This window comes from Lupinus angustifolius, chromosome LG06 (genome assembly GCF_001865875.1).
Source record: "Lupinus angustifolius cultivar Tanjil chromosome LG06, LupAngTanjil_v1.0, whole genome shotgun sequence".
NCBI classification, from domain to species: Eukaryota; Viridiplantae; Streptophyta; class Magnoliopsida; order Fabales; family Fabaceae; genus Lupinus; species Lupinus angustifolius.
In genome coordinates this window covers 4,607,452-4,750,551 of record NC_032014.1, presented here as the reverse complement: position 1 = coordinate 4,750,551, position 143,100 = coordinate 4,607,452, and the positions used below count along the sequence as shown (strand labels likewise).

The 143,100-nt window shown below is 32.4% G+C and overlaps 16 protein-coding genes, 2 long non-coding RNA genes and 1 pseudogene across 36 annotated transcripts in view; 11 read left to right on the top strand and 8 right to left on the bottom strand.

The window, feature by feature from the left end:
* Positions 5,061–9,167, top strand: LOC109349148 (MADS-box protein JOINTLESS-like). Its single transcript, XM_019589849.1, has 9 exons — positions 5,061–5,304; positions 5,441–5,657; positions 7,246–7,324; positions 7,664–7,728; positions 7,804–7,903; positions 7,978–8,019; positions 8,474–8,515; positions 8,635–8,783; positions 8,985–9,167. The coding sequence occupies exons 2-9, from the start codon at positions 5,476–5,478 to the stop codon at positions 9,001–9,003; spliced, it is 678 nt and encodes a 225-aa protein (XP_019445394.1). The 5' UTR covers positions 5,061–5,304; positions 5,441–5,475; the 3' UTR covers positions 9,004–9,167.
* LOC109349146 (guanosine nucleotide diphosphate dissociation inhibitor At5g09550-like) lies at positions 10,243–15,883 on the top strand. The gene is made up of 12 exons (XM_019589846.1): positions 10,243–10,385; positions 10,459–10,605; positions 11,538–11,645; positions 11,746–11,918; positions 12,337–12,448; positions 12,828–12,908; positions 12,993–13,055; positions 13,421–13,522; positions 13,607–13,731; positions 14,146–14,356; positions 14,726–14,800; positions 15,687–15,883. The coding sequence occupies exons 1-12, from the start codon at positions 10,299–10,301 to the stop codon at positions 15,735–15,737; spliced, it is 1,335 nt and encodes a 444-aa protein (XP_019445391.1). The 5' UTR covers positions 10,243–10,298; the 3' UTR covers positions 15,738–15,883.
* On the bottom strand, positions 16,885–19,940 carry LOC109349147 (very-long-chain (3R)-3-hydroxyacyl-CoA dehydratase PASTICCINO 2A-like). Its single transcript, XM_019589847.1, has 9 exons — positions 19,772–19,940; positions 19,564–19,675; positions 19,384–19,402; positions 19,080–19,168; positions 18,925–18,978; positions 18,050–18,120; positions 17,868–17,949; positions 17,225–17,321; positions 16,885–17,126 (listed from the first exon to the last, which is right to left on the bottom strand). Exons 1-9 carry the CDS (start codon positions 19,840–19,842, stop codon positions 17,056–17,058), a joined length of 666 nt encoding a protein of 221 aa, XP_019445392.1. The 5' UTR covers positions 19,843–19,940; the 3' UTR covers positions 16,885–17,055.
* LOC109349142 (uncharacterized protein At1g04910-like) lies at positions 26,819–31,805 on the top strand. Its single transcript, XM_019589840.1, has 10 exons — positions 26,819–27,138; positions 28,306–28,368; positions 28,454–28,529; positions 28,650–28,720; positions 28,813–28,901; positions 28,999–29,202; positions 30,211–30,481; positions 30,764–30,991; positions 31,098–31,295; positions 31,428–31,805. The coding sequence occupies exons 1-10, from the start codon at positions 27,016–27,018 to the stop codon at positions 31,635–31,637; spliced, it is 1,533 nt and encodes a 510-aa protein (XP_019445385.1). The 5' UTR covers positions 26,819–27,015; the 3' UTR covers positions 31,638–31,805.
* On the top strand, positions 32,319–34,578 carry LOC109349143 (magnesium-dependent phosphatase 1-like). The gene is made up of 4 exons (XM_019589841.1): positions 32,319–32,477; positions 33,754–33,925; positions 34,085–34,201; positions 34,311–34,578. Exons 1-4 carry the CDS (start codon positions 32,362–32,364, stop codon positions 34,422–34,424), a joined length of 519 nt encoding a protein of 172 aa, XP_019445386.1. The 5' UTR covers positions 32,319–32,361; the 3' UTR covers positions 34,425–34,578.
* Positions 34,474–38,194, bottom strand: LOC109349141 (uncharacterized protein At4g38062-like). The gene is made up of 2 exons (XM_019589839.1): positions 38,088–38,194; positions 34,474–37,406 (listed from the first exon to the last, which is right to left on the bottom strand). The coding sequence occupies exon 2, from the start codon at positions 37,369–37,371 to the stop codon at positions 35,005–35,007; it is 2,367 nt and encodes a 788-aa protein (XP_019445384.1). The 5' UTR covers positions 37,372–37,406; positions 38,088–38,194; the 3' UTR covers positions 34,474–35,004.
* LOC109349144 lies at positions 44,060–48,078 on the top strand. 4 transcript variants are annotated; one of them, XM_019589845.1, is made up of 3 exons: positions 44,060–44,343; positions 46,043–46,662; positions 47,838–48,078. In XM_019589845.1, the coding sequence occupies exons 2-3, from the start codon at positions 46,203–46,205 to the stop codon at positions 47,885–47,887; spliced, it is 510 nt and encodes a 169-aa protein (XP_019445390.1). In that variant the 5' UTR covers positions 44,060–44,343; positions 46,043–46,202; the 3' UTR covers positions 47,888–48,078. The 4 variants fall into 4 exon arrangements, with proteins under 4 accessions (XP_019445390.1, XP_019445388.1, XP_019445389.1 ...); XM_019589843.1 differs by lacking the exon at positions 44,060–44,343 and adding an exon at positions 45,105–45,388; XM_019589844.1 differs by lacking the exon at positions 44,060–44,343 and adding an exon at positions 45,105–45,388 and having other exon boundaries at positions 46,028–46,662.
* Positions 49,429–53,509, top strand: LOC109349140 (protein NETWORKED 2D-like). Of its 4 annotated transcripts, XM_019589838.1 has the most exons (4): positions 49,430–49,819; positions 50,318–52,173; positions 52,264–52,300; positions 52,346–53,509. In XM_019589838.1, the coding sequence occupies exons 1-4, from the start codon at positions 49,726–49,728 to the stop codon at positions 53,380–53,382; spliced, it is 3,024 nt and encodes a 1,007-aa protein (XP_019445383.1). In that variant the 5' UTR covers positions 49,430–49,725; the 3' UTR covers positions 53,383–53,509. The 4 variants fall into 4 exon arrangements, with proteins under 4 accessions (XP_019445380.1, XP_019445383.1, XP_019445382.1 ...); XM_019589835.1 differs by having other exon boundaries at positions 49,429–49,819; positions 50,318–52,300; XM_019589837.1 differs by having other exon boundaries at positions 52,264–53,509.
* Positions 58,068–63,987, top strand: LOC109349138 (nucleobase-ascorbate transporter 11). The gene is made up of 11 exons (XM_019589832.1): positions 58,068–58,905; positions 60,014–60,111; positions 60,219–60,389; positions 60,727–60,827; positions 61,051–61,186; positions 61,395–61,445; positions 61,806–62,096; positions 62,515–62,749; positions 63,105–63,385; positions 63,593–63,829; positions 63,860–63,987. The coding sequence occupies exons 1-10, from the start codon at positions 58,344–58,346 to the stop codon at positions 63,812–63,814; spliced, it is 2,148 nt and encodes a 715-aa protein (XP_019445377.1). The 5' UTR covers positions 58,068–58,343; the 3' UTR covers positions 63,815–63,829; positions 63,860–63,987.
* On the bottom strand, positions 64,347–69,496 carry LOC109349136 (putative U-box domain-containing protein 50). Its single transcript, XM_019589831.1, has 10 exons — positions 69,121–69,496; positions 68,923–69,035; positions 68,673–68,797; positions 68,141–68,570; positions 66,985–67,128; positions 66,369–66,908; positions 65,075–65,779; positions 64,536–64,730; positions 64,414–64,417; positions 64,347–64,366 (listed from the first exon to the last, which is right to left on the bottom strand). Exons 1-8 carry the CDS (start codon positions 69,284–69,286, stop codon positions 64,542–64,544), a joined length of 2,412 nt encoding a protein of 803 aa, XP_019445376.1. The 5' UTR covers positions 69,287–69,496; the 3' UTR covers positions 64,347–64,366; positions 64,414–64,417; positions 64,536–64,541.
* Positions 71,068–77,312, bottom strand: LOC109349139 (receptor-like cytosolic serine/threonine-protein kinase RBK1). The gene is made up of 8 exons (XM_019589833.1): positions 77,001–77,312; positions 76,386–76,872; positions 73,176–73,433; positions 72,910–73,061; positions 72,558–72,637; positions 72,323–72,461; positions 71,645–71,794; positions 71,068–71,553 (listed from the first exon to the last, which is right to left on the bottom strand). The coding sequence occupies exons 2-8, from the start codon at positions 76,822–76,824 to the stop codon at positions 71,398–71,400; spliced, it is 1,374 nt and encodes a 457-aa protein (XP_019445378.1). The 5' UTR covers positions 76,825–76,872; positions 77,001–77,312; the 3' UTR covers positions 71,068–71,397.
* Positions 79,407–83,034, bottom strand: LOC109349135 (7-deoxyloganetic acid glucosyltransferase-like). Its single transcript, XM_019589830.1, has 3 exons — positions 82,479–83,034; positions 81,733–82,245; positions 79,407–80,081 (listed from the first exon to the last, which is right to left on the bottom strand). Exons 1-3 carry the CDS (start codon positions 82,996–82,998, stop codon positions 79,627–79,629), a joined length of 1,488 nt encoding a protein of 495 aa, XP_019445375.1. The 5' UTR covers positions 82,999–83,034; the 3' UTR covers positions 79,407–79,626.
* LOC109349134 (pentatricopeptide repeat-containing protein At5g65570) lies at positions 85,475–87,649 on the top strand. The gene has a single exon (XM_019589829.1). It carries the CDS (start codon positions 85,512–85,514, stop codon positions 87,537–87,539), a length of 2,028 nt encoding a protein of 675 aa, XP_019445374.1. The 5' UTR covers positions 85,475–85,511; the 3' UTR covers positions 87,540–87,649.
* LOC109349133 lies at positions 93,898–116,281 on the bottom strand. The gene is made up of 3 exons (XR_002107924.1): positions 116,050–116,281; positions 111,395–112,149; positions 93,898–95,231 (listed from the first exon to the last, which is right to left on the bottom strand). It is a non-coding gene; the product is annotated as an uncharacterized LOC109349133 (long non-coding RNA).
* Positions 95,251–113,333, top strand: LOC109349132. Its single transcript, XR_002107923.1, has 6 exons — positions 95,251–95,261; positions 98,836–98,843; positions 109,084–109,179; positions 109,658–112,471; positions 112,865–113,075; positions 113,213–113,333. It is a non-coding gene; the product is annotated as an uncharacterized LOC109349132 (long non-coding RNA).
* On the top strand, positions 100,740–102,639 carry LOC109349131 (annotated as a pseudogene).
* LOC109349130 (probable 1-deoxy-D-xylulose-5-phosphate synthase 2, chloroplastic) lies at positions 118,487–122,845 on the bottom strand. Its single transcript, XM_019589828.1, has 10 exons — positions 122,717–122,845; positions 122,251–122,421; positions 121,970–122,134; positions 120,646–120,796; positions 120,267–120,538; positions 119,902–120,175; positions 119,508–119,815; positions 119,123–119,404; positions 118,755–119,039; positions 118,487–118,653 (listed from the first exon to the last, which is right to left on the bottom strand). Exons 1-10 carry the CDS (start codon positions 122,807–122,809, stop codon positions 118,507–118,509), a joined length of 2,148 nt encoding a protein of 715 aa, XP_019445373.1. The 5' UTR covers positions 122,810–122,845; the 3' UTR covers positions 118,487–118,506.
* LOC109349129 (probable glycosyltransferase At5g03795) lies at positions 136,259–140,545 on the bottom strand. Its single transcript, XM_019589826.1, has 5 exons — positions 140,056–140,545; positions 138,693–138,979; positions 137,894–138,126; positions 136,859–137,016; positions 136,259–136,599 (listed from the first exon to the last, which is right to left on the bottom strand). The coding sequence occupies exons 1-5, from the start codon at positions 140,485–140,487 to the stop codon at positions 136,498–136,500; spliced, it is 1,212 nt and encodes a 403-aa protein (XP_019445371.1). The 5' UTR covers positions 140,488–140,545; the 3' UTR covers positions 136,259–136,497.
* Positions 140,998–143,100, top strand: part of LOC109349126 (kinesin-like protein KIN-14R) — a 6,557-nt gene continuing 4,454 nt past the window's right edge. For 8 of the 13 annotated variants that reach the window (XM_019589820.1, XM_019589819.1, XM_019589823.1 and 5 more), the window contains exons 1-6: positions 140,999–141,362; positions 141,798–142,099; positions 142,203–142,374; positions 142,467–142,537; positions 142,630–142,813; positions 143,010–143,100. The exon at positions 143,010–143,100 is cut by the window's right edge and continues 19 nt beyond it. In XM_019589820.1, the coding sequence (XP_019445365.1) occupies positions 141,269–141,362; positions 141,798–142,099; positions 142,203–142,374; positions 142,467–142,537; positions 142,630–142,813; positions 143,010–143,100 (914 nt within the window). In that variant the 5' untranslated portion in view covers positions 140,999–141,268. Of the gene's footprint in view, positions 141,363–141,797; positions 142,100–142,202; positions 142,375–142,466; positions 142,538–142,629; positions 142,814–143,009 lie in introns of all 13 variants that reach the window. The other 5 variants (XM_019589817.1, XM_019589818.1, XM_019589822.1 and 2 more) reach the window with 4 other exon arrangements.

The window sequence follows — 143,100 nt, the reverse complement described above, 5'->3', positions numbered from 1 at the left end:
TTTTTCTCCACAATAAAAGTGGAGAATGTCTCTCTTCGTCTTTAATCTCACTCTCGTGTTTTCTCTTTTTGCTAATTATGTTCTACCAATGGAAAATATTAAAGTCTTCAATCTTCATTCTATATTTGTTTGTCCTCATGATTCGTTCATGTGGAATTTAATGGACATAACTTTTTTCAGTGGTACATGTTTTATTAGTTTGCAACAGTTATATTTTAATACTGTATGATTCATGGTAAAATTGAACAAATTATCACTTTGGACCATGACTTTGAAGAATTTGTCATTTTAATTTCTAAGATCAAAGAAATTTCACTTTAATTGATGTTGTAATATTATAGCAAAGTTCCACATGTATAGAAGTTGCATAGAAAGAAATAAATAAAAACAAAATTCCAATTAACTCTCTAACTCAGGCACAATATTTCTCTTCTCACAATAACATTCACTAATCTTTAACCATAACACCAAATCATTGATCCAAAGGCCAATAAACTCGGAGCCATAGATTGCAACCCCCAAGTCCAAATTTCTAAACTCAAAGCCCACATCATAAACCTTGATCCGTAATTCCTAAACCCAAATTTTTTAATTGCACACATTGGTAATGAAAATAACCTTCTTTTCAAATCTTCAAACATTTGGACAAGGCTGAATAAAACAACGATGTACTTTTGCTCAATTTCACGTACTTAATAGCTCACTGGTTATACCAAAAGAACAAGTATTAGTTCAAAATATTTGTTCTTGGAGCCTCGTGGAGCAAACACAGAGAGATTACATGTTTATAGCCCAATAAAAAGGAAGTTGAGTGATTTACAATTTTCCCACTATTCTTAAGACTAGCAATTTTATTAGTTACTTTTCAATTCCATACTTTTCTTTTTTCAATTTTTCCATCATCCTAATAGTTTTCGATTCACCTATTTTGTGAAACACAAGCCTTTTTACGATGAAATTTAAAGTGTTTATCGGTGGAAATACAACATATGACACATTTTTTTTTAATAATGTAGATTTTTAAATTAAATAATTTCAAAACTTATCTTACATGCCGGTACCTACGCTCAATTTATTGTCACAATTCCTTGATCTTCTTCTGACATAGTTGCATGTACAAGTCCCTGTGCAATACTAAATTGGTCAGTGAAATATTAAAAATATTTGTAGTGAAAGTAAAAACTTATGGCCAATTGTTTCGGAAATCCATGGTAAGTGGATGGTAAATAAATAGAGAAATTAGGAACATGCTACATGCTTGGCCAGTTCAAGTAATTACTCTGACACTCTCACTCTGCAGAAGCAAACAAATCAAGAGAAAAACCAAAACCCCTAATTTACTGTACACACAATCAGATACAATATCTCATATCTCTGCCATCATTGCTATACTATTCTATGCCTCTGTCTATACTGCACCAACATCAATGTAACCTATACCTACATCTACATACATAGCTTATATAGCTTGAGTCACAAACAGTATTATTTTTTTCATTGGAGTCTTAGAAAATGCGATATTTTGTTGGATTAAAATCAATCTTTTAATTTGTAGGATTAAGGTTTGTTAATAATTATCTTCACTTCATATGATTATTGTTTGGTTGTTATTTTTTCTCTTAATAATAACTGCTAGCTTCATTCCAACAGGCTAGTTGATTTTTATTTTATTTTGTATTTTTTGATTATTGAGAGATTAATTTACATGACTGATCTACTATAATTATTCTTAATAATGTTATTTATAATAGTTTTTAACATTATAAAAAATAAACTTCTGACACAAATTGTACAGCTAAACATAATTTATCAGAGTTAGGATCATCTCTATTAAATGAGAGATAACTACTTTAGAAAATAATGAAAATATAATTTTTAATAACATAATTATCTCTTTGATTATAATGAAATTACATTTTTGTCATTATAAATAAAAAGAAAAACATACACTAATCTCTTTGTTAATGGGATGATCTTATTTTGTGCATAGTTTTTTACAACAATTTTGTAAAAATCATTAGTAACCTTCAACTGTGCAAATAACATTAACAACTCCCATACTGTTTAATGTATATTACATGAGTTCTATTGGATTACCTCGCCTTTTTAATTCCAGCTAACTCAATTAAATTATAGCTTCAAATTTTCATCAACTAGATTTCAGAAATTTTAAAATAATATTTTGGCTGTGATATGATTGATTCAGTTTTAGAGTATGACTTATTAGTGAGTATGTGAGTTCATAAATTCTATGCTGCTACTGCTGCATGGTCAAATAATAATGGCAATTAAAACAAAATATATCATGAAGTATATTTTTTATGTATAGGCACATAATAAATAAAGTAGATCTATAAAGATGCCCCTCTAGTGATGGTACTTTCCTCATTCATCACATCATAGATAGTTAGATACTCTGTTCTTGTGGTTGTAGGACATCACTGTTAATATAATAGTATTCGGAATTTTTCATATAGTCCATTCATAAGGGCAATCGAATAGTTATGAACCACTGTTCTCTTTTGAATCTATTTAAAATAATTGGATGACAAAAAAGTCTGTTTTATAAAACTTTTAACGAATATTGATAAAATAGTCGAATCCATTTACTATATTTTATTATAAAAAACATTTAACTGTTGTAACAGTTAATTACGAAATGACATATCCGACTATAAATTATTGGTTTATAGTTGAAAGTTTTTAATTGATGATATAATTTTATAAAAATGCAAAAAATTTTAATCCAAACTCACTTTTTGGCATTAAATTAAACACGTGCCGTTCCAGACATAAAAAAAATCAAATAAACATGGTATTACTTTTATACTTTCTCTTTTTATTACTGTTTGTTTTTTTGGAGAAGGTGAGAAAAAGGAAAAGAAGAGTCTACGTGTGTTGAGTCTTGAGTGTGTGGGAAAGTGACGGGGATGAGTAATTCTCTATGGAGCAAGAATCATCTCCGGAGAAACAAGTACTATCAGAAACGAAAGAAAATTTATTATAATAAAATATTTTTATATTTATATTTATACTACATAATAAAGAGAAAATATAAAATAATTAATCTATTATAATGTAATTTGTGATTCTCTATTTTAACCTCGTTATCTTCTTATTTCTACAACAACAAAAAATATAATATTATTTTCTTATTTTATTTTCATTATTTTTTATTTTGAAAGTGTATTTAAAAAAGTTGAATATTACACTATCAAATAAATTCAAGTGCAAATTATTAACATTTAGTATAAATTACTATATTTATCATTTATAACATATAAATCACAAGTGATAGAAAAGCGGGATGACAAACACGACAGTCACTATCAACATGCTAATATATAATGAAATAAATTTTATTATTGACTTAAAATACAAATAAAGTTAAATACTTATTTATGAATTAATGAGAGCATTCTTATTATTGTGGATTGGCTTTGAAGTGAATTGACAGGGTCATGTCACTTTTGAAGGGAAAACCATTTTCTCGATGATTAGTGATTTCACTGTTTTCTTTTTCTCTATAAAAAAAGTTCAGTAAAATTTCACTATTTATATCAATGGAGGATGATTTTACTTTATATTTGTGAAAAGTATTTTTCCAGTATAGACAGAACATTATCTCAATGAAGTTAGTTCAATTTATATGTTGGGCTCCATACGTTTTATATTTTTATGTTAAATTAATTTTTTTTGAGGTTTTAAAAACTTATGAATTTATCTATACTTAATTTTTTAACCATATCATTTTTATTATTTTTTACCTCATATTCTTTTAATTTATTTTCCAATGTGAATTATATTGAGTTATTTTAATCAAACCATATCATCTTTTTATATCATCCATATAACTTTAAATATCAAAAGATATAAAATAAAACTTTAAACATCAAAAGATATAAAATAAAAAGAGTATATTAAAGCTAAACACTCAACAAATTTTATAACTTAACAGTAAATTATTTTCCCTATAATTAGAAGGAGATGAATTCAAATGTTAAAATAATATCTTAACCTATAAATGTAAAATTATCTATTTCCACAATCTTAAAATTCCACATAGCAAGAGTCTCATGCACATTACATCCTAAACCATTGAATAAATTAAAATCTATTAGCCAAAATAACTACAAATTTTATCTTAAAAAGATTCAATGTGTGTTAGGTTTTCATACAAATAGGAGTTTAATTCAACCTAACTTAAAATGAAGATATTAAATAACTTGAGATAATTTCCAAAAAATAAATTATTTCAACTTTATTAATATTTTATTCTAAATTGACTTACTCGTTTAGTTAATTAATTATTTTGTGAAGTTTGATTAGTTAGGATTGTTTGGGAAAATTATATTAAAACATACATAATATGTTATATTTGGAGACAAATATATTTATATTTTTTATTTTGTGACTAAATTTTAATTACAATTAAAATTTTAATATATTATCAACATTTTATTGACTATTTTTATGTATACTAGCATGGTGATAGACATTTTGTATTTGCCCACCCACACTTTTACCTTTTGTTATTAAGTTTTTTATATATTTTATTTTGATAAATGAGAATTTTTTTTTATTTTGAATGTAATATATTATAATTTTTATTGAGAATATTTTATATTATATTTTTTATCTTTATTTTAATTGTCAAATGAACGTAAGAAAGTGATTAATATATTTATAATATAATCATATAATTTTTTCTTAGAGATTAAAGGGTTTAGGGCAAAATAGAAATAAAAATATATATACCATAATACTTACAATATGTTTTATATAATAGATACAAGTTTTTATTTATTTGGGCCCGTGTCATTGGAGTCCAAACCCGCGACCTTTCTCTCTCCACGTTTTATTGGTGGCTTTTCAATTCAAAGCTAAGTGAGTAGTTCCATCCAAACGGGCATCAATACCAACATTCCCAAACATCAAAGCCTCCAATAAGGAAAGAAAAATCCATATAGTACAATTCATCTCCAATTTCCTTACTCAGTTAAATCCAACGCCACCACCAACCAACTTCATCTCTCTCTTTCCCCTTTCCTCCAAACAACAACAACAATAATATTATTCCAATATTGCTAACAAAATCTTTACCTGGATCTGATACCTTCGCAGAATTCCCTCACTCTTTAACATAAATTTACCAAAATGGCTGCATATTTATGCTACCACATGTCCCTCTCCTACTAAACGCCACTTTCTTTTTTCTTTTACATAAAACACACCATAAATAGTCAAAGCTTCGGTCTTTCTTTGCTTTCTTGGCTTTCTTGGCTTTTGTCTTGTCTTTTTTAGGTGGGTTTGGTTCCTTTGATTATATGCCGGTTTATTCTGTGTGTCTTCTAATGAATATATAACTCACTCATTACCCACGAAAAGAAAAGGTTAAAGCTGTTTCCTTTTTTCTTTTGTTTGTTTTTTGCCATATTAGGATAAAAGAGTGGGAAGAAGAAAAAGATTAGAAAAATGGCGAGGGAGAAGATTCAGATTAAGAAAATCGATAACATCACAGCGAGGCAAGTGACTTTCTCTAAGAGACGCAAAGGGTTGTTCAAAAAAGCTAAGGAGCTCTCAGTTCTATGTGATGCTGATATTGCTCTCATTATCTTCTCTTCTACTGGGAAGCTTTTTGAGTACTCCAGCTCAAGGTCTTTTCTTTTCTTCCTATACCTTCTCTCTCTCTCTCTTCCCCCCTCTCTCTTTTTGAGTTTTTTCTCTCTGATTATTGATTATGATTAAAGTGATTGATGGGTTGGTAGGGTTTCGGTGCTAGACCATGTGTTATGGAAAGTTTACTTGTTTTTATTGGCTAAGATCTATGTATCTGTTATGCAGACTACCATTATGGTACATTAATAAATTAAGCAGGATAGTATGTGCTTAAGAATGCTATATATAGTTATTGCTAATTACTAACGTGAAGTAAAGTTCACTTTCTTTGTTTATCTACGTAGCAAAAATAGAAAAAGAAGAGACAAGGGAATAGAACATAGCATTTTCTGAAGGCCATACATGATGACAGTATTTAGATAGTTTCTTAAATGAATTTTTTATTAATAATTAAAATAGAAAGAGTTGAGAAGAACCTTCTAGAGTAAGCATTATCCAAAAGCTTATCAAAACCCACCATACTTGATTGAAGATCAAAATTTGTTCATAGTGTAATGAAGTTATGTAATTCATTGAATTTTATATTTTATTTTATGGTTTGTTTAATAATGCAATGTTATCATGTTAGCTTGCCATGATTGTTCACTGTTTAGATTTCCTTTGCTTCTTTGCCTGTAGTTGTTTTTATAGCCTGATTTGCTCTCAAATTGAGGATAGTGTTGGTCACGTTCTTTATCAGATAGATAATAGTTATTGTCACTATTATTATTGTTCATTCATTTGGCTTTGTTTTTTGGTTGATGTAACATATATCTGGACCTAACACATCATTGAACTTTCAGTAAAATTTTATTTCATGAACGTGTGCTTTTGGGGTCTATCTTACCATTTCCATCAAACTTCTATAAGGTTGTGAAAGTTGGGTCATGATCATAGACATCAAATAGTGCAGTACTTGCATTGTCAAGTTCGCTTGTGTCTGTGGGTATAATACCGGCTACTTTCTTTACTTCATAAGAATTGACCCATGTATAAGAATAATGGTAGAATTGTGAGAAATACTAGTGATAAATGATAATATATTTTATAATCAATATAAATATAGAAGTCACTCATTTACTTTAATTTAGTGCTAAATGATCAATTGCATTGCATAAAGATCTAGCTCAAGGAAGGTGGAAAAAATATTATATGAAGGTGAGAAAATCAAATTAAAAACTTGTTTACAGATTCAATAGATTTGAATTAAAAATGAAGGGGACAGCTATAGATTCAGCTTAGTGCAAGAAGGAAAGAAGCCATCCATCAACATAACCATTTTTAATTTCTTGCACAATGTTGGAAATCAAGAAGCACTACATCGGTGAGATATGATAAAGTATAAGAGCATATAAGCTCAGTAGCAATGGGACTCCCAGTGGTTGAAAGCACTCTGATTGCTTGAGCTGGGCATAACTTAATTGACTGCTCATCATTGCCAAACCTATTATTAGAATCTTTTTTTATTTCTTATTTGGAAGCTTTTTGAACATCATATTGAAAGCACATATTTGTATGTAAGTTATTTGGTTCTATTTTTAACTTAGTGCTTTTAGTAATATTACTTTGATGCATTGTCTTATGAAGCATGAAAGAAATACTTGAAAGACATCATTTGCACTCAAAGAATCTTTCAAAAATGGAACAACCATCTCTCGAGTTGCAGGTCAGTTTTGTGAGCAAAGTGTAGCAAAAAAAAATGGGTTGGTGCAATTCCATTAAAAGACTATAACCTTCAATACTCACTTATGTGTAAAGTTAGATCATTTTAGCTTAATTTCAATATGTTTAACAGATAGATTTATGAAGTTATGATCTTTCTAGATTATTTTTAAGAAACTTATTGAATAAGTCTAAGTTAGTATACTGGATGGAGCAAAGGCTTTTGAGCATACAATTTATGTTCCTCCCTTTTTTGAAAGGAATAGACGTGGAAGTTTAGTTGGCCATCATGATTATATCTTTCCTCTTTTATGTCTTTTAATTACTCAACTCTCAACTGCAGCTAGTTGAAAACAGCAACTACACTAGATTGAGAAAGGAAGTTGCTGAGAAAAGCCATCAATTAAGGTACAAGTCTCACAATTTCATAACTGGTAATTAGTTTGTTATAATGTAATGACATAACAATGCAAAAAAATACAGGCAAATGAGAGGAGAGGATCTTCATGGTTTAGATATCGATGAATTACAACAATTGGAAAGATCTCTAGAAGATGGACTGGGGCGTGTTATACAAAAGAAGGTACTTTTTAAAAAAAATCTAGTGCCCTCCAGCATAATATACCTTTTATATGATCAAATCTTTGTGCTTTCCAGGGAGAGAAGATTATGAATGAGATCACTGATCTCCAAACAAAGGTTAGAAACTGGAGATTCCCTCATTTAATTTGAGGTTAAGCATAATGATGATGATATAATACTTGAGTATAGTTCTTGAATTGGTTACTAGATGCACCTATATGACATGAAACTCTCATATCACAGTTTAAGGAAAGATAATGCTTTTGTTTTTGCATGCTTCTAGGTTCATATACCAATATGTCTAGGTTGTGGCAATGATGGAAGTGGATCGTTTAGGCTTTACTTTTTATCTTGTGTTTTCTGATTCTCTAATAGAAAAAATATGGGTATTATTTCCTAGCTAGTAGCAACCCCATCTTTATTTTTTTTATTATGAACTGAAAACAATACACATACTATATTTTTAATAAGAAAACAATAACACTAGAAGCATGTAAAGAATTATAATTAGTTGTCTTTCTATCTTATTTCGTGTCAACTAACAAGTTTGTGTAACTAAACCTACCTCCAGGGAATGCGTTTGATGGAAGAGAACGAGCGACTAAAGCAACATGTACCATGATGTTCATTTTCCATTAATTTCTGCTTGTCTCTGAATTAATTAGTATCTAACTTGTTCAATTAATTGCTAACTAATAAGAAAACTTGTATACATATGTTGCACTCAATTAGGTGGAGAACATAACTAATGGACAAAGGCATGAGTGTGAGAATTTAGTTGGTGAGGAAGATCAATCTTCGGGGTCTGTCACTAACATTTGCAACTCCACTGGATCTCCCCGTGACTACTCTGATAGCTCTAACACCTCCCTTAAGTTAGGGTGAGTGACTTCACTTCAATACTAAATTAAGTTGTTCGATTATTCTAATATGGTATTAGAGTCCGACACATTGTTGGGTCATCGGCTAATGAATAGTCCTGTAAATGCAGACAAAATGTGTTTTCGATTTAGAACAATGAAGTTTTAAAGCCGTTTTTTGCTGGAATTGTTTGATAACGTCTATACATGAATCACTTGCAGGCTACCATACCAAGGCTGAAGGGAAGTGCATTAACATATATGCCCAAAGATTATGGTCTAAAATTCTGTGAATGACTGCTAAATGTTAGTAAGGACTTCTGTTATGTGTACTCTATATGATGAACATTCAGAAAGTAAAAAATATAATTACAATGTTTAATTTGCATTAGTGTTTTATCCTTCCATTGTTTTTCCCTTTCTCTTTTTGTCTTGCATTGTCCTATTGAGTGGAACTGCCGAAGCCAATTATATATGTCTTTCTGGGCCTTGCATTCTCATTGAGAGATAGCTGAAGTTGTTGAATATCAAATATGATGAGCATTAGGATTCAAATTCATAGAAATCATCTTCCTAGGAAAGAAATGATTGTGAAAAAGAGAATTCATCAAAGTGGTAGTTTGAGAAATAAGAAATAAAGTGTTGCTGATGGATTTTAAATATAGGAATTCACTCTTTATGTTTCACATCTATATTAAGTAAGTTCTCTCTTCGAACTATATTTACTTTATTATTTACTTTTTAGATATAAAAAAAAGGTAAAATATCCTAAGCTGGATGAAGTAAATATTTCTAAATTGCCCACTAGATAATAAAAAAGGTGTTGGTACAATAGTGGATGATGTAATCTAATTTATTTTACTTAGACGCTATACTACCTCAAATTCAATCCAAACCTAACTATCTAAAATTGTAATGAAAACCCAAAATCTACCGTTGTATTGAAAATCCCAACAATATATACTACATGTTGAATATTTTATGTTGTGATATTATTTTATTAATTGAGCCAAGGTGTTCTATGAAAGAACTTTACAAAGGATAATGTAACATGCCTTTACCATGTATCATTTAGTCAATTGAGACCTAAATGCATTATCATTAACCAAAATATGTATGCTTTTCTTAACTTACACAACACCCTACTTTAGCTTAGAGGAGGGATATATTTTATCCTATTATAATAATCCTTTTTCAAAGGAGAATACTTTGAAGTATTATAAGTGTATTGTTTAAGAAAGACGAAAAATAAGTTTTATATAAAAAAAGTGTTGATTTGGGTTAAAAAAAAACGTTTTCAAGGAAAACATGAATTGCAGTGTTTCGTATTGGGCACGTGCGAAAGGTGGTTGAAAACACGGAAATTAACGGGAAATGCGAAGTTCCCGGGAAAGCTAGCGAAGACTATTTCTATGATCCATTTGGCTCGTTCACTCACTCTCTCACTCAATTTCTGAATAACTAATTATCTTCCTTCAATTTCTGAATAATCTGAAACTCTTTTTCTCTTTCTCTCTGTGATTTTGAAAGCTAGCAATGGATGAAGAATACGATGTCATAGTTCTCGGAACCGGATTGAAGGAATGCATCCTCAGCGGTCTTCTCTCCGTCGACGGCCTCAAAGTATTAATGTCCCACATTTATCATATCTATATTTACTGAATAATGATGATGATGATACAATTGAATGGATCAGGTGTTGCATATGGATAGAAATGATTATTATGGAGGAGAGTCCACATCTCTTAATCTCAATCAGCTTTGGAAGCGATTCAGAGGCGCTGATAATCCTCCTAACCATTTGGGTTCCTCCAAAGAATACAATGTTGATATGATCCCAAAAGTAACTACTTACTTTCTTCTTTTTCTACATTTTCAATTTATTTGTTTTCTCAACGTTATTGATCTTATCTTTTTGAATGACTTTGAGTAAGTAAGTCTCACATCCACTATTATTTATTTCATTGTCCATGAGCTTTGAGATGAAACCTTAACAATTAATTGCATTCACTTTTACAAGGTTTTGTTAATTATACTTGGCATTTGTGTTCTTTAAGGAATTGCACCAATGAGTGTGTAGTAAGACTAAGAGGCAACCCGACACAACTATGATGACAACATAAAAATCAAAAGATAAATTTAATAATAACATAAAAATGTAAGATAAATGCAATGAGAACATAAAGTTAAGGGAGGTCAATACAATTTTTGAAAATTAGGTCAAATCTCAAGGAGGTTTCTCCCAAAATTAGGAGTAAACTTTTCATACATATTTCACATGAAGTCCATCATTGAATTTCTTTAACACCACACCAGGCTGATCCCTACTGATTTAGTTGAAAGACCAAGTTGTTGATGCTGCGAATAATTGATTGTGAGAGAAGATTCACTTTCAGTCAAGCTTGGTAACAACAGAACTATAAACTTGTTTGAGATGTTGTGCTCTTAATTATGGGGTTTACTGGTCAGTAAAAACTAGAAAAATGTGGATAGAGCTCAGCTTGAAATCTGAATAGCAGTTTGCCTCTTCTTCACCTAGAGTTTTTGAATTGCATAATCTTCTACAGATATCAAAAGTAGTACTCTAACTTGACCTACCAATAAAATCCAAATCATGTACCCGAAAAATCTGAACCGCAGCGGATTTGACTAACTTTTTAATCGTAGTTAAGAATTTTGTTAAGACAGAAAATGAAGCACCAGACTGGGATTGTCTCTTGCTGCTTGCTATTTTTCACCTTTTCCTAACTTTCTGTTCTATTTACACTTCAACAGTTCATGATGGCAAATGGTACTTTGGTTCGTGTTCTAATCCACACAAATGTTACCAAATATCTAAGTTTCAAGGCTGTGGATGGCAGCTTTGTGTACAACAAAGGAAAGGTTCGAAGCTAAGTAAACTTTTCTCTGTGGCTAGAATCAAATCACCTGCCATTCTTAAGATCTTCTCTATCAATCTGATGAATTGGAATGCTTTCTGCAGATTCATAAAGTACCAGCAAACGATGTGGAAGCTTTAAAATCACCCCTTATGGGACTGTTTGAGAAGCGGCGTGCTAGGAAGTTTTTCATTTATGTGCAAGACTATGACGAAAATGACCCAAAATCTCATGAAGGAATGAACCTTAACCAAGTTACAGCAAAAGAACTGATTTCGTACTATCTCGTTGCCATTTCCTTTGAGTGTCTATTCTGTTTACTGTGTGTATGAAAAATAATTTCTACAATAAGAGACTGGCTGTTACTTTATCATCCACACTTTCTGAATATTATTCATGATGGACAAAAAAAAATTGTACATGTAATTGAATTTAAACTGGGGGACTTATATTAGTTGAGTGTTGCATTTTTTTTATGGAAATGGTAGAAAATCAAAGCTAGGGAAAGTGTTATAGCAATTTCCAACTTACTGGACGAAGGATATTCTTTCGGGATGATGAACCTTTATGAGCTATCTCTGAATTTTGTGATTTGGTTATTAATTGTCACACAATGAAATTTACATGCTTGCATGTTTTTTTAATCAAAAGGTCATCTATGGATGAAAAGAAACTTGAAATTTGTTTTTTGATAGGAAATATGGCTTGGATGACAACACAATTGACTTCATTGGCCATGCTTTGGCTCTACATTTGGATGATGAATACTTAACTCAGCCTGCGATGGATTTTGTGAAAAGAATGAAGGTATCTAGTTTTTCTATTGCAAAGTTACTTGTTCCAATTTCATATTGAGTACAGCTTTAAAATTGTAGTGCTGGTTTTTGTAAGGTCATCTTGTAGTTCTTACTGTTTCCTTCAACATGCATTGTCTCAGATTACAGTTCATATGTATGTTGATGACATTTGGAATATTCTTGATTAGCTTTGGTACTGTTTTTAATTTCCTTGTGAATTTAGGATTAAGTTTCCTTGTGAATTTATATACGAGGCTGAAGAAGCAAATTTGCATCAGTTTGTTACAACACTGCATTATCCTCAATTTCAATTTCTGTGATGTTGTGAATATGCATGCAAAGTAACAAATAGGAGGGTCTAATTTATTTTAACTGTGGCTTTAATAAAGCTATATGCAGAATCCTTAGCACGTTTTCAGGGTGGATCTCCTTATATTTATCCACTCTATGGACTGGGAGAGCTTCCTCAGGTTTGAAATAGACATCTTAAGCAACAAAAGAGTGTGCTTTGGGAATCTTCTATTTACTTTAACTATATGATGCTAAATTGGCAGGGATTTGCTCGTTTGAGTGCTGTTTATGGTGGCACCTACATGCTGAACAAGCCTGAATGCAAGGTATTATATGATTGAGAGTATAAAACTACACCTTATGTACTGTGATCTTCTTGAACTTAGCTCACAGAGCTGTTTTTGCACTACCAATGAAATATGAAAAATTATGGTACTTGGAATATTTTGTATCTTCATATTTGTAGTCTGTTTAATAACTGACAAATCAATTCTCTTTCATAGTGATTAAACATAAAGACTGTCATCACCGTATCCTTTATTTACTTGATTAAATCCTAGCCTGATCTTGTGGCACCTGAAAATTGATAAATTGTCAATCAATTCATTTTAGGATGTATTGTGAGTTGTGTCTATATATAGCTTTACTTACTGAAGTAGTGGGAAATGACAATGAATGCTACTAATGACAGGTTGAATTTGATGAGAATGGAAAAGCCATAGGTGTGACCTCTGAAGGAGAAACAGCAAAATGCAAAAAAGTTGTCTGTGATCCTTCATACTTACCAACCAAGGTATGCAACTCACTAGATCACCCAATAGGAAGATCATTCTGAGTTCTATTCTTTATAATGAAACCATCTATGATCTATCAATAGGTGAAGAAGGTTGGGAAAGTGAACCGTGCTATTTGTATTATGAGCCATCCTATCCCAAACACCCATGACTCTCCATCAGTCCAGGTTATTCTGCCTCAGAAACAGCTTGGGCGTAAATCAGATATGTATGTTTGCCAAACTTTATTATGTTCGTGATTTTCTTTTTTTGCCAAATCTCTTACACTTATCCATTGAACTTATTTCCAATGTGTGCTTTAATGTATTAAATAAAACTTGGGTTTCAGCATTGATAGGACAAATACAAGTGAAATATAGTATTGTGTTCAGTGTTCAGCATAAAAACCCTGTGCGTTTTAATGCCTTTATAGCAAGATCTGGTGGACTAGGTCCAAAGAACATTGTTTCAGAAAATGACATTTTCATTCAACTACTTACATATTTGTTTTCCTGTAAATTACATTCAGAATGAAATTGTCTCCACATATGCAGCAATTCATCAACCACAAATATGTGTTTGTAACATCATGTCACAATAAAATAGTATACTTGATGTTACAGTACCTTAATCTATGCTTTAGGTACCTTTTTTGCTGCTCCTACTCCCATAATGTAGCTCCAAAGGGAAAATATATTGCTTTTGTGACAACGGAAGCAGAGACAGATAATCCTCAGGAGGAATTGAAGGCTGGCATAGATCTCCTTGGACCTGTGGATGAAATCTTTTTTGACTGCTATGATAGATATGAACCTGCTAACCAGAAAGATGTAGATAGTTGCTTCATATCCACAGTAAGTATAATTTAAAGGGCAATATTTTTACTTATGATTAGTTTCACAATTTAACTGGAGCTCTGTAAGTCCTTCTGTAGATAGGGTTCTTTTTTATTTTCAAATGCTTTATGCATGAGAACCTGGTTCAGTATTCCACTTTATCAAGTCCCATTGCAAGAATATTAGGATTGTTAGCTCTGCCACTCTAATGGGCCATTTATTTTTCTCTTCATCAAGAATGCTTATATATTAACTTCTCTAGAACACTGCTTCAAGCTTTGTTTCATGGGTGTTCAAGATTAATTTGAGGGGGGAGAGTTTTTACTGCACATATTTATCTGTTTTTCTTGTAACCGCTGATCAAATTCTGAAATATAATCTCTGCAGAGCTATGATGCAACAACACATTTTGAAACCACAGTGAGAGACGTGATTGCCATGTACAACAAGATAACTGGAAAGGTAAATAGTACTTTTAATTCTGTCTTTGATCAATATTCGAATTTTTTTGATATCCATGAAATGTAGAATTAATTTGTCCATTTTTGCATGTTTGGGAAAATAAAAGGAAATTGCTGTATTTTAAATTTTCTGGTTTAGTTTTTCAGTCTCAAGACCAAATCAGAAGTATTATGTTTTTGTTTTTATCATAATATGACATGTACTGATCAGAAGTAAACAATTTAGCATAGTTGGAAAAGTAACGAGACCTCATACACCATCTTGAAAACCCTCAGAACGTTAATCTCTAATGATAGAAGGTAACTGTCAGCTATCTCAATTGTTAAGCCACTAGGATTGGAGTACTGGTGAGGGGTTTGGGTAGATTGCATGAGTTTACAGGGTAAAATCTCACTGCCACCATTGTACCAAAAGAAGGTATCTTAGTTGTTTTCTCATCAAGTTACAGGTTAATGCACTTCTTGCACGGATAATGGATTATCAGGATAACCTGTATAGACAGTAATACCTCTGATTTGGTTATTCATGCAATAATTGGATATGCAATAAAAACCCTATCAAATTGTTGTTATTCATGCAATAATGTAGTAACTATAGGAAGAAAGGAAAAGAGTAAAGGAAGAAAAAATAGAGATAGTTCTAACTTTTAAGGATAAAATTAGCTTCCAAACCTTTTCTTTTCATTTATCATCTCCTTGAAGTTTAAAGAGAACAATGACATTTCCTTTGAGTATGCGAAAGTATGCCACTCCTATGAGTTTACATTAGTGACAGGGCTGTTTATTTCCGGGTTCTGGAACATGAAAAGTTTCATTTCTAGTTTGATTTTAGATGTTGAGATAAGGTATGTTAACTAACTCATTTTTTGATTGCTTCATTTTTTTAGGAATTGGACCTGTCTGTGGATCTGAGTGCTGCCAGTGCTGCTGAGGAATGAAAGTTCAGTTTTCAGTGCCGAAAGCGGCATCAGCGCCATTGCACTAACTCTTCAATATTATACTTTCCTAGCTTATTTGCACTCTTCTCCTCTAATGAGAAGAGAGATTTCTCCTCTTCATGCAAATTGTTTGTTCTTATAGCTAACTCTTATAGAATTCATTAGCCTCTTGAACATTAGGACAAAGAAGTTTATGAAATTCACTCCCAATTTCCCACAAATATCTATCGAAATATTTTTCATCTTTCTCCTTGTCCTTGATCAACTGCTTAAAAATGGCAGTGTCATCACCCCAATTTTATGATTGCAGTATGGGAATAGAAGATTCTTGCTTTGCAGGACAAATTTCTTCTTGAGATACTGCTGCATTGCCCCAAACGATATTACCCTTTGTTTGCTAGAATATAATACTATGCCCCTTTTGTACCAAAAGATAATAAACATAACTTTATATACTTGGGTGGATCATTTTCATATCCATATATAGATAGTTCAGTCGAACTTGCCAGTGCCTTGCAATAATATTAGAATGCTGAAATCAGGCCTGGTAAAAGCACAAAGTAGTCTTTCAAGTTTTTCGTCTGGGACAACCAGTAATGATTTTTTAAAATTTAAGGACACAAATCTAAAGTGGAGGCAGTAATTATACATAAAATATGTACACAATAATGCATCATTTCAACTGAAGGAGAGTAAGTGAATAAAGTATAACACTGTATCCGTCTCACCGTATTTGATACCTAGACTTTTCATGAAACTTGAGTAGATAGTGGAAGTTGGGATAGAGCATTACCTGCACCTCAGTCTCACTACATGTTCCTAGCTCTAACCTACTAAACTACCAACACTGAGACAACAACCGCAGAGGTTTTTTCCACTAGATGGAGTTGGTTACTTGGAGTAAATGTCATCAGATTGTTTAGTTGCTCCATTTTAAAAATCAAGTTTTCTCTTGATGATTTTTATATATCTAAGTTTGGGAGTGTGCATATACATAATCAGTCCCAGGTAGTTTGATAGACATTTTTGTTTGGAAAGGAGAGACGGTTTGTAGAAGTTTGTTTCTGTGTACATAAGATTGTTAATATCGAGTAAGACTGGTTTAGAAACAACAGCCTCAGTTAGAGGAATTGGCACAAAACCACCAAAGAACAAAAAATGGGAATTAATTTCTTTTTTCTCCAGCATTTTCTTCTTAGGATACATTAGCAAGAAATGTAAGAATTTCTACGATACAGAAGTGAATCCAAACCAGTACATGAATATATATCCTATGTTTGGCCAAAAGAACAATTGAAAGCAAAAAGTACAGATTACTCTACTCTCTCTTTGATTTCGAGAGAGCTTTCTTTCTCTGTGCAAGCATGTACCGATACATGTGAGGGCTACCTGCATAAAATAATAACATCCAAACAGCTACAAGGTCAGCATAAGGAATATTAGCCAATGGTCATCAATGGTAAGAACAAGAGATGATGAGTTCATGCCTGGAACGTAGATTCCCAATGCAACAATAGCGGCATAGAAGTAATCGAATGAGAAGTTCCATGTGTTAGGCATCCGTATGCAATAATTCTCAGATGCCTGAAAATTATCATACGTTATTAATCATGAAAAAACACCATATCAAATAGTTCCAGAATCAATCATGGGTGACAAACTATCAACGCTCTCCTATTTCTCTTGTCACTTCAGGAATCCTAAGACAACACAGGTGGTCAAGGTTTTGAAAGATAAAGGGTGGCCCGGTGCATGAAGCTTCCACCTAGTGGAATCTGGAAAGGACTTATGTGTGCAAACTCCCTGTGAACAAGCAGAGAAACTGTTTCTAGGATTTGAACTCATGACCTTAGGTCAGAAGGCAAACAACCTTACCATTGAGCCAAGGCAATGCACGATGCAAAATTTCAGCGAGAAGATCACCCTTTCTCTCTTGACTAGACCAAAGTTTGTAAGCACCTTCCTGTATTGAGGAAGCCCTCTTACAGGACTTGCCCTCAGTATTAGTAATATAAGGGCAAAAGGACAGGATATATATTTGTGACAAACAAAACAAAATACAACCAGGGGGCCTAATTCTCCTACAAGCTTCTAAAAGCATTGTGGACATTGCCTGTTCTAATTCTTTACCTTGATGAATGGCAAGGCGGTGTATATTAGACCAACTTCACTGCTAATGCCTGTTGGATAAAGCAATAAGAAAGTGCTATATCTGCAAGGACAATATTGTATTCAATATAACAGCAAGGTAAGATTTGCCTAATACTGTACTCCACAGTCCATACTGCAGGCTCAATATTCAAACGACATACCTGAGCCACAAGAGCCATGACGGGGCAAATCCAAAAGCCTCTTTAAAGCCAAAGAAAGAATAGCGAATGATCTGCAATTGCAACAGCAAAGATTGATCCTTTTTAATAATTCTCTTCCCTTTTCAAACATTTTTGTATAGAGAAAACAAAGGAATATGGCTAGCATAAGCAAAAAAGGAATAGCAGGGGAAGATGTGGCACCAAGCATAAAGCTTTCCATGGCAGATTTTCAGTCACCCTACTCGCTAATTTACATCGCGAACAAATTATAGGTTCTCATAGCCATTGCAATAAAAAACTTATCATTTTACGTAAAACATACATCGACCACACTTAGTATCTAATCAATGCCATCATAAAGTCTAATCTTCCACTATTTGTTTCACATCAATGACATCTCGAGACTGCCTTTATATGGTAGGCAGTAGGCACAAGAATCGGACTTTTGGAATTTGTATTATTTGAATCCTAAGGTCATTAAAAAGAGAGAGATACAGATGTAACGATTAAAAATTGGAAGAGGTTGCAGACTTGCAGTGTTTCTCTCTTCTGGTTGAATCGGTAACTTAAACGTAAGATCAAATCTTTTCCACCACTTACTAAACCCTATACTATCCTTGAATTAAACCGCCGCCTCTTTTAAAGAGAATTTATCCCTGGAATGAGTTATCTTATTCTAATGCATGGGACCCACCAATCCACCAACCGTACTACACACATAATTAATAAATTCACTAGTTTACGCACTTTCGCTTTCTACCAAGGATGATAGTTGAATTTTCAAAATATAAACAAACAGGAAACGGAAAAAATAGGTGTGCTTAAGTACAAATATAACAAGTCAACAACCAAACAAGTAATTGTGAAGGACTTGCCTCAGTGATAGACCAACTGATTAGTAGGGAGCTAACGAGCACATGAGATTGAGTCTGTCGATCACAGATCCATGGTAACTTGTCAATAAAAGATTAATTAGTAATTTAAATGATAAGCAAAAATAGATTTTTTTTAAAATCAATTTTGTCTTAACCTCAGGGAAACTCCATAGAATGCCCCAAGTCAGGTACAACCTTGAACCTATCTGTGGCAAAGTTGCTGATACGGGAGACCTCACCAACCCTTCATCGTTAACAAGAAAAAGAAGAGTATCCATAAATAAACAGTAAATCAATTCCATTTTTTATTAAATTGTAGTTGCGATTTCGATTGCATTATGTTGTTTACAACAATTGCGGGAAAATGTGGCGCCACAATAGCTGTCACGATGCAAAACAATCAAAGCCGTGATTAAATTAAAGACAACAATTCACAACAATGAGCAGCGAATTACTCACCCACCAAACCATGAAGAATCTAGCACACCATGCAATCCAACGCCAAGCCAAAAAAAACCCAAGCAGAAACTTTAGACAAATCCCACAAAAAAAACTTTGGACAATTTCTGATAAAACAGATAAAGGGGTGTTTCCAAAGTAAATCAAAATCAGTTCTTGTTGGAACCAAAACAAAAATACCTCTAACACAGCAGCGGTTTGAGCAAAAAGCAATGGCTTTTCGGCTGCACTGTAGACATTTTCATGGCCCGTTTCCTTCAAAGTCTTCAAAACATGATAAAGAACTTGAACCCTGCAAAAATGAAGAGATTTGAGCAAGTTGCATTCAGAAACGAGTCCATAGTAATAAAAGAGAAAAGAGAAAAGGAGAGTGAATAGTGAATAATACCATCCAACGAATACAGTCCAATTGTAAGCGGTGAGGTAGAGGCGCCTGAGAAGGGATGAGAAACCAGCCATTGATTTGAGATCTGTTAGTGAAAGAGAAGAATGAAAAACATAGGATTTGAAGAAGAATTGTTAAATTAAATAGTAATAAAAATGGATCTTTTATTGATTATTATTGAGGGTTAGATCCTCTCTATTAAAAATACCTAAAAACTAATATAAAAAAATTAAATGATAGCTCTATATCGGAGAGGATTCTTTCCTATTATAGAGGTGTGTGTATGTGTGTCTGGTTTGGTTTGGTTGTTAGCTGAATTAAAATGATAAATGGTCCAGTTGGGTAGTTCAACTCCTCAACTACATTCAATGTTTTTTTCCAATTAAATTAGGAGCAGATGTTAGTTACATGGTTGGGTCAGCCTCAAAATACAATGATACTTCTATTCCCATTTGTTTTTCCTTCTACCTATGTTCGTGATTATGGATTTATATGTCGAAACTTAAATCAGATTTCTCAACTAAATTGAAAATTTAGGATTTAGTTTCTCGAGTACTTAATATTTTGCAGATAGATCCCTTTATTTTAGTTTCTGTTTTATTTCTTCTAACATATCAAAAAATAATTTATATTGTAATATATAGTATTGAGCCGTAATTATATTTAAGGATGTATTATTTGATATTTTTCGTCTTATATTATTTAATATATTTTAATTTAAGTAAGGGTGAAAAATACTAATCACATAGAAAATAATATATTATGAAAAAACTTATAAACACTCTTTAAATTAACATAATCAAGAAATGTGTTTTATAATGGTGTAGATAAATAAGAATAGACGTGGTAATTATATTTTTTATTTCTTTGGTTTGGTAATTTATCTTTTAAATGATTTTTTACTTTAACTTTCTAAGATTTTCAACGTAGTTATTTTTTACTAGCTTTCATTTTCAATGAAATATTCCAATATATATCATCCAATATTCCAATATATATCAATGATATCATCCAATATCCGAATCCTCTGAATCTATGTTTTCTCATGGAAGCACTCTCTCAAGTCGTATGGCCCGAACCCGAGTGGAAGACTGGGCTTCTTTCATTGGACCTTCGGAACACAAGGCCCACATAAATTTTTACAACAATTGATTCATGTCCGAGAGTTTCAGACCAATATATACATTAAATAACAATCAGGGTGGATTCACTTAATCTACGAGAAAATTTAAAAAATATTATTTCACATATTAATCATTAATTCTAAAAAATTTAATAATTTAGATTTACTCACTAATTAAAACTATTAAATTTTTAAAAAAATTAATAACTAAATGTATAATAAGTTTTGAAGTAAGTGGGTCATCTTTCTTTAATATTTATGCTTTGTGTATAAGACATCTTTATTGTTATTATATGTAAAGGTTAATTTGACTTTTTACTAAGAGTAAGTGAACAATCAATATAATCGTATTGTTTAACAAATTTTAAAGTTATACATGAATATTAAATTTCATTTTATCTACCACATTATTAGCGAGAAGCTGAGTCAAATAAATAGACAAATATTATTTGTCTTAAATCGTGTCTCACTCTCTATCTCAAGTCAACTAGAATGTTAGTTTTTATTACCTTTTGTTTTAAAAAATTTATTTTATTCACATGTCAATATATGATTGGTCTGGGACAAGGACTGAGACACCATTAAAGATAAGTAGGATAAAGATCTCCTGTACTTATTGGTGTTCACGGTAATAAACAAAACCAATCAAAATATATTATTTAATTAATTTTTTTTATAAAAAACATAAATTAATATTTTATATTATTTTGATAAATGTTATTCATTAGAAACATGATGATAGGATTTTCTTGTGACGGAGAATTTTTGTCTGATACACGTGATCCCTATCCCAAATAAATCTCCCATTCTTAGCACGTTTCATATACTAAACAAATCATTCATTGGTGGAAACTCATACTAGTTATGATTTAGTTCAATCTTAATTGAGATTAAACTATGAGAAAAAGATGCAATGCATCTATTGATAGAGTTAAAAAATTTGCACTACCATTACATGTTTATCATTAAAATTTAATTATTATCAAATTTTAAATATAAATAATAAATGATATAAAATAATTGTGTATAAATATTTTTATTATCGGTATGTATATATATATATATTACACTTTTAAACTATATAATGAGAGTAATTAAGGTGTCGTTATGGAATGATCTTACTTCTTCAAGTAGGACAAGGATTTGTTATTCTTAAGCATGTCCCAAACCAATTACAATATGTTACACCAATTAAAAAATTAAAATATTTATAATTTTGTCTATTTTTGTTTCATTATGATTGATTTGGGACAAACTTTAAAACATACTTAGAGACTTAGGGACAGCTTAACCTCATCCTTCCATTATTGATGATGAGCTATTGATTAATTTCAATTCCGTAGTATGTGGCAACCATAATAATCACAACCCCTGTCCGTCAACTATTCCTTCTAAATTAAAGTTGTTGGAAAAGGGAATGTTATTCTATTCTAAAATCACAATCATAGATCTCAATCAAGCACTTATATTAAGAAAAATGCTAAATGTAGTAATAAATGATTTTGTAACTAGTTTTATTCTTCATAGTAATCAACTCCTCCTTTTCACCATATAGACCACCAAATATTGTTAACATGTAATGACGAAAATTTGTTTATTAGGAGCATATCTTTTATTTTATAATATATGTTATTTTATGTGTTATGAGTTATGATTTGTCAAAAAATAATTAAAAATTGATTTTTTTATTTAAATACATTTTTAATTTTTGAATTTAAATTTTTGATCTATCGTCCTATTATATACCAAAATATGGTGTCAAGTCTTTGTATGCGTACTCTACAGATTTACTTAAAAGACTAATTAGTCTTTGTATGCGTAATCTACAGATTTACTTAAAAGACTAATTAGTCAATAGGTGCACTACTCTACTTATAATTAGATCACTAAACAAAATATAAATTATAAATATGAATATAAATAAAAGTAAACGAACTATTTGAGAGAGCCTAAAATACTTTTTTGATCGAACCTTCAAGTTTTGTTAGAGAATGTGGCCTATTCCGTTTATAGCCAACGAGTCAAGGTCCTACATTCACTGCTTTCATTGGCACCCATATTTCTGGTTAAGGACAATATCATGCAATCAAGATCTTACACAACCAAAAACACAACCATGACATTCATTTTTATATAACGAAAAATAACGTGTACGAGTACAAGGCAACTCGGTATTATACATTTATATTACTTTAAAGAGGTAAAATCATTTTATGAATATTAATTCAATCGCTAAGAAGACAATAAGCTAAACCAACAATAAACTGATCTTCGATCACTAGATTAAAATTACACGGAGTTAAAGTTGTTTACAGCTATTGTTCAATAAGTGACAGTTTATTCATTTATTATTGTATAATAACACAGTGAGGTAAAATCAAAAGTCTCTGACGAATTTAAGTAAATATTTCAGACAAAATGTTAACGCGGTCTACATATCTATCATCATTGTCAATAACAAATGAGAATCCTCAATTGAGCTTTGTATTTCAGTTGCAATATTTAATGCATTAGTGCAGTCTACTTTACATGTATAATACAAATAAATTATAAGATTAAAATTTACGCAATATAAGTGTAAAGTTTTTTACACTGTCAAAACAAAAATTGATTTATATTAATTTTGTTTAATAGTCAATAATGATTAATATATAAACGTAAATTATTTACTCACAGTATAAAAATAATTACATGTATACATATTAAATCCATAAATTATTAGCTTTGTTTTCTAAGTCATTATTTTTAATTGTGTTCTATCTTTAAAAGAGTTTAATATTGTACATTAATAATATTATCATTCTTTACCATGTTAACTCATCATCAATCATTAATCTGCACCAAAACATTAACGGTTAAGTATGTTAGGTTTTTTATGTTAATAAGATGAGGACCTTTTTCAGAAGAGAATATTTGCAAAAATATTTGGGACCTAAAGTAAGGGCTTTATTAACTTTACCCGTTGATTATCCATAACCATCGATTTCTCAATCAACGGAGCTAATTACACACTTTAGGTTGTAAAGTGCACCTTACTTTTCAAACATAAAAAGGTATCTAACAAATAGTCAAAATAATATTCATATGAAATTTAAATAACATTTTCAATAAATAGATTTAAGGTTACATATATTTACTAATACTATAACTAAATTATTATGTAAATGTAAACATAATGAAGATGCCCCACATATTTCCTTATCTACATGTTTGCATTAAAAGTTATTGCAAATATTGGTAATCCTCTAAAAGCGAGAAGGCATGATCTTAAAGACGAATACGAAGTTTCCGTAATTATTTATGTTCATCAATATAGGCAAAAATATCTTTAAATTTGTACACTAAACTCACTAAAGTATGTTATGTGGATATACAAATGCCTTGTAATATGTCGACAGACATTTCATGTGAGCCCGTATTTTTATTTTATGATATTAAGTATTAAATTTGTATTTTTTATTTTAGAGAATTATAATATTTTTATTGGATATATTTCATGTTATAATTTTTATATTTATTATAATATATAACTTAAAATGAGATGTATTAATTATAATTATGAAAATAGAATCATGATGATAATTATTCCAAATTTTTACTTTATATAATATATAAGTTATTATAAAATAGAAACATCAACTGTCAACTTATCATAGCACATATGTTTTTCACCTAAACATAATAAAATAACATTTTTATCACTTAAAATATAAATAAATTAAAATATTTGTTTCTTCGTTAATGTAAGAATGTTTATTTATTTATTAATGAGAAAATAATACGGAGCCATTTACTCCACAAATGTCAACTGCACATAATACGGGTTCTGCATTGAACTCCAGCTATAAAATATAGAGCCATAAATGTTCAAACTAAGAGCTCACATGCAAATTAAAATAGTAATTCAAGTATTCCGTTGAGTTGTTGATAGTTGTGGACTAAATGGCTCCGTATTTCCCAGCTTGATTTTTTATTTTATAATATGAGATTTTTTATACACTAGTAACATAAGATTTCACACTGGTATGGTAAATCTAGAGTGATCTGAAAGATTAAAAATTCGATTTTTAGGAGCGACACTTGTTAGAAGAGATATCCATAAATTTCAAAAAAGATTAATTTCTTACCAAAATGTGAGAAATATATTTGATAAAAAACTCAACAAAATTATTTTTCTCAACTCTGGATATTATGGTAATTTCTACCACTCTATAAAATCAATAACGAACATAAATATGATATCATTCGGTAGTAATTTATAAAATTCATTTCACATCAATTTTCTTTGTCTTAAATAGGGGTGTCAATATGGACATTGCATACGGGCCAGCCCACATTGTCCACAAAAAATGCGGGCAGAGCATGGTATTTTTGCCTGTTAGCCTATATTGCCCAGTCCGTTTGCCTACTTTATTAGCGAGCATTTTAAACGGACTCTACGGGCTACCCGCGGACATTATATTTCAACCATTTAAAATTTTAATTTTGAACCAGTGGTTCAAACTCCTTTACATTATTACATATTTATATTTATAATTTGCAATTCCTTTTATTTCACCCACACACTCACAGCCACATTGTTAGTGTTCTACACTTCTACATCAATCCACTCTTTCATCTTCAATTCTTCATTCACTCACCACACACCCAACTCTCTTCTTTCTTATTTTATTTCCACTCCATTCATATTTCACTTCCATCTTCATTATTCAAAGCTCAACACATTCCATCTTAGTTTTCACTTCTTCTTCCTTCAACTTTTATTAGCATTCACTATTGTTGTTTTTCTAATGTAAATAGGAAAATGCCTGCGGGCCACCCGTTAGCCCATTTTAAAACGGGCAGGGTATGACTTTTTGTCCATTAACCAATTACAGACATACCCGACCCGCTTAAATAATTGCGGACATTTGCGGGCGCGAGCTAAATGGGCCGGGCGGCCCGTTTTGCCATGCCTAGTCTTAAACTATATACAAGTAGCGTGTCATCTCAATATCAAATATTTAATATACAAATAACACGCTTTGTTTAACCTCCGAGTTTTACCTTTTTACAAACGTTGTCGGTGGTCACGGAACGCAAAACAAAAAAGAAAAAGCGACATTGAAAAAGCACTCATGCAACGGCTTACTCTACCACTACCACCACTTACGGTGCGCCACTTCGCACAGCTTCATTAGGATGATAGCATCCAACACCTGTCACTCCAAGTATTTTCTCAATGTAATGAAATATAACTTATTTAAGTCTCTTAAATTCAATCGCTGAGGATAACTACCTCCTTTTAAAAAATTACTAACATCCTTTAATCTGTTGTGGGTCCCCTTGAGAAGGACGCCACCCACACCATTATTAAATTCGGAAAAGTATAGCCAGGTGCCCATGTGACTCTACTCCCTCTCTCTTTCTATCTGTCACAACAAAGCACATTCGTTCATTTCACCAACAAAAATATTTCTAATAACTTTATATGAAAATAGAAATATTAAGACAATATTTGATTTATAGGAAGGCAACAAAATTGCAATTTTGGAGTCTATTTATTGAAATGTAACTAACTTTTTTATATTTCTAGTATTGTTTTTAAATTTATAACAGTAATTATAAAAATGGTATAACAAAAGGTATTCTATCACATAAGGAAGAACTCCTTTAAAATTCATAATTATATCTCATAATAACTGTATTACTATCTAATTAACTTTATATAATTAAACCAATATTTTGTTTGTATTACCATTTATTTTAAATTCAGGACACTGCGATTTCTTTTGATTTTCTTAAATCTTTTATCTATTTAATTGTAAGATCTCATGTGAAATCCAAGAAACATATAATATCTTTAAGAATCATTCCATACATATTGTATTAGAGAATAGCACAATACATTATAGAATAAGAATAAAGAGATAAATGTTATATACAGTTTTTATCATAATATACCACTAAGTGGTTGGTATTCACAAACCTCCAAGGACAAAGAGATATTATAAATACAAAGGTTGATAATGGTGATGGGTTTGCTTTCTTCTTCTTCTCTCTTCTTATCGTCTATTAGTTCATATTCACACTAAAGGGCAAAAGGGACCACTTTCCAGATCCAAGGTCGAGTTCCCTCTTGCCCATGATAATGGAGCTTGGGTATCAGAATCATTATCACCCTTATAGATCAATACTTGTTACTCTTTTCCTTGTAGCATTCTTTTCCAACTATTTCACACATGCTTCATCTTCTTCTATGTACCCGGTAAGGTTTTATTGCTATTCATATTCTTTAGTTACCTTTCCCATCTTCATTCTCTGTTACTCCTATTTTTTATATGTTCCTAGTTTTGCTAGAACAAGAAACATGGTCTAATGTTTTTTTTTCTCTCTCTGTCAACCTTTTCTTTGTTATTAATTCTTGTTTTTATTTCTTGAACTTTTTTGTCAGTTTTTTACGTAGTTTTTGTATGTGGAACTGAAAGCTCATCCGTACTATTAGTCCTTGGGACAAAGAGTTCAGTTTCCTGAAGTAGTGTCTTGATTTCAAGTGGTGAAGGAAAAATATATTTTTTCGGACAAGTGTTGTTTCCTTAAATGGATCATTCTGGTTGAACTTGGATTGAATTAGTTGGAGTCTTTTGGGTTTCCAAAATTTAACGGTAACATGTAGTTGTTGGTAGATTCTACAATATTTTTTATTACAATTTTTTTTTTTTGCTATTGGTGATTGTCGGTAGTATTTGAAGGTGCACAATGAAGTTTATTGTGGAAAATGAAGTTTGATCACTTTTCATGTCAAAGTGATTACTATCTTATTTCCCTCCTTGGGCGAAGAAAGTAGTGAGTTCATGTTTAATTTTAGTATCTAAGCGGAAAATAAGGGAAATTGTGAAATTGCTGACATTTAGATTTGTTCCTTTTGGTTAACATATTGCAACCTTGTAAGTGGTTTTATCCTACTACTGGTTAAAGGAATCAATTCGCATGTTTTGGTTGGTTAGGCTTCTCTTTAATGATCAAATCTTCACCAATAATTTCTACTTAATTTTAAATCATTAATTTCTATTTATGGTGTATTAGATGCTTTCCTCATTTTGGTGTGGTGGGTGAGGATTGTTGAATTTATTGCATGATAACTAAAATCTAGTTATGTTTCTAAAAAATTGTGTCTACTCATCATAATGTGTGAATTTATTGCATGATATTGCCATGGACTACCTTGTAAGAATTTCTTAACTCCTATTACCCAGAATCTGTTATGTCACTAGAATGAATGAATGATCCTCATATCACAGATAAATGAGCCAGACTTCATATGATCATCATGTTCTTGCTTCCTAATTCGTCATTTTTATTTGGTACCTTTAAATGTCATTTGTTATCAGTATATTGGCTTCTGGTGTTTTAACTTGCTACTCGGTTTGTGTAGGAATGGAATCCTATAAAACCTAGGCACTCACGTCTTCTCAGGAGTGCTCTGCAACGTGAAACTGTAAGAAGTTAACTGTGTACTGAATACATTTTCGAAGGACTTTTACTGGCTTGTGTTAGAGTTAATATTAGTATTTTCTGTGTAGCCAATATCTCAACTTTCTGAATTGTGGTCACCTCTGGAGAACCAAGGATGGAAACCTTGTCAATCTAGAAAGCCAAGTGAGTGAAATTAATATGACTTGCTTTATTGTTTGTTTACCTTTGAGGATATCAAACATTTTGGCATGTCTGCCAGTTCATCTAATCTTCTTTCTGTGACTGACCCTTGAATCAAAGCAGCATTACCAGAGAAGTCCGAGGGATACATCCAAGTTTTTCTCGATGGCGGTTTGAACCAGCAAAGAATGGGGGTAGGTATTTCAAGTCCATTAATTTGACCAGAAGCTTCCACTCATGCGTGCGTGAAATATGTCTTTACTGAGTGTTTATTTATTTTGTGTAGATCTGTGACGCAGTTGCTGTTGCAAAGATACTGAATGCAACTCTTGTGATTCCATACCTTGAATTAAATCCCGTTTGGAAAGATTCAAGGTATGTGCAGAAATCATTCTCCATTTTCTTGCGTTTGTTTTAATCTCATGGATTGTGTATGATGTAGTGTTCTGAGGTTGCTTATGTTTATCTACAGCTCCTTCATGGATATATTTGATGTGGATCACTTCATTGATGTATTGAAGGATGATATTTCTATAGTTAAGGAGCTGCCTGAAGAGTACTCCTGGAGCACAAGGGAGTACTATTCTATTGCTATTCGAGAAACCAGAATCAAAGCTGCACCTGTACATGCAACAGGCCACTGGTATCTGGAAAATGTTTTGCCTGTCCTACAGAGGTTGGTAGTTTCCTGAACCTGTTATTAAATTCTAAAGCATGATCAGTGTTTGGGTCTTTGGAGTCAAATACTTTGTGCATAGTTAATTCAATGATTAAGGTAGACACTTTTTGTTCATAGTTACAACTAGTTCAGCATTTGCTATGCACAACTATCAAACTTAGAACCTCTGCTGAACACTGTCAGATGATTATCACTTCTTAAATATCATATAATCATGCGAATAAAGTCTTAGTGCAGTAACTATCATCACTTTGTATGGTGCTGCAAATTAGTAGTTATAAATAACAAAAGTTAGTTGTTACCCTCTTATATTGTAAACTTTAGGGATATAATGTCACATGGATGGGTTGCAGCAAACCATATATAAATAGTTCGATTACTACCTAGTCGAATTAAGGCTTGGTTGTTATTGTATGAACTCTGAATCTTTTCCCTTGCTGATGACTCAAGCATGTCATTATTTTTCTTACGTCGTCAGTCTTTATTGAAGATTCCAAGGATGCGATTGATAGGGTAGTAGAAAAGAGGTTTATTGTTAGGAGTTGTTAGAATTAAATAAAGAGGGAATTCCTAGAGTACCCTTACTAGTTAGTTAGATTAGTGTATTAGTTGTATAAATAGAGGAAGGAAAGCTTGTAAGAAGGAGTTTTTTGGAGAAGTTGTAATTGGGAACTGATTTAGGAAATCAGTTAGGGAAGTTACTCTCTTGTGGAAGGAGTTCTTCATCATTGTATACACATTTTCAGCAATAACACAATTTACGGATCAAGATCACATTGATCTTGCATCTATTCTTCTTCTATTTTCTGTTTCTACATTCTAATTTGATACCAGTTTCTAACAGCGAGGATATGGGAAAGATTGACTTTACTGAGTGCTGCATCTTGGTGTATCTTATTTATGAAGACATTATTGAGTTTAAGGTGTAAATTGGGTTATGCCATCATTAAATATTCTCTCTGAATTATGAGCTTATCAGATACTGGTATGTTATATTTGGTGCAGTTATGGCCTTGCTGCAATCTCTCCTTTTTCCCACCGTCTATCTTTTGACAATGTGCCTATGGAAATCCAGCACCTTCGCTCTAAAGTGAACTTTGAAGCTTTAATATTTGTTCCTCACATCAGAACACTTGGAGATGCTCTTATTAGCCGCCTTCGCTATCCTCAAGGCTCTGCAGAAGAAATGGGCAGTAATTACCTGCAAGAGGTTACTGATGCAGGTGATAACAAGAAGCCCGCGAAATTTGTTGTGCTACACCTTCGATTTGATAAGGTATTGCCTATTTATTTATTGATAATAAGCTATCTGTAAATGGTAGTGTCTTAGTGTTGCTTGTTTTTGTCCGCTTCTTTGATTTATTTTGGTGGTGCAACTATCTTGTACATGATGAGAAAAATGATTTTTACTTCACAATATAGGATATATATTATAATGGAAGTGACACCATGTTGTTGGGTCAATTGCTTCATTTGTGGAACATTCACTCTATTGTTAAATGCTTTTATCTGCAAATCTGGAGTCAGGGCCTTAATTTTTGTATTTTATTTTTGACAGGATATGGCAGCTCATTCAGCCTGCGATTTCGGTGGTGGGAAAGCTGAAAAATTGTCCCTGGCAAAGTATAGACAGGTGATTTGGCAGGGAAGGGTTCTTAATTCTCAATTCACTGATGAAGAGTTGAGGAGTCAGGGCCGTTGCCCAATGACTCCAGAAGAGATTGGATTGTTGCTAGCAGCTTTGGGATTTGACAACAGCACTCGTTTATATATGGCCTCTCACAAGGTTGAATCATGTTACTTACTTTGACATTGTAGTGTTTGTCATTTTATAAAACTAGTAAGATTATTCTCTCTTCCCTATTATTAAGTAAAGTTGTTGTGTTTTCCAGGTCTATGGTGGAGAAGCAAGGATTTCAACTTTGAGGCAATTATTTCCTCTGATGGAAGACAAAAAGAGTCTTACTTCACCTTTAGAACGGTCTCTGATAAAGGGAAAAGCTTCACTATTAGCTGCAGTTGATTACTATGTTGGCATGCATAGTGATATCTTCATATCTGCCTCCCCAGGAAACATGCACAATGCAATGGTGAGTTGTACTAAAAGCTTTTGGTTAAGAATCTGCAATGCTATGATCACTTAATTAGACTAGACTAATGGTGAAGGACTGAGACTTATATATTAGTATGAATTATGATATATTTGTTTTGATGATTGATAGGTTGGACACAGAACTTACTTGAACTTAAAGACTATAAGGCCAAACATGCAATTAATGGGTCAACTTTTCTTGAATAAAGCCATTGAGTGGAGAGAGTTCCAGCAAGCAGTGATTGAAGGACACCAAAACAGACAAGGTCAACTCAGGCTGAGAAAGCCAAAACAGTCCATATACACATATCCTGCTCCTGATTGCATGTGCCAAGCTTAATATAATTTAGAATATTATTATTCACGGATGAGTAGTCTCTGTATTTTATGTAGTTCAGTGTCTTATTGTTATTATTATTATTATTTTACAGATTTATATGTGGGGAATAAAAGCTGTACCATATTCATGTGGGTTTGTAATGATATATTTTGATAAGAGTGCTTGATGTAGTATACTAGATGATGGCATTCTTACAGGATCAATATTGTTATCATTCAATGATTCTGAACCAGATTATAGAGCAGCTCTCAGAAATAGCTAGCAAGCAACCTTGAGTATCATTTACACCAGAGTAGCTAAATTTGTTTTGCCATATTTACAAGCCTTTGAAAGTAGAACATGTCAGTGTTTCTTTTTAATTATCTTTAAAGTAGTTACACATCTACAAATAAATTTTATTAACATAATTTAAATGATGTTTTTTCTCTTCATTTTGAACTCAAATCACAAATCAAGTCTATAAATGTAGACTCTTGTTGTAATATAAATTTTATTAACCATGCTTTAACTCTATATATAATAATAAAATAAGGAAGTGAAAATCACACATAACTATATATATATATATATATACATAAACTTAAAAGATACTTTTGAACTGGCATGACTTTTTTTATTATTTAAATTGGAACGACAAAGTCTGTGGATAAATCTTGTCTTCTTTAAATCCCCCAAAAAGGTCCTTGTTGACAATTGCAGTGTGTAATCTCAAAAAGGCCCAGAGATGGGGGAAGAAGAGGAGAATGTGAAGAAAAGGGCATTGCAGATTATTGCAACTTTTCAGAACCTCCCTCGTCTCGTTGTATTTGATCTCGATTACACACTCTGGCCTTTCTACTGGTATATCATTCAATATTCCTGTTTTTTTGTTTCCACCCAAATACACTTTTCGCTTAAATTTCTCAACTTTTCTCTTTTTACATACATTGGGTCTGTGGATAACCTGGAAAGTTTTATTTTTTATTTTTCCTGCAAGTGTTGTTTCCAATTGAAATGGTTTTTTGTGAACAACCTAGGATTTCTTTGTTTCATTATATAAAAATCTTATGATAAAACATGTTTTGGTATGTGAGGAAGTTGGTGTCTAATTTGAACTGTTGATGAAGCTTTGTTTTGACTTTTGATGCATTAAATTTGATAGTTTTCTGATTTTGAGTGGGGAAAGCAATTTATAGTTATCATATAGTACTTGAAGGGAAAAGGCCACCCAATATTTGAAGACTTACTTTTTGATGAACATGCTATGTGGTACACAGTACGTGAATTTCGGTACTTAAGCTAAATGAGGAAATCATGTAACTATGATTGATGGATTATTGACTAGTTAAAATCATTATTTGTTTGATTGCAGTGAAACTATTATCCTTCTGATGCATGACATCTGGGGGTTTGATTGATTTAAATCTTGATATTGGTGATGTTTGTGTGATTCCTACTCTACCTATCTTAGAAGAATGCCATTTCTGTATAATATAAGAATAAAGTACTTAAAATTCTACAAATTCATGGAATCAAGTGAATATGAACCATACATACTTCATGTCCAAAATATTCATGGATTTCATGAGTTTTTATGTTTCTTTCAAAGTTGTTCTAGGTACTTTGTTTCCCAGTATCATTTGTGTTGTAGCAATGCTACAGTGAGTACAATGCATTATATCTGCTGTGTGTTGAATAAACATCCATTGCACTTAGGCTGGTATTGTGGGTTGTAACGAACTTTAATCAGCTGGTATCTGTTTTATTTTATAACTTTCTGATGGAAATGTAATTTTTTTAAAACCATATCTGATAGCATTGGAGGGGTTATGTCAATCGCATAAATGTTATTTGTTTGATTAATTATATAAGAAGACTATTACTTACTCAGTTGAGTTTTTATATATTTATTTTACCTAATGAACTGATTTCTATGTTAATGATGTTCTGCCACTCATTTCTGACCCGGAAACATCTGTTTTGCCTATCTTTGAGGAGTAATAACATTGAAATTATGAAGACACATGAAATCCAATAAATACGAACCGTAGTGAAAAAAATTAAGTATGATATATTTTCTTTTTATCTTGTCTCAGTTATTCCTAGATTTATACTTGGCCTCCTGGTATTTTTGCAGTGAGTGCTATTATGAAGATGAAATGCCTTATCTGTATCCACAAGCTAGAGGCATACTCTGTGCACTTAAAGAGAAGGGAATAGATATGGCAATTGCTTCTAGATCTCCTACACCAAAAATAGCAAAAACATTTCTTGATAAGTTGGGCATTCATCCACTGTTTGTGGCACAGGTAAGTCGCTATTTAAGTTGTTCTACTTCCTGTTTTTCTTTCCTTAGCTGGATATCTGATATGGTGTTTTGTTCCTCTGTTTCTGTTTGTTGTATATTTATTTGTTTGTCATTTTAGTTTATAATTTCTTGATGCTTGATGTCTTTGATTTTTTTGCAGGAAATTTTTTCCAGTTGGACTCATAAAACAGATCATTTCCAAAGAATCCATAGGAAAACTGGGATTCCGTACGGTTCAATGCTATTCTTCGATGATGAGGATAGGAACATTGAAGGGGTAAAGTTGTCTCCGATGATTTTATTTTGTTTCTGTTTTAAGAAGCATCTATATATTCATTTGGAACTCAAGAAACTTAAATATTTTAATCATTTTGTTTTACGTGCAGGTTTCTAAAATGGGTGTGATAAGCATTCTGGTTGGCAATGGAGTGAACCTTGAGGCCTTGAGGAAAGGATTGTCAGATTTTTCACAGAATTTTGGCTCCTCAAGCAGTAGCTAAAAGCCTAATATATCATAGTTTGCATCAAACCATAGAACAATAATGAAGGTTCTTACCAGACTCATTAACTCATGGCCATTTTGTATACATTAGCAATATTTATATAATTGATGAAATATTGACCAATACAAACATTTGATATTGTCCATTTATTGACACTTTTTGATGTACAAATATACCATGTGGCCATGTACTTTGAGATAGGCAATACCCACTCAGCAATCTTTTTATTTTTTAAGTTCTACCTGTTCTGGGTTATGAAGCTAAATTCTTAAGCTACATCTCCATTGACTAATTTATAGGTATGATGAACTAACAACTAAAAACTCATTCCTATAGAAGTACATGAGTAAACAGCAAACTCTGATGATGAAAAATGTAGTAAATGTAAGTTAAACAAATGTATTTTGTGATATTCAAAATTATTTTAGTGGAAGATTTTAATGGAAACTCAGACATTTACTTGAACTAAAAAGCAAAATTTTGAAAATGTTTTACAAAGTGTAAAAATGCAATGATTTTTTTTTTAATTTTGGGTGTACATGTCAAAAGACAGTATATACAATATAACAGATGCATATCATCCCTCTAGCAAAATGTTGAGCTCCTGAAATGGTGACCTTATATCAGAAATGATATCATGTTTCTTTATCCCTGTTGGAGAATGTATTATCATATTCTCTTTAACAAGAAACTCATCCCCCTTTATCAACTTCATTGCTGGACCATTATTCTCAAAAGACTGTACCAGCATCTCGATTATTTCAGTGTCAGCAGTAGTGCTATCACACATTTTATCATACAATACCCGAATAAAAAGTAACAAGTTTTCCTTTTCTGATGACAATCTTATCACATTTTCTTGCAAATTTCTATTCTCCATCTTGAGTTTCTGTAGCAAATCATCTGAACCACTCATATTATTCTCTATTCGACAAGTTAAGTCCTTTGTTTTGAACTGTTTTTCATTCATTTCAGCTTCAATATCCCATGCAAGCTGTTTTGATTCAAGTGCAGATAGAATCTCAGCTGCTTTGATCTTATCACAAACTTCTTGGACCTGATTAATTTCAGCTTGTTTCTCATCAAGCTGTGAAGAAATCGTGGTCAAGGAACTAGTGCAATGTTGTTCCAGAGCAGTTACCTGCTGCATGAGTTCATCTATTCTCGTATTTTCTCCATTTATATGATTCTCTTTCCCAAACTTGTTGAATTTTTCCATTTTAATTTCTGCAATCACACCACTTTCAACTTCTCTTCTAAATGATTCTTGTTCCAGCCAATAAACCTCTTCCCTGAGCTCCTCTAAAATCTTGTTTTCCTCCTCTATCATCTGCAGATATCTAACTTCACCAGTCTTGGAGGACACAGCTATTGGAACGAAACCTTCTGTATCTCTTACTTCCAGTTTTTGTTCCAATAGGACATGTTGCAGGCAATTTATTCTGGTCTCTTTCTCAGAAATCAACCTATCCTTCTCTTGTTTGAGTCTTTCACTAAAATCTACTTGTGCAAGGAGAGAATTTTCAAGTCTTTGACGCATTACAAGATTTTCTTCCAGATCTTTCCCCAAACGTTCAACATATGACATCCACATATGCAATTCAAGTTCCATGTCATTTCTTTCATATATTGTCTCATTCAGTTGAATGTTTGCTTTGTCTAAATCATCACAGACTTCTCTGAGTTTTTCTTCTAAATCGAATTCCATATGCAAAACATTCTCTTTGGGGAGTAGTTGGCACTTGGTAGATTCTTCTAGCATTTCCTTGGCTGGTGCATAGGACTCAATCTGCCCCATTAAAGCAGCTTCTTTCGTTTCCATCTTGTCTTCGTAATTGGCAAGCTTCAATTTAGTCTCAGAAATTCCTTGTTGAAACACTAGCACCATCACAGACAACTCCTCATTCAGAAGTGTCATCTCAGTAGTTAGAGAATTAGAACTTTCCAACTCCATCTCAAGCTTTTCTACTGCTGCAGTTTTATTTTCCAATTCAGTCAAAAGGCTATTGATGGTTCCTGTCAATTGTTCTACCTGAAAGCTCCATTCAGCTTTTATCACCTTAAAAGTGGAGTCACACTCTTTATGAATTTGTTCCAAATTTCTTAGCTCGGACAGCAACTTTGACTCGGAATATGATGCTCCTGATTCCTGAAGTTCCTTTAGAGACATCCTTAGCTCATGATTTTCTTGCTCTAGTTTCTCAATTGAGGATTTTGATTCTTCATAATATTCCTCTTTAGTTTTCAGTGAATATATAGGATATTCAACTTCCAGACACTTTCTTTGGCTTTCTTCATGAGAAAAGGATTGCTTGCACATATGTAACTGATTTTGCAGGTCCTGTGATATTCTTATATGAGATTCTAACTTTTTCTGCAGTGAAGAAATTTCATCAAGCAATGCAGATTTTTCTAACTCCCATTCATTCTTACCTGACATAAACTGGTCTTTATGTTTTTCATGAGCCTCTTCTAGATGTTTAAATTGTTCCCCCTTCCATTTTAATTGTTCATCCGCCTTCATGTTTTCCTCCTCTAAATTCTGCAACATTTCATCTTCCTTTATTTCCATGCACATGTTTGAAACTGAAAGACAACCTATAAGACTTCCAATCTCTTGTTCTTGCTTCTCCACTTTCTCATTTGCCTCTTGTGACGCGAATTCTAACCTTTTTTCATCTTCCAACTTCTTAAACTTCTCTTCACAATCCGCCTGAGGTGTATCATTGGCAGCACTGCTGATATGTTTGATGATTGACTCTTCATTATCCAAATTCTGCTTGAGATATTCACAAGTCTGCTTTGCATCATTGATTTCATCTTCCGTCCGAAACAGTTCTTGCTCATGCTTCTTAACTTTTAAATCCCTCTTGTCTCTTAGTTCTTCCTTGACTCTCTCAATTTCAGCTTTAGCTTCACCCTTCTCTTCATAAACCGTATCCATTGCTTTGTATTTTACACACAGGACACTCAAAAATCCTGTTTGCCATCATGCACAAAGAAAAGACAAGGATAGCATATTACTCAGAGGTTATGAAACATCATTGCAACTAAATTTGAGGAATATACTGTTCATATTTTCGTCATTTTAAATTACTTCCTAGGAAAAACATTATATGATCAATCATAGGGACCAAACACATTATTTTCATGTAACTGAAAGACACCCCATGAGATGATGCTGCTCTCCAAGTCATTGAATTTTTGTTGCATTTAGAACCTAAAATTTAAGACATTACATTTATATTTCATATGTTGCTTGTTGCTTAAGCATATGAAAAGGAACACAATCCCAACATTATGAGAAAGATTTATAATATTAGCAAGGTTTTATATACAATTTGTTACAAGAGGCTAATACAATATCAAATCTAATTCTTCGTTCAGATTGATAAACACATTCAGCATTTGCATAGCACTACTCTCATTTTCTGCATCTTTTCCTATCTCTAATGTATATTTCATTATTTCACATGCATGACATGCATGGTACCCTCATAAAAACATTACACGAGAGATTTCATTATCTGTTTCAATTGTTTAGGATTACATTTTAGGTGCATCAACTATATATTCAACATTATACAATGCATATTACAATACAAATGTAGCATGGTAACATGTTTGGAGAAATAAAAGAAGTGAAAACAAGAAACTGACCTGAGTTGGAGAAGCAAAGTGTAGATTGAAAAGGTGAAACACAAACCTGAGAATGAAAGAAAATGGGAAGCTTTGTAATTATTATGTTTCACATATCCAATAATAGTCACTAACATCTTGCGTTAACCCCTTTTTTAATCAACAAAACAAAAAGTTAGTTTATTTATTATCTGTTTTTTTTCAAATGATCAAAATCTTGAGGTTGAATCTGTTTCAAGTTACAAAAACAAGGTCTTGTTTGTTGGGCTATATTTTGTTTTTAGGGCCCAAAATATTTCTAAGACTGGCTCAAACTTGTTATGAAAACAGTTCACTTGTGCCGTGTGATATGGGATTTTGGATGAATGTGAATTTTAATTTTTGTTTGAATTTCTATGTGAGTTGTTTTAATAAGTTTTTGTTTATGTAAATATGATTTTTTTTTACTTTATATTTAGTTTTATTTTTAGTCTCTCAATAACAGCCATACTATTTCTGGTAACAATAAAATAAAAAAATTAAACAACGACTGGCCAAAAATAAAGATTGATTGCTCTAAGAGGTACACATTTATTTTTTTTAAACTTAAAAGAGTCTTCTTGCGCATAAAATAAAAATTGAAATATATTGAGAATGATGCAGTTATAATATAAAAAAATTCTTATATTATTAATATATATATATTTTTCTTTAAAATTATTATCTTGATTTTATTCTTGATCTATATTTTACTCTTTATTATTCAAAATGGGATAGTCGCTGAACATAAAAAGAACATTTATGTCGTGCCACTATATTACAAGAAGACATATTCTCATGAGTGTCACATTTATGTTTCGATAAAAAAAAATAATAATATTTTTATAGTATTTATTAAAATCTAATTGTTTGGAGTAGAGAATGAGACATGTTTAGAGATGATGATCTATGTTATGCATATGCACTCTAGAGTGGAATCATATTCGCTATCTCACAAGTGTATTACTTGATGTATTATTACTCGATATAGCATTTCTTATATTTAATTAAAATATATATATTTATGTTAAAAATATAATAATTAAATATTTTATGATGAATAGAAAATATTACATCAAATCATACACTTGGAGACATAGGATTGGCATAGAGAGCTTTATAGTTCACCGCTTCACATGGCACATGGTTCATTGCTTCCCCACCCACATACTGCAGTTATATGAGTAAGTAGTACATTTTACATAATTATTTTGATAGATGCGTGCCTTTCAATAAACCCAAGTTGTAATGAGATGTGACTACCTCAGTACTGTACTCCACACACACACGTTCCATTCTATCCTGAACCTACCCTTCTCTTTTAGGACTATTACCCCATTCTTCTCTACCCATACGTGCTCTTCCATTTTGTCCTTTCTACATTCATCAATCACTCTTCTTTTGTGCTTTTCCTGCAGGTTAAATATGGATTTTCACTGTTTTTTCCTCTAGTAAAAAAATATGTCATCTATGGTATAGCTATCACTACCATAATCATATATAAATATATATAATATCCTCATTTAGAGGTTCTCATTTCATATCATCCACATAGTTAATAGCAATGGATGAACCTATGTCCTTAATTAATTAATGGTACATAATTGAAGAGAGAGGTTCAACCTATGTCCTTACTTTATTCAATTTATATAGAAGTAGTACCAAACAAGTGAATCATATGGTGGAGGAGTAAGATCAACTAGTATAATAATTTAGCTAGGCAAACATAAAACATATAACATAAGTTGCAAACATAGAGAAAAGGAAACATCATGAAGCACAAAACTCAATGCTCTAGCTTTTTGTCTTTTTAAGGAGACAACATAAAAGAAGAATCATCATGATGCAGATGAGGTCAAAAATAATCTTCACTATATTCCGAAACAACAATGCCACACTTAATGATAGGGTGGCCATGATCACCATATTTTACTGGCTACTGTCATTATATTCTATGGACCATGTAGTCAGGGTGCACTAAGTAAGAACTAATATTGTGTTTCTTTAATCAACGATTTGAATCAAGTATTAGTGAATTGATCAATTTTGTAGATCATACATAAACTTTAACAGAAATATTTGTACAATTTGAACTTAAATTTATTCCACTAATGATCCCATTCGTGTAACATTACATATGGTTCTCTAAACAAACATGGTTCTTCTCTTTTGATGGCCTTGTCTGAATGTTTAATTTTATATTCAGATATTTCAGCCAATATATATATGACTCCACTTGTTCATGACATATACAACTCTTTTATAAACTATGGTGGTCTATTATTTATGTATATTCTCAGGATCTTAAAAAGTCAAGCGCTAACAATGGTAAAGGAAAATATAGAATATCAAAATATAACCCTTTTGCTGAAGTACCAAGGAAACTATAGAAAACAAAAATATCTAATTTTGCATTTGTCTTTAAAGGCTCATGGGGTACCCAAGTGGAGAAGGTAAAGGGTTCCTCTCCAAACTAATTAACATGAAGATAAGGCCAAGAATCAAGTACAAGATGGTAGATGTGTCCCATGGCCATGTTTTGATTTTAACCATATCACTTTGCAGTCAAATTGATTACCTTAATTCATCAAGCTAGACCTATGCTGATTACTTATAATTATGCGAAGGTTGCAATATGAAGGGTTGGAATTTGTGGCCATGTTGGTTCTTTTACCCATCAACTAATTAATCTACAATCAAGAGGAAAGAATCAAAGCTGAATAGGATTAATTGAATAAAATATAGAGGTTATGTATTCTTAATGTTGCAGAGGTTACTTCACATACAAAGGTCAACTTTAGCATAACCAATGCATATGATATACTGTGAAAATGTGCAATATGAGTGGATGGCAAAATGGACAATATCAGATTTAATTTTGGAAGGTTATATAATCATTTCATAATTAAATGATACTATTTGAGAAAGACGTGCGTGTAAGAGAACTGAACCTTATAAGTTACCAACAAAGAAAAGCAGTATAAAGAGGAACTTCGTTAAAGATGAGTCATTTTAGAATTTCAGTTGCTCCAACTGTAAAGTGAATATTTCAACAAATTTGATTAGTGGAAAGATGAGTAAGTAAGAGAGTAAGAGAAAATAAAGCAACAAGATAAAATGATTAATTTTTAATTGAGTGATGATCAAACCTTTTAATATGCTATTTTGAAAAGTTTATGCTTTTTCACATATAATTATTTGCATGATTAAGCTCATTTCAGGAAGAAAAAAAATCATTTTTTTTTAATCATAGAGACTGTACAGTGTATGCATCGTTCTCTAATTTCCACCTTGGGTCCCATGCATGTAAGTCTTTGATCATTTTTCGAATATGTTTTAGTTGTTAGAAATGGCAAAAAAAATAAGAAGATAAAAAGTGAATCAGAGCCTTGGAATCTTGGTGCATTAATGAATCAATAATTTTGGCAATATATATTTCATTAGTGCTAAAACAAAAAAGTTTACAATCTCCACCTAAAAAAGCGCAAGAGCAAAACATCTCAATTATTACTTGCCTTTATCTAATGTTCAAACAGGATTATTTTATCCTTTTAAATTTATAGTCACGTATACTACTAATTTGCAAAGTCGATGTATTTTACTATGAACTCATACTTTAAAAACTCAATTATGTATTGGACCTAGTCAAGTAAGTCCTAAATTTTGATATCATGTTTTATAGCAATTCTTCTTTCTCTAAGTAATACATGTTACTTATAATATGTTATATATCTTCATATTAGACAATATATTCATCTCAATTTTGATTTGGCCGTAATCTATTTTTTTTTACAATTAGATAATTTTTTTCCTAAATGGATATTGACATTTTACAGTCTACACATATAATGTATATTTGGAATTTTGGATTTGTGTCGTTAGAAACTCAAACAGTGACAATGGATGAATAAGTTAGTCCAAACAAAAATAATACTATCACACTTCTACAATAGTGACAATATAATTAAGCTAGCCCCAAACCGATTAACATTCCCTTAATGATGTTGAGCTTGTGTAACATCACACTTCTACAATAGCGTCCATTTCTTGATTTGTGTATGTTTGTTTGGATGGTACAGGGAATTGAACCTCAAACATGAGATAGTGAACTCACAACCACTACCTCATCAACCACGCCAGTATATTAGTGTCCCTTTAATATTCAACATCAATTCTTGCAACTCTATGATTTAAAATGTCCTATTATCAAAATAAAGTTTGCTAGTGGGCCAAAAGTCAATCGAAGGAGATCCTAGAAAAAATTGATTCTTACGTTAAATTATATCAGTTACACTTAATCTCATATATTTATCTTAAATTTAATGAATTAAATAGGTAAATACAATAAGTAATGAGAGAGAAAAAATAAATCATAAATAACTTTTAAGTTTTACTCATTTAGTTTATTAGATTTAAGAAAATGAATAATTAAGATTAAATGTGACTAATGTAACTTAAAAGATAAATCAATTCCCAGTGTATATGTATATATATGTTTTGGTCTGGCTTGATTACTAAGGTACCATTAATTAATTTGTCTTCTGGAATCTTTAGTTTGATGACAGGTTGTCTTATTAATTAAGGTTTAAAAAAGAAAAATTAATTATCAACAGTCTATTTAGTATATAATAAAATAAACTTTGATCATCTTCTCAATTGTCGCGTATCATCTACTCCTTCGTGCTACTTCATCAATTGACATATATCATATTCTTCTTAATTTCTCTTTCCTAAATGATTCTATGATAATCACATGTACCTTCCTACATTATATTTTTTTTTTTTTACGATTATTACCTTTAATAATTATTGCATTTTTTATAGCTACCTCTTAAATTGCATTTTAATTGTTATTGAGGTATATAACTCTCTTTCTCACCCAACATTCATTTTTTCTCAAGAATCTTCTTTTTCTCCGGTTTCATTTCATTTCATTATCGTCCATTTTTTCATCTTTCAATCATCCTCTTTAAAGTGTTTTTTCTTATTTATTTTGTAGATCTAACCTTTAGTTTTTTGGTTTATTTTGTAGATATGTTCTTATTTTATTATTGTTTTTTGTATAATTTTTCATTGATTTCCTTATTTTATGGAAATGTTCTCACTAATTTCATTAGTTCGTAGATATATTCTTCCAGCAATTTTCTCCTTTAGCGTCTCAAAGCAAAGATATCTTCCTTGAGAAAGATCAAACCTTCAAAACATATGGTATGTACCCAATCTCCATTATATTATACATTCACTTACAATATTATATTTATTTATCTATTTATTTTTGTTAATAATATATTTCTCTCCTCATCTTATGTCATTGTTATCATTTTACCTACAAGAATCTAAAGAAAAATGATATAGCTCTTATTAATTCTTTTACCTATAAGAATCTCAAGAATATAACATATGTCACAATAAGATATTTTATTTATTAATGATTGATTTACATGTAATATATATTACTGTTATGAGTATGATGATTAATATGAAGATTTAATATAAGAATATAACAAGAGAATAATGTATCTCCCAGTATAAAGATATAAATTATCTCATTTGGCCAATAAAATCATGACATGTGTCATAGTTAATTATTTTTTACAAAATTACTTCTAAAACTAAACAAAACAGTACACATGTCATACTTTTACTGATCAGAGGAGATAAATTAACTTATAGAACGATGAAATATTTTATTATCATATAATAATACTCTTTCTAATGTATTCAATATCCATAGCCCATAGGCTGACATTATCCACAAGTGTCAACAGGTTAGGCTGCACATGCATCCCATGATTGGGGTTATCTCCTACCACGTCATCAGATTGGACGGTTATTATCTTTCTCATCATAGAATCAACGTCCATTATTTTCTGATTTGAAAAAGTACTTTAACCACCATTAACTATATGCCTGGGGCCCAGGGGGTTGTGATAAAATGATGTAGGGTGCACATAAGTGTAAGACACTCTCTCATCACCGTTTATCAGAAGAATCGGTCCAATCAGAATCGTTGATGAAAATGGGGCAAAATAGGTCTATAAATTCAGAAGAAGACGAGTTTCACTGATACTGGGTTTTCCTCAGTGTACCCAGAAACTGAAGAAGGAGTAGAAGGAACATGATCAAATGAGAGAGTTTGCGAGTTAGGGTTTCGAATTGAACTCACTGAGTCGTTGCATTTTCACCGGCGTTTAATTTTCCGGAGAATTGTTTTCCTAGGATCACCCCTCGTATTGTTTTTACCCATTTTCCGATAAAGGTTCGGTTTTTCTGGCCAGAAGTTTAGAATGTTTGAAGCGTATTTATTTATCTATTTATTTTTGTTAATAATATATTTCTCTCCTCATCTTATGTCATTGTTATCATTTTACCTACAAGAATCTAAAGAAAAATGATATAGCTCTTATTAATTCTTTTACCTATAAGAATCTCAAGAATATAACATATGTCACAATAAGATATTTTATTTATTAATGATTGATTTACATGTAATATATATTACTGTTATGAGTATGATGATTAATATGAAGATTTAATATAAGAATATAACAAGAGAATAATGTATCTCCCAGTATAAAGATATAAATTATCTCATTTGGCCAATAAAATCATGACATGTGTCATAGTTAATTATTTTTTACAAAATTACTTCTAAAACTAAACAAAACAGTACACATGTCATACTTTTACTGATCAGAGGAGATAAATTAACTTATAGAACGATGAAATATTTTATTATCATATAATAATACTCTTTCTAATGTATTCAATATCCATAGCCCATAGGCTGACATTATCCACAAGTGTCAACAGGTTAGGCTGCACATGCATCCCATGATTGGGGTTATCTCCTACCACGTCATCAGATTGGACGGTTATTATCTTTCTCATCATAGAATCAACGTCCATTATTTTCTGATTTGAAAAAGTACTTTAACCACCATTAACTATATGCCTGGGGCCCAGGGGGTTGTGATAAAATGATGTAGGGTGCACATAAGTGTAAGACACTCTCTCATCACCGTTTATCAGAAGAATCGGTCCAATCAGAATCGTTGATGAAAATGGGGCAAAATAGGTCTATAAATTCAGAAGAAGACGAGTTTCACTGATACTGGGTTTTCCTCAGTGTACCCAGAAACTGAAGAAGGAGTAGAAGGAACATGATCAAATGAGAGAGTTTGCGAGTTAGGGTTTCGAATTGAACTCACTGAGTCGTTGCATTTTCACCGGCGTTTAATTTTCCGGAGAATTGTTTTCCTAGGATCACCCCTCGTATTGTTTTTACCCATTTTCCGATAAAGGTTCGGTTTTTCTGGCCAGAAGTTTAGAATGTTTGAAGCGAAGAAAGTTTGAGTCTTTTGATGATTTGAGTTTGGGGGAATTCCCAATTTTGACCCAAAACATAGGTCTTTATTAAAAAAGTTTTCATTTCCAATACTGGGTTTGGTTTGAGTCTTGCTTCTGATGATTCTGCATTCAATGACTAACATGACCGTGTCATTGACTCCTTGTGATTTAAATTTGGGGGTTATTGTGATTTTTTGGCAAGGAATTAAATAAAGCAAAAATTAAATCTTCTGGATCAAAAAAAAATCTGGGGGTATTTTATATGTCTGAGAGAACTTATGGCGTTTTGATTGAGTTGGATTAGTGAAGTTGTGAGAATATCTTTGTTTTTTGCTGATATTTAATCTTGGAAATGGGTCAGTTAATCTTGATTGAGTTCTTCAGCTTTTCGATTTGGGTTAGATTTTCGGGGAAACCTTGACAAATTTACTGTCTCTGTTTCATTAAAGTTTTTTTGGATTTTATCAGTTAATGATATTAACGGATTTGTGGGTTGAATTTAATAATGCTCTCAGAATTTAATCATGTACCTAATTTCATGGTTTTCAATTGATTTTTGTTCTGTTAATGATTTGGATCATTTCCTGATACAGTGATTACTGCAACAGGCATGAACCAACGGCAATTCCATCTCACAAATTTTTTGGTCTCCGAGTCTGTGACTTTTCCTTCTTTTGTGTCACAAATCATTGACTTCTGAAAGTTCTTCATCACTCATTGTAACCCCTTTTTAGCCTTGAAAGTTGAATCACTAGTGGAATTGGAACTATGGCTATCTCTTTTACACGTTTGCCATGGTGGTTGTGGGGTAGCAAGGAGAAAGACCCTGTTGTTTCTAATAACTCCCCTCTGAATTCATCTTCTGAATGGAGAAGAGAGAGTGTGAAGTTCCCTTTGGTGAAGGGAACAAAGATATCTCCTCCATCTCACAGGAAGGTTAAGAGGAAACGGCAGAGCAGGGAAGAGAGGAGAATTGATAGAGAGTGTGATGTTGTGTTGGTGCCATCTGATGGTGGTGGTTTTTTATCTGGAGCTGAATCTGATGATGACTCAGATTGGTCCATTGGATGGTTGGAGCCTCATGGCTCTGATTTTCAGAGTGAAGATGAGTCAGATAATAGTTTTGCTGTGCTTGTTCCTTGCTATAGAACTGGCTGCAAGGAGGTGGAGGGTTCAAATAATGAGCTTTTGAGTGCCATCAAGAACCTCCCCAATGAATTATCTCATGGTAAGATTTAGAACCTGCTTTTGAAGTATATAATTTTCCCCCCTTTAGTTGTGTGTTTGATGCTATACATAGCAGATCCTAAGCCCAGATAAAAACTGATGTCACATGATGGGATTAAGGCTTGGTTGTTGTTTGTGTCTTTTCTAACTTTGTAAAATTTTGGTTCTTTAAGGACTAACAATGTTTGATTACATTTTAATGTTTATTGTTAATTTGTTATAAATTATGCTTTGTAACTTCTGAGTTGGTTTGGCCTTGCTTTTGATGATTTTGATGAAGGAATGTATTTGTCATTATCATCATGGCTATTGTATTTATGATTTGTGTTATATTGATGCTTGATAACTAGCTATCACCATTTAGTAATTATAAGTTTAATGGTGAATAGGGATGTTAAATCCAAATGCATCAAGACAAAATATCTCTTTCGGGTAAGTGTTTTCAAATGGGATCCAGATTCTAGTAGACCTTTGTTTAGTGTACAGCAGGAACATGAATGTTTTTCTAATCTAAGTGGGTTGGTTTTGGCCCCTCTTTAATTTTGTAACAGATTTCCTGTGTGATTAGCAAAGAGACTGGTTTATTTTTTTGTATCTTCCTTGTTCTAGGAGGTTTCCTGATCCATTGATCCTCCTTCCCTGCTCTTCTTTTTATATCTTAATGAATTCTTATTTTACACTCTCCTTGCTCTAAATTTTGTTCACAGTAGTGAATCAATTAGTATCTTCTGCCCTGTTAAAGCAGGATTTGAAGATCATTACTTAGATCCTGCAATTCTTTGTTATAATATGTAGCAATAAAATGACAATATACTATATGATATGTTAATAGATATGTTAAGCAGGACACCCTTTAACTTTACTATCTTAAAACTGTTATTATTGTGTTTAAAATAAAAACCTTCTGTTTTTACAAATCAAAACTTGGGAAAGTTTTGTTGTGGTTAGTCATTAATAATAGACTTATAGTATGCCTTTTAATCTATACTTATGTTGGAAATTAATGGAGTAAAAGCATTGATTCACACTACTATTCCTTTCTGATGTGTTGATGCATTTATTAATGATATTTATGTCTTTGTTGTTGGATTGATGATATTTATGTCATTTCAAGAGGGTACTCAGTAGAGATTTGTCAGCGGTACTTATTGTTTGGTATACTGATCAAATATGCAGGTGGCAAGAATTACATGGAACAGTGGCTGGCTTCTCTTCAGAATTTTTGAAGCATAGAAAACGAAAACAACACCATCTTCTATGGCCCATGGACCCTTCTGACAAAACTTGTAGATATAGAGGAGGCAAAATAATCAACGAATCAATTTATCCACTCAACTTATTTTTCTGTATATAAAATCTCATTCTCCTCCTAGGGAAATGCTTAAGATCAAATGAAAGTTTTCAATCTAGAAAAAAACTACTATATTGCCCAATCTCACTGTGATAAAAAGACAGTCCTGAAAAAAGCCATATTTTGAATGAGGTAATTTTGTGCTGGGCTATGCGCATTGGCCAGGTGTTTATTTGAGATGTGTATTAAAACTAAATTCTTATAAAATAATCCAATCCTAGACATTGGTAATTGGTAATGCCATTAATATTTTTATTTTCTAATTATCTATTCAAGTACTTGATGTAGACAATCAACAATTCATATAAAATTTTGTTGAACCATATGATATAGATCAATGTAGTAATGCTATTAATAATAGACATATCTATGACAAAAATTATTCAGTTACTTATCACTTTTTTCATTATAATCTCCCAAATTTAGTAAGTGGATAACTAAGCAAATAATTGTATTGTGGTTATCTGATTGTCTTTGGAATGCTTTTGGTATTGTGGAGAAAGTGAATCATGCATAGAAACAGTATCGACCTTTAGATGGCTAAACTAGTCAACTCTTGTTCTTTTTGTTGTTAGTTCCTCAAGGCTCAAACAACTTTGCAGCATATTTTTGCCTCATCAATTCCCTTTGTGGTTGTCTGTAACTGTAATTCAGCATAATCCTATTCTGAAAACAGGCATATAATAGTTGAACCACACGAAGGTGCCGTGTAAAGATGAAAACTCTGGCAAAATAATTACGGATTCAACTCTCCTTAAATTCTGATTTCGTAGGTAAAGGTCGTTTGTTTTGGAAGCAGTCCTTTTCTACTACAACCAACCTAGTATTTTCTTCTTAATAATGAGGAGTGCATGCAAAAGCTGAGAGAAAAAAACATAAGGGAACATGCCTCAAAAAAAGATATAATCAATTTTTATTGGGTCGCTTCACTTTGATGCAGGCTCTCCCGTCTCAAGCTTTCCGAAGCTTTTGTGAACAAAGCGTCAACCTTACAGCTTTCCTAAACAACTTTTTTTGTGTGAATTAAACAAGGAATTAGGAAAGCAAAAATACATTCATAAGTCATTTTCTAATATTCTATTTGATTATTGTTTTTTAGAACTTTGGTTATAATAGACACAATTAAGTTTTTACGTGGTATTATTAGAAATAAAGACAAATAACAGATTGAATAAGACAAGCATATTTCACCAAATATAGCAAATATATAAAAGGTGATCCTATTTATGAGTCTCATACAGAATCATATAGAAATTAACATAATTAAAATCAAATCATAAGTTAATGATACCTATAACATAATCAAATCAAACTGTAATCAAATCGAATTATTGTTACACCAACTTGTGGGAGATTGCTTATGTCATGCAACTGCTATGGTTTTTTAATTTTTAAAAAGGAAGGTTCCTAGATTAAGTTAGTGCGAACTTTGCTCCCCTCCATCATTTCATAACTAGCACAACATCATTGAATCTTTTCTTTCTCTTTCTTAATTTTTCTTCTATCATTTTTCCCTATTGTGTGTTCCGTTCCCTTGGTCTTATCATGCATGTAATCCATGTTCTCTTTCATCAACTTTAATAGATAGAGTTAGTTAAAGGAGAAACACGGTTTGCATGTTTTTAGCTTTCTAACATCATTAACATTCTCAATATATTAAGGACCAAGGGAAAGAGAGATATCACAAACAATAAGTAAGAAGAAAAAACCATAATGTTGCAAAGAGCAGCAAGCAATGCATATTCATGGTGGTGGGCTAGCCACATCAGAACAAAGCAATCCAAATGGATGGAACAAAACCTTCAAGGTCATCTTATCTTTGTTTTCATTCTCTTGTTAAACATCAATTTCACTTTCCAGCATATATTCCTTTGTTTGGTTTGGTCTAATGCTTGATTATGATGGGATTTTTTTACATAATCATAGGAGAAAAATGCAGATGGCTTGCTTTGTTTTTCAACCCCTTCAAATGTATTAGCTTTTTGGATGATCAATTCATTGTTGATTAAACCTTCAATATATGCTTACCTTAACATGAGTGGAGGTTTATGGAAGATTTAATGTTGTGTTATATAATGAAGGTTTAATTGTTTCATATATGATTCTGAAGATGTTTCTCTATGTACTTCTATTTTCAAGACTAGGCCTCAATTTGTCAAAAACTTTAAACTTTCTCAATTGAGTTTTTGGAATTGAAATCTTCTATATTTCCAGGATAAATAAGAAAATTAAATTAAAACAATTAACTTTTATGTGTCTTTGGTAAATCCATGTACCTGGCAAACTAATATATATAAAACTGCAGATATGGAGGAAAAGGTAAAAGTTGTTTTGAAGCTCATACAGGAAGATGGAGACTCCTTTGCCAAGAGAGCAGAAATGTACTACAAAAAAAGACCAGAACTGATAAACTTTGTTGAAGAATCATTCAAGGCGTACCGCGCTTTAGCCGAGCGTTATGATCACATATCAACGGAATTGCAAAATGCCAACAACACTATTGCTTCTGTCTTTCCAGATCAAGTCCCATTCATGGATGAAGATGATGATGCATTACCAGTGCCCTCAAGGAAACAACTACCAGAAGGGTTCAAACCAGATTCTCTGAAGGTTCCGAAGCCTCCCCTTGAAGACTTAAAAACCATCATAACAACAGAAACAACCATAAAAAAAATTCAATCAAAGAAGCCAACTGCAGCTACTCCTAAAGTTCCTCAATCGGGATTGAGCAGAGAGGATGCAGTTGAAGAAGTTGACAAGCTGCAGAAACAGATTCTGGAACTTCAAACTGTGAAAGAGTTTGTAAAGAGCTCTTATGATAGTGCAATTTCTCGGTACTGGGAAACTGAGCAGCAGATCAATGAGTTGCAAGACAGAGTTTCCATTTTGCAAGATGAACTTGGAGAAGGTATTATAATCGAAGATGCTGTTGCTCGTCGTCTGATGGCACAAGCTGCTCTTACATCATGCCAAGAGACTTTGACACAGTTGCAAGTGAAACAAAAACAATCACTAGATGAAACCAGAATTGAAACCACAAGGATAAAAGATGTCAAGGCCAAGTTAAGTTGTCTCATGAATGAATTTCAGTATGATCAGATCAAATCCAAAGAGCCAAGGGTCAAAAGAGATGTAAAAAAAGAAACAGATACAAAAAACTTGGAAGAAATTGACAATTTGACTCAACAAACACAAGAGTTGAAGTCATTGACGCAGAACAATAAAGAACATTTAGGAGCCGAGTCCAATTCATCTCTCAGTGTGACAGAAATGTCCGAGAAAGTTGACGAGCTTGTGAGCAAAGTGATCAGCTTGGAAACTTCAGTTTCATCCCAGTCTGCAGTGGTAAAGAGATTGAGAACAGAAACTGATGAACTTGAAGACCATATTCGAATACTAGAAACTGATAAGGAAAGTCTGATCAATGACAAAAATAAATTGAATGACCTACTGAGACAAATGGAAAGAAAGCTGTATGATGTAGAGGATCTAAACCAAATTGTTAATGATCAGAATAGCAATCTCCAAACCCATTTCACTGAAGCATTTTCTAATCTTGATCATCTCTCAGAGAAAGTCCAGAATATGCATCCAGATACGGAGATCAAGGCCACGGATTTATCACATACACAAAGGGACTCTTCAGGCCAAGCTGAATGGAAACATGAGCATGAAGGAGAGGTAGCATTGAATCAAGACAATATCTTTCTAAATGATGTACAACTAGATGAGGAGCTTAAAGTCACAGATTTGGTAGAAGATGCTTCAAATTCACATAAGGAGCTCACTGATGTGTTAGAATATGCTGTAAATTCAGATAAGGAGCTTAAGGTCACCAACATTTCACAAGATGGTGTAACATTAGAAAATGAGCTCTATGTTGCTGGTACATTTGACGATGGTGTAACATCAGATAAGGAGCTCAATGTCACTGGTACTTTACGAGATATTGTACCATCAGATGGTGAACTTAAGATCACTAGTTCACCAGAAAATGAACTAAAGGTCACAAGTCCACTTGAAAATGATCTCAAGTCAGGAAATGAGGTTATGACAGTTGGTTCCTTAGAAATGGAAGAAGCATCCCAAGTGGAAAACAAATCTCCAAAAGATTTAGAAGAACAAGAGAAGACACTGGATCAAAGCAATAGTGACAAAAAAGCAACAGTTGCCCTCATTCATAATCAGGAAGTCAGCGAACACCCAGAAAGCAACCAGGCAGATAGTTGTTTAGAGAGTTTTGAAGAACAGCAAGAAAATGATGTTAAACAAGTACAATATAAGACAGATAATCCTCTTAAAGTGGATCTTGTGGAGCAGACAACAACACAAGAAGATGAACCTGATTGGCAGAAAATGTTTATGAATGGAATGCAGGGTAGAGAACAAGTTCTGCTGAAAGAGTATACTACTATTCTTCGGAATTACAAAGACATGAAGAAGAGGTTTGCTGAGATAGAGAAAAAAAATCAAGACAAGGATTCATCTTCCCAGCTGAAAGAAATGAAGACTGCTAATGCCTTGAAAGATGAAGAGATTAGACTCCTACGTCAGAAATTAGGCTTCCTAATGAAAAGCTTCGAAGGAAATGAGGATATCGCAAGAGAACACAGCTTGGGGGAACTTTTAAAAATTGAACATCATGAATATACTACATCAGCAATTGAAGAGAAGTTTCGGTCGAACATCGATGAGCTTCTGGAGGAGAACTTGATTTTCTGGATAAAACTTAGTACTTCTTCCGCCGAGATACAGAAGTTTGAAACCAGTATCAAAGATTTAATAACGGAGGTATCAAAAGTTGAGGAAAAGGTGAAATCATCAGAGGGTAATAGTAGCATAAAATTTGCAATACAATCATATGCACGACCGATTTACAAACACCTCAGAGAAATCGAAACTGAAATGACAGTCTGGTTGGGAAAAAGTGCCATGCTGAAAGAAGAATTGCAATGTAGATTTTCATCCTTGTGTAACATCCAAGAAGAAATAACGACGACATTGAATATCAGTGCTGAAGATGATGACTTCAAGTTCACAAGCTATCAAGCTGCCAAGTTCCAGGGTGAGATTCTGAACATGAAACAAGAGAACAACAGGGTTGCTGATGAACTTCAAGCAGGTCTTGATATTGTAGCATCCCTTCAACTTGAACTTGGAAAGGTTCTTCTGAAGTTGAATGAGAACTTTGGGCTCTCAGCTTCAAAGAGACAACAAAGTGGCCAACTAAGACAATCTGAAAGTAAGGCCACGATTCCTCTCAGGTCATTTATCTTTGAAACCAAACCAAAGAAACAATCAATCTTCTCCTGCATGCCCCCTAGAATGCATAGGAAGCACCATGCTCTGAAAGCACATGGCAATGCATAAAGTATTTTTCAAATTTCTTACTAAGGTTGATAAAAATATCTCTTTTTGAAAAAAATTCATTAGATAGTATATTGAGATTAGAGGGCGCCTTTTAACTTTAAAAGGGAATATATATAATTTCCTTTTATCACTTGTATATAAGTTGGCCAGAAATATCATGTATGACTAATGTAGGCTTTGGTTTGCACTTCTATTTGTAATTTTACAATTTCTTCAAACATTTTTAGGAACTATCTTTTAAAATACAGAACTGCTTGGTAATGAAATCTCTTGAAGAATGCTAAAGACAAACTGTAAAGTAAGGTTACACTGTCCTAAATGAAAACATAGTTATCAAATTCTGAGACACACATACAGACACACACCTATGCAAAATTATATGAGGACAACAGGTGTACAGACACAACTATGATAATTTGGCAGGAAAATAATAATTATCGTTAATTTGTTACAAAAGAGAAAATCAAGTGTTTAACACCTGAACATATATCCCAGAAACATCATAAGGTGCTAGAGAAATCAAGTGAGCCTAATATGCATTGGAAGATTAGAGGTTGTCAATGATAAAAAAATCTTATCTTTACTCTCTGATTGCTAAAGAAGAATGTAGTCCTGGAAATATAGCACAAAGTAGGTGTGGAGAGAGCATTGGAATGTGGGACTCATCTATAGGTGTTATTGCTTATGGATCATCTTCATATAGTAACAGAGGTGATATACACTTTTACAATAGTAGATGCAGAAGTCAAATGAGTTACCAATTCACAATCCAACTCCCAGGTAAGCGGATTCAAAACAATCATGAAAACATTAACAAGTACAATGTGTTCTCCTTAGATATGCCCTCACATTTCACCCACAGCCAAACTTATTTTTTTCAGGAAAAATTTTAGGTTAGAAAGCTTATTTTCACTTTTTCTTCAAATTTTATAAAACTCAATAAACAAACATATTGGGATAGATGTCTATTTTTTAAAGAAAAAATAAATAAATGGGTTATATAAGTTCCAAACAGACAAAAGTTTTTGACAATATTATGAAACCCGAATGAATATCTAACAGTAACAACTCTTGTATTAGGTTTAAATGGTTAAATTGTACGATTGAATCAAATAATATATAATTAATAATTATCTATAAATATATAATTATACATAAATACAAAATTTTATATATTTAATATTTATGTATAATTATATTGAATTAACATTTTTTTATTTTTTAGACCGAAGTAAAATAAAAGATTGAAGAAATATTCCGTTTTTTTAATTTTAAGTTGGTTCTGATTTAACAGACTTAACACGATCAGACTAAAATTTATTCAGTGCAAAGTGATACAACCCATCATTTGATTAAACTTTCAAACGAAAGTCATTTTCAAATTTAATAACCAGTTGAACTGTCTGATGCATGTTTATACTTTATATAATGATTACATCTCACAATTTATGTGTGCTACTTTTGTTCAAAGTCCATAATGTTAAAATAAATGATGTAAAAATGTGATTACAAAACACTTATGATACGTGTTAAATCCTTCTTTAAACCTGACATCAATGATTAAATGACTCTGAATAAGAAATGCTAGAGAGAAAAATCATTGTATCTTTCATCCAAGTTGTGTTGGTTTGGAAGTACCTTAACACTGTCGGTCTGGACTGTAGCTTGAATTTGAATTCTATTATTGGCATATAGACTCCCTCTGTTCAGCACTTCTAATTGACACATTGAATTTACACTTCTTAAGCTTAATTCGTGTTCACGTATCTAAAAATCAGTTAACCAACACTTAAGTAGCTGAATTTTCATAAGTTTTCTTTGTATAATCAATTATATATTCTCACCATATGATAGGGAATCAATCTACTAGAGACGAGTCGTTTCAATAAGTGTCATTCTTAGGCATCAAAACATTTGATATCTTGATTTATCTAGAGATCCAACAAGATCTTACACAATTAGACTAATATATTATTAGTTTGAAATCACATGTTGATGGTTGATAGTGTTACTAAAATTATATATCGTTCATATCGTATTAATATTTATGTATTGCTGCTATAATATTTTTGCGGGAAAAGTGTAAACAATCTCCTTAAACTTTATAACTTTGTAAATAGAATCATTAACTTTCATTTCAATGAAGCCTTAAACTTCTCTCATTTACAAAATATATCATTTTGAAATCTAATTTTTTTTGTAATCCACATGTTGATTTGTTTATTTAAAATATAATAAAAAACAACAAATAGTGGGGGAATGGCGATTTTATCATCAACAAAGAGGAAAATTTCATCTCACCCACCAAAATCAATGTATTCATCAGATAAAGAAATAAACCAGCAAGTCAGCAACCTTGGCTCTTGAATTCTAACCATACAATAACGAAGCATTCAACAACATTTTCTACCAAAAACAGTGAAGTGTAATGCACTAATGGGGGATAGTGATGATGATATGAATATGTACAATAACTATGATAAGAACTCTTCTACCTCAGACGATGAAATCTATGTTGGAGATTAAAAAAACATATAATAACAGTTTCAGATTTTGAGGGTTTATTATAAGCAAAAAAAAAGTCTCAGCAGAGCAAAAAATTCACGCTGAATCTTGATGAACAGGGCACAAAAATTTCACGCAACCAGATTTTCTCCAGTGTTGCCCATGTCTCTTTCTATAATTTCAATCTTCAAGCTAATCAGTGGGTTCATTCTTTCACGTCTTCAATTTTCAAACTAAAGTGATTACATGTATATGTACTATATGGGGATAGTGATGATGTTGCTATGGAGTGCAAGCTTTTCTTTATTATATTTAAATAAACATATCAATGGTATAGATTAAAAATTTGAATGGTGGATCTATTTTATAAATGAGATAAGTTTAAGGTTTGATTGAGATGAAATTAAGTTTGGTTTCTATTTGCAAAAGATGTAAAGTTTAAGAGATTACATACAATTTTTCCTATTTTTGCATTATCAATATATTATCTATCATTTATTTAGATTATTTTTTTAGAAATCAATAAAATAAATAATATACTAATAGATAATATTTACATTACATAAATATTAAATATAACCATCAAATAATAAACAACCCTCTTTTAAAAGTAAACTTCTATTCCAAGATGTTTGTTTACATACATATTCAATTAACCATCCACAATTCATATTAAATTAATATATTACATAAAATATTAAATATAACCATCAAATGATTCAATCTTAGCATCTCTAAACTACGTAGTCTCCAAACATAATAATTACGCATGTCCAAAAAGGTATCAACCCTCTTGAGGTTGTTCGGACATCAAATCATTATAATTATTACAATTTCCATAAAAGTATATCTAAAGTCACCAATCGCATTAAGGGTGAAGTTATCATAATTTACAATAATATATACATGAAGAGAGAATTTATTTTTCAATCATATTTTTTAAAAATAATTTACCAAACGAATAAAGTATTATCTGAATCCTTATTGGAGTTTGTAACCCAGTCTGTAACAAGTCAAGGGCACTCACATGCATTATTTGAGTTAGCATGTTGGTCTTTGTCCGTAAAAAACAACAAGTTCTTGAATTCAAAGTTCAAACTAGTTCGTCCCATAGGGAAATAGCAAAAAAACCAGAGGGATGCAACAAAATAGGAGATGAAATTAAATGTGTTATATTGTAGGTTCATTTCTTTGAAGTTCATGGACGGAAAATATTTTTAAAAAAGTTTTTAGATATAAAATAATGCATGTGATCACTAAACCCTTGTCCCTAAATGTAGATAATGTTATGACCCTTAAAAAAATATTGAAATAATAGCACAAGTAACTTTCTAATATATAACAATGTTCAAAAATTATCTGTAGTATATATGGATAAATCTAGACAAGGGTGGAAATAAGTTATAACATTTACCACATATAAATTGTAATCGTAAAATTAATTAGTTATAGTTATTAGTAAGATCACTATTAACAATAATAACAAACCATAAAAAAGAAGAGAATTATTCATTCTATATATTAGGAAAATATTAGTTTCATTTTTTACAAGACTTTGCAAAAGATATGTATGGGTACAAACCATTCATTCATGTGTCCCGTAAGAAAGTACTACTAAAATGCAACTACTTCATCCAAATATGGATATTTTACTTTATAAACTAGATTTATACATATCTGTGGACCATATTAACCTTCTTCAATTGTTTCATGTGACTTTAAACAATGCAAGAAAAATAAATTTCATTTTAGAGGTGAATAAATTTTTAAACCCATGCTTCAAGACCTGTGTCATAACTAACATAGTTAAAAAGTTTGTGTTAATTGCATTAACATTACTCTTATCGAATGTGAAGAAATGAGCTCAACCTTAATATTATTTCCCAAACAATTGCCATTGGATTGAGACATATGTTCTTCAGGTATTCTACTCTTTTCATCATGTCATCTATAGATTACTTAATTAAAATAATTCACTCTTTTCTCTCGGCAATTCTACAATTTATATAAGAAGTAGAAGATACGTTTCTATTTTTTTACAGTAATAAGTAGAAAGATACTTGAATCAGAAGCAAAGGAACAAAGCAAACATGGTTATCAAAATGAAAAGCTAACCTCACAAAAAGTGGACATTGAATTAAAACAGAAAATTATTAAAAAACAGAGAAAACTTAGAAAAAAGAGAAGGGAGAAAGTGACAAGTAGCCTAGCACGTTCCATTTGAGTTAGCTCATAGCCTCATAGTTCTTCCATTTCATCAACGGCAATACCATAGGGATGTTTCGGTAATTTCACAGGTCACATCCCTACTACATACAAAAACCACATCACTCTTTGTTCACCTCTTCCTCGTTTTCACATTACTTCTGGTTTCATATATAAAAATCTCATTCTTTTACCTTCACTATATTGGGTTGAATTTTGTTTGAGTTGTCAGTGCTATTTTGTGAAGTTCAATGGAAAATGGGTCTGAGGGTGTGAGGGGTAGTGGCACTGGCAACAACAGAAATGGTTCAGTTGATCCCAAAATTGATCCTTTTGTACCAAGGAGAGAACATAATCCGAGAGAGTTAAGGTCATGGGCCAAAAGAACCGGTTTTGTTTCTGATTACTCAGGTGAAGTAGGGAGCAGTGCAAGTGTAAAGTTTGAATCTTTGGGTAGAAGAGAAGGGTCCTCCCCAAAGATAGAAATAGATCCAATCATGGGTAGGACTCGGCCTAATAGGGGCAATGAGATCGAACCAGATTCACTTGATGGTGACAGGAAAGTTGGTTTCAGAGGGAGTGGTAATGGTAATAGTAATGGTATTGGAATGGCAAATAGGGATAACAATGGACATGGAATCTCTGCAGTTGCTCCAGTGCCTGAGGAAAAGAAGGAGGAGAATGTAGCACAGGGAGATGTCAAGGTTAATGTTTACTCTGAGGCGGAGCAACCTCCTACAATTGCTGATGGCGATGGAGGGTGGCAGGGACCATCTGAATTGAAGTGTGGGCTGAAAGAGAATCCGGGTTTTGGTTAGTTTGTGTTCATTTTTTCTCTCATGGTTTGGTTATTATGAGTTTATATGTTAGAATACTACTTTAGGGTAGTTCTGAAAAGAGTTTGCTTTAACATGAGGTAGTTAGAGTTCACTAGACTATTATAACGGGACGGAACATAACATATGAGTTCTGTTATGTGTTTGGACTTTGGTCTATTATATAACTAGAACATGGCAACAAAAAAACTGAATAATAGAACATTTTGATTTTACCGAAGGGGATGAAGTGAAACAAAAGATAATAGAACAAAATGAATGTTCTGTTTTGTTCAATCTTGTTCTGTTCATGCACCAAATGCTACCTGAATGTCTGGAAGAATTAATGTTCAGCTTTGAACTGCATGATACTATGAGTTTTATTCACGATTCATTTATATCTGCATAATGTACTGCAATGTCACTGGGAAGTTGTAGTGTAGTAATCATATTTATCTAACTTCCTATGTTTGGAGGTTCAAAAGCCCATAAGTAAGTTGTAATGATGCTTCATTTTATATATTCATAAATTGGTCTGTAGGTGATGTGCACCATCTTTTTAGTGTAGGGTGGGTGCCATGAATGTTATTTGGATTTGAGCATGAATACCATCAACTGATCTGAGCCCTGGCTACTACTGTTCTTTTCCACCATAGAAAGGAAACTGATGTCTACAATTACCGGAAGTTATAGAACTGTTTACACTTCTTGAAAAGCTGAATGCCATGCCTTCCCCCATAAAAATGATCTTAATTTTAGAATACCAGTCTTTAGTTCCATTCTACTTGAAAGATAAACCCCTTTGCATCCTTTCCGAATAGGACAAGAGGTAACAGTTGTGATTTAAAAGAGGTCGCAAAGAATATAGAGAAGCGTCTACTCTTTATGAATTATCTCCTGCACCAAAAATAAATTTAATTCCTTCATGTTACTATTCGATCTCCTTCAACATGGCTGAGATGTCTTATCATGAAATTATAGAAGAGAGAGATTGCCCATTGTCTTTACTAATTAATGTCTCCTAGTGAGCAAGATTCACATTGCTATAATTTCCCGAAATTATTACCTTTTTTGTTTTACTTACATCCTAGTATCTTTAACTGCAGTACTCCTTATCTACTATGGCCTGCAGCACTATCTATCATTGGTTGGCTCACTTGTATTAATCCCATTAGTCATGGTACCGGCAATGGGTGGAACAGATGTAAGCATGTGCTGTTATTTACTGTTTGATGCTTATTACTCTGTTGGGAAACTGATAGTTTTTCATAATTCTTACCTATTCACATTTACATCAATCACTGATGACAGAAGGATACTGCTACTGTAATTTCTACAATGCTGTTTCTTTCTGGCATCACAACTATACTCCATTCCTACTTCGGTACCCGACTGCCTTTAGTTCAAGGGAGCTCGTTTGTGTATTTGGCGCCAGCATTAGTTATCATGAATGCTCAAGAATATCGGAATCTTACAGAACATGTAAGTTCATTGACAGACAGAAAATGTTAATTCAAGATCTTTCAGTTCAGGACTGCCGGCATATAAAATTACATCTTGTAATATAAATTTAGGTAACCTAAAATAAAATTACTTGAATCAAATGTTAGGAGATGTAAATCTCCGTTGCTTGTTCTGTCTTATATATATGTGTGTGTATTGAATCACCAGCATAACTTATCTTTCTCCTCTCTGCTTATGTATATGTGACACTTAACAGACTTCTTTGTCAGTTTTTTTCGTCAACAGAATGTACATCTTTTGTTCACAAATCACATTAAAGCCTGCTTTTTTTAGAGCCTGTTTTTTTTAATTGCAGAAATTTAGGCATATAATGAGAGAACTCCAAGGAGCTATAATAGTTGGTTCAATATTCCAGTGTATCCTGGGATTCAGTGGTTTAATGTCTATTCTACTCAGGTAACAAGAAGTTGTATGTGATATCTCCCTTGTATTTATAAGTATCTTTCGTCTTGTGTTCCATTTAGAAAGTTTCTATATTCTGTTAATTTGCTATCACGCTACCTCAACAGAAACTTACATCTCTATGCGTTGACATATAAGATTAAGCAAATGCATGACATGAACTTATGCTTGACTTTAATCTGTTAATTCTTTACATTTTTGCAACAATTTGTTGTAGGATAATCAACCCAATTGTGGTTGCCCCAACTGTTGCTGCTGTAGGTTTAGCATTCTTCAGCTACGGTTTTCCCCAAGCTGGCACTTGCTTGGAAATTAGCGTTCCACAGATAGCACTGGTTCTAATATTCACTCTTGTGAGTCATGTACAATGCATTCCAAGAAGCTTTGATAGAGGATGTTTGGTGTCTGAATAGTTTTTCTAATTGTTATAATTTTTGTAGTTATTGCCTGAAATTTAGTGGCTGTCTTCTGTAAACAAGTCACTTGCTTTTGGATCTTTATTAAATGATTTAAGTAGTGTTCAGAAACTTATATTATTGCTTTTTCTTGTCTTATTTGAAGTATCTCCGAGGAATATCTGTCTTTGGGCGTCACATATTTCGAATTTATGCTGTAAGTATCTTAAATCATGATGCTACTTGTTTGCTTTTCATATTGTTGAGCTATAGCATTCATATTCTCATTTATGTGCTTGTTAGCTTAACAAATCTCTGTCATGCATGAAGTCTAGATGACTCTCATTTTCTCACAGGGCTGCATGATTGCATCTATCCTGATGCATTGACATAAATAACATTTCATTGTGATGCTACCTTGAATATTGACACAAAAGAATAATGAAGTTATTGCTGGTTATTTTTTGTCTGAGATCCTTTCTCAAAGTCTTTCTTTTTTCTTGAACTGGACAAGGTCTTTTCGGTAAAAAATTGACACCCTAACACACTCTCTTGACATACTTTTTAATATTTGCAGGTTCCCATGAGTTTGACAATAATTTGGATATATGCATCCTTTTTAACAGCTGGGGGAGCATATAACTACAAAGGATGCAGTAATCCCGATATACCCAGTTCAAACATTCTGATGGATGCATGTAGAAAGCATGCATATACCATGAAGCATTGCAGGACTGATGTTTCCAGTGCACTGTCAACTGCTGCATGGATCAGAATTCCATACCCTATACAGTGGGGTATCCCCATTTTTCATTTTAGAACTTCCATAATCATGGTCATAGTGTCACTGGTTGCTTCAGTGGATTCAGTAAGTATCTTATTTAAATGTTGGCTAGTGCAAAATATGACTGCTTTTGACTCATATTCATAAATGAAGTAGCAGAATCTTTACAAGGTCGGATATTTATCTTAAATACAAGAAAGTGGTGTGCCTGCACAGGCACACAAGCACAGAACTGTCCTCATTTACAATGACCTTGGGCAAACTCAAGCTCCTCAGAGAATATGATGGACTTTTTAAGACTCATTTTAGGGAAGTAATTGCAAAAGAAGGTGATTATTGTCCAGGTCCTAAATCCATATTTAGATTTTAAGATGGAATGTGGATTATCAGGGTGGAAGCGATGATCAAATATGAATTCTTATAAAAAATTGATCAAACATGAACTTAACAGCAATATGTGAATGGCGAAACTGAAAATGTGACTGGTGTATTCATTTTCCAGGTTGGAACTTATCATACTGCATCTCTGCAAGTTAATTCAAGGCCTCCAGCTCGTGGAGTTGTAAGCCGAGGAATTGCACTAGAGGGTTTCTGTAGTATATTGGCTGGTCTGTGGGGTTCAGGTACTGGCTCAACGACTTTGACAGAAAATATGCATACAATTGACTCAACAAAGGTGGCAAGTAGGAGAGCAGTGGAACTTGGAGCAGTTTTCCTGATACTGTTCTCATTTATAGGTAAAGCAACAATACTTGCTAAAAAACCCATAATGGAAGTCAAAATTCTTATCCAACTGTATATTAAGTTGTCATTCCTCTCCATTTTGTTGCATGCTCGCTTACATGGATATAGGGATTTGCAGTGGTTTAATTTTGGTACCTTTTGAATTGAAGTTAGTTCTCAAAATATAACGCATGTCTTGGTGGAACCTGGATCACTGATACAAGCTATGTGAATACATTCACATGTTTTTCTGACACTGATCAAGAGTGATGGCAGCATTATATATTATATAATAGCTGAAAGTTTGAGACCTTGCACCTATATGCTGGGTGTTTCTTACTAATCCCATCCATTCTTCATATTTTGTAGGAAAAGTTGGTGCCCTTCTTGCTTCCATTCCACTGGCTTTGGCTGCTTCTGTACTATGTTTCATGTGGGCTCTTACTGCAGCATTAGGCCTCTCAACTTTGCAATATGCTCAATCAGCCAGCTTCAGGAACATAACAATAGTTGGTGTTTCATTGTTCCTTGGTATGTCCGTCCCTGCTTATTTTCAACAATACAAGCCTGAAACAAATCTGATACTGCCCAGTTATCTGGTTCCATATGCGGCAGCATCAAGTGGACCATTTCATTCAGGCATTAAACAAGTAAGTCACTTCTAACAAACAATAAATACTTGCTTCGATGATAGAGCTTATAAAAAATGTCTACCATAAAGTTTGATTTGATTCACAAGATTGTAACATCCTTGCTTTGATTTATTGTGGTTGAAGCTGATATTCACATAGATCTATTGCTGATAAGAAAGCGATACTTGTGCTAACTTATTATTTTCTTTGTCCAAAACTTTTCAGCTTGATTTTGCTATCAATGCTCTTTTGTCCTTGAACATGGTGGTTACACTGTTGGTGGCACTCATACTGGACAACACTGTCCCAGGAAGTCAGCAAGAACGCGGGGTTTATGTATGGTCGCGTGCTGAAGACGTTGCTGTCGATCCCTCACTGTCATCCGAATATTCACTGCCAAAGAAAGTTGCCTGGTGTTGCTGTTGGTTAAAATGTTTGGGAGTCTAATACTCGGTTCAACATTACTTCTAGAAAAGAAGGTCACTCCTGGGATGTCTATGGCTGTAATATAGCTTTAAAACATTATTTATGCCTGTAAAATTGCATAGCTGGTTTTACATGTCAAATTAATGTACTAATGTTTTCATCTATAAATATTTAATTTTGTAGTTTCATATTCAGTTGATTTATAAAAGCCATGTCAAGTCATTTGTCATATTTTAGAAACAGAACAAGATATAAGGATTATACTTTATTTCAAAGTATAGAAGTAAAGATAATAGAATAAAACAATCAATTTTGTGTGCACCCCAATCGTTGTTTTATAGCAGAAGCTGCCCATAGCCTGCTAATACCACTTGTATTCCCAGATATGCCAATGTCTGGTAAATAATTGTCAATCATGATTATAATATATTTATACACAGTACAAACAATTTTAGCAACACATTACTATCTCTGTCGTGCAAGTATCTTTATGGTTTTATCGGAGGCAATGCAATGATAATAAGAGAAAAATAAGTCAGAACCCTCACATTTTAAATAAAGACATTGGTATTACTTAGTAAGTTTAGTTTTTTTTGGTTTCCCACATCCGAGCCAGGAACATCTACAGGTATGTGGGGCTAACTCTCTCAACGAGCATTTTTTCCATCCAAAAGACTCGAACTCGAGTTCTTATTTAAGGATAATCAAACATGTACCACTTGAACCAACGTCCGTTCGTATAGCAAGTTTAGTTTGATGTGTTGGTTCGCCAATCCTGAATGAGGGAACGAAGGGTGTGATTAGGGGTAAGGAATGTGTGATTGAGCCTTAAGTTAGTCATAGGTGATGTATCATGCCCTGAATTCAACCATTGTTCTATTGCTTCCACCTCATATGAAAATCCATCTGCTGCTACATGTGGGTTTTTCATTACATCCTACACTCAACAAAACACAATCATACTTCATTGATTTACAAGCACAACACATATCAATTCTTATAACTTCTGTCTATAAAAAACTTATTAAATTTATTTATTATAAAAAAATAAAAGTTAGTGATGATATAAGTGTTGACTAAAGGTCTCGGAGTTGGATTTTTGATGAGAAGAAATGAAAAGGAAAGTTTTTGAGAATCATGAAATACATGTGAAATGAATCGGAAACCTTCCTTTTACATTTTTTACCATTCCAAAACTTAACTCGTAAATGGATTTTGTATCCTCCTCCAACAGATAATATAATTTCCCTATAAAATTAAATTAAGGATGAACACACAAACCTGAAGTATAGGGCAAAGGAAAACAGCAGGAACATCAGAAGGGCCCTCTCTATCTACACCTCCACCAATGATTACTCTTCTTCCTTCTCTTGCAACTATTTCATCACCCTTTCTTCTAATCTCATTCAGTTCCTCTATGACCCTTGCAATGCTCAATTCTGACTTGGGCTTACTTTTAATGGACATGCACCTCATTGCTAGGCCCACAAGTTCTTCTGTTAGATCCAATGGCCATTGTCCAGCCATCTCATCAAGAACACTAACCACAGCCTCTCTACTCAAATCCACTGTCATGGGCCCATCTACAAGCCCGGCCCAGTTCCTTCCAGTCAAAAGATGAATCAATAAAATCCCCACGGCCCGGATATCTGACTCAATGTTGCATTCCTCATCGTGACACTCATGAAGCCCAAAGCCCGTGATTTTTGCAACAAGATTGCGGTCTAGGAGGACGCTGGATGGGGTCAAATGGCAATGAATAATGGGCCTGGACTGAGCTGTATTGAGAAAGCCCAAGCCCGTGCAAACTTCTGTCATTATTCGTATTCGGTCGTGCCAACGTAAAGCCCGATTTCTTCTCTTAGAAAATAGCATGTCTTGTAAGCTTCCATTGTGCATGTATTCCATGACTATACATTTGGGATCTTTGCATAAGCCCACCATGGACACTAGATGTGGATGCCTAATATCACCTAGAATCCTCACCTTTAACAAAATATTGAGTTTCAACTTCAGTCAAATTACTAGTAACTCGGAAAGAAAAATTAGATTAAAATGCATAAAACTTCTTCTTATTCATCAAATAATTAGACCCTTTGAAAATGATCGGACATTATAGAGCAACATCAAATTCTAACTTAAGTATATGACTCGATATAATTAAGTGGTGGTTAAAGATGACTTCCTTCGTATATACTATAATATTGATACTCACATATTGAGTACCTATCATTGATCCTACTCAACTAAAGAGCTATTGACATGGAGGAAGTTGCCTTCAACCACCTCTCACATCAAGGTTGGACATGTAAACTCAAAGGGTTGACTTGCTAAGTTTAAAACTAGAAATTTCTGCAACTAACTTATGATTGGCGACTTGGTACATTTTATAATACCTAAATGCATATTTACTTGCTTGCACACATTTGTTTTTTAAGAGTACATGCTTGCACCTTTCTAGTAAATTATAATATTAAAGAACAAATTTCAAATGGCATTATCATGTGCTAGTACAGTTAATACAGCTAATAAGACAGTTAAAAGAACATAACAAAACAAAGTTGTTGGTGTTTACCTTATATAGGAAATCTTGTTGAGACAGAGAAGCAAAAGAGTTAAGCATCTTGATTGCAACAGTGAAATGATTAATGCGTCCTCTATAAACATTGGTCAAATCACCACTAGATTTCAATCTCAACCTTTCTGAATAATTCTCTGTAGCCAACCTTAGTTCTTCCTCAGTGTACTCTCTAAAACTACAACATGTCTCACTCAACCTTGCAGCCATTCCAATAGCATCTTTTTGCTTACAAAACTCAATCCTTCTATTCAACACATCTCTTTGTCTTCTAAGCTCTTCTATTTCCCTCACCATCCTTGTTCTCTCTTCCACTGCTCTCTCTAGTTGTGTCTCAGCTCTTGACTTTGCTAATGTAGAAATTTGAAGCATGTTTGAGAGCTCACATTGTAGTTCTGATAGTGAACTTACCCTCCTCTTGCTCTCTTCAAAATCCATTCTCATCTCATATGCTTGTTCTTTTTCTGCTTCTATTTCCTTCTTTAGCTCTTCCCTTACACTCACTTCTTCATTTATCTTAGACTCAAGTTCTTCAATCTAAAAATAGAAAAGTTATTAGAAGAAAACATTTACCCTGCTTATTATTAGAAAAAAAAGTGCTTTTGGATATTACCCTAGTGTTGCATAAACAGATTGTCCATTGAGCTTTTTCTTGTCTCTCTATATTTTCCTTGGCTTCTTTCCTCTTCAATTGAATGGTCTTGTGAGCTTCCTCCAATTTACTCTTTAGGATCTCAATTTTTTCTGCAGCAGTACTCTGAGTATGTGGCAGTATCAGGTAACGTTTTGATGAATACATAGTGTGAAATAAAAATAAAAAAGAAATTGATTGCTAAAAAAGTTGCCCATTAAGTATTCCTACAACATTCAAAATGTGACAACATATCATATGAGGTTGAGGGTTTGAGTATCCACCACTTCTAAATATTAATATGTTAATATTTGCTTATAAAAAATGATTATGCATTCTCCTATTCTTAATCCTTTTACTATTGGAGCCCATAGATCCTCCTACTTTTAAACTAGGAACGAATGTTTCTCAATCAAGATAATAAATCATACATTTATTTCTTTAATTAAGGAAAAGGCTAATGAGTACCCTTAAACTGTACAAGATAGAAATCTAATGCAATGATTTCTAATGCAATGCTTACATTTTTTATTCCTTAACCAATGATAGCTCTTGTTAACCTAACATTTTAATCAATAATTCCTTTATTTATTTGTGAAAGAATTTGTAGGCTATTAAAATTTGTCAATAGCAGAATATATTACATTTAAAGTAAACATATTAAAAACAAAAAGAACAGAATAAGAATAAAAATATGTGTCAGAAGAAAACATGAACTATAAAATTTCAAACTTTTACTATTGAAGAACTTTTTTTGTGTCCCAAAGGAACATGGAAAGCTAACGACTGATTTGAGGACAAGACAGAGTTTTGAAAATGGCTTCCATGTCCTGGAATATAAAATGGGTCCCATCAAATTTTATATAAGAAAAACTAATTAGAGTCAAACTGAAGATTTTAAGAAAAGTGGAAGATCATTCGAATGAGATGGCTAATTTAGACTTTCACAAACACACACCTTGTTTTTTCAATATTGTACGGTGCAAACAAATTACCAAATGAAATTATAATGTTGCATGATGAAACCAGTAGGTAACAACTCCATAGAACGAACAAAAGGAAACAGAATAAAGTAGATAAGCTTGATAAAAAATGAAGGCCACATATCTCAAGAAAATATCCATCATTGTCTAGTTACCTTGTTAGAACTATTACTTTCAATGACATCTGGCTCAATTGGCCTAATCTCCGAGTTGTCATTGTCTTGGTTGCTACCTTCTTCAAACAAATCTAAAGACAGCAATTCTTGATAATAGGTATCAATTTCTTGGAGATATAATTCCCACTGGGTTTGGGTCACATGGGACTTCAAATTTGTTGTGGATGTTGATGCAATTCTATCTGGGGAGCTATTGGTTTTATCATTGAACATTTTGTCTAGCCAATCTTTGAAAGTTATCTTATCTTTCATTTTTTCAACCATGACTTCATTATCATCCTCTGTGATTTTCTCATCATTCTTTCCTCTGAGGAACACTTGTTTCCCTCCGCAAATAATGAACAGTTCACAGAAACCAGGCTTGTGCTGATCAACATAGAACAATGCACTCATGGCACCTTTTGATTTCCTAAACAAAAGAAAATTAAATAATTGAGGAAAGTCAGAATTTTTTAGCTTAATTTGCGTAGTATTTTCTTGAAGAAAAAGAAACAAGGAAATGAAATGGTACAAGGATGGCTTCATGAATGAAAATCCCATGACCAATTTGGTCATTCCTAGACCCATGATCAAGTCTATGATGTGCTTTTGCATAGGTTCATCAAACTTCTCTACTTCAAAAATTTCTACAGGAACCTGTAATATACAGAAACAAAACACTTGCGTTGGAGGAAAACATTTGAGAGAGATTGTTTCATCTCAGTTCATATGATCTAAGCTTTTGAGGCATGTTCTTGATCAAAGTACTTAAATTTACATACCTTGCCACACAAAGCAACATATTTAGAAAGCAACTTGTTGATTTTCTCTTCCTCATATTTCCTGAGAACTTCAAGTTTCTCATCATTCACAGAACTTGCTGGAAGTTTCCCAACTGAAAAAAAAATCACAAAACTAAGCTAACCCAATTGAATTTCAATGCAAACAAAGAAAAAAAATGATAGAGAAGTCAAACTTACATGGTGTATAAACATAATCCATGGAAATATTGTAAGTGACATGGAGAATAACAATGGAAATTGGTTGAGAATTCCATTTGTTGAGAGCCCAAGCTAAAGTCTTTAATCCATCCTGCACATCATTACCAACAGCAACATAGATTTTCTCTGTTGGGCTTGAATCCATTTGATTGTTCCAGCTACTCAACTTTTCTGTCTTGTTTCTGATAATCAAGAAGAACAAGAATCAAGCAAGTTCAATTCAAGTGAAAACCATATCAAGAAACACCTGTTGTTGACAGATTTAGTGTGAAAAGATCATCCTAAAAGAAAACGAAAAGATTGGTATATAATCATTTTCAAAGCTTTCTTGTTTGATTATTAATACAAGTGTTTGATTGAAAAATTCTATTATATTATTATTGCTTTTGTTAGGATTTCCAAGGGGAGGGACCCCTTTGGACTTTTGTATTTGGTTTGTCACGCTTGACAAATTGCAAATAGACATTCACACACACATATATAAAACTTCTTTGCCATTTGCATTTCAATCATAATTTACATGTCCCTTCCAAGAACTCACTTTTGTTCTTCTATGGATTTTATTTGGTAATGGATTAGGTTAAACATCTTGTGTCCTCATGTCTCATGAGCATGTACAAAAAAAAAATATTAAGTTAAAATTTAATTTTTAAATATTTTTCTGACCAATCATGAGCTCTCATAATATATAAAGTGGCACAAAGTAATGTGGAACAGCAGATGTGTTCCCGTCTAATTAGTACCAAAAGGCTCCCACAACAACTTCATTTCTCTTTCCATAAATGTTTTGGTGAGCAACTTCAAAATTATGGCACAAAATATTTGATATGCACATTTTCCTTCTTAAAATTATTTTTTATACTACAAATAGTATATTCTCACATTAAATATAAGGGATTAATCTCTTTTGGTTTGTGTCACTGCTCTTATCAATAAATATCGCTATTAGGAAATAAATCTTTCACCTCTTAGTCTCTTTCTAATAATCTAGCAGTACATCATCATCTTATTGGTAGAAGTACTTTGTATTTAATGAATTAACTTTAATTTTATTAAAAATATATGTGCATATTATAATATAACATTTAATTTTTGTTGTTGCATATTTTTATCCCCTCTCTTTGAAAGAGAATATTCTTTATTTCGTAGACCAAAAGGAAAGGAAAAGAAGAGGAAGAAGAAAAATGACAGAATGTAACTACAGCAAAAACAACGGTATTTATATGTAAGTTTTTTATAAGCTAACTTTGTTAATTGTTATCCAACAAACTTAACCTTATAAATAGTCAAGTAATATAGTCTATTTATCATTAAATTTTATCCGTCAACCAAAAATATCATTAAGGTTTAGGAATTTAATCAATGTGTTTGTTTTTACTTCAGAATAACTTGTTGTTTTGTTAGTTTCTTAGCATGATGGTTAATTAAGCAATGGTCAACTTGGAGTTAAGCTCGATTATTTAAACTGATAAGCCTGATTTTTATAAGTTTGAGAGACTTTTAATTATACCAAATGCACTATGAAATAATAATAAGAGTGCTGGTCACCGGTTAGGCAGTGGTGAAATACATAACCAAGGAAGGTAGCAAGCAAAAGCCATTGGTCGGAAAAACAAAAACAAAGAAGCAGCCCATTAACAAACACAACCATGGGCCACGTCTCACGTTGTATAGTATCATCAGGGACCCACCCCCACATTAAACATTACATTAGAGTAATGATATATCATTTCTAAACAATCATTAATAAACATCCAATAAGCAATCAGTAAGTAATAAAAACAATATAAATGAATGATGAATAATAAATAAATTGTATATAAATTTTTATACTGACAATACATAAATATTATACTTTAATAATAAATAAAGTATCATTTTGTTGTATCTTGTTATTTAGCCACAACGATACATTTCATTGGAGACTTGATTAAGTTTGGATGAACTTGTTTGAATGGCACAGCATAGTCAAAGGTACAAACATTTTGGTGCTTAATTTGTACATTACATCTTTTGCATGAGAATAGTTTATCCCAGGATTTAAAGTGAACGCCCGAAGTCTAAACTAAAACTTATTGACCAATGCTCCTACAAGATCATACCAAATTTACAAGCCTACTAAGCGTTAAGAAAAAACACATTTTTGTGACTTTAGATTCAGCCACAATGATCATTCCATAGTCTTCAAGAAATATACACAAGGAAAACTATTAATCCCAAATGCTGCAAACAACATCCAGGAGTAATAATTAAGGATCACTCCATGAGTAATTGTTTGTGGCGGTTTAGGTCCTTCAAGTAATTAGAACAAGTATAATCTTCTAGGTCACAGGCCTCTAACAATAGTGATTTTGATGAACCTGGACTCTGTTTGAGTTCTATAACTGCTTCACCCTTCAACAGCTTCACAACCTATATAGCAAAGAAACATACATACAAGTCAGCTTTCATCATCATGACAGGATAAACTGAGATGAATGAAAAAGGATGCTCATTTTCTTACGTGATCCATGTATGGTCGCATGGACGATAAATGGTGGACACACATGGAAGCTGCCACCATGACAAGGTTCATTTCAGTAGGATCATATTCCTCTCCTAATCTGGGGTCTGCTATTTCTTTGACATTTTTTGTCTCCAGAAGCGGCTTAGCCTGACAATAGTAGAGATCATGGTCATCTATCTTTCTCAATGAATAGGATGTCATAGAATGATTCATGTGACTTCACTTAATAGTTTAAGCTTCTAGAAGGGACAATTTATGACATAAAGATCTCTTTGACCAGGTAATCTAGAATTTGATCACTGCTAGTTTGCTACTCTAATTCGTTTTAAGTAAAATAAAAATGTAAATTTTGGGGCATGATAAATTAAGATGAGTGAGTGCATTGTCTACCCTTCAAGCCTAAAAGACTTTTGTGCAAGAGGGCGTGTTAGATATATAATAAAGTCATTTACATGCCTTCACTAAAAGTTTTTAGGAGTTTAGAGTTAGCTTATGACAGGAAACTTGATAACAATTTTGCAAGCTTATTATATGAGCATCTTGATTGCCAATTCCCTAGTGTACATTATAAGGACTCGTCGATCAATCTTCTATTCTTGGTGAAACCTTTTACATTCATCCATACAAGAAATTTACTCGGATATTCTGAGGACAGAAGGGGTTAAGAAGACTTACCCAGACCACAAGACTTTGCCTACTATCAGAATCAACTGCACGACGACCTGTTATAAGCTCCAACAGCAAAACCCCAAACGCGAATACATCAGTCTTCTCATCCACAACTCCGTGCATGAAGTACTCTGGAGCCAAATACCTGCAGCCATTGACATCATACCTCTCAGTGTTGTAGAAATGAATTCACAATGAAAAGAAAATATACAAGATCTTATGAGGCGGCAGCAGTACTAACCCGAATGTGCCTTCTATTGGGAAGACAACGTGATGGGACCACTTACCAGGGAGCCACTTTGCTAGTCCAAAATCTGAAATCTGAAGTTCAGTACAGAACTAATTATTTTCATTGCCTTGTATGGTTAGAAAAAATCTGAAATTTGAAGTTCATTACAGAACTAATTCTTCATTAGGCATAGTTTACTATAGGCATTCAATTAATTAATATGTGTAAGACTGTGTGACCAACATTAAAAATGCATCAATTTCTAGCCGTCGCAGATACTTCAATACAAGTCACCTTATAAATAGAGGGCCTAATTTTATCTGGAACTCGAAATTTATATTATTATTATACATTATAAGATTACCTCAGCTTCATAATTGTCATTGAGTAATATGTTTGAGGCTTTAATGTCTCTATGAATGATTCTTCTTGGGCAATCTTGATGGAGATACAATAACCCTTCTGCTACCCCAACAGCTACATTGAACCTTTTCTTCCACTCAAAGAATTCAGAACCTGACATGACATGTTGAACATCTCTTTATTAGCCATGCAAAATAAAATGCAAAGTGCAAGAATAGAACAATAACCAATGACATGAATTCAGAAGAGATAGATGCAGTAACATACCAAAAAGCATAGAAGAAAGGCTGCCATGTTCAGCAAATTGTAGAACAAAGTAGAGGCCACGCTCGATACCAAACCCAACAAGGTGTGTTGCGTTGTGGTGGTTTATGTGTGCAATAATCCCAAGCTCTGTTAAGAAATCACATGCTCTATCCCCAGGATCCTTTTCATTCTTCATTAGTCTCTTTACTGCTATAACTTGACCATCTGGGAGGTACCCTCTGAACACTTCAGCATGACCACCTTTCCCAATCATGTTTTCTGTGGGACATTAAATGCCAAGATTTTAAACAAGAAAAGTCAAGCTTTTATGTAATTACTATATCTTGTTTTAATCTTGTTCATTGATGCAAATATTAACTGGGTGTAATTTTTTAAATCCAAACTTGGCCGTAGACTCAATGAAACTTGATCACATCCGAATTCAATTATGAGCAGGCCAAACAAGTGATGGGTAGGGTCCTCCTCACCCCTATCATATCTTGACTACTGAACTTAACTTAAAAGCATAACTTCACAACTAAATGCAATCAGGTTGGTCTTCAACTTGGTTAACGACATGGGGCAAAATTAGTCAAAATATAAAGCCTGAATTTTAATATAGTTTTTGATATATTCAGTCTTGGTGGAATGCTGTTCTCACAACTATTTTCCTATATGCATAAATAGAGCCTTGATGTAATGCTGCTTTTACAACTATTTTCCTATATGCATATAAATAAAGGCTGAATTTTGATACAGTTTCTGCTATATACTTAGTCTCGGTAGAATGCTGCTTTCACAACTATTTTCCTATATGTACATTGGTCTGCATCACTTCATTATATATTTTGGGTACATTCATCACTACATTATATATGTATAGCAGGGACTTTTATTCCAAAAAAAGAGAGATCAAACGCAAGGCTTACCGGCACACTAATTATAGTCAAGTAGTTTTATTTTCTTTTATGATTCAGGATATTACAGGTCATATTTTATTAGGTTGAATGAATATCTACTTGGAGGATTGAAAGAATGAAACTAACGAAATTCATATTTCTTGATTACTATAACTACAAGATTAAATAACTCCACCGGTTGCAGTAAAAGAGTATCCCAAATAATGTGTTGGGTTGTTGACCTCAACAAGATTGAACCAAAATGATGTAGACCAACCCCTTTTTAACACTGTTAACGATCTTTTTTCTGGAATGATTACTTATATACATTATGTTATATTAATATGATTTCTGTATATTATTGGTCACATGACAACATTTCAATTATGTGATCACCTAAACATGTGTATAAAATGTAGAGCATGGAGGAATGTCTATGAAATGTTTTCCCTCCCTTTGGAAAATGTGATAAGTTTACTGGTTAGACCATGCCATTGACAATTGCATGGAAGAATAAATGATCTGTGTACATATTTTCACTATGTATAAATGTGTAAAAAAAAGATAAAACTTAGAGATAAAAACACTATAAAATTATATATATATATGTGAGAGAGAGAATATGATAGTATTAATTTAATTGAAAACAATTGAGTGTTATTTTTTCATAGTGACGTGCTTTTTTCTAAGGGCTCACTGCCCAAGCCAAAAAGTGGTATTGATATTAGCAACGAAAAACACGAGAAACAGGCACGCCTGTGCATTTTGAGGAATGCCAGGTCCAATTGTGCCCCTCCATAATTTTGCGAAATAAAGTATTAAAGTGTGAAAATGTAGAAAAATGATATAAATATCTATAACCAATAGAAATTGGTAAGTTAGAGCAGTGGTTAAGCAAAAATAGTAAATTTATATTGAAAAAGAAGATATTTAATCAATTGAAAAATGTAAGCACGATTGAGAAAACATCACTACAGTGCTATAAGGAGTGGAAGAGGGCCTATGAAGTGTTTTGTGTCATTGTCTACGGAGGGACAAAGTCACATGAGCCTATATGATTAGGTTGAAAAGGTAGCATACTAAGATGTTTGGCGCCAACCAAGCTTCATGGCCTAAAACAACTCCCAAGCTAATGCCAATAGACTAGTTGACCACCGTGTCATCCCCATCCAAATTTGTTTTTTTCTCACACAAAAATGCAAAATTAATAAATAATACACAACCAATATAAAATCATTTTTTATATGTTAATCAAAATATTCTCATTCTATGAATAATAAAGTAATGATTATGGAACATGTGATTACCCTATTAATTAATAATTGTTGCTTTTAGAAATCTAATCTTACCCTTTGAACTTTGGTGACCAAGGATTTTTTTTGTAAAAACAATCTTTTTTAACCATTATCAAAGGTTTGCATACAAAAGTACTCAATTTAAAACCTTTTTAGGTCTAGTTTTAATATATATTTTATAATTCATGATACATAAAATCAAGGATTTGGTTATCCTCATACAATAGCAAGTTTTGATGGGCTGAGTTTAAGGAATCATATACATATATATCAAATATAAATATGAGAAAATATAGTCTGCCATCAAATAAGATTCACACATGATTATTTATACATAATAACAAAATTCAATTACACTTTGTTTGGAAATTAGGAGGGAAAGGAAAGGAGAGGGATGAGAGGGTAAAGAGGGGGAGGAAAGGAAGGAGAAGGGATGTCAAATCCAACTAAACCTCTCCCTTGTTTAGGAGTGTGGAATTTAGATAGGAGGGGATGAAGGGTTAATATAATAGAAAAATACTATTTTATTCTTCTTCCTCCTTTAAAAAATCAATAGTATGTTATGTATTATATGTTATAGAATAATATTAGTAAGGGTAGTTAAGTAATTTGACTTATTTTCCTTCAAAACCCTCCCATCTCCTCCACTAACCTCCCAAACAAGGGAATCCCTCTCCTAAACCCTCCTCTTCATTCCCTCCGCCTCCAAAATGGTACTCCCAAACACACAGTTAAAAGTTTATAAAACATACGTAAAACCCAAGTTACCATTTCCATTTTTATATGATAAGATTGGGAAACAATTTTTTTTTGGGCGGAATTCATATATCTGCTGTTGTAATAACAACAACAAGCTACATATATAACAATAATAATAATCATTGGAGAGACACTGCAAGAGGAAATGAACCAAATGCACTCTAGTTTCCTTCTATGAATAATTGGTTAAACTTCATCTTTTTTTGTTTCTTTTGTTGTGTTTAAACTCAACAAAAAAATAAAGAACGAAAAAAACAGGATATGAAGATAGTTCTTACCGGAACTGAAATCATCAGTTGCAGCTGCAAGCTCTGCATAATCAAAGTTCCTCCAAGATGGTTTCATAGGAACAGCTCCAATATCAATTGTATCTTCCGCGCTTCTAATACGAGCCAATTTCTTTGTCGACCCTTTCTTTGAAACATCATGGTTCGCAGAAAGCATAGGAAACACCGTTAATTTTCTAACTGACTTAAACGTCAAAACGTCAAACATTGTCTTCCATTGCGGCATGTACCCATCAAATCCACCCACTCTCTGTGCCTCCGCCGCCGCCGACGACGGTGAACTTAACGGCGAAATGGAATGGCCACTGCTGCTGCTGTTTCCACTGATATCTGACTCTGTTCCTGAAACAGGGGTTTCCAATACCCCTCTTGGAGATGAATCGTCGTCGCTTGAAAAGTTCTCATTTTTATGATTTTCATTCAATGCCATTTCTGGGTTTTCTTTCTCTTCTCTCCTTTTTACCTCTGCTGCACTTTACTGCATAAACAAGCACCGTTCGAACCCATTACAGAGCAAAAACAGGGGAAATAAAAAATCATTTCTTTTATTATAAAAAGACTTTAAAACAGGGTAAGGTACCCTTATGGAGGGTAATTGAAAGTTACCTTATTAGACATGGCTTTTGTCATGGAATCATTTTGCGAAGGTGCAAAACAAATATGAATAGCTCGTGCACGCACCTAAAATATTAAAGAAATAATTGTTCACGTTATAGATGAAAAATCCTTCCTTACATTTGGTGAGGGCCTGAGCAAAGAAGAGAGATGGGGGTGAAGGTTGATGCTAAATGGAACAAAGGGAAGAAGAGAGAAGAAGGAGGAGGAGGAAGAGAAGGGTTATTCTAAATTGGTATTGTCTTTTGAGCGGTGCTTTATTCTTGGAAATGAGAGGATCATGCAAAAACCAGCTTTCGGACTTTAGAGTTCAGAGGGATCGTTGGGATTTTTTGCTATATTTATACACTTTCTCATTTTTCTTTTTCTTGTTTTAGTTTTTTTTTATTAGTTTATATATATATATATATATAGGATTTAACATCTATACACTCATAGTTTATACTATTAATAAATCATTTATAACTCATATGTAAATTATCATTGATTCTCAAACAAAAGTAATATAAATTAATCGTGTAATAAATTTTACATTAATAATGCATATATTTTAAAATCATATATATGTATATGGATTTTTTATGTCATGGACAAACAAATTATTTAAAACTGATATACATTCTGTTGTATAGAATTATTATATCATTTTATTTTTATTTTATATGTACTCCTCTATCTCCTAGTAGAGAGTAGAAGAATAATAACAACATTTCAAACGGGTTGTTAATAACTCATTCTTATAAAAATAAGTATATTTTTACTGTCCTGTTGTCATTTTTATTCTATGAATTATGTTATTAATGAATGAAATAGTATATATTTGGTTGAGAATGAAGTAAGTTGTGGAACCCAACTAAAACTAAAAATAATGTTTGTGATGGTATAAAAAATAATATTTTTATTTTATAAGGAGTCATAATAAATTATAAAATAACATGTATAACTCAAATAAGAATGAATATATTGTTGAGATATATTCTATTACTCTATTTGGTGAATGGAAGTTGCTGCTGATGCAATCTAGGCCTTTAGTTTTTGAAGCTGGTGATCTTTGTGGCAACTGACGCACAAAAGTACTTGCCAAGTCGGAACATGCGTGGCCATATTATGGGGAAACCGTGTCTGACTAGATTATCCAACTTTGCCCAATGGCAACTGATATCAATTTCTCAGTTTCATTTTAATGTAGTTTTGAATGTAAGGTTGTTATGATCAAATGACATTAATTTTCTCATCATTTATTATTCATAAATTATGTTCAGACCAAAATCTTATATTTTCTTATAAATCTCTACACAGTAAGAAAATTAAGATATATTATAAGATAATAATTTGTTTATTAATAATTGGTTTGAAAGTAATATGTATTATTTTCTTGTAATTTATGAAAATTTGTATGATTATACATTAGAAACATATATCATTACTCATTACTCATTTTCATAAACTTAGATGCCAAAATTTTTAGAATAGAGCAAGTGATAAATAATTGTGTTCATTCATGACCCATGTGATTGTACTATTGGTTAGCAATAGTAACATCAATGTAAATGGGCAGGCAGGTGAAGTATTAAATATTAGATGGTGAGAATGATATTAGTTAAAAGGGGAGAACCCATGATTAAGTTGGTGAACTAAACCAGTTAATGTGTTTTCTATTGGCAATTTACAAAGGATTTAATCTAATACCCCACCACCACCAACCTCACCAAGTTACCAATGTCACTTCAGTTAGGGAAGTGGGCTTAACCAATTTCCATTGATGTTTTTAAAGTAACACGAGTCAATCAGAAACATAGCAATTTGTGGGAATCACTTATTTTTATATAGGGATTAACCCAAGTGCAATTTAAAACTGAACCAACAAACATATCCAATCAAAGAAATCCAATGCTTCCCACTTCAAATGCTTCTAATTCTATGCGCACTGCCTAGTTTTGACCGGTTTGGGTAACCAAAATGCAAGGTGGGGCACCAACTTGGAGAGATAGAAAGGGACTTCATAGAGTGAAAGGAGATTTTAGAAGATCTTTAGGGGATGATACCAATGCGGTTTAGTTAGGAAACTTTACCAAAGGGTTGTGATGGATTTGTTTAGCATGCATATATGATATTATAGAATAAAAAACTACTATTCTTTTTTTATTTAGAGTAAAAAAAACTGTCTAATATCATATTTTAATTACAGTAAGATATTAGTATATTAATTTCTCTTGAAGTTATGTGTAAGGGGTCTGAATATATTGACAAAATAAACCGTAAAAAGTTCCGCAATATGGCAATATAAACATTAATGAAGCTTAGTATTGCGTTGTTGCCTATCACCAAGACTATCAATTGCGCTAAATATAACTTATAGTGAGAGTTTAGAAAGTAAAAGAAGGAGAATTTAAAAGGGGAAAACCAATATGTGTGTTCTGATTCATTTAGTAGGATTGAGTTCATTCATTATGTGAATATCACCTGTAGAAATTATGTGAATTCATTATTTAAATTTGCAGTACAAATAAGGGCCTAGGCCCAAACTGTAGAAGGCAAGAAATAAGGATATATCAAATTCTGGAAACTCGATGACCCCCAAATTATTGTCTAAAAGAACAGTTGGACATGGTTGTTATCACTCATCAATATTTTTTAGGGCTGTAGATTTTATGTAGTGGATCAAATCATCAAGGTTGGAGTAGGATGAACCACCTTCTATAACACTATTGTGGGCCAATGTAGCCATTTTCTGGGCTGATTTCAGAAACTCTTCTTTTCTATGGACCATAAGATCATTGACAATCTTCTCCACAATGTTCCTGTCACAAACATCTTTCATGTCCAACCCAAGTTTCCAAACTTCACTTACAAACCTGCTATTAATTTGTTGATCAGCAAAATAAGGCCAACATATCATGGGCACCCCAGCAACTATACTCTCCAATGTTGAGTTCCAACCACTGTGGGTTAAGAACCCACCAATGGCTTTGTGTCTAAGCACCTCATCTTGTGGGGTCCACTCCACCACGAACCCACGGTCCTTGGTCCCCTCCTCTAGCTCCACCGGTATTTGGTCCTCACCCACTTTTTCTGCCATTAATTAAATGGTGGTTATTAAAAAATAGACAGAGTTTCATGAATTGAATAATATATTTTGACAATTTTTTCTTACCCCAAACAAATTTGTCAAATATATTTGTAAAATATATGATATAATGTCGAGGGACGAAACCAGACAAAATAAGTATGGGGCGGAATTAAAGACATATTAACGGAATTCTAATTTAAATAATTATTCAAAACTTAATTTAATGAGAACATAATATATGAGTATTTTTTATGCAAAGAAAAAACATAAAAATAATAAACTTCACTTTAGCCATTAAAATTGTTATAAGAAATTTGGAAGGATGAAAAAATATATCTTATAAATAGTACAAATGATTATTGTACTATAAACATTTATTTAACTTAAAATGTAATATGGAATGGTATAAGAATTTAAAAAAGACGAAAATATATCATATATATTGGGATATGTATAGTGTTTTTTTACTAAGAGTTGTTTAAGTTGATGTTTGCTTAATTTTTTATGGAAGAGTTTGCTTACTCTTAATTTGTTTTTAAGTGTTCCATTGTAGATGTATATAATGTTATTTGTGTTGGAACACAGAATAAAAAAAGCAAGAGAAAGAGAGAAGATGTTGTTCCATGAGAGAGAAGATTGAAGAAGAAAGAGATGAAGATGAGTGCAAAGATATAAGAGAAAGATGGAGATTCTAAGAGAGATTTAACTGAAAAATCTATCAATTTCATTGAGTTCTTAATAAGATGATACAAAGCTATTTATAGTAAATCCAACCATCAATAAACTAAACTGATTTTTGAAAATATTTCTATTATAACAGTTTGTGGGAGAAAAAAATATAAATTTATTGGGTGAATACAATAATGCTTCAAAAAATTTACAAGTATCAAATAGGCCTTTAAAAATTGGAAAATATGAGTTCCGATAATTTTTTGGCACTTCAGTCTGTACTGGGGACTATTTCTACTTAACATTATTGTTGACTAGTTTAAGCTTTCACCTTTTAAAGACCTAATAAACTCTAAAATGGAATTTTTTTGATATATTAAAATGGATCTTTATTCTTAATTTTTATTGTCCTGATTTGTCATACTTTAAAGGGTCTTTGTTCTCAAGTTTTTTATTTATCAGTAACCCTGTATGTATTTCTTCCACCATAATTCTTTTATTAATTTCCTAATAGCACAAAAATGCGAAAAAATCCGGTGCTGCCTAGACTCAAGAATTCAAAATGAAGAAAAGATTAATTGGTTGGTTTTCAAATTTTAGAAGTTTACGAAATGAAGAAATTAAAAAAATAAGTGACAATCAATTACATTAAAAACTCATTCTTGATTGCTTGATTTGTGCTTTAAATTGGTTGTTTGCCAAAATTCATGAATCATAGCCTTTTTTACCTTCCTCCGTTATATTCAAACAAGCTTAGAGAGTAGAGACTCTATTAGAGGTAATACCTACTTCATATACATAGACAAAGACGTTCATGTAGTGCAAATGCATGTCTAATAGCTAATAGTAATATTCTTTTACTTTAGAAAAAGTGATGAAATTATTTCACAGCATAGTTGCTCTCAACAATTATAGGATAATATTTTTACTTTTTTTATAACTTCATTGCATATTATGCGTCAATACCATTACCCTTAGCCTTACCTGTAATCATGTCAGGCCTCATGACCCATAGGAAACGCTTCTTGCTATTCACCAAACCATACCATATCTCTAGGAGCTCCTCCCTTGTGATAAGTGCAACACTGCCAAAACTTACATATATAACTGACCTCTCAGGTTGAGCATCGAGCCAAACCATGCAGCTCCTATCCACTTGAAAAAGATTACCCTTCAGTGAATTAGCATCATTAGGCAAAGAAGCAGCTTTGTTGGCTGCTGATTTTCTCAAACTCAAATGGTGGTGAAGTGGACCAATGGTGAAGATTTTTGGGAAATGCAAGCGCATCTGAGAGAGGACAGGGATTTCAAGATCCTCAAATGTGTTGAGTATGAATGCATCTGCTTGTAGTGATTGTTGGGTTTGGAACACTACTGACTCAATAGACATTAAGCGGCCCTTTCTGTTTGGTCTAAACATGCTTGGGAGATCTCTGCACCTAAGCAAATTTTCCATGCCTGGTGTGTTGCTTATGATGCGATCCATGTCCTCATCACCTTTAACCAATTACATCCACAATAGGAGAAAGTGTTAATTGAAGCAACTAGAAAATGAAAGGTTCTAAATTAAGATTTGCTTTTAGAAATGAGGTTATATTTAGTTAAGTTCCACTAGATCTAAGATAAAAAATTTGATTGTTGTTGTAAGTCTGACCACAAATAATAAAAATTATGATAAATGTAATAACCTGATAACTACGGTAATTGAGAACTTGGATTGTAATTTTTACCTCTAATGGGAAGTTCATTGCACTCCAAGAGCTTTGGAAAACATAAATAAGACCAGATACTGCATGCGCTGACTGCACGGAAATGAAGGATTGTTATCCCAAGTTCACGAGCCAAAATATTGGTAAGGCTTCCAAAGACACCATCGGCTATAATACAAGTGACCTTTTCAGTGACCAGAATGTCTCTCAAGAGAGGCTTTGCGTGCAAATTCATGGAATTAAGAACATCACCAATTCTGTCTCCTATTCCTGGATGCTCCTCCTCAGTGAAACAGTCAGAAATGGTCTTGAATTGGATTGTAGGATAACATGCTACAAGAGTGTCGATATCACCGAAACGTGCGAGGCGTTTGTGGACGTAGTCAGTGTTGAGAAAAGTGACACGGACATCATAGAGAGCAAGAAGCGCAGCTACCTTGAGCATAGAGTTAACATGTCCCTGAGCTGGACAGGGAAATGCTAGCACATGAGCAACAACTGCTCCTAAATTTTCTTCACCTTTCATGTTTGCTTCCATCATTCCTTGTGGTGTGCTGTTAGAGGTGCGCTCCTAACATTTTATATTGGCGGTGGATGAAAAAAATTATAACCTTAATTTTACTATATGAAACTTGGATTTTAAAGTTTGAACAACATTGGGACGTAAAACAATTGTGATAACAAAATAATAATGAGTATCCACTTTATATCAATTATATGAAAACAATAATAATTAATAAGTATTGAACAAATTCAGTCTCACAGTAAAAACAATTGACAACATAACAAATAAAAAATATAACATAATTGTGATAAAATTAGTAAAAAAATATATTTAGGACTCCCATTAATTATGGATTATATGTTGTATACTTGCTCTACACTCTTATGGGCCGACATGTAATGTACTAATGATATGTATATAGTAAGTGAAACAATTGTTAGTGAAGAATAATAATACAATATGAATCATTTAATCTAATTTAAGAATACTTTTATATAGATATATATATATATATATATATATATATAATATTTATTTTTCTCAAAATTTACATAGAGAAGTGATTTCATATAAAAATATAGGTCTTTTTGACATAAGAGCTCCTATGAACCAAGTGGTCCTTCAATATGACCAGATAATCCAAGTGGTCCTTGAATATGAATGAATACAATACAGGTATTGTAAATTTGAATATAAACAATGGTAAATTAACACGTAGACTTCTCTTAAATAAAGGAGAGACAAATGACTTTTTTCGTATATATTTTAAGGATAAAAATATAATATCATTTTTTGAATATAAATATTAACAAATGTTGTTTTTTCTTTACTTTTACATAACATTTCCCTCTCTATTATTTGAGAGGAGTGTCACTGGCATGTTGCGGTTGATGACATTTTTGAAGGGACAAAATTGTTGCCCATTCATGTAGGAGCTTAGTTAAATTTGGATATGATGATTATGACTGAAATTAAATCGCACATGACTCACCTACTGAACTACTAGCTGTTGAACACGGCACTCCTTGATTCATGCACTAGGACAAGAGGTTTTAAATGTTTGCGCCCAATGAAATATGGTAACACTTACTAGACAGGTCACACAGATATAGCCTAGTCCCTTCCTTCAACCATCACTTTTTATATTCTACAAGCTAATCTACATAACTATTTAGTTTTTTCACCACCAGAGATGCTACTCAGTAATAAATGGAATTATTAAAATTTTGCGCAATTCCTAGTAAGTTGCAGGTGATAATACATCTTCTTAGAACATTCTTAAGTTTATGTTATATTATATGTAACATTCAGTTATGACATGCGACTCACGGGCCCATGAATATATTGAGTGTGTCACTCATTAAACTTAAATACCATGTAATATTTTATTTCCCTATAGGGGAGCCTTTCGCGACTCAAACTCGTGAGGATAAATAGTCACTATATCATTGAGTCACTACCATTAAGGTAACACTAATGGTAACGACTAAGTGATATAATGACTATTATTTCTGAGGTCATGGTATGAGTCCAGAAGGACTCAGTGGTATAGTACTATTTATCTTCAAGGTCGCAGGTTCGAGTCGTGGAAGGCTCCCATTGGAAAGGAATAAAATACTGCAAAAAATATTTAAGTTTAATGTATATTCATAGGCGAGAGAGATGGAATATCATAATTGAGTGTTACATTATATGTATCAGAAGTGCTACAAGGAAGTTATGAAAGCATAGTTAATACTAGAGAGGGAAAAAATTTATAAAGTTTGTATATGAGTTTTAGATAATGTTATTGGATCATCCATCACAAAAAAGTAATATAAAATGAATGGTAATGATGTATCGACAATATGCATAAATATTATATTTTAATACGTGAGAAAAAATAATAGTAGAATGTAAAATTGACATATTGTAAGTATAATAATATATACACAATTACTGTATTATTTATCAATTATTTAGATAATTTTTGAATAATCAATAATAATTGAATATAAATATTAGATGATATAATGTGATATTTAAATTTTATGAGGTTTTCCCAAAATCTTAATCTATTTATAATAGTTAGATAATATTAAATAGCTCACACTAAATATACTCATTATAATTACACTATAATTGTTGAGAAAAATGATTATACTAAAAAAAATATAAGAGTTTTGGTAGACTGTTATTACATTATAACCTCATATTTAGTATCACTAACTTTAAATAAAAATAATATAAAAAATAATGAATAAGATGTTTATAATGAATGAAATGATAATTTTGGAATGTTTATTTTTGATAAATTTGAGAGTCATAATTACTCAATCATTTTTTAAATATGTGTGAATCTGTCAAATATATAGGAAATGTTGGATTATTGAAGTGTATCTAATATTCAACTCACAACTTTTCTCTATCGATTTGAATCTTTATTCAAGTCTAATAATATAACATGGAATGTCTTTCATGGTAACAATGAAAGTGTGACAGTCAAACCACTGATGTGTTATGTTGTTCATAGCGCAATTGGACCAACTGAACATTCATACAATTAAGATATGAATTTCTATTCTTCTCTGATTGCACAATGCGCACATACAAAATCCTTAACTACGCTCAGAGCAGTTCACTCACACATTATCAAATCCTGCTCCTCGTACTTGTTCGGACACAAGCTCATTCATGGCTACATCAAATGCGGTTGCTTAGCTGAAGCACGCAACATGTTCGACGAATTTCCCAAAAGACACATAGTTACTTGGAATTCAATGATATCTTCTCATGTTAGCCAAGGGAAGAGCAAAGAAGCTGTTGAGCTCTACAATAACATGCTCCTGCAGGGTGTTTTACCTGATGCATACACTTTCTCTGCAATCTTCAAGGCCTTTTCTGAGTTGGGTCTTCTATGCCATGGCCAGAGGGCTCATGGGTTGGCTGTGGTTTTGGGTTTGGAGGTTCTGGATGAGTTTGTTGCTACTGCTATTGTTGATTTGTATGCAAAATTTGATAAAATGAGGGATGCCCGTTTGGTGTTTGACCGTGTTTTCGATAAAGATGTGGTATTGTGCACTGCATTGATTGTGGGTTATGCCCAGCATGGTCTTGATAGGGCAGCTTTAGAGGTTTTTGAAGAAATGGGTGATAGGGGAATCAAGCCTAATGAGTATACTCTTGCCAGCATATTCATAAGTTGTGGTAATCTAGGGGATTTATTCAATGGTCAGTTGATTCATGGTCTTGTTGTTAAATCTGGTCTGGAATCTGTTGTAGCTTCACAGACTTCGCTCCTTACTATGTATTCAAGATGCAACATGGTTGAAGATTGTATAAAGGTTTTTAATATGCTTGCTTATGCAAGTCAAGTGACTTGGACATCTTTTATAGTGGGTCTTGTGCAAAATGGGAGAGAGGAGGTTGCCCTGTCAATATTCAGGGAGATGATTCGTTGTTCCGTAAGTCTAAATCCTTTCACATTGTCCAGTGTTCTACAGGCTTGTTCAAGCCTTGCAATGCTTGAAGTAGGGGAACAGATCCATGCGATAAATGTGAAAATAGGAGTAGATGGAAATAAGTATGCTGGTGCAGCACTGATTAATTTGTATGGAAAATGTGGAAATGTAAGCAAGGCAGAGTCTGTTTTTGACATATTAACTGATTTAGATGTAGTATCCATCAATTCAATGATCTATGCATATGCCCAAAATGGTTTGGGATGTGAAGCACTTCAGCTATTCAAAAGCATGGAGAAGTTGGGGCTTGAGCCAAATGGCGTGACATTTATCAGCATTCTCTTGGCATGCAACAATGCTGGATTAGTGGAAGAAGGCTGTCAAATATTTGCTTCCATTAGGAACAATCACAAAATTGAGTTGACAAGAGACCATGTTTCTTGTATGATTGATTTGCTAGGACGATGTAGGAGACTTGAAGAGGCTGCAATGTTGATCGAGGAAGTGAGAAATCCAGACGTGGTATTGTGGAGGACACTGCTAAATGCATGTAGGATTCATGGAGAGGTAGAGATGGCTGAAAAAATTATGAGAAAAGTCGTTGAGCTCGCTCCTGAGGATGGGGGAACTCATATCCTATTGACAAATCTTTATGCTTCAGCTGGAAAATGGAACCACGTGATTGAGATGAAAAGCACAATTAGAGATTTGAAATTGAAGAAAAATCCTGCAATGAGTTGGGTTGATATTGATAGAGAGATTCATACTTTCATGGCTGGAGATTTGTCTCACCCAAGAGCTCAAGAGATTTTTGCTATGTTGAATGAACTAATAGAGAAGGTTAAAACCCTTGGTTATAATCCTGATACTAGATTTGTGTTACAGGATTTGGAAGAAGATAAGAAGATGAGTTCTTTATACTATCATAGTGAAAAATTAGCCATAGCTTTTGCTTTGTGGAAGACTCGTGGTAGGACTACTAGTATCAGGATTTTTAAGAATCTTAGAGTTTGTGTGGACTGTCACAGTTGGATAAAGTTTGTTTCTTTACTTACTGGGAGATATATTATTGCCAGAGATGCAAAGAGATTTCATCATTTTAAAGGGGGACATTGTTCGTGTAAAGATTATTGGTGAACCACATTTGTTATTTACATAGTAGCCAGTTAGCCACCTTTAGATGCTTACTTACCACTCATCATATTGCCTGTCAAGGTCAGGTAACATGCAATATCATTATTCATTCATCTGGTTCTAGCCTATAGTTAAAAGGGTACATGAGACTCTTACTTAGGAAGATATGAGGGAGTAGATGTACAAAGTCTTACATGTGTTGTAGGTGAGAGTCTATTTCCAAGATTTGTATTCGTGACTTATTGGTCAATATACAATAACCTTATCATTTAATTAATCTTCACCCTATTATGACAAACTTGCATTATTCATCTGATAAAGTGGCAAACTGAAATTTCTCATTATAAAGTAGTCAGTATAATTAAATTAAGATACCTCAATTTGTTTTTCAAAATATTCCCAATATCTGAAATGTGCATGTCAATATGAATACCGTGAGGTAAAAGCTTTGATCCTGCATAATTATAAATTTGTAACATTTTCAGTTACTAAATGTATTTTTTTAGTAAGACAACCTTAATGATAAGCATTGAGAGAGTTTTACCTCCTTAGGTAGGTCTTCCCAGCTTGGCTTGGATTAGTCCAAATTCAAAATGACCTCATTGGTGATTAAGAATAATAAGGTTAATCATTAATGAATATAATGATAATGCAATCTTTTACCATGAGGGTGAGCTTCAATGCAATATTAAAGTTGTCATCTTGTAGTTTGGATGAGTTTTTATCTTAAAAACGATCTCTCTCTTTGTTTAAGACTCTATACATAGTTGTATACATGTTTTTTTTAATATAATCTTTACTACATAACTGTTAGTTCATTTCAAAACAAAGTATGTCATTGAGGCTGCACTTGAGAGGCAAGAAGTGCATTAAGTTGGATTAAATTTGGATGTAGGCATTAAATGAGGTGCAATGATCTCCATCATTAATTATATTCAATGGTATAGAATAGTGCACTTTAACATCTAAAGTACAAGGTGCACTTTAACATCTAAAGTACAAGGTGCACTTTAGAGGAGCCAGACACCCATTTGATTGGTTCAATTATTGAAAAATTAACTACCAAATGACTTGCATGATTTAGTTTCGATTAAAGTCATTGTCTTTTATTTCATTACAAGATTTTCTTAGTTACATAATTTCACTAGGGTACCGGAGTCTTATAACATTATTATTTGTCTTTCAAGTACTATTTGTATTGTTACTTCAGCAAAAGAGCTTTTTTTGACCTTTTAAGAGTCAAGATTGTTATGGCAATATGACTTGATGACAGCCATGTTTCTCAAGTATGATTCTGTAGTGGTTTGTGCTCAATGTATATGTCAGGTAGCATCAATGCTCTTCATGAAAAGCTCATAAAAGAATTAGAACTAGAAAAATCGGGCCAATCTAGTAGGACTTGTAATCAGAATTAAATGATACACTTACATAGGGGAGAGAATCCACTTAATCCAATAATAAATTTTAAAAATCCACTTCACATCTTAAACATCAATTCTAGTGAAATTTAATAGTTTACGTATACTTACTAATTTAAACAATTAAATTTCCTTATAACGATCGGCTAAGATATGGAGTGTGTATTTTAAACTTACTCATGAAATAAGTGAATTTCATCCACTTACATATTTATAGATTATTTTTTACTATATAAATTATGAGAAAATAAATATATATACTGATAGTTTATAAGGTTTATACATTATCACTTGATTATCCACAGTTCATATTTAATAATTATTATCTCTTTAAATAAAACAATTTAAGTGATTAACAGATGATGCACTGACTATATATAAATTTTTAAATTATTAGTCCATATTTATTACACTCATAAATTATTTAAGAGTTTATTAAAGTTCAATGTATAGGTGCAACATGTTCTATTTTTTTAGTTTATCTATCAATATTATTGTAAAATATAATGAAGGATTTCAATTATATAATTTTATTTAATGAGATTTTAAAAAGATATTAATTTTTTTTAATAGATATTTATTGACAATGTACTTTTCTTGCGATGTGTATATTTTGTTATAAAAAATTAGGGTTTTAAACTAATAACCTTAAACCCAATAATATTTCAAACTACTTAAAATACATCATCATTTGTCTTTATTTTATCTTATATATATTCTTCATAATGTATATTAATTTTTATTTAATATAAATTTATGGATGATGTACTTTTTTTTTTGCAATGTGTATGTTTTGTTATAAATTTTTTGGGTCTTACATCAATAACTTCAAACCATAATATTTCAAACTACTTAAAATACATCATGAATTGTCTTTATTTTGTCTTGTATATATTCTTCATAATGTAAAATTTGTCCAATCAAGATATTCTGTTATACTTTTTCTGTATTATGTTATTCTACACGACATTTAAGGTGAGATGATTTTTCCAATAGGGTTAATTTTCCTAATGAGGACATTTTCTATTATGTAATGGTTTATGATCTACATAAGATGATTAAAAGTTATTTCTATAATTAAAAACAATTTATTAATAAAAAAATAAAAAATAGCAAGGCCCAAGCCCAAATTATGCGTGACCTTTACGCCAACTTGTTAGTATAAAAGGGGTTGAACGCTGCAACATATGTACTTGTTTCCTCCCTTTTGTCGGAGGCACATAGAGAGAATCTCTCTCCCTCTCTCTCCTCTCTCTCTCCCTCCCTCTCCCTCCCCCTCTCTCTCTCTCCCTCCCTCTCCCTCCCCCTCTCTCTCTCTCCCTCTCTCTCTCTCTCTCCCTCCCTCCGTCATCCGTGATTAACCATATTATTCTAAGTTCGTTTTTGCTACGTGGGTTTGCTTTAATCTCTGTTTAGTAATGAAAGTGTGAAAAGGTGAAGGCTTTATACTAGGATTCAAATGATGAAATTTGGGTTTGGAATCAAATCATATAAGGGAATGTTTTTATCCTTTTCTTGGGTTTGCTTTAAGTTAAACTATCATATAAGGGAATGTTTTCATCTTCTTTTTGTCTTCTTTGTTTTATTCATTAAACATTTTGAGGAATTCATTTATAAATTCCTTTGCCAAGCCAAGAAAATCTTAAACCCTCTTCGATAACAGAAGAATGGGGATCTTACTGGGTTTATATTGAATGAATGGACATCTCGATCGTTTATCTTTATTCATTTTCAACATTTTGAAATTCTTTGCTATTGATCTGAATAAAGTGTCATCTTTTGAGAAAACTCACCCATGTTCTAAAACCCAAAAATGATTTTGAGGCAATTTCTTGGGTAGTTTCTTGGAAAATTCTATTCTGCAAATTCGTTTGTATAGTATAATCTGTGTATGCTATATTCTGTATGTTTCTCATATTGGCTACATTGTATGTGTTACAGATCTTGTTCTTGATTATTCATCAAGAATCTTGGATCCTGATTAATTGAAACAATGGTGAAAATTGAAAATTGGTAAGACAAGAAAAGTTCTTTATTCATTATGTGATAATAGGTTGGTGCCACTGACCCTTGCCTCCATGAATTTTTAATCCAAATAAGACCCTAGTTATCTCAATGAATTTTAAATCTGGATGAGACCTTAGTTGTCTCGATGAATTTTAATTCTGAATGAGATCGTAGTTGCTTCGATGACCCTAAGTACGATCGCACAAGGAATCTTTGTTCATATTGCTAATTGAGATACTATACTTGAGCTTTTGAGCCTTATACATTCCTAAATGGCAATTGTAGTGAGTTGGACAATAGAAGTGTATGGTATGCATTGCGGGTTACTGACAAATGCTTGATGTTAAAGCAATGACCGTATGAAATTTAAAACCAGTTGGTATGTTTGCGCTATGCTGCCTTTTATTCTGGATGGTTATGCTGGAGATTGATCATTGGTGACAGAATGTTTGATCCTTTGATATCCTAAAAGCAATGGTTGTGTGATTTGTTTCTTCAAAATTTAAATCTTGGTTGGAATGTTTGAGGTTAGATGACCCTTAATGGATGAATTCTTTATTCATAATTAAAATTAACACCATATGTTTGAGCTCTTATGACAAGGTAAGTGTAACATGGCTCAAGTGAAGGGATTATAAGATTAGCATAATGGACTATGTCTCTAATGCACTTTCCAGCCTTATATATAAATTTGGTAAATCAGACTTAAACTATTAAAATGCATTACGCCATTACCCTAAGCTCCATTAACTTTTGAGTAGGAAAATATGTTTGTGGTTATCTATGTTAAACCATATGTTGCTTTAATTTATAGAGGCAAAACAATTTTACTTGAACAGAACATAATCACTGTAAAAGAAGTTTTTTCTTAAGGGGTGAAGTACAATTTCCGAAACTCCAACTAAAAAGTAGAAGTCAACAGTTAAGAAGAACTAAGTTACACATTATGAGGTGTCGATTATGATACATGTTGCATGGTATGTATCGGTTTGTTGTAATATGTGAGACACAATATGCTAAATTTGATACACAATACTTGAGGTAAACTAGTGAATCATGGACTAGTCTGTAAAATTTGAACTGTGGTTGTTGGTAAATAAGAGGAGTGTTTACTCTCACACTTTCCTTGACAAGAAGAGTGTTTACTCGCACTCTTTGACCTTCATTGCCCACACTTAGTACCATCATTCTTTCGTTTGCTTCTTGTTCACCAGATGAGAGAAGAAATATGTGGATGTGAAAGAAAGAGAAGAAGAAAGACGAAGAAACTGGGATTATTTTTAGACTTCTCTTCCCTTGTAGAAGGAGTACTTGTCAGTGAATGGTGCCACCTACGAGCCAAGTCTTGGTGTGTTTCTGTTAGCTTGCTTGTGCTCAATCCCCTGTTTGTCTAGTGAGTTTAACAAAATCATTTTTCATTCCCTGTTTTTGCTTGATACTCAAATCATATATATGCTTCTAAGCTTCTTGATTTCGTTCATTTAATTATTTCCATCAAATAAATGCTAGAATGTGGTATATAACCTTGTATGGTCTTATTCCTTCATTTGTTTTCTAAGCAACAATGAACAAAATCATATAAGAAAAGGAATATGTGCGATTATATCTGCCATTCTCCCAGATTTATGATAAACTTGCATTCTTAGTATAAAGTTGTTAGCAGTAGTTAAAATATGAAAGTGAGTAGATGAATATGTTATTTTTTTACCTCAGTGATTATTATTTTTAAATATTCTGGGTGTCTGAAATGTGCTTGTTAATGTGGACATTGTAAATACAGGCTTTGATGCTGAGTTAGTTTTAAACTTCTGAGTTGCTACTTGTATTTGTTTAAGAAGACAATCTTCCAACTTCCAAGCATGTAATGGTTTCTCAACTTTGAGCTACACTAGTTGTGAGTGTGGCAATATGAATGGACTCTCTAACTTCAATTACAATGATATTGATTGAGTAATAATATTTTCACACTTTCTATACTTTACAATCTTTACAACATGGCTTTAAAGTTCATATCGAGACATTTATTTCCATGATTTGTATTGCAATTCTTTCTTCATAATTAAAATTAACACCATGTGTTTGAGCTCTCATGACAATGCAAGGGTAACATAGCTCAAGTGAAGGGATTATAAGATTAGCATAATGGACTATGTCTACCTATTGCTAAGGAAAACTTCGGAGGATTTAAAGGCTGCAAGGGAAATCAAATTTTGTTGTTGATTTTTTTAGAGAATTCAAGCAATACCGAATCAGAACCTAAATCTTCTTAGGTTCTAATATGTTATTGTTCTGGAGTGCTTCCTACTCTTTATTGTGTACCCTAAAATGATCTCATCTTAACAAATAGGTGCAAGAGAATGCTTTTGTTTCATCAGCAATTGTTACTGAGGAATGAGGATGCTCATTAAGATAAGACATTTGTTTTTCATTAGTGCTTTAAATTTTGCACAACTATTTGTTTTTCAGTATTTTTCTTCTCTATTATTTTCCTAGGCTCGGGGTGTCATCTGTCATCAGCATTGGATTCTCTATTAGCTTTAACACCTGATCTTACTTAAGGTCCTCCTGCCATGTCATCTATCCCAATGTCCATTGTTTATTGTTACTTGTTTCTTCTATATGAAACAGTATTCGCTGTTGGCTGTCCAAGTTGTGTAATTCTCTAAAGCTTAAGTAATTTTGATTATTTTCAAAATCTCTTCAACTTCGATTTACCTTGATCTTCTTAAAGGATGGACTATGCAGTTAGAAAATAAGGTTATAAAGTGGCAGAAATCGGATACCCATTTTTACATGGGTTATGTCCATATGTGGAATTAGTCAACCCTAATCATTACCTAACTTGCTGGGGGTGTAATAGTACAAAAGTAGCATATCACCCAAGGGCTACTTCCTACTGTGCATTTATCAATAGGAGCAGTTAATTGTGTTCATCTAATTCAATGAGAAATAATATGTTTTCTGTATTCATTTTGGTTTGTTTTTTTGCTCAGCCTCTCTGGCAACAAAGGTTTGTGTGGTGTACCATCTTTGCCAGCACGTCCTATATTTTGGGAGAACGGTCGGTTATCTATTCCGGGTAAAATTGCAATAGTTTTGTCATGTCTATTTGTTTTCTGTGTGGTACTGCTGCTGGTCTTTTTCTATATCAGACGTAGAAGGAATGATTATGACTTTGCTCTGCCTCATGAACTAACAGGTAAGTATGATTTCAGGAAGATTCTTTTCTCTCCCCTTATTTACTTTTACGGGTAAATTTTGGGACTGCCTTGTTCTTACTTTACTGGTGTAGGAGCTTCTTTACTATGTTAATTTATAGATTGCATTTTATTCACTTATGAACATTGTTTAAAATCTTCCAAGCATCACTTTATCTACACATACATTGCTTGTTTATTTTTGGCTTGTACCAGTCAAAACCCACTTTTGTAAGAAAAAAGAATGTAAAAAGGGAAGTGTGATTCAATGATTCACCTACCTGTTATGTGCAGCAACTAAGTCTTGGAGTTTTGTGGCATGAGAGTGTATAGACAGGCTGGGGTTAAGGAGGGTTATACTGCAGAGAGCCATGGCTTTTGAAAGAAAGGATGAAATGTGTTACATGCACAGAGAGGAGAGGAGACAAATTCCAATGCTGCTAATGACTTCATAACATGTTTTTGGATTTTTATTTCAAGGAGGAGCTCCATACTTATGCCTAGACAAAAGTAGTTGCACTTTCCAGCCTTACATATTAATTTGGTAAATTAGACTTAAATTATCAAAATGCCATTACCCTAAAGCTCCATTAACTGTGAAGGAGGGAAATATGTTTGTGGCTGTCTATGTTAAACCACATGTATCCTTTAATTGATAGAGGCAAAACAATTTTACTTGATATGTATAACGTGGTATGCATCGGTTTGTCCTAATATGCGACAAACAGTATGCTAAAGTTGATACACAAATACTTAAAGGTAAACTACTGAATCATGGGCTAGTCTGTAAAATTTGATCTATGCGGTTGTTGGTTAATAGGACGAGTATTTACTCGCACACTTTCCTTGACAGTAAGAGTGTTTACTCGCACTCTACCCACACTTCCTACCATCATTTTTTTTCCTTTGCTTCTTCACCAAATGAGAAAAGAAGAAATAGGTGGATGTGAAAGAAAGAGAAGAAGAAAGATGAAGAGACTAGGATTATTTTTAGTCTTCTCTTCCATTGTGGAAGCGGTACTTGTCAGTGAATGGTGCCACCGACGAGCCAAGTCTTGGTTTCTTTCTGTTAGCTGTTTCCAGTGAGTTAAACAAAATCATTTGTCATTCCCTGTTTTTGCTTGATACTCAAAATCATATATATGCTTTTAAGCTTCTTGACTTTTTTAACAGAGATCGTTCATTGAATTATTTACATGAGATAGATGCAAGAATGTGGTATACAACTTTGTTCAGTCTGATTCCTTCATTTGTTTTCTAAGCAGCAACGGAAAACAATTATATAAGAAAAGGAATACTTTTGATTATATCTGTCCTTCTCTCTGATTTATGATAAACTTGCATTCTTAGTATAAAGTAGTCAGCAGTAGTTAAAATAAGAAAGTGAGTATATGGATATGCTATTTTTTTGCCTCAGTGATTATTATTTTTAATTATTCCCGGTGTCTGAAAGGTGCTTGTTAATGTGGGCATTGTAAATATCAGCTTGGATGTTGAGTTAGTTTTAACTTTATGAGTTGCTACTCGTATTTGTTTAACAAGAAAATCTTCCAAGCATGTAATGGTTTCTCAACTTTAAGCTACATTACTTGTGAGTCAGTACCAATATGAATGGAGTTTCTGAGTATTTTCACACTTTGTGTAAAGACTTTTACAATCTTTACAACATGGCTTTAAGTTGATATCAAGACATTGTATGTGATTGGTTTCAATGATTGATTTGCATGATGTCTATTGCAAGTCTATGGTCTAGACTAAGATAGGTCACTTATTTTGCTACAAGATTCTCTTATTTCCTAACATGATTTGGCCAAGGTACTTATTTATTATCAACTACGAAACAAATATGAAATTTTCTGACATTATTATTTGTCTTTCAAGTCTCGGGTCAAGATTCTTATCTATTTGTGTTTTTACTCAAATAAAAGAGCTTCTTTTGGCATTTTCAAAAGTGACAAGTTTGTTGCGGCAATATGCTTTGATGAAAGTCCTGTTTCTTCAGTCCGTTCTTGTGTTCCTTGCTCTATTTATCTATTAGGATGCCACATGGCTCTCCACTGTAGGAAAGGTTCAAGAGAGAATTAGAACTAGAAAAACAGGGGCAATCTAGTAGGAATGAGGTCATGGGAAGAGTGAATCATTTACACAAAGGTACATTTACCTCCAGGATACCAGATATGTTTAGGTACTTTGAAACATGTGATCCACAACCTCCAATAGAACCCTCTTCAACTGTGATGAGAATTCCATGCTCCTTAGCTAATTACTTAATCAGATGAGTATCCAAAGGTTTGCAAAACCTTGCATCAGCAACTGTCACAGAAATGTCTAGTGCTTTGAGCATTTGGACCGCTTGCAGGGATCGTTGAACTATGGAACCATATCTCAAAATAGCAATCGTGTTGCTTTCTTTCATAACTCTTCCCTTTCCTATCTACATAACCATAACATTTATTATTTGATTCCTATTTGTGTTAGTTATTTTTGCTAACCTCAATTTTGGATTCCTTCTTTATTGAGTGGGAAAATGGTTCCAATTGCAGTGTCCTTTGGAATTCTAAACTCTAAAGCAGCTTGCTCTATCAATGTCATCTATGGCTGCTACAGTTGCTACCATATGCATCAGTTGTGCTTAATCAGATGGAGCCATTACTCTAATGTTGGGCAAGCAAGCTATTTTTGTAATATCAAGTGCCCCATGATCTGTTGGTCCATCTCCACCAATCAAACCAGCTCTGATGACAAATCGGACAGGTAGTTTCTGAAGATCTACGTCATGGATCACCTTGATCCCCAATATAGACTCTACAAATGTTACATGATTTTTTATATTTAAATTGACATATAAGAATAAAGTCAGTCTCTGATATTTTTTAATCTACTTTTATCAGCTCACCTGATCATATCCATGTTGCGGGAAACGTGAAAATATGCAATAGAAAGGGTTGAGAGACCTTTTGCGGCTAAAGCAGCCACAAATGTAACAGCATATGTTCAACTATCCCTGTGTCAAAGCAGTGGTCCAGAATTTTTTTCTGGAAATAACTCAGACCTCTCCCACCACCCATGGTTGCATGAATGGCTGCTATCTTATTGTCGGTTTCTGCTTTCGTTATTAAAGATTCAAAGAAGTAGTGGGTGTTTGTAATTGGAGAGAATTTTGGCTTAAACGGATGGCCAAATGGTGGGTCAAACTTCCCTTAACAACTGAAATTGCATTTTGTGAGTATAAGCGTTGAACAAATTGATTAATACTCATAATTCTGCTAGAACAAGACAAATAAAGTGGTCTTACCATATGTTGTCAGCAACTGCTTCTGCTGGGGCATATGCTTTCCCTTTCTCAATCACAGCATGAATCAAAATAGGACTTGGGTTAGGCATTGCTTCAACATTTTCAAAAATGATGACCAGATCTTCAATCTTGTGACCATCCACACAATGTAGAAAGCTCCTCGAATAATGTTGACCCAGAACCACTGGTCATAGCTCTTGCATATCCATTACCTTAGCTGCAATTTGGTATGTTTGCCCTCCTATTTGCTTTGTGGTGGTCTATGGCAGATAAAATTCTAATTAGATGCCACATTATATGGAAATTAGGAAATATGACATTTGAATTGAAAGCATGAGAAAAATATGAAAGGTTTACTTGGCAGCTTCTCTAACTTTGTGTAATTTGGGTGCTTCCTTGAATTTTGCTTGGAACTTAGGTGTTTGCTTGTATTTTGCTTAAAGTTCTATTGAGAACTCCAATTGGAGTTGTAGGGCCACCATGTGTAGCAGGTAGCAAAGAAACTTGCTTGTTATCGTTAAGTATAATTATCATCTTAGCATCAATGAATTCAACATTGTTCATGGCTTCATAAGCTTGGCCTGCAATCAATTCCCCATTCCGATCACCGAAACAAAATATCAACTATGCCAAAAAGGTGAGCTCTAACTCCAAGTAAGGTGAAAGGAAGCAATCAATAATCAGTGGGGGATGATAGATCATCATCCTTGAGAAAAGACCTAGTTACTTTTTTGGTTTCTGCAAAAAGAAATGGCTAGAGAAAATGTTTATGTATTATATGAAACTAGAATAATTTTTGGCTATGGTAAACTTTATTAATGGCTTTGTTGGTATTAGGATTTTGAATCAATGAGTCTTTTCGCAATGCACTTACTCATCTTGGCATGAGCTATCTAAGTTGTACTAACTTGGAATCTTATATTTAATTATCATGTAAACAACCATCTTTCCTAATAGATGCCTTGCGAATGTTTAAACCAAGAACAAAGAGGTACGAGAGTTTCTTTCCACTATTTTATGTCTAAACTTGTTTCATGAAATGTATTTTGTGTTTTAAGATAACTTACCAAGACCAGCAGATATGCTTATAGAACTATGCCCTGTCCCAAAATGAGGGATGCCTATATGGTTTCTGACCCTGTTTTTTTGGATAAAGATGCTGTCTTGTGCACTGCAATGAATGTGGGTTATGCCCGATATGGTCTTGACGGGGCAGCTTTGGAGGTTTATGGAGTCATGATTTATTGGAGAATCCAGCCTAATGAGTGTACTCTTGACAGCATCCTGATTAGTTGTGTTAATCTTAGGGGATTTAGCTACTCGGTTGATTCATGATCTTGAGCTAGATGGTGTGACATTTTAGGCATTATTCTGGAATGCAGCAATGTAGGTGTTAAAGCTGTGACTGACCAAGAAAACAGTGGGGGTTGGAAAAGCAATGCCATGAATTGGTGTGTATTTTTCAAAGCGCCAAAAGCAATGGCAGAACCTTGATTCTATGTGCTATCTTTTGTATGTGCTGATTTTTTCTTTCTAAAATTGTTTTATTTATATTTATCTGTCATATTTTTCTTTCTACAACCCAGACAACACTCAAATCAGTTCAGCACAAATAATTGTTCATGCTGGGCATCAATCTCTAAGAAACAATAACTTTAACATAAGATTGCGACTATATATTATATCATCATGTATGGCACGTTAACTGTGACTGTGACTTTGCACACTATATCCTCATGCATGACACATTAACAATGCAGGTTGAATGTATGTCAAATATTTAATTGGCTGCCAGTTACTTTTAAACATTCATTGTGAAATTAACGTTCAGTAAATTCTTGACAGCTCGCACTCGTATAGGTACCTCAGCTAGCAGTAGCAACTGAATGGCATCAATGAGTATAAGTCGTCATGGGTTTGAGTCGGCATGTCAAGGCTGGATGTTACATCTATGACGACCTGATAGAATGAATTTGGGTATCCAAATAAGGTAATTACCAAACTATGCATCAGATCAGATTACAATATTCCAGAGGATTATAATGGACCATGTTTTGTCCATCCATGGATGTTATTGAGTGTTGCTAATTACTAATCATTCACAAGTGTTTTCATAACATGTATCATGTATGAGCCATCTGCTATCCATACATTAGTAGTTAGCAACACTCAATAACATCTTATGTCTAAACTTATGTCTAAACTTGTTTCGTGATGTACTCTACTTTGTTATTTTTCATCTTTTCTTTCTCTTTTGTTTTTATTTTTACATGTTAGACTAAAACATATAATTGCTTTTGCAGACTAAGTATCCGTAGATCTTAATGAAAAATTACACTCACCTGTTTGTGGAAACGTGGTATGATTTTGTTGTATGATGTATTTTATATCGCTGTAGTAAAAACATTTGTACTTTGGGTTAATCTATTTCGGCATTGCCCCTTAACTTATATTTTATAAATCTTCATACAAAACTTTGGTTGTTTATAGCTAGTAACCTTTAATAATCAGCAAATGCCATTTCCTTCTTGATTCTTTCAATGACCCTTCCCACAGGCATTAAATTGCAGTTCTACCTAGCATTGGTTGATGATTGAAAAGTTTACATTCATATAACATTTCTGAAGGACACTTAGAAGATACATCATACATTTGTAGATAATTTGATAGAGAACAGAAAAGTTTACATTCATATAACATTTCTACCTAGCGTTGTTTGCTTGTATTTAGGTGTTTGATAGAGAACAGTGAAGTTTACATTCATGTAAAAATATGAATTTTGCTTGGAATTTAGGTGTTTGCTTGTATTTTGCTTAAAGTTCTACTGAGAGCTCCAATTGGAGTTGTAGGGCCATCAAGTGTAGCAGTTAGCAAAGAAACTTGCTTGTTTCATTAAGTATAATTCTCATCTTAGCATCAATGAATCCAACATTGTTCATGGCTTCATAAGCTTGGCCTGCAGTGATTGCCCCATCTCTGATCACCGAAATGACGTTGTTGTTCTTTCCTAATAGGTATGAGAGTTTCTTTCCACTATTTTATGTGTAAACTTGTTTCAGGAAATGTATTTTGTGTTTTAACATAACTTACCAAGACCAGAAGATATGCTTGTAGAACTATGCCCTGTCCCAAAAGTATCATATATCAAGATATTCTCTGTTCTTCTCTATTGCATGATTTCCACACAAAATTGTTACAGCAGTTCACTATCACATCATCAAATCTGGTTCTTGAAGAGCAAAGAAGCCATTGAGCTCTACAGTGGCAAGCTTATGGGAAGTGTTTTACCTGACACTTTCTCTGTTATCTTCAAGGTTTTTTCTTTGGGTTTTATATGCCACGACCAGAGGGCTCATGAGTTGGCTATGGCTGGTTTGTTCGTATGTATTTGAAATTTCATAAAATGAGGGATGCCTATATGGCTTCTGACCCTGTTTTTTTGGATAAAGATGCTGTCTTGTGCACTGCAATGAATGTGGGTTATGCCCGACATGGTCTTGACGGGGCAGCTTTAGAGGTTTTTGGAGTCATGATTTATTGGGGAATCCAACCTAATGAGTGTACTCTTGACAGCATCCTGATTAGTTGTGTTAATCTTAGGGGATTTAGCTAATCATTTGATTCATGATCTTAAGCTAGATGGTGTGACATTTATCGGCATTGTTCTGGAATGCAACAATGCAGGGTTACTTGAAGAAGACTGTCAAATATTTGCCTCCATTAGGAACAATCAAAATATTGAGTTGACTAGAGGAAGTGAGAAATCTATGTGGGTATTGTGGAGGACTCTACTAATTGCTTGTGGGATTTCATGAGAGACGGAGATGATAGAAAGAATTATGTGAAGTCATAAAAACCCATAATCTTGCTCATGAGGATGGAAAACTCATACCCTCTTGACAAACCTTCATGCTTTAGCTGGAAAATGGAAGCTTGTGACTGAGATGAAAAGCACAGTAAGAGATTTGAAATTGAAGAAGAGTCCTGCAATGAATTTGGTTGATGTTGATGAGAGAGATTTATACTTTTTTAGGTGGAGATTTGTCATACCCAAGAGCTCAAGAGATTTTTGAATGTTGTATCAATTAATAGAGTCGGGTAACACTGTTGTTTTAATCCTGATACCGGATTTGTGTCGCAGGATTTGGATGAATAGAAGATGAGAAGAGATTCCATCATTCTAAAGGACTGTCATCGTTCCTGTAAAGGTTGTATCCTACCACTGGAGATGCTTGAAGTAGGGGAACAAATCCATGCCATAAATGTAAAAATAGGAGTAGATGGAAATAAGTATGTTGGTGCTGCACTGATTATTTTGTATGGAAAATGTGGAAATGTTAGCAAGGCAAAATCAGTTTTTGACATATTAACTGATTTAGATGTAGTATCCATCAGTTCAATGATTATGCATTTGCCCAAAATGGTTTGGGATGTGAAGCACTTCAACTATTCATAAGCATGGAGAAGTTGGGGCTTGAGCCAAATGGCATGACATTTATCAGATTCTCTTGGCATGCAACAATGCTGGATTAGTGGAAGAAGCTTGTCAAATATTTGCTTCCATTAGGAACAATCACAAAATTGAGTTGACAAGAGACCATGTTTCTTGTATGATTGATTTGCTAGGATGATGTAGGAGACTTGAAGAGGCTGCAATGTTGGTAGAGGAAGTGAGAAATCCAGATGTGGTATTGTGGAGGACACTGCTAAATGCGTGTAGGATTCATGGAGAGGTAGAGATGGCAGAAAATATTATGAGAAAAGTCCTTCAGCTTGCTCATGTTGACAGATCTTTATGCTTCAGCTGGAAAATGGAACAGTGTGATTGAGATGAAAAGCACAATTAAAGATTTGATATTGAAGAAAAATCCTGCAATGAGATTTCTCTCATCCAAGAGCTCAACAGATTTTTATATGTTGGATGAATTATTAGAGAAGCTTAAAACTCTTGGTTATAATCCTGAAACCAGATTTTTGCTTCGTGGAAGACTCATGGCAGGACTACTAGTATCAAGATTTTTAAGAATCTTAGAGTTTGTGTGGATTGTAATAGTTGAATAAAGTTTGTTTCTTTACTTACTGGGAGAAATATTATTCCAGGGATGCATAGAAATTCCATCATTTTAAAGTGGGACATTGTTCGTGTAAAGATTATTGGTCAGTTGGATTAAAAGGGTTGTATGGTACACGAGGCTCTCACCTTGTGACTTCTTGGTTAGTATCCAATTACCTTATCGTTTAATTAATGCTCACCCTATTAGGTTCCACTTAATTCAATTATTTCCTTTAGATAAATGCATGAACGTGTTGCATAACTTAGTTTGCCTCTGATTGCTTCATTTGTTTTCTAAACAGAAACAAACAAAATTAGATGGAATACTTCTGATTTTTCCTTCCTTCAGCTTTGGTTTATCATTAACTTCTATTTTCATTTGGCAAATTGAAATTTATGATTATAAAGTAGTTGGTAGTGTTAGAAATTTGTAGTTTCTAATTAAGGTGTGCATCATATATTTGATACAATGATATCAGCTATTTATTTTCGGGGTTATATTATAAGTGATTTAATTACTGACTCCCCTTAGATTTCTAAAAGCTAATAATGGATATGAGTTTAATGGGTGAATACCCATTAGGTTAACCCACATGTGATAATGGGAACCCTATAAGTTAAAGTGTGATGGTCTTCAACACACTAAATCAAATTCAGTTTTTTCCTCTGCCCATCAGAGTGAAAACGCAAAACGCATGTCCCAAGAGGAATCAAGGATTTAGTTGAGGATCATACCACAAAACCCCTTTTAGAAACATAGATCAAAGAAGCACATCCAGCAACATAAATTCAGGTATGACACTATACCCTGTTTCATATATGTGTGAGAATCATGAGATTCAAGATCCTAGGATTGGTACTTCATCAATCATAAGGAATTCTCAACAGATAGTAGTTAAAATATGAAAGTACTAAGATATAGTGTGCTATTTTTTTACTTCAATTTGTTATTCAAAATATTCCCAATGTCTGAAATGTGTCTTTGAATAGGAATACCGTAAGATATAGGCTTTGATACTGGGATAATTGTAACATTTTCAGGTTTTACCTATATCCTTTAGCAAGACAACTTTAAAAACATGTAATGGTTTCTCTACTATGCTAACCGTGAGTCAATGTGGATGTCAATAGAATCTATTTGAAGTTGAATTTATTAGCCTATATTTTGTCTTTAGTAGATTCCAGAGGTACAGTAGAATCAGTTGGTAGCCGTTTGTGCTTGTGCTACTAATTGGGAACTTGTTATTAAAATGACGTAATGGGAGTAATGCATGTTGGTCTAATTAGTAAAGAGATTGGTTCCCCCTAAATAAGGTTTAGAGTTGAGTCATATTAGTGGAAAATAAGTATCAGACTCTCTGAGGGTGAACCTCAGTACAATATTCAAGTTATTATATTATGATTTAGAGATCATAGGTTCAAATCTCAAAAATGATCTATTTGTTTGATGAGGTACGACTCTATGCATATATTTTCTCTAGTCCCTATCAAGGGAAAGTCTACAAGGTTTTTATACAGTCTTCACGACATGACTATTAGTTGATATCAAAACAAGGTATGTTATTGGGGTGAGTAGCTGCACTTGAGAGGCAAAAAGTGCATTTAGTTGAATTAAATTTTTATGTAGGCATTAATTGAGGTGCAATGATCTCAATTATTCATCATTTTCAATATTTTTGGAATAGTATACTTTAACATCTACTAAAGTAAAAGATGCACTTTAGAGGAGCCACACCCGTATGTTTCATTATATTATTGAAAAGTTGACTAGCAAATTGGAGTTCTTCGGTTCTTTGACTCACATCATTTAGTATATGTTAAAATCATTGTCTTTTATTCCATTACAAGATTCTTAGTTACATAATTTCACCAGGGTACCTCTCAGCAACTTTTACTCAACTACAAAGCCAATATGAAGTCTTCTAACCATATTGTTATCTTTCAAGTCCCAGATAAGATTCTTATCCATTTGTTTTTACTTGAACAAAATAACTTATTTGTGTTATCTGTCATTAAGCATCAATACTCTCCTCTACATGAAAAACTCAAAAGGGAATTAGAACTACAAAAATAGGGGCAATCTAGTAGTGTCATACACATACATATTTATACATTTCTTTTTACTATATAAATTATGTAACAATTTGTTTAAGGTAACTTGTAGACCAACATGTTCAATTGTTTTAGTTTAATGCTCAATATTGTTGTAAAAAATATTCTACACTTTCAATGTATATAATTTATTATTTGATGGGATTTTCAAAAGACATATTTATTTTTAAGAGAAAAAATATATGCATTAACAATATAAAAGTTTTATAAACTGACAGTCCATTATATACCATTCATTTTTAATCAGCATTGACTCCTAAAAAAAGTAATGCAAATAAATTGTAAATAATGTGGTATTATATATAAATCTTTATACTATTGACAATGCATAGATATTTTACTCTATTTTTAATTTGATAGATATTTATTGGTTTTGTAGTATTTTTGAAGTGTGTATATTTTGTTATGAAAAATTAGGGTCTTACACCAATTATCTCATACCCAATAATATTTCAAACTACTTAAAATTCATGATCAATTGTGTTGACTTTATCTTATATGTAACATTTATAACATAAAATTGGTAAGAATCAATATATTATACCCTTTTACACTTTTGTGTTATCTAACACGCATTTAAGGTGTGAGTTGATTTTTGGTTAATTTTCCTAATAAGGTCATCCTCTTACATAAGAGGACAAAGAATTAATTCTGTAATTATAAGCAATTTATAAATAAAAATATAAAAAATAGTGAGGCCCATATGTGTGACTCTTATCAACCAGATGCTTTTGCATCTACTAAGAACAATCAAAATATTGAATTGACCAGAGAGGAAGTGAGAAATTAATTTGGGTATTATGGAGGACTCTGCTAATTATGTGAAAGATTTCATGGAGAGATATAGATGGTAGAAAGAATTATGTGAAGTTAGAAAAGCCCATGATATAAAGGAAGTGAAAAATTGTTTCTTTACTTACCTATACCGAAACAAAGAAGAAATTTCATCATTCTAAAGGTTGTATCCTACCCATTCACTAGTTGCCACAAGTCATCTCTAGCATGTGAAGGTAAGGTAACATGCATGACCGTTCCTAATTCAATTTTTTTCGTTAATAAAATGCGGGAGTGTGAATCATAACTTGCTATGACTAAGATTCCTTATTTTGTTTTATTAGCATAAATGTAAAAACTATAAGAGAAATTGAATATTTTTTATTACATCTTCTCTTCTATTTAGTGTATGAATTATGATAAACTAATATTTTACCGACAAACTGTAATTACTTTGTATAAACTATAAAGTATTCAATAGTAGTTAAAATAGGAAAGTACATAATTTGGGCAATCTAGTAGGACTTGTAATCAAAATGAAATCAACATTCATACACTACTTAATTCAATAATAACTTACTCACATCTTAGTAGTTAATTCTAGGGACATCTAATGGTTTAGATCTCCTTGCTAATTCAAACAATTGAATTTTCTTATAATTATTGGCTAATATGTGGCGTGTATATTTTAAACTTACTCTTTGAGTAAGCGAATCATCTTCTCTTACATATTTATACATTATTTTTACTATATAAATTATGAGAAAATAAATATACATATAAATAATTTATGAGTTTTATACGATGTTACTTAATTGTACACAATTCATATTGAATCATTATTGACTTTTTAAATAAAACAATCTAAATGAATAATAAATGATTTACTAACTATAAATAAATCTTTAAATTATCAGTCCATATTTATTACACTGAGAAACTATCAATAAGTTTGTTCAAGTTGAATGTGACTGATGGAACATGTTCTATTCTTTTAGTTTAACAATGAATATCATTGTAAAAGATAGTCTATGATTTCAATGTATATAATTTTATTTAATGAGATTTTATAAATATATTAATTTTTATTTAATAGATAATTATTGATGATGTACTTTTTTTTTTGCAATGTGTATATTTTGTTATAAAATATTAGGTCTTACACCAATAGCTTCAAACCATAATATTTCAAACTACTTCATAAGGTAAAATTTGTCACTATTATTTTGTTATACTTTCACTATTGTGTTATTGTAGACGACATTTAAAGGTGAGATGATTTTTCCAATAGGGTTAATTTTCCTAAATAAGGACATCTTCTATTAGGTAATGGTTTATGATCTTTACATAAGATGATTAAATTTCTATAATCAAAAGCAGTTTTTTATTAAAAATATAAAAAATAGCGAGGCCCAAGCCCAAATTATGCGTGACCTTTACGCCAACTTGTTAGTTTAAAAGGACGTTGAACGCTGCAACGTATGTACTTGTTTCCTCCCTTTTGTCGTAGGCACATAGAGAGAATCTCTCTCCCTCTCTCTCTCTCCCTCTCTCTCCCTCCCTCCCTCTCTCCCTCCCTCCCTCCCTCTCTTTCTCCCTCCATCCCTCTCTCTCTCTTATTCTAAGTTCGTTTTTGCTATGTGGGTTTGCTTTAATCTCTGTTTAGTAATCAAAGTGTGAAAAGGTGAAGGCTTTATACTAGGATTCAGATGATGAAATTTGGGTTTGGAATCAAATCATATAAGGGAATGTTTTTGTCCTTTTCTTGGGTTTTCTTTAAGTTAAACTATCATATAAGGGAATGTTTTCATCTTCATTTTGTCTTCTTTGTTTTATTCATTAAACATTTTGAGGAACTCATTTATAAATGCCTTTGCCAAGCCAAGAAAATCTTAAACCCTCTTCGATAACAGAAGAATGGGATCTTACTGGGTTTATATTGAATAAATGAACATCTCTATAGTTTCTCTTTATTCATTTTCAACATTTTGAAATTCTTTTCTATTGATTTGATGAAAGTGTCATCTTTTGAGAAAATGCACCCCTGTTCTAAAACACAAAAATAATTTTGAGGCAATTTCTTGGGTAGTTTCTTGGAAAATTCTATTCTGCAAATTCGTTTGTATAGTATAATCTGTGTATGCTATATTCTGTATGTTTCTCATATTGGCTACATTGTATGTGTTACAGATCTTGTTCTTGATTATTCATCAAGAATCTTGGATCCTGATTAATTGAAACAATGGTGAAAAGTGAAAATTGGTAAGACAAGAAAAGTTCTTTATTCATTATGTGAAATAGGATGGTGCCACTGACCCTTGCCTCCATGAATTTTTAATCCAAATAAGACCCTAGTTATCTCAATGAATTTTAAATCTGGATGAGACCTTAGTTGTCTCGATGAATTTTAAATCTGAATGAGATCGTAGTTGCTTCGATGACCCTAAGTACTATTGTACAAGGAATCTTTGTTCACATTGCTAATTGAGATACTGTACTTGAGCTTTTGAGCCTTATACATTCCTAAATGGCAATTGTAGTGAGTTCTATAATAGAAGTGTATGGTATGCATTGCGGGTTACTGACAAATGCTTGATGTTAAAGCAATGACCGTATGAAATTTAAAACCAGTTGGTATGTTTGCGCTATGCTGCCTTTTATTCTGGATGGTTATGCTGGAAATTGATCATTGGTGACAGAATGTTTGATCCTTTGATGTCATAAAAGCAATGGTTGTGTGATTTGTTTATTCAAAATTTAACTCTTGGTTGGAATGTTTGAGGTTAGATGACCCTAAATGGATGAATTCTTTATTCATAATTAAAATTAACACCATATGTTTGAGCTCTTATGACAAGGTAAGTGTAACATGGCTCAAGTGAAGGGATTATAAGATTAGCATAATGGACTATGTCTCTATTGCTAAGGAAAACTTTGGGGGATTTAAAGGCTGCAAGGGAAATCAAATTATGTTGGTGATTTTTTTTAGAGAATTCAAGCTAACACAGAATCACAACCTAAAACATGTTAGGTTCTAATATCTTTTCGATAACAGAAGAATGGGGATCTTACTGGGTTTATATTGAATAAATGAACATCTCTATCGTTTCTCTTTATTCATTTTCAACATTTTGAAATTCTTTGCTATTGATCTGAAGCAAGTGTCATCTTTTGAGAAAACTCACCCATGTTCTAAAACCCAAAAATTATTGAGGCAATTTCTTGGAAAATTCTATTCTGCAAATTAGTCTGTATGGTATAATCTGTGTATGTTGTAATCTTCATGTTTCTCTTATTGGGTACACTGTATGTATTTCTTGTTCTTGATTATTAATCAAGAATGTTGGATCCTGATTACTTGAAACTATGGTGAAAAGTGGAAAGTGAAAATTGGTAAGACAAGAAAAGTTCTTCATTCATTATGTGAAATAGGTTGGTGCCACTGACCCTTGCCTCAATGAATTTTAAATCCAAATAAGACCCTAGTTATCTCAATGAATTTTAAATATGGATGAGACCTTAGTTGTGTCGAAGAATTTTAAATCCAAATGGGACCCTAGTTGCCTGGATGACCCCACCCCAAGTGCGATTGCACAATGAATCTTTGTTCATATTGCTAATTGAGATACTATACTTGAGCTTTTGAGCCTTATACAATCCTAAATGTTAATTGTAGTGAGTTCTATAAAAGAAGTGGATGGTATGCATTGCGGGCTGGTGACTCAAACTATAAATGACAAATGCTTGATGTAAAAGCAATGACCGTATGGAATCCAAAACCTGGTTGGTATGTTTGTGCTATGCTGCCTTTTATTCTGGATGGTTATGCTGGAGACCGATCATATACAATCCTAAATGCAAACATAACGAGTTCTGTTGTCGAAGGTGGGGATAGTATGCCTTGAATATTGGTGACAGAATGTTTGATCCTTTGATATCCCTAAAAGCAATGGATGTGTGATTTATTTATTCAAAATTTAAATCTTGGTTGGAATTTTTGAGGTTAGATGACCCTAAATGAATGAATTTTTTATTCATAATTAAAATTAACACCATATGTTTGAGCTCTTATGACAATGCAAGTGTAACATGGCTCAAGTGAAGGGATTATAAGATTAGTGTAATGGACTGTCTCTATTGCTAGGAAAACTTTGGAGGATTTTAAAGGCTGCAAGGGAAATCAAATTTTCTTGTTGAGTTTTTTTAGAAAATTCAAGGAACACAGAATCACAACCTAAATCTTCTTAGGTTCTATTATTTTGTAGTTTTGGATTGCTTCCTAAACTTTATTGTGTACCCTGCAATGATCTCATCCTAGCAAATAGGTGCAAGAGAATGCTTTTGTTTTCATCAGCAATTGTTAGGAATGACGATGCTCATTAAGATAAGACATTTGTTTTTCAGCACTGCTTTAAATTTTGCACAACTATTTTGAAGTATTTTTGAAATATGATTGGGTTTGAGGTTATTGGCATAAGACCCTCCATACTGAAGATTGGTTTTTAAGTATTTTTCTTCTCTATTATTTTCCTAGGCTCGAGGTTTCATCTGTCTTCTGCATTGGATTCTCTATTAGCTTTAACACCTGATCTTACATAAAGGTCCTCCTGCCATGCCATCTCTCCCAATGTCCATTGTTTATTGTTACTTGTTTCTTCTATATGGAACAGTATTTGGTGTAGGCTGTCCAAGTTGTGTAATTCTCTTAAGCTTAAGTAATTTTGATTATTTTCAAAATCTCTTCAACTTTGATTTACCTTGATCTTCTTAAAGGATGGACTATGCAGTTAGAAAATAAGGTTATAAAGTGGCAGAAATTGCAACAGGTTTGTCATGTCTATTTGTTTTCTGTTTGGTACTCCTGCTGGTCTTTAACTATATCAGACGGAGAAGGAATGATTATGACTTTGCTCTGCCTCATGAACTAACGGGTAAGTATGATTTCAGGAAGATTCTTTTCTCTCCCCTTATTTACTTTTACGGGTAAATTTTGGGACTGCCTTGTTCTTACTTTACTGGTGTAGGAGCTTCTTTACTATGTTAATTTATAGATTGCATATAAACATTCACTCATGAACATTGTTTAAAATCTTCCAAGCATCACTTTATCTACATATACATTGCTTGTTTATTTTTGGCTTGTACCAGTCAAAACCCACTTTTGTAAGAAAAAAGAATGTAAAAAGGGAAGTGTGATTCAATGGTTCACCTACCTGTTATGTGCAGCAACTAAGTCTTGGAGTTTTGTGGCATGAGAGTGTATAGACAGGGCTGGGGTTAAGGAGGGTTATACTGTATAGAGCCATGGCTTTTGAAAGAAAGGATGAAATGTGTTACATGCACAGAGAGGAGAGGAGACAAATTCCAATGCTGCTAATGACTTCATAACATGTTTTTGGATTTTTATTTCAAGGAGGAGCTCCATACTTATGCCTAGACAAAAGTAGTTGCACTTTCCAGCCTTACATATTAATTTGGTAAATTAGACTTCAATTATCAAAATGCCATTACCCTAAAGCTCCATTAACTGTGAAGGAGGAAAATATGTTTGTGGCTGTCTATGTTAAACCACATGTATTTAATTGATAGAGGCAAAACAATTTTACTTGATATGTATAACGTGGTATGCATCGGTTTGTCCTAATATGCGACAAACAGTATGCTAAAGTTGATACACAAATACTTAAAGGTAAACTACTGAATCATGGGCTAGTCTGTAAAATTTGATCTATGCGGTTGTTGGTTAATAGGACGAGTATTTACTCGCACACTTTCCTTGACAATAAGAGTGTTTACTCGCACTCTGCCCACACTTCCTACCTTCATTTTTTTCCTTTGCTTCTTCACCAAATGAGAAAAGAAGAAATATGTGGATGTGAAAGAAAGAGAAGAAGAAATATGAAGAGACTGGGATTATTTTTAGTCTTCTCTTCCATTGTGGAAGGGGTACTTGTCAGTGAATGGTGCCACCGACGAGCCAAGTCTTGATTTCTTTCTGTTACCTTGCATGTGCTCAATCCACTGTTTCCAGTGAGTTAAACAAAATCATTTTTCATTCCCTGTTTTTGCTTGATACTCAAAATCATATATATGCTTCTAAGCTTCTTGATTTTTTTAAACAGAGATCGTTCATTGAATTATTTACATCAGATAGATGCAAGAATGTGGTATATAACTTTGTTCAGTCTGATTCCTTCATTTGTTTTCTAAGCAGCAATGGAAAAAATTATACAAGAAAAGGAATACTTTTGATTATATCTGCCCTTCTCTCTGATTTATGATAAACTTGCTTTCTTAGCATAAAGTAGTCAGCAGTAGTTAAAATAAGAAAGTGAGTATATGGATATGCTATTTTTTTGCCTCAGTGATTATTATTTTTAAATATTCCCGGTGTCTGAAATGTGCTTGTTAATCTGGACATTGTAAATATTGGCTTGGGTGTTGAGTTTGTTTTAACTTTATGAGTTGCTACTCGTATTTGTTTAACAAGAAAATCTTCCAAGCATGTAATGGTTTCTCAACTTTAAGCTACATTACTTGTGAGTCAGACCCAATATGAATGGAGTTTCTAAGTATTTTCACACTTTGCGTACAGACTTTACAACATGGCTTTAAGTTGATATGAAGACATTGTATGTGATTGGTTTCAATGATTGATTTGCATGATTTCTATTGCAAGTCTCTAGTCTAGACTAAAATAGGTCACTTATTTTGCTACAAGATTCTCTTATTTTGTAACATGATTTTACCAGGGTACCTATTTACTATCAACTATGAAACAAATATGAAGTCTTCTAACATTATTATTTGTCTCTGGTCCCAGGTCAAGATTATTATCTATTTGTGTTTTTACTCAAATAAAAGAGCTTCTTGAGGTATTTTCAAAAGAGACAAGTTTGTTGCGGCAATATGCTTTGATTAAAGTCCTGCTTCTTCAGTCTGTTCTTGTGTTCCTTGCTCTACTTATCTATTAGGATGCCACATTGCTCTCCACTGTAGGAAAGGCTCAAGAGAGATTTAGAACTAGAAAAACAGGGGCAATCTAGTAGAGGAAGGAAGAGTGAATCATTTACACAAAGGTACATTTACCTCCAGGATACCAGATATGTTTAGGTACTTTGAAACATGTGATCCAAAACCTCCAATAGAACCCTCTTCAACTGTGATGAGAATTCCATGCTCCTTAGCTAATTGCTTAATGAGATCAGTATCTAAAGGTTTTCAAAACCTTGCATCAGCAACTGTCACAGAAATGTCTAGTGCTTTGAGCATTTGGGCAGCCAACTTGCTGGGATCGTTGAACTATGGAATCATATCGCAAAATAGCAATCGTGTTGCATTCTTTCATAACTCTTCCTTTTCCTATCTACATAACCATAACATTTACTATTTGATTCCTATTTGTTAGTTATTTTTGCTAACCTCAATTTTGGATTCCTTCTTTATTGAGGGGGAAATGGCTCCAATTGCAGTGTCCTTCGGAATTCTAAACTCTAAAGCAGCTTGCTCTATCACTGTCATCTATGGCTGCTGCAGTTGCAACCATATGCATCAGTTGAGCTTAATCAGATGGAGCCATTACCACGATGTTGGGCAAGCAAGTCATTTTTGTAATATCAAGTGCTCCTTGATGTGCTGGTCCATCTCCACCAATCAAACCAGCTCTCACAACAAATCAGACAGGTAGTTTCTGAAGATCTACGTCATGGATCACCTTGATCCCTAATATAGACTCTACAAATGTTACATGGTTTTTTATATTTAAATTGACATACAAGAATAAAGTCGGTCTCTTATATTTTTTAATCTTCTTTTATCAGCTCACCTGATCATATCCATGTTGGAGGAACCGTGAAAGTATGCAATAGAGAGGCTTGAGAGACCTTCTGCGGCTAAAGCAGCCGCAAATGTAACAGCATGTGTTCAGCTATCCCTGTGTCAAAGCAGCGGTCCGGAATTTTTTTCTGGAAATAACTCAGACCTGTCCCACCACCCATTGTTGCATGAGTGGATCTTATTGTCAGTTTCTGCTTCCTTTATTAAAATTTCAAAGAAGTAGTGGGTGTTTGTAATTGGAGAGGATTTTGGCTTAAACTGCTGGCCAGATGGTGGGTCAAACTTCTCTTAACAACTGAAATTGCATTTTGTGAGAGAGTATAAGCGTTGAACCAATTGATCAATACTCATAATTCTGCTAGAACAAGACAAATAAAGTGGTCTTACCGTGTGTTTTGTCAGCAACTGCTTCTGCTGGGGCGTATCCTTTCCTTTTCTCAATCACAGCATGAATCAAAATAGGACTTGGGTTAGGCATTGCTTCAACCTTTTCAAAATGGTGACCAGATCTTCAATCTTGTGACCATCCACACAATGCAGAAAGCTCCTCGAATAATGTTGACCCAGAACCACTGGTCATACCTCTTGAATATCCATCGACCTTAGCTGCAATTTGGTATGTTTGCCCTCCTATTTGCTTTGTGTTGGTCTTTGGCAGATAAAATTCTAGTTAGATGCCACATTATATGGAAATTAGGAAATATGACATTTGAACTGGAAGCATGAGAAAAATATGAAAGATTTACTTGGCAGCTTCTCTAACTTTGTGTAATTTGGGTGCTTGCTTGGAACTTAGGTGTTTGCTTGTATTTTGCTTAAAGTTCTATTGAGAGCTCCAATTGGAGTTGTAGGGCCATCAAGTATAGCAGTTAGCAAAGAAACTTGCTTGTTATCATTAAGTATAATTATCATCTTAGCATCAATGAATCCAGCATTGTTCATGGCTTCATAAGCTTGGCCTGCAATCAATTCCCCATTCCGATCACCGAAACAAAAAATCAACTACGTCAAAAATGTGAGCTCTAACTCCAAGTAAGGTGAAAGGAAGCAATCAATAATCAGTGGGTGATGATAGATCATCATCCTTGAGAAAAGACCTAATTACTTTTTTGGTTTCTGCAAAAAGAAATTGCTAGAAAAAATGTTTATGTATTATAAGAAACTAGAATAATTTTTGCCTATGGTAAACTTTATTAATGGCTTTGTTGGTATTAGGATTTTGAATCAATATGAATTTTTTGGCAATGCACTTACTCATGTTGGCATGAGCTATCTAAGTTGTAGAAACTTGGAATCTTATATCTGATTATCATTTAAACAACCATCTTTCCTAATAGATGCCTTGCGACTGCCATGCCTACCAATTTTTTTAAACCAAGAACAAAGAGGTATGAGAGTTTCTTTCCACTATTTTATGTCTAAACTTGTTTCATGAAATGTATTTTGTGTTTTAAGATAACTTACCAAAACCAGCAGATATGCTTGTAGAACTACGCTCTGTCCCAAAAGTATCATATATCAAGAAATTCTCTGTTCTTCTCTATTGCATGATTTCCACACAAAATTCTTATAGCAGTTCACTATTACATCATCAAATCTGGTTCTTGAAGAGCAAAGAAGCCATTGAGCTCTACAGTGACAAGCTTGTGGGAAGGGTTTTACCTGATGCTTACACTTTCTCTGTTATCTTCAAGGTTTTTTCTTTGGGTTTTATATGCCACGGCCAGAGGGCTCATGAGTTGGCTATGGCTGGTTTGTTGATATGTATTTGAAATTTATAAAATGAGGGATGCCTATATGGTGCTTGACCTTGTTTTGGATAAAGATGTTGTCTTGTGCACTGCATTGAATGTGGGTTATGCCCGATATGGTCTTGATGGGGCAGCTTTAGAGGTGTATGGAGTCATGATTTATTGGGGAATCCAACCTAACGAGTGTACTCTTGACAGCATCCTGATTAGTTATGTTAATCTTAGGGGATTTAGCTAATCAGTTGATGCATGATCTTGAGCTAGATGATGTGACATTTATCGGCATTGTTCTGGAATGCAACAATGCAGGGTTACTTGAAGAAGACTGTCAAATATTTGCCTCCATTGGAACAATCAAAATATTGAGTTGACTAGAGGAAGTGAGAAATCCATGTGGGTATTGTGGAGGACTCTACTAATTGTGTGTAGGATTTCATGAGAGGCAGAGATGGCAGAAAGAATTATGTGAAGTCAGAAAAACCCATAATCTTGCTCATGAGGATGGAAAACTCATACCCTCTTGACAAACCTTCATGCTTTAGCTGGAAAGTGGAAGCATGTGACTGAGATGAAAAGCACAATTAGAGATTTGAAATGAAGAAAAGTCCTGCAATGAATTTGGTTGATGTTGATAAGAGAGATTTATACTTTTTTAGGTGGAGATTTGTCAACCCAAGAGCTCAAGAGATTTATTCAAATGCATGGAAAAGTTGGGGCTTGAGCCAAATGGTGTGACATTTATCAGCATTCTCTTGGCATGCAACAATGCTGGATTAGTGGAAGAAGCTTGTCAAATATTTGCTTCCATTAGGAACAATCATAAAATTGAGTTGACAAGGGACCATTTTGCTTGTACGATGTAGGAGACTTGAAGAGGCTGCAATGTTGATAGAGGAAGTGATAAATCCAGACGTGGTATTGTGGAGGACACTGCTAAATGCGTGTAGGATTAATGGAGAGGTAGAGATGGCTGAAAAAATTATGAGAAAAGTCCTTGAGCTCGCTCATGAACAAATCATTGTCTTCTATTTCATTACAAGATTCTTAGTTACATGATTTCACCAGGGTACCTCTTAGCAACTTTTACTCAACTACTAAGTCAATATGGAGTCTTCTAACCATATTATTTGTCTTTCAAGTCCTAGGTAAGATTTTTATCCATTTGTGTTTTTACTTAAACAAAATAGCTTATTTGTGCTATATGTCACTAAGCATAAATGCTCTCGGCTACATGAAAAACTCAACAGAGAATTAGAACTAGAAAAATAGTGGCAATCTAGTAGAACTGGTTATCAAAATGAAATTAGTTGTCATACACTTACATATTTATACATTTCTTTTCACTATATAAATTATTTAACAATTTGTTCAAGTTAAGGTAACTTGTAGACCAACATGTTCTATTGTTTTTGTTTAATGCTCAATATTGTTGTAAAAAATAGTATAACTTTCAATGTGTATAATTTATTATTTGATGTGATTTCACAAGATATATTTTCTTAAGAGAAAAAAATATATGTATTAAAAGTTTTATAGACTGGTAGTTCATTATCTACCATTCAAAAAAGTAATGCAAATAAATTGTAGATGGTATGACTATATATAAATCTTTATACTACTGACAATGCATAAATATTATACTATATTTTTAATTTAATAAATATTTATTGGTTTTGTACTATTTTTGAAGTGTGTATATTTTGTTATGAAAATTAGGGTCTTACACCAATTACCCCTCATACCCAATAATATTTCAAACTACTTAAAATTCATGATCAATTATGTTGATTTTATCTTCTATGTAACATTTATAACCTAAAATTGGTAACAATCAATATATCATGTTATACCCCTTTTACACTTTTGTGTTATCCACACGACATTTAAGGTGTGAGATGATTTTTGCTTAATTTTCCTATTAAGGTCATCCTCTTACATAACAGGATAAAAAATTAATTCTATAATTACAAGCAATTTATAAAAAAATAGTGAGTACCATATCGTGTGACTTTTACCAACCATATATATTTGCCTGGACTAAGAACAATCAAAATATTGAGTTGACTAGAGAGGAAGTGAGAAATTCATTTGGGTATTGTGGAGGACTCTGCTTACTACGTGTAGGATTTCATGGAGAGATAGAAATAACAGAAAGAATTATGTGAAGTTAGAAAAGCTCATGATCTAAAGGAAGTGAAAAATTGTTTCTTTATTTACCTATACAGAAACCTCTAAAGATGTATGACCAATTGCTAATTCAATTTTTTTCGTTAATTAAATGCAGGAGTGTGAATCATAACTTGCTCTGACTATGATTCCTTAATTTGTTTTCTTAGCAGAAACGAAAAAACTATAAGAGAAAAGGAATATTTTTTATTACATCTTCCCTTCTATTTGGTGTATGAATAATGATAAACTAGTATTTTACTGACAAACTGTAATTACTTTGTATAAACAATAAAATATTCAATAGTTAAAATAGGAAAGTACATAGATATAGATGCTACCCCTTCCTTAATTACTTCAACCCTTTTTGAGCAGTATCATTTGGATTGAGGAAAATTGTTATATAATTAATTTTGTCACTAATTAGATTTAGTTTCCAAAATTGTACTTCACTAATGTGACTCATTCAATTTCTCTTTTCTCTCAATTATCTAATGACTCTCTTTCTAATCAATTAATGTAAGTGTATTTTGGTAATAAAATCAATTAATATGCTCAGAACTTTGAAGGGGGATGAAAACTAAAACTCAAAAGGATCTTATAAAAAGTCTAGGAGGGTGTAGTTTTTTGCATCATTTTTTTCATAAGCATTCCCCATTTCTGAAATATGTCTATCAATGTGAACACTATATTTCTGGCTTTAATACTGCTTTAATTGTAAGTTGTAACCTTGAGTTATTACCTATATATGCTTAACAAGACAACCTTCCGAACATGTTATGGGTTCTCAACTTTAAGCTAGGCTAACAGTGAATTGGTTTTGATGTGAATGGATTGTTGTTGAAGACTTAAAGTTGAGTTCATTATCTTATATTTTCCTTTAGTAGATTCCTAAGGTGCAGTAGAATCAGATGGTACCAATTTATATCAGTAATTGAGAACTTGCTATTAAAATGAAGTTATTGGACTAACGTCTTTGGGTTCGATAGGCAAGAAGTTTAGTTCCCTTTAAGCAAGATCTAGTGTTCAAGTCTTGTTAATGAAAAAATAGGTATTCGGGGAGTTTTACCTTAAAAGGTTGTTAGGTTGTTCCAGTACATATTTATTTGAGTATTGAGAATGAAATGCAAAGTTAATTATTAATGAATATCTGTCTTGAAATGAACTCATATTGATAATGAAATATTTGCAAGTTGACTATAAATTGACATAAATAAAATGGCCCCCATTAGTGGAAGCTTCTTGCATTTGCATTTGGACTATTCTTTTTTTTAATAATTATAAATTGACATCAAGACAGGGTATGTGATTGGGTGACTTCTTTAATGGTCCTAGATCAGGATTCTTATTGTTTGGTGCTTTTACTTGAACAAGAAAGCTTCTTTTGGCCTATCAAGAAGAGACAAGATTGTTGCGACAATATGTTTTGATGAAAGCCCGGCTTCTTCAGCCTGATCTTGTGGTGCTCCATGCTCAATGTATCTATCAGGAAGCATCATTGCTCTCCACTGCAAGGAAAGATCAAAAGAGAATTAGAAAAAGAAAAATTGGGGCAATCTAGTAGTACTAGTAATCAAAATTAAATCATAGAATGAGTGAAATTTTTTACCTTCAGAGGCCCATCCAAGATACCAGTTATACTTAGGTACTGTGAAACATGTGATCCAAAACCTCCAATAGAACCCTCTTCCACGGTGATGAGAAATTCATGCTCCTTAGCTAATAGCTTAATGAGATCGGTATCCAAAGGTTTACAAAACCTCGCATCAGCAACTGTCACAGAAATGTCTTGTGCTTTGAGCATCTGTGCAGCTTGTAGGCATTGTTGAACTACAGAACCATATCCCAAAATAGCAACTCTGCTGCCTTCTAACATAATTCTGCCCTTTCCTATCTACATAGCAAAAGCATTTATCATTTGATCGCTTCTTTAGTAAGTATTGTGTATAGAAAATGTTGATAGTTACTCATACTAACCTCAAGTGGGGTTCCTTTGTTATTGAGGGGCAAAATGGATCCAATTCCATTGCCTCTTGGAAATCTAAAGCAGCTTGGTCTATCATCTATTGATGCTGCTGTTGCGACCATGTGCATCAATTCAGTTTCATCAGATGGAGCCATGACCACCATGTTGGGTAAGCAGGCCATGTATGTGATATCAAATGCTCCACAGTGTGTTGGTCCATCTGCGCCTACCAAACCAGCTCTATCCAAGGCAAATCGGACAGGTAGTTTCTGAAGATCTACATCATGGACCACCTTTATAGCCAATAAAAACCATAAACGTAAGATGTTTTGTGATTTAAGTTGACATCCAAGAATAAAACCGGTCTCTACTATTATGTTACCACTATTGGCTCACCTGATCGTATCCACGTTGTAGAAATGATGAATAGATTGCACAAAATGGCTTGAGACCTTCTGCTGCTAAACCAGCTGCAAACGTCACAGCGTGTTGTTCGGCTATACCTGTGTCAAAGCAGCGGTCTGGAAACTGTTTTTGGAAATAATTTAGACCTGTCCCACCACCCATTGCTGCGTGTATAGCTACTATCTTGTTGTCAATTTCAGCTTCTTTGATCAAAGACTCAGCAAAGTACTGGGTATATGTAAGTGTGGAAGATTTTTGCTTAAACTGTTGGCCAGAGGGTGGATCAAACTTGACAACACCTGCAATTGTGATTTGTGTAAGCATGAGCATTTTAAGAATTGGTCCTCCTAATTTTTTTAGAACAAGACAAATAAAGTGGTCTCACCATGCATTTTATCAGAAGCTGCTTCTGCTGGGGGGTATCCCTTCCCTTTCTCTGTCACAATATGAATCAAAATGGGACCTGGGGCAGGCATTGCTTTCACATTTTCAAAAATTTGGACCAGATCTTCAATGTTGTGACCATCCACAGGTCCGATGTAGTATAAGCCAAGCTCCTCAAAAAATGTTGAACCGGAACCACTAACCATGCCTCTTGCATATTCATCTACCTTAGCTGCAACTTGGTGTGTTTGACCTCCTATTTGCTTTGTGATGGTCTGTTATAGATAAAACTCGAGTTAGATGCCACACTATATGGAAATTTGGTGTTAGAGCCATTATTTTCTGAGAAAAGTTGAAGTGGCTTACTTTTGCAGCTTCTCTGAGTTTGCGGAATTTGGTGCTTGCTTGAATTTTGCTTAAATTTCTACTGAGGGCTCCAACTGGAGTTGCAGGGCCATCAAGTGTAGCAGTTGGCAGAGAAACTTGCTTGTTATCATTAAGTATAATTATCATATTAGCATCAAGGAATCCAGCATTGTTCATGGCCTCATATGCTTGTCCTGCAGTCATTGCCCCATCTCCAATCACCGAGATGACGCTGTTGTTCTTTCCCAATAGATCCCTTGCAACTGCCATCCCTGCCATTTATTCGTAGCCAAGAACAAAAATGGCAATATGCGTTACTATCCACCTTTTTATGTGCACATTTGTTTGATATAATGTAATTATGTTTAAGATAACTTACCAAGACCAGCAGATATACTTGTAGAACTATGGCCTGCTCCAAAAGCATCATGTACACTCTCATCTCTTTTAGGAAAGCCAGCTAGTCCTGAAGTTTTCCTAATGGTGTGCATTCTAGACCTTCTACCTGTGAGAATCTTGTGTGGGTATGCCTGCAATATGGTTGTTTCTTAAACTCTCGTACACAAACATCACACTCATAAAATTTGGTTGTTATGACAAAACTAGTAGGAACAAAACATATTAGATTTATTCCATGTTTGGTTATTTAATGTGGATATGGACAAAATTATGATAGAGTAATATATTGGTAAATGTAAATATTTATATAGAATTAGATAGAATAAAATCTCTAACTTGGTGGATATATCTCAAAATCCCTTATCCTATAAAGATCATATGTCCCAAATCCTATCTCAACATATTTTATCTCATGAAATTTGACATTTATTAAAAAAATTGGGCAGTGGGAAATAAAGTTAAAATGATATATAAATTTTTATCGTCTGTCAAAATTTTATTGGATGAGATATTATTGGAGATATGAGTTTAGGACAAACAATCTACATGGTTTTTAATACTTTACATTTTATTTTTATAGAGATAGTAATTTTTAATTACTGGAAAATATTACTTGGAAATTAAAAAATACATTAAAAAATATTTATTTATTTTTTAGCAAAAGTAGAACCTTATGGTAAAAAATTATAGATAAAAAGGTAAGAAAGGCACACCAAGACCTATTATAGTATTTATTAATTTTTCTCTATTTTCCATGTGAAAAACTTGATTATCTCTATCCTTTTTCATTAATACTATCAATTAATAAGCAATATTAAATGAGTAACGTTATAATATTTTAAAAAATCAAGATCCTCAATTGTATATAGTTCATATCTATATAGTCCAATGATCCAAATTAAATTTCAAATGAGAGTTAAAAACTGAGCATTTTAATTCCATTAAAATGATAGAATAAAAAACAATGGAAAAATAACATTTTGTTCAATCTTATCACACATGCCGGTCAAACATATATTAGTAACTAGAGAAAATTACAAGAGAAATACGAAAACCTAATTTAAGTTACAAAAGCAAATCTCCCCATGAATTTAGTTTATATATTTATTTTTAAACACCCCACTTGATTTCTTTTCAGAAAAATAGGATTCTGAAGGTATATGTAATATAATATAATATAGAGAAAGTAGGAATGATGTCTATTGATGAAAATAAAATAGTAGGATCTCATATAAAATGATTTACTAGGAAAAATTTAGAGTCATGGACTTATTGGAGGATTTGATCTATAATAAATTCAATACCTGGTGCCCAACATCCCATATGATCTTGTCTTCAGGGGTGCTGAAAACATGATGTAGTGCCACCGATAATTCCACTACTCCCAAGTTTGAGCTGAGATGCCCTCCAATATTTGACACTGTATGCACTATGTCTGCCCTTAATTCTGCAGCAAGTTGTTCCAGATCCTAACAAAAACATATATATGCATAATCTTAAACAAACAAACAAACAGGTTGTAGAAAGAAGAAAATATAGAACTTATATGCTTTTATTATATATAAAGAAGACAAGTAAACCATACCTGTATGGATAGATTCTTCATATGAAGTGGGTAATTGATTGTATCTAGCAATGGAGTTGCTGGTTTCTGAGATGAGAAATTGATGTTCCACCCATCTTTCTCTTTCTTTATAATCGTCCTTTCCCCATCTTCTTCAGAGTGACTATTTGTTGAAGAAGCTCTCACACATAACTAACACATGCAATCACACATGGTTTTTTGTAAGAAAAAAGCAAGAATAATATTGATCAATTATGAAAGGAAAAGCTCATGAACATAAAGGAACCAGGAGAAGTGGAGAACCATATATACATAGAGAGATGGTGTCTTTACAAATAATTAGAACATATAAAAGCCATTTAAGGAGCAATACATAAGTCAGAAGTGTATTCTCTTCTGACACTATTTCATTTCCGGATCAATATTCTCTTAGGCTTTTTGTTAAAAAATAAATAAAGAAAGGGAAGTTTAGTTTTGATTAATCTACCTGTTTTATGCAACCATGATTTGGACTTGGAGTTTTGTGGAATGGAAGGAGAGGGTGCAGGTTTGAGCTAACAAAGGTGCTGCATAGAGACATGTTTTTGAAGAGTAGAATGAATGAGAGATGCCAAACAAGAAGGACTAAAATATATTGCATACATAACTTGGTTTGTGTGTCTTTTATACTAAGGAGTAGGAGCTTCTTACTTTTCGTCCATTGTATTTGCACAAGTCAGAGTCAGACAATAATATAATATTTGAAATATAAATTAAATTTGCATGTTAATTGCAACATTGCATTGACTAATAAGTTTAATATCAACCAACCACTAGTATAAAGATTATTTTAGATTAGTAATATATCATGTATTTTTTATATATATTAGCGTAGAAAATAAAGGATTTCTTCACATTAGAAGATAATTTATCTTTTTCAGCTAGTAAAAGTATGATATATGTACTGTTTTATTTAATTTTAGAAACATTTTTGTAGACATGATTAAATATGATATGTGTCATGATTTTAGTGCTAGAGAAGATAACTTATCTCCTTATACCAAAACATACTTTATTCTGATTAGTGTTATACTTTTATTTAAAATAATAATTGTATGTAAATAATAAATAATATATTGATAATATAAAAAATGATTTTCAAATTATTTTCTAACGTGAATCTAGTTGTAATGATAGGAGTGCTATGGTCAACCTGAGTTACCCTAAAACTAAATCCTAGACATTTTAATAGCAGCGCTTTTTGTTGAATTTTATCTTTAAGTTGCCTCTTCCACATTATTTTCTCCATTGTGTATTATCTATTTTTAGGTGAACAAAATTTATTATTTTTCTTATGACATAACATGATAAAGTGTTTAAGCAGAAATCCATCCAATAATGATAATATAATATGTGTGGGCTCAAAGGTGTGAAATAAGACACCCAAAAAATGACCCCTCAAAAGAATATTTTAACCATTGGATGACTTCTTAGTTATTCATTTGCCTAATCAACTTCTATATATTAAATTGGAAAATTGCACACAAACTATAAAACTATAAACTTTTGTTTTTTTTTTCATGTGTATACTATAAACTATTTTTTATTTTTGATTACTTTTAAAGTTTATATTTTTGTGAGATTGATCTATGCATAAAAATAATATTAATTAATTAATAGGTCAATATGAAAATTACTATTATTATATTAACAACAATATTAATATGTCAACTAATATGTTAGTCAATATGACCAAAAGAAATTGACGTCTCAATATAATAATTGATTAATGAGAGAATAGGTAAATTTCACAGTTAAACTGAGACGATAAAGTAATACTGATATATAAAAATTAAACCTACATCATAATATTAATAGTATAACGGTTGAAATCAAAAGAATGTATAAGTGAAAAAAATTCATTATTAATAATTTAAAATTATTTTTAAGGTCACACCAATTCCACCATTTAAAGGGTAATTAGGAAGAAAAAATAGTATAGTTTTTTATTACTTATTTATGGGAATTATAAAGTATAAGGTGATTTTGTGAGAATAATAACTTTTGAGTATGTATTTATCAATCACTTTACTCATTCAAAAAGGTAAAAAAAAAAATCACTTTACTCCTTTGTAATTGGTATGCCTACATGTTATTTTTGCATTCCCAAATTAGCTTACTGAACTTCCTTTTCCATCTACTATATTTTTCCTTTTTTTGAAAAAACATTTATAATTATATTAATTGCTACTATTATTATGATTACTATAAATATTAAATAATTATAAAATAATCACAAATTTACCAACCTCTTTCTCTTTTCTGATTTTCTAACCTATGCTGCTATGCATGATGGTGGACGGCAAACCGGTACCAGACTACTAGATACATGTTAATAATATCCATAACGCATTGTGTTTAGGTTTTTATTTTTGGACTTAAGCGTAATTGAGATTGAAGATTTTAAAACTCACTGTTAAGTAGGTTTGAGAATGAAGTATTCAGACTTACAATTCATATATATATATATATATATATATATATACGAGGAGAGATCTGTTTACACCTAAGTTCTCTTTATATTAATTACACTCAATCTCAACCATTCATTTTCTTAAATCTAACGGACCAAATGAGTGAATGTAATAAGTTATTTAAGATTTTTCTTTTTCTCTCTCATCATTTATTGCATTCACCCATTTGGTCCATTAGATTTAAGAAAATGAATGGCTGAGATTGAGTGTAAATAATGTAACTTAACTTGTGTGTAAACGGATCTCTCCTTTATATACATAGTAATATAATTGTAATATCATATTAATCATAATTTTAATATTATATTGTATATTATTAATCCATAAATATGGTGTTATTTTGTTTATGTTGTTAATCCATAATTCTGATGTAATGTTATATTAATTAAACAATTCTTGCTAAAAAGTTTTTCATTGTAGTTATGTTGTTAACTCATAATTATGATGTAATGTTATATTCATGAACATTTCTTACTAAATAAATTTTGATCATAATATTGAAGTATTGACTTTGTTTTTTTTTTTGTGTTTGTTTGAGTAAAAGAAATTTTATTTAATCCATAATTTAAATTATGTTTTCAATTTTTCTCTTTTCAATTATCGACAATAACATATAAGATTATAGAAAAGAAATGTGTCAACGAGTAATAGGCCCAACATATATCTATGTGAGTCTAGGTCCAAAAATGTATGAACTTGACATGGCTAAATAATACACTACTAAAACTCATGCAAATTCATTGTTGTTCATGTGCATAATAAGCATCAATTACCAATACATTGATTCTCCTAATAATTATTTAGGTAAAAAATCAATTTTAAATACATAATAAATATATATATATATATATATATTAATTTTCTTATCTCTATTCATTTCTTATTATCATGCTCATTAATTTCTTTGTGAAACTTATAATTAGCTTATGATTCACTTTTTCCTACATACACACCTCAATTTGTCAATTTCCCGTCTCTCTCATATTAATCATAAAAGAAAATATGTTGGCTAAATAGAGAAAAATATCTCATACCTTATCTAAAATAGGTATCATTTTTCCTATGCCAAAACACATGCTTTAACAAATAGGTGTCTTTAACTAATTTTTATAATTATTTATGACCAAAATGATGGGTCAGATTAACGAACCGATTTTCAATGGATCATCGACTTCATAATTTAGGAAAAGATAGAATATAATCTTCACATTTTCAAACGATTTTCTAAGTTTGAGAATCAATTACAGATAGAAAAATGTATTAATATATTTTACGCTCGTATTGAGATGACATCCTCGCCGAATGCATGGACCCTTAATTTATTTTACTAAAAAATAAATAATTAGTTTTGCCTATTTATTTTTATGTCTAACAAGAATTTATTTTGTCCCTATGTATCCCTAAGTGCAATAGGAAAATCAAGACGATATAATTTTAAGTTGATAGAAGAAAAAAGAAATAATATAAGTCATGACCGAGCTTTTAAAATTGTGTACATCATTTTAATTATATGGTTAAAAATATTTAGAAATAATTAATTACTTTTAAATAGAATCAATAGCAAGAAAATAGTATTGATTGTAAACTGACTTCCTTCTCTTAAGTAGGAAGTAAGAAATGACACTATATATGACTGGAACATTAAAATTCCATAGATTTTATTGATTAAAAGTAGTTCGAAATAATTTACTATTATTTTTAAAATTAAATGGATTCAATAGCAAAGAGAACGCATTTATCGTAGAGTGACTTGTGAATTCTACAAGTTTATGCGATTAAAATATTTAGAAATAATTATTATTATTTCAAAAAATAAAATAGGACCAATGGAAAGGAGATAAGGTATAAGTGGTTCCGATTTAAACCGCGAAACCAATGGAACTGAACCAAACTACAAAATATGGTTCAGTTCGGTTTCGCGGTTCAGTTCGGTTATTTTTTTAAAGAACCGTTTATGTTTGGTCCGGTTTATGGTTTTAAAAATTTAGGAACCGTTGGAACCGAACTGAACCGCATATTAAAAATAAGATACGTTTTATTATTGTTTAAATTCTTCAACCAAAATTTTAGCTTAAATTATCAATTTTTGTGTGAATTGTGATATTATATATATTACTAAATTCTTATTAAGTTAGTATTATATATGTTATTAGTTATGAAATTGTTTCCTAGTGTCTTGATGATTTGAAATATATTTTCCAACTTTTGTGGTATTGAGTTTGAAACTATCATGTATCATATATTGTTATATGTATTACTAATTGTGAAATGTAAGGTTATAAATGTAACTATCATATATTTTATTAATTGATATATATATATATACGTTACTAATCATGAATTGTATTTTTATATATGATACTAATATATATATATATATATGTTACTAATTGTGGACTGTATTATTATATGTGATAATTTTTTTTTCTCCATCAATTTCATAACTGTTATATATGTTACTAACAAACAATTATGGGTTTTAATTTTTTTATACATTTATATATGATTCATAATTTTTTTATAATAATAGTAGTAATGTTTTTCCTTTAGTGGATAAACAATATTTTTTGTAATATATTTGAACTTTTAATTGATGCAAGTTTCTTTTATAAAAAAGTAATTGGAAAAACTGTGGAACTGAATTGAACCATTCAATAGCTGTTTAGTTCTTATAGTTAAATTTGCAGTCAATTGAGTGGAACCGAGCTATATATTTTTGTTTGATTCAATCACTAAAATGCATCAAAAACTGAACTGAACTTTTACACCCTTGAACATTAGTCATAATGAGACTTCTCACTTTAAGCAGAAGCAAATAAACGACACTTGTCATGACTGACCTTCTAAAATTCAATGAATTTTATTAATTATGCAATTAAAAATATTTTGAAATAAATAATTACTCTAAAATGGAATTGTAAATAGAAACATTAGTTATATGTCGACTTCTCAATTTGAGCATGAAAGAAGAAATGAGATGATCCAAGTGACAAGATTAATAAAATTCCATTAATTGATTTAAAATATTTCTAAGGAAATGAATAATTATTTAAATTAATTTTAATAGTTTTATTTACTTAATTATCAAATAAAAAATTATTTCAATAATTGAAATTTATTTATTTGTTTAATTATTGTTATTATTACATTATAAATAGTATTTATTATAAAAAAAGAAGTGATTTAATTATTATTTGTTTTATAGTTATGTAAGCTTCTAAAGAAATAATTTCAATATAATTCATTTTATTTAATTTTAGGAATATATATTGCCATTGTAAAAAATAAATAAAAGAAAAGAAAAAAAAACAATAATACCTACTAATGTCATAAAAACATAACATAAAAGCACTCCTCTATATCGCGGACATGTGTCGACATTGTGTAGGTTAGCATGCAAACGATACTGAAGCAAATGCAATCAGACATGGCTGGTGAAACTGCACAAAAGATTTAAAACATCAAATTTTGTGTATACTCTACAAAGTTGATGTCCAAAACGGAATGCTTGGATTGATGATTTGCACAAAAAATCACAATCCACCAACACAGAAATTCAGACCGGCAACTCATGATTAGGTAATAACTGTGTGGTTGGTTTATGAAGCAACCAACGATTGTCTATCGACATGTTTGATGTGTGTCGATACGACAGTCGAGAAACAACAATAATTGGTGTGTAATTAAGGAGAAAAGTAAATTGATAATAATGACCCAATGATAGACACAAACTTTGAGTTTTTGATGACTTGGTGAAGCAAGATGATGATTTATTTTTATCTTTTTGGTCTTTTTCTCATTAAAGAAATTTTCTATACTTTTTCAATTGCTAGTACATTTCATAACTTTTCAACTATTAAGTTTCCAAATCATACTATGTTATTTATAGTAGAGTTATGTTGGGATAAAAGGGGAATAAATTAATGTGTGTGTAGATAAATTATAGAATTGGTATTCATTAATTCCATATTTTTTGTTGTTGATATTTTAATGTTTTATTGTTATTTTAAATCTTTTGATGTTTTAAAAATTCTATACATGTTCATATTTTATTGTCCAATTCTATCCTTATTTATTATTTATCTTTTTCGCCCTTCATTTCTCTATTTCCTTTTAATTTATTTTCCACTATTTAATAAATGAGTTTATTTTAGTCACTTTCTAATCTTAAACATCAGAAGTTATACAAGGAAATATTTTTAGAAAAGGAAATTAGTGGGTGTGATAATGAACATAATTAGGGAGTTATGAGAATAAATATATCTTTGAAATAAGTTGATTTTGTATAATATTAATAAGTATTAGGAGAATCAAGTTCCCTTATAATTAATATAAATTGAGAATAATTAATATAAATTATTTGATCTTTTTGAATGGTGCAAATAAAGTTACATGATTCTTTTAAACAGTCATCGTTGACTAACTTTCAATCTTAATCATTCATATATGGTTGTAAGACCCAAATTTATTATTTTCATAAATTTTATGTGAAAATTATTATCAGTTGAATCACTCTCTAATCTGAATATCATTTTTTTTGTATTACCAAATGTATTTCATCATTTTGAGTAAGAAACTAATCTCTTTCGAGGTGTGTGACTACCTCTTCCAACAAATGTCTCTCACAAGAACAATTTTTTCTTATATATTTATTAAACAATATTCTTATGACACTCGTTAATACAACCCTTATTAATAATTATTTTAACAAAGTTGTATGGTAAAAAGAATAATGAAATCAAATATATAGTTCATGATTAGACAAAAAAAATGTTTTAATGTTAACTTTAGTGGAAAGAGTTTAGGCTTCTTAATCATATAATCCTAGCTTCAACAAAAAAATACCATTAAAATTATTAAGAAGAGTTCCCAGTTATAAATTCGAAAATAAAAAATGAAACAATAATTTATGGATTTGGTTAATATTGCTCTATGAGCAATGCTTAAGGAATAGCTAGACTTCAATTATAACTTCTAGATGTAACGTTAATTATGTGTGCCTTGAAGTTACACGCGAAACATTAATATATAGAAAAATCTTGATAAGTCAATCCACATGAAGAATATGCAATTAAAATTTAATCCCATATCCGTGATTAAGGGGATTTTAAAATTGAATTTCACATTCGTGATAAGGGGATTTGGAATTTCTTATATTTTTCCTATTATGTTTCCATCATTATTTTTGTAAGATCCACTATGCTTTTGTTTCTTTTCCCCTCTCGTGGCATGGGAAAATTCTGAGGAAAAAATGAAAAAACTAACCAAAGAAAATATTTTAATCTTCTGCAGATAAGTAACCTCATAGGCTCATACCAATGAAATCAAAGTCAACACACATTCCGGCTACCATTTTTTTTTTTTGAAGTTTTATTTTCTTTATTTTTGGGTGAATGTGACATTTTGACTCGGTTTTTCTTTGAGTTAATAAATCAAACCACTTGCAATAGTCTTAAGTCTAACAACGACCTTAGGACACATGTACCCGTTCAAGCTGAAATCATATTCAATGGTCGCACTCTTAATAAATTTGGAAAATGTCACACTTTGATTTTGAGTATAGGAGCATATATATTATATGTAAGATCTTAGAATTAAGAATAATATTATATGTACACCCAAACGTTAATCTTTAGTGGAATGAAAAAAATTAGAAACGCAAATGTCTAATTCTGTAATTTCGTTTTTCCTTTGCACAACAAGTTTCAAAATTAAATTGAGTGTATATATGATAAAACAGAACAGATCAGCAGAGATATCTTCAGGGCTATGATTGGTCATCTATGCCTAACCAACGAATTGGTGCATGGTGATATTTCTATTATTGAGCTTGGACACATGACTTGGTCCTAAACCGAAGTAAACAACAGATATGGTCAAAAATTGAGAGCTTGAAATATAGTATTTAATTGTTAGTTGAATTTTGTGTATTGTTCACATTATTATAATAAAATAATTCAAATTAATATATTTTCAATGCAGTTTTTTCATGTAACAAATTTCATCCATACCGTGTAGACTACCATGCTATCTATTAATCGGTCTTACTCTCTTGGATAAGAAGAAAGCTTATATTGTAATTGATGGGTGGATCTATTGATAGACCTAATTAATCATTGGTCTTGCTTGTAAGTGTTTTAGTAAATACAATGAATAAAATTGTTTTAAATAAAAATGTATGGGATAGGCTCCTTTAAGCATGAATTTAATTTTATTTAATATCAGTGGTGATTAAATATGAATGATGAATGATTAAATATCAATGATAATGTAAAAACTTTAGTGCAAACATTTTTTATATAATTGAACATAATAATTTCATAATTCTATCATATTCAATAATCTTTTTTTGGGTACATATTCAATAATCTAGATTTATTTATACACAAAATGCAAACCTACCCCCAATATATAAATACGTTACGTCTCAGTAAAAATATATATCATATTATCATTTAATTTCTTAATCAATGCCCTAAAAGATGTATGTGGTGAGGAACGTGTGTGTATAAGTTTCAATCACGTTCATCAAATACATGTTATGTTCGTCGATACTCGACCCGTACGTTCATTTTCTGCCTCTGGATTTTCTTCACCGTGTTGATTCGCTCTTCCAATTTCACAGATGCCACAAAAGGGTTAAGGAATTGAGTGAGAAAGAGGAGAGTTGAAGGAAGCCCATTTGTGAATTCGCATTTTTTAATCTTACAGGTCTTGGTTCATCTTGGTTTTAGAGATTTTGGTAATTATTGTTGAGTAGAAGAGTGTTTGTGGTGTGAAAAGTGTGCATTAGGTTTCAACGGAGAAGATGATTAAGCTATTTTTCAAGCAAATTCATTTTTTGTTGGGAATATTACATGAAAAGAAAAGGCCACGTGAAATTTTTAAAAGGAAATAAAATATAAACCATATATTTTAGTCGATTGATCGTCTCTCTCACATGCAAAAAAAATGCTATTCAGGTAGGAACACCTAATAATTATCTTTAGATAATATAATCCTTAAACATATGTTGTTATCTTGTAATTGGGTTATTATGTTGTGGTCTGAATTATATGCTTGGTTAAAGATCCCTCTCATAATTCCGCAATCTATTGAGGATTTTCTTCTTCTTCATGATTCTTATTGGAAACCAGAAAAAGGGAGGAAAATGTGGAGAACCCTTTGGGTCTGTGTTATGTGGTCTATTTGATTGATGAGGAATGAAACCACTTTCAATGAGAAGAAGGTTTGTCATCTTAAGGTGTTAGATTTAATCCTAGTTAGATCTTGGCTTTGGTATTCTTCTAAATGTGGATGTAATTTTTTTCCTTTTAATCAATGGAGTATGGATCCTTGGTTTTGTATCCATAATCATTCTAGTAGGATTAAAATGTAACCTCATTGTTTGGGTTAGCACCCCTTGTGCTACTCTAATTCATTGTTTCTTTGTTGTTTCAAAAAAAAATAATCCTTAAACATATGTCCATATACATTGTCGCATGAATTACAGCAGTATGCACTATTGTATATGGTACTATATACTTTGTATCACGGTTGTTATGATAGTTGAGTTTGTGGTTTGTATTTTACTTTTACTTCATTGATTCGTTAACTAACTACCAATCTCTATTACATGTATATATTATGTACTTTGCTATTGTATAGAATCAATTCAAGACCAATAAGTGATGTCTTCTTTCTCTTGGCTCTCTCAATTTCTTTTATTTGTTGAATTTTTAAGAATAATTAACAACTAAAGATGTCACATATGAGTTTAAAAATATGATCAGTATGAGTGTTTTTTGCTTTTATTTTTTCTTTTAGAGGTAAAAATACCATATCTCTAAACAAAAAGATAAAAATGTCATAACATTTACTTACTCCAAATTTCTTAATCAACCTGGTGAACATATTATAAAAGTTGTATTTTTCTTTGTTTTTGAAATACCTCTCCATTATCCCAACTCATCCTATTTGTTCTCTCTCCGTTTTAACTAATGACTTTTTTTGTATCTATAAGCCCTCATGTACCCAACTTGACATGCTTTTCAATCGCACTTCATTGCATCAACCACTAATCAACAATACAACTATCATCAACCAAACTCTACCATTATTGTGATTTAATTAGTAATATCTAATCTTATTGTCAATTGTCATTTAATAGTAGATTATGATGTATACTCATTTTGTTTTCAATTATCATCTCTGATAATGACATTCTTATTTCTTATCATAATATTGTGTTTTTACTTGAATCGTTATCTATATAGAAGTTAAATATTAATAAAGAGTTGATTAATTATATAAAATTTCTATATCCCTAAATATTGTATAAATTGTAGTTATGTATCCAAAAATAATAATTAATTCTTCACTTATGAGATATCCTTCTTAATAAAAATATACAAAAGTGTAAATACATCCAAATAGACATCTATATGCAAAAGATTACCCTGAGTGAGTCCTACCCAAAGTCATAGGCCGAACTGCCGGAGGAGTAAATTGCACCCAAGATACTTCTAATTAAGATATTTATTTTTTGAACTTCAAATTTTAAAATTTGAACCCATTTAATTTACACAATTCCCAAAATGATTCTTTATTTCCATTTCCTACTTCCTTTCTTCATTATACCAATGTTATGAAATCCGAGACGAACATCAAACCAGAAGATATACCATATTAAATTTATCTGGTTAAATTGTCTGGACCGGATTCGTATATAATTTAACATTTTTATCTATAAATATATAGTGTTCTATTTCTTTTCAAACAAAACATTAGAGTATTGTTCTATTTCTTTTACTTATAAATATATAGTGTTCTATTTCGACCGGAGTAAAACAAAACATTAGAGCAGAGTTCTATTTCTTTTAAATTTTAAGTGAATTGTCGAATCCACTTCTGGGTTATTATGGTTCAACCGGGTTTAACATGGTCGAACCGAAATTTCTCTGGTTCAAAGTGGTCTAACCCCTCATTTGGTTAAGACTACAAATCAGAGCCATTTTCAAGTCTGATCAAACTGGTTGGAATGTCCGGTCTGATTACCACCCCACTGCATTACTGAATGATACATTTAAAATAAAATATGCATGTGCGCTCATGAATGGTAGAAGAGTTTAAAATCTATGCACTCACAATATAATTTTTTTTATACTGTCAGCACATCATCCACCATTGATTTGTATTACTTTTGTTTGAGAGTCAATAGTGGTTAACAAATCAATGGTGGATGATTTACTGACAGTGTAAAAAACACTTACACTGTCAGTGTATTCTTATTAAATCCATGTTAGAATAGTATTTAAAAATAGTTTTAATATGTGTACACGATAGTATAAGTGTTTTTTATACTATCAGTACATCATCTACCATTCATATGTTGATTATCATTAACTCTCAAACAAAAGGAATACAAATTAATGGTGAATAATATGTTAATAATATCAAAAACTTTATATTGAGACACTGTATAGTTTTTAAACTCTTTAAAAGTATGCAGGTGGACTCTAGCATTTCAGAATATAAATTTTTAAAAATATGCATTCTGAGAATCATGCATCTTTTTTGACGTATAAATATTTAAAAAGAAGGTTTTATTTTTTTATTTTTTTTATATTGTGAGACTTCCAAAAAAAAATTAATTGTTATTTTAGTCTCCAACAATTTGGATGTAAAGTCACATTAGTCTTTCTATCAACTCCTCTCATTAAGCCTAACAAAATTGTAGTGTGTCACATGTTAAGTGCTCACATGATCTAGGTTGGATATTCTTATATGGACTTTATGACACATCATCAAAACGACATTGTTTTTGGGTTAAACTTGTTTTTTCCTTCAATTTCTTCTCTTCATCTTCACCCCATCTTCACACATCTCCACCTCTTCCAGAAATAAGCTCTTCCCCCTTTATTCTTAAAACAGGTATTCATCCCCTTCCACCATCCTCCGCTATAAGAAAAGAAAAAGAAAAAAAACTGCCGAAAAAACAACTAAAAGTAACCCAAAACTAACAAATAGAACACCGTTTGGGACCAGAACCAGATCACAAGAATTTTAAACTTAAAAAAAGTTTCTATAATTATCTGGGAGCAAAAATAGCTAAAAAATACTAAGTAAATTGTCAACACTAGATTCCGTAAGAGCCAAGACAAAAATTGTCGGAACTCATTTGAAATATAACGAATTTCCGTTAACGGTAAAAAGGAATCAATTTCAACAAAAATAAATATACTAACAAATAAAAACACCACGTAGTTATAATTATGAAGACAAAAAGAAAGGGTTTTGAAGTTAACAGTGTAGGTACCATCTTGGGTGAGGAAGGGATAATCGGAAGCACTGAGATAAATAAATAAACCAATCCCAATCACCAGCTTCCTTTAACAAAATGGAAGCAGCTTCGATGAATTCAATTATGTTAAATAACTAAATCATACTTCTCTTTTATATAATCCGATCACAACAATAGCATTAAGGAAAACTTATCCTATTAGGTGATGTTGATAAAGAATCAATTTATGTTATCGTATTTTTGTATGTCAAAAATCAAATTCCTGTTATAAAAATTAATAATCTTCCATAGCCTGTCACATAGACCAATTTTTTCTCAAGTTTATAAATAACAATGAATAAAATGATCCCCATTGAGGGCTCACAAAACCTCCACCAATAACTTCACAAAGAAAGCTCCACCAAATGGCCCGAATTAACAACCAATGGCCCAGAGCGGCAATAACTCCATAAACCTCCTTACTCTCGCACAAACCCTCCCAGAAGAAGTTCAAATAGTGTTGGAACTTAGCCTGTGCATGACTTCCTAGTATAAAATACACGATCACTTTTATTCTACATCAGTATTATGCCTAATTATACAATGATTTAATATGTATATACTGATAGTGTAAATGTTTTTTACACTGTCAGACAATCATCCACCATTAATTTATTAACTACTATTGACTATCAAACAAAAATAATACAAATCAATGATGGGTGATGTAGTGTCTGTGCACAGATTTTAAACTCATTATACAATTCAATATATCATATATAGCAGATCAATTTTCCAATAACCTAAACTCAACCTCTTTTTTTTGTAGAGTAATACTAAATCCTCCCACTAAATACTCATCCACAAGAATGACACATATCACTTGTAAACCAATCACTAATAAATAAAGTATCACCTTGTGATATATGTCACTTTTTAATGGATAGAGGATTAGTAGAATGATATATCATTTTCCTTTTTGAAAATAAATTCAACCTCCAATTCATATAGTTGACACTTACTATGATTTAGTTGTCAAACCGAGAAAATAGCCTAGGCAATGCAAGTATAAGATTCTTTACATTGTTATCGTATCATCTATCATTTATGTGTTAAACTAACACATTATTGACTTAATGTACCAGCCGTGTAAAAAATTTACTATCAGTTCATAAACATTAGACTCTTAATTTAGATCAAGATACTATGATTCAGTTATTATAGTTGAAAGCAAAACCAACCCAGTTTGAGATACTTAAAGTGTGGTTGTTGAACAACTAACAATTGCACCTTGCATAATAATTTAATATCCTCGACCTAGTAATATCAACAAGACTCTTACAGCAAATAAATAAAGGAATAATGCGGGTGCAAGAATATTACCAAAACCAGCTGCTATATAAAGAATTGTTGATGTAGCTATATACAGTGCTCTAGGCAGCTAAAACTGTAGGGTGTATACAAAACAACAGTGAGTCTTACTAATACCATCTATCAGTATTGGATGGTGTGGTGGCGTAACCAGAGATCATACATAACCATATGAAAAGCATCATATCTGATAGGGGATGTATTCCATTGGAAGTGTCTCTGAACCTGATAGAAGAACAATACACAACTTTCTAGTGAGTTCAACCACATGAACAAATAATTCAATTGACAATTGAAAATTCTCATGGGTCTATTTTCTTAATCTCTATTTATTATTAAGTTTACGTATTGCTGTTCTACTACTGGTTAATAGGATGTGCATCAGCATAGGAAGCAACAAGCATGTTCTAATGCAACACGATATAAGATGTGATAAAATAAAACACTTCATTAAATAAATAGATTCTAATAATAGGATTTCTACCTTTACTAAATTATTATGAAGCGCAACAAACTCAGCATGGGGTATTCTTTTGAGGATTTCTTTAAGCTGATACACATCACTTTCCTTGAGTACAACAGCAAATTTTCTCCAGTCAAGAATATCATTAAAAGGAAGATCATAGTAATTTGACAATATTACTGCAAAACAACATTAACAGCTTCAATTACAAGGTTGACTAGAGATAAGCACACGCATATCAAAAGTCAGAACATCAAAGTCAATTATATGATGTAACAATATTTCATTGAACTAGTTGCAATTCAACTATAACTCATAATATCCTTAACTACTTTGAGATCCAGAGCAAGCATATTGGCCAAATAGTAACTGTGTCAACGGTCATGTCTGAGGTGTAGCAAAAAACTTGGGTTGAAGGCCTAAAGTGAAAATGTAATCTATTCAGGTGAGTTCTATGTTGAATTTGAGCTGCATTATCACCCTCCACTACTTCATGACAGCTAATGTACTTGGAGGGATATAATATGAGTAAAGATCCTACATTTGATCCTAAGGCATTCGTATTTCAGAATCTAACCTACCCCTCAAATAATAAAAAATTGCACCTGTTGTTCATTCCACTTACAGAATCTGCCTTTCCAAATTGAACTATATACTTGAAACCTGCTTATTAATTGATTATCAAACCACCATATTATAGACGCTATTGTATCATATCTCAATATTAGAATTCCATTCTCCAAGGTTCCAAAAGAAACAACATTTTAGTCAGTCTAGAGATGAAGAAAGTCCGCAAATGTTTCTTAGTAGATAGACCTCATAGTTTAACATAAACACAAAGGAGCCCATGCATCTAACACCAATTTAAGATAAATGCAAGGTATACCTAGCCATTTCAAATCATTCATGAAATATCAGTGAAAAGTGAAAAACCGTTACGCAATAAGTATTCAATTTACTTATACTTGCATTGTCACATAGGCATGCAGCTTTCAGATGTTTAATATCCAACTAAAAAATTAAGGGCAGGGGGTAATCAGAAACAATGAGTCTTACCAGGGATGCATCCATAATGGATAGAGTCAGCAATTCGAGCACTATTAACCTGTGAGCCTCCAGGACAAATACAAAACTTACTTCTGTAAAATCGCTTTTGGTATACCAGATGCCCTTCTGCCCTACTAATTCTGTTGTTTGAAATATCTAGTTCTGTATCATTTTCCCATACGCGTGCAAGAATAACTCTAATTTTAGAGTTACGATGACCAGCCCAAAATCCAAGAACAGTCCTGCAAAGCACATTTTTATCAAATTTTCAGAATGAAACAAATATGTATGCAAGACCATTGCCTATTGATCTTGCAGAACAAACTAATATATCAATGTACCAGCAATTTTTATATATTTATCTTGGCATCTCTATTAATTCTATTGTTTGAAATACTGAATTCTCTATCACCTTTTACATGAAAACAATAATATGTATTTAAAATAAGGTTCTTGGCTGGGATAGAAATGCTGAAACAAAGCATCTTGTAGCAATATAGAGATTATAGGCTGCAAAAAACACCAACATTTTTCATGTCTTCACAAGTAGTGTGTGCTCCACAGTATAGATAATGCTAACCCAGGTTACCAGAAAACTTTCAAGTGAATTGCAATTGTAGATTCTTAAAGAAACTGAAGTCCAGTGGGTTGTGACTTGTGAGTTGTGACCAAGTTCAAGATACGTGTGTTTATAAATTTTGCCGAATATTAAATAATTTGTGAAACTTCTATCAAGTGGCCATGACAAGATTAACAGACGATTCTTGAAAATTCTAAGTGGGAAGAGCATATAACTTGAAATTCTTACCTGTTTTCTATATCATTCCCGCCAGCTGGAAGAGCAAATGGCTGTAATACTTGAGGGAGAGCAATATCCTTGTGTGGAATGAATCCAACATCGTAGCTGGGAGAGCACACCGCTCGAATGGAATTCTTTACAAGTAATGGAAGCCCTTCTGTTGCCCTTACACCAACATCATGACAAGTGACAAAGAAGTGATCAGCACCCAAGGTTCTGTTCCAATACGGATACTTGGATATTAAGCCCTCCACATAACTTTGGACAATTATGGTCATATTGTCATAAGATGTACCCTGCATAATATACAAGGATGAGAATGAACTCTACCTAGAAGCAGCTATTAACCATCCAGGCTTAATAAACAACATAGATCATTTTTCTAGTATTTGCTTTTTTGTTTAGAACCGACAGTACCATAGTAACACATCATGAATTATCAGTTGCAATCATGTTGTCCTATGATGTTGAAGCTGATGGAGAAAACATAATCTCAAAAGGCAAATACTAGAAAAAAGATCTACAATGGCTTAACTTTAGACATAGGCAATAGCTTGAAAGACAAAAAAACTATGATATGCTCATCTTCTACAATGACTTAACTTTCGACAATAATCACAATTCGTAAGAGCACTTTAAAAATGAATGTTTAAGTCCCCAACTCCTACTTGAGGGGGAAGGAGGTGATGGCTAAATGCAGAATGCTTCAAATCCATAATCATCCACCAACGAAAACCCTTCCAACACAGACTCGTTAAGAATCCTTAAAAAAAAGAGTTACTAGTTACTAATAGTGCCTGTCATACACAAAAGCTCTAACATTCTATCATTTCCCTACACCTTGTATAAAAACCAACAACAAAGCATTTTCCCACGAGGTGAGATCAGTTATATGGAATGATGGATCATATGACACCATAATGTCCTATATAAATCAGGTCTAGATACAAACTATTTGAATCTAAATCATTTTTTAACAGTTCTGCCTATAATCTCCCTCTACCTCTAGCTATTCGACTACCCTACACGGCTACACCTGATCTACTCTCCTCAGTAGAGCTTCAACAAGTGTTCTTCACACATGCTCAAACCGCCGATGAGAGACTCTCCCAACTTTCCTTGTTGCCTCAACCTTCTCTTTAATGCACTCATTCATAATATTACCTTTTCTAACGTGTGTACTGATCGGACACAACATTTTGGTGTCTACAACATTAAGTTTACTCTATAAATCATTTAAAAAGTTAATTGCCATCACCAAAGATATCAATTGGTACCAACACAAGAACCCCAAGAAATGCAACAATCATGTGAGATCTCAACAGCAACACTAAAAATGTGAAAGAATCAGTTAAGTAAAGGTCAAAGATACCTTGCCACGCATCTTATGACATGAGATCGGAATGAAGAAGAGGTGTGCCTGATCTGGATCAAGAGTACGGAATCGACTCTCACGAATGTTCTGGAAGAAATAGCCTTCACTCGCGTACTTCCCCGTGAGCTTCCTAGGCGTCTGATAAAACGTTTTGGGATCACCGTCTTCGTATATATATACCTTGAAGTTGTTCTCCATCTCAGCGAAATTCAAATTGAACACGCGCGGCGAGTGATAGATATCCAACAACTCTTCACCGTCTTCTTTTGTAATGAGTTCATTGCCTAACGTTACCTGAGAAGAAGAGGAGGAAGGAGTGGAGTATTTGAGAGAGAGGTAGGTGAAGGAAAGAAGAGTGAGGATTGCGAGGGTGAGGAGTGAGCCTCGTAGAGAGAACACTTGAAGGGATTGCTTCCCTGACGTCAGCATTTGGATTCAGAGGGTGTCAAGAGTTGAAAGAGAAACCAGATGTTAATCTTTGATGTGATGTGATTCTTTTGTTTATGTGACTTCCTTTTTTATTTTTTATTATTCAATAGTGAATTCTTGGATCTATCGAAAATGTAATTATAAAACTAACTATAGATCACTCCATGCTGTTTCCATGTGTACTTATAATTAATATGTTGTATTTTTTTTGGTGTATGTGATATATGGAAAATCATTATTATTAAAAAGAGAAAAATTAAAAATATATTGATAGATGAGTATATATACATATAACTATTTGTATAGAAATTATTGAAAACTCTAAAAATGATTAGATTTGCCAATATTTAATAGTGAAAAATAAAATAATATGGATTGCAATTTAGTTGAAAAAAGTGAAAGAAGATAGTATATTATTAATTATAGAGATTTGTTCGTCTGTATCTTTGAAAGGTTCATCCTGGACGTTATAAATTCTGTTGCATGTGTCAGATTTGAAATTGAAAAAATTAGCTTGAAATGTTTTCATTGAACCTAGAAAGGAAAAAGGAAATGAAAGGAAGAAGTTTAACTGTGAGTGAATTGAAACATCCAACGGTAACGAAATTCAAATTTGGTCTATTTCATTCCACAGCAAAGTTGGTAGCACTCTCTGCTCCTCAAACATTCTTTCTATCACAAACAACTCTTTCGCTATCTCTCTTAACACCACAGTTCCTTCTTTGTTTCCAAGACTCCATCTTTTTTACAACCCCTTATCTCACAGCACAGGGATTCTGTAATGGAAGACTCCAATGATTCCTTGCTGGATTCTATGGTTTGCGACTCAAGTTCAAGATTGATCCCATCTGGGTTTACAAGACCTGATAACTCGGGTTAGAATCTCTAAAATTTCATTTTTTAATCATGCGCAGGGTTTATTATTTGATCAAGAGAGGTTTCATTGCCCCTCTTTCTAAGGATTTTTTTGTTGTACTCGCTTTTATTTTTCAGAATTGTGTTTTGATTTCACAGACTATAATACATATCTACTCCTTTTGCCTCTAATATTGTTCTGCAAATGCAATTGAAGAGTAATTAGAGTTAATTGGGGGTTTAAGATGCTGGTGTAGGCTTAAGCAGTATGCTACTGCAATTAGTTCGGAAATGTAACACTAATCTGTTAAGGGGGTATTTTAGACCAACTCTTTGAACTTTGAGTTCCATGAAAAAGCAAACCAAGAATTAAAGAAGGGCTCAAGGTTTAAAGTTAGGTAGTTATTTGGAGGATCAAGTGATTGCTTCTGATATCTTGTATTTCGAAGCAGCAGATGGAGAGTATTTCATGTTTGTGAATGCGGGTGGTGAAGCTTTTAATGAAGCAGATGGTGAAATAACTTTCCTGGGTGACACCTGTTTTGATGGTGGGAATGTTTTTCGTACCGATGAACAGATAGTGGGTGCTGGAGATTACCTGTTTATGTATCAATCAGCTCGGTTAGGAAATTTTTGTTATAGGTTTGAAAATATTCCTCCCGGAAACTATGTTATTGATCTTCATTTTGTAGAGATCATTAACACAAATGGGCCAAAAGGAATGAGGGTATTCAATGTATACATCCAAGAAGAAAAGGTAAGCTTTGGCACACAACCTGGACTGTTTTTATAAGCTTTTTACATTTGACAAATTTATAGAATAAAACCTTCAACTCCTTTTTATTGAAATAATATGCCAGGTTCTGTCTGAATTAGATACCTTTGCGGTTGTTGGAGCCAATAAACCAGTACAGTTTATCGATTCAAGGGTGCATGTGAAGGATGATGGAGTAATACTCATAAGATTTGAAAGTATAAATGGAAGCCCACTGGTCAGTGGGATTTGCGTAACGAAAACAACAAAGGTGTCAGGTACTTCATTTCTGTTTTCAGTACTTGATTAATTTCCCATGGCATAGATGCCACTTAACAACTTGCTGTGTGCTTTGTCATTGTTAAAACAGTTCCACAAGTTACAAGTGATTACATTAAATGTAACTACTGTGCAACGGAGATTGAAATTCCTTCATCACAGGTTAGAAGCACAACCTAGTTGATAAGTGGCATTTTGAAGTGTCATAGACTCATAAAATTTTACTTTCCCTGCTTTTCATTGTAATGTTTCAGAAGAAAATTATGCAGACAAAATATACTTCAAAATATGAGAACAAGATTAGAGAGCTTACTATGCAATGTGAGCTAAAAGCAAAAGAATGCTATGAGGCATGGATGTCATTAACTACAACGAATGAGCAATTGGAAGCAACCCAAATGGAATTAGACAAAGTAACATTTAAGTTGCTCACTATTGGTATGTTTTGCATGTTTTTCCTTCAAGAAGAGCATGAAAATTAGATTCTTCAACAAAAAAAACTTGGTTTCAATTCCGCTAATAAGATTTATTGACAATTTCAACATGTATATTTCATTTGCTAGCACCTTATCAATTTCGAATGTTTTTGCTCCTAGGCTAAAGCGTTCCTAATTCTATAGTCAACTTCTTGCAGATCAAACTTTGGAGAAACAAGCCGAAGACCTGAGGAGTATTTCTAGCAGGTATGAACTTGACAAGAAAAAATGGGCAGAAGCAATTAGCAG

Coding starts and splice junctions, on each gene's coding strand:
- LOC109349148 (XM_019589849.1), top strand. CDS start 5,476: ATGGCGAGGGAGAAGATTCAGATTAAGAAAATCGATAACATCACAGCG. Junction 7,729..7,803: donor GAGAAAAGCCATCAATTAAG/GTACAAGTCTCA, acceptor AAAAAAATACAG/GCAAATGAGAGGAGAGGATC. Junction 8,516..8,634: donor ACGAGCGACTAAAGCAACAT/GTACCATGATGT, acceptor GCACTCAATTAG/GTGGAGAACATAACTAATGG.
- LOC109349134 (XM_019589829.1), top strand. CDS start 85,512: ATGAATTTCTATTCTTCTCTGATTGCACAATGCGCACATACAAAATCC.
- LOC109349144 (XM_019589845.1), top strand. CDS start 46,203: ATGGCTATCTCTTTTACACGTTTGCCATGGTGGTTGTGGGGTAGCAAG. Junction 46,663..47,837: donor CCCCAATGAATTATCTCATG/GTAAGATTTAGA, acceptor TCAAATATGCAG/GTGGCAAGAATTACATGGAA.
- LOC109349146 (XM_019589846.1), top strand. CDS start 10,299: ATGGATGAAGAATACGATGTCATAGTTCTCGGAACCGGATTGAAGGAA. Junction 13,056..13,420: donor TGAACAAGCCTGAATGCAAG/GTATTATATGAT, acceptor TACTAATGACAG/GTTGAATTTGATGAGAATGG. Junction 14,357..14,725: donor ATAGTTGCTTCATATCCACA/GTAAGTATAATT, acceptor TAATCTCTGCAG/AGCTATGATGCAACAACACA.
- LOC109349138 (XM_019589832.1), top strand. CDS start 58,344: ATGGAAAATGGGTCTGAGGGTGTGAGGGGTAGTGGCACTGGCAACAAC. Junction 60,828..61,050: donor TTAATGTCTATTCTACTCAG/GTAACAAGAAGT, acceptor AATTTGTTGTAG/GATAATCAACCCAATTGTGG. Junction 61,446..61,805: donor ACATATTTCGAATTTATGCT/GTAAGTATCTTA, acceptor TAATATTTGCAG/GTTCCCATGAGTTTGACAAT.
- LOC109349135 (XM_019589830.1), bottom strand. CDS start 82,998: ATGATGGAAGCAAACATGAAAGGTGAAGAAAATTTAGGAGCAGTTGTT. Junction 82,246..82,478: donor CAATGAACTTCCCATTAGAG/GTAAAAATTACA, acceptor AATTGGTTAAAG/GTGATGAGGACATGGATCGC. Junction 80,082..81,732: donor GAGGCCTGACATGATTACAG/GTAAGGCTAAGG, acceptor AATTAATGGCAG/AAAAAGTGGGTGAGGACCAA.
- LOC109349139 (XM_019589833.1), bottom strand. CDS start 76,824: ATGGCATTGAATGAAAATCATAAAAATGAGAACTTTTCAAGCGACGAC. Junction 71,795..72,322: donor GGCAAAGTCTTGTGGTCTGG/GTAAGTCTTCTT, acceptor TACTATTGTCAG/GCTAAGCCGCTTCTGGAGAC. Junction 71,554..71,644: donor TGCGACCATACATGGATCAC/GTAAGAAAATGA, acceptor TTTGCTATATAG/GTTGTGAAGCTGTTGAAGGG.
- LOC109349141 (XM_019589839.1), bottom strand. CDS start 37,371: ATGGATACGGTTTATGAAGAGAAGGGTGAAGCTAAAGCTGAAATTGAG.
- LOC109349140 (XM_019589834.1), top strand. CDS start 49,726: ATGTTGCAAAGAGCAGCAAGCAATGCATATTCATGGTGGTGGGCTAGC. Junction 49,820..50,317: donor GATGGAACAAAACCTTCAAG/GTCATCTTATCT, acceptor ATAAAACTGCAG/ATATGGAGGAAAAGGTAAAA.
- LOC109349130 (XM_019589828.1), bottom strand. CDS start 122,809: ATGTCTCTATGCAGCACCTTTGTTAGCTCAAACCTGCACCCTCTCCTT. Junction 119,816..119,901: donor AGCTTCTGATAAAATGCATG/GTGAGACCACTT, acceptor TCACAATTGCAG/GTGTTGTCAAGTTTGATCCA. Junction 119,040..119,122: donor ACAAAGGAACCCCACTTGAG/GTTAGTATGAGT, acceptor TTTGCTATGTAG/ATAGGAAAGGGCAGAATTAT.
- LOC109349143 (XM_019589841.1), top strand. CDS start 32,362: ATGGGGGAAGAAGAGGAGAATGTGAAGAAAAGGGCATTGCAGATTATT. Junction 32,478..33,753: donor ACACTCTGGCCTTTCTACTG/GTATATCATTCA, acceptor GTATTTTTGCAG/TGAGTGCTATTATGAAGATG. Junction 33,926..34,084: donor ATCCACTGTTTGTGGCACAG/GTAAGTCGCTAT, acceptor ATTTTTTTGCAG/GAAATTTTTTCCAGTTGGAC.
- LOC109349129 (XM_019589826.1), bottom strand. CDS start 140,487: ATGCTGACGTCAGGGAAGCAATCCCTTCAAGTGTTCTCTCTACGAGGC. Junction 138,127..138,692: donor GGGAATGATATAGAAAACAG/GTAAGAATTTCA, acceptor TGTGCTTTGCAG/GACTGTTCTTGGATTTTGGG. Junction 136,600..136,858: donor TTCATAATAATTTAGTAAAG/GTAGAAATCCTA, acceptor TTCTTCTATCAG/GTTCAGAGACACTTCCAATG.
- LOC109349136 (XM_019589831.1), bottom strand. CDS start 69,286: ATGGATTCAAGCCCAACAGAGAAAATCTATGTTGCTGTTGGTAATGAT. Junction 68,571..68,672: donor TCATTCATGAAGCCATCCTT/GTACCATTTCAT, acceptor TCTTTTGTTTAG/GAAATCAAAAGGTGCCATGA. Junction 67,129..68,140: donor AAAGTAATAGTTCTAACAAG/GTAACTAGACAA, acceptor CCACATACTCAG/AGTACTGCTGCAGAAAAAAT.
- LOC109349147 (XM_019589847.1), bottom strand. CDS start 19,842: ATGGCTGGTTTCTCATCCCTTCTCAGGCGCCTCTACCTCACCGCTTAC. Junction 18,121..18,924: donor TCAGTTGGTCTATCACTGAG/GCAAGTCCTTCA, acceptor TTGCAATTGCAG/ATCATTCGCTATTCTTTCTT. Junction 17,322..17,867: donor CCGCCTTGCCATTCATCAAG/GTAAAGAATTAG, acceptor GATAATTTTCAG/GCATCTGAGAATTATTGCAT.
- LOC109349142 (XM_019589840.1), top strand. CDS start 27,016: ATGATAATGGAGCTTGGGTATCAGAATCATTATCACCCTTATAGATCA. Junction 28,369..28,453: donor GTGCTCTGCAACGTGAAACT/GTAAGAAGTTAA, acceptor TTTTCTGTGTAG/CCAATATCTCAACTTTCTGA. Junction 29,203..30,210: donor GTTTTGCCTGTCCTACAGAG/GTTGGTAGTTTC, acceptor TATTTGGTGCAG/TTATGGCCTTGCTGCAATCT.